Source organism: Struthio camelus, chromosome 3, assembly GCF_040807025.1.
Source record: "Struthio camelus isolate bStrCam1 chromosome 3, bStrCam1.hap1, whole genome shotgun sequence".
NCBI classification, from domain to species: Eukaryota; Metazoa; Chordata; class Aves; order Struthioniformes; family Struthionidae; genus Struthio; species Struthio camelus.
In genome coordinates this window covers 127,894,195-128,033,605 of record NC_090944.1, presented here as the reverse complement: position 1 = coordinate 128,033,605, position 139,411 = coordinate 127,894,195, and the positions used below count along the sequence as shown (strand labels likewise).

Genomic DNA, 139,411 nt, shown 5'->3' with positions numbered 1-139,411 from the left:
GACATTTATGTGACAGCTGACAGAGCATGTGTTTGTGTACCATCACCAGCTTCCTCCACCACCACCCCCTTTCCCTTTGTAACTTTCAATGGAAAAATGTGTGGGCAGTTTCCATTCTGCCTGCACTGCTTCCAACAAATTAAGGGGTTGGCTAAGAAATGACGGGTTTCATATTTCATACAAAACACACACACATGCATATATTTATACATATACATATATATATATATGTGTGTGTGTATGTATGTATGTATGTATGTGTATGTATGTATGTATGTATGTAAATTAATTCAGGATATCCTCTAGTCATGCACTTTCTAGCAGTATCTTGCAAGCACAGTATCCGCAGGAACAGAAGAGCGCTTCCTTTTTGGCCTGCATAAAGAGATGAGGCAATTTTTGCGCTCAGATGGGGGAGAGGAGGAACGGGAAGCTGACCTGGCAGAAGCCGTTCCTTGATTCTGCCCTTAACTTTCTGAGTAGCAGGTTTATACATATCGCCTTTGCAGCTGCGTTGCTAAAGCCACCTATGCCTTTCATGACTGTGCTTATTTTCTATCAGCTTAGGGAGTTATAAATTTTTCCTGTGTTTGTGCTCTACCACAAAATGAGAAGTGGGGGGAATTTTTTTAAGCACACAGAGAAGCTTTTCATTCCTTAAAACACACAATTAATAAGGGATTCAGAATGTTATTCTGGAAGTGATAGCAATATTACATGGGCCAAATCAGCCAAACCTAACAAGACTAAGTGTGGGTGGCTCCAGTTTTCAAAGGAGGGCTTAGATAATATTTCCTTCTTAAAACTGGGCAAACAACATTACATGTGTTAAATGTCAGTCTGCTATTTATAATGGGCCTGACCAATACTTTGCTTGGAGTCGAACAGCACTTTGCTCCATTGATTTGAGGATGGCTCTGGTGCGACTTTGAAACATGCCCTGAGCAAGAGGCAGCATCTTCACGCCGCGGCAGCAGGTGCAGAAGGCAGGCCACCACGAGGCTGACTGGGGAAGTGGAGAGCAGCCAGCTCCTGCTTCTGGCACCCTCCTCCGAGCCGGCCCCTGCCTCTGCCAGCCGCAGGTAACCCATCGACCTGCCCCCAAAGCCAAAGCTGCACCCACTCCCAGGGTGGGGGAGAAGGTTGGAGGAGCAAAGCCAGCCCTGAAACAGAGGCCAGCAGCAGAAACGCAGAGGCAGTGCCCACTTTGGGGGCTGCGGCAGCCCCAGTGTGGGGCCACACTCTGCTCTCCCCCCTCTGCATGCACAATACTGGGAAAGCTGGATTAAAAGGTACAGCCTTTACAGCTGTAGGTCGAAGGGAAGGAAAAGCGACTGAGTATTTTTTCCTGAACAACAGTCCCCGCGGTCTCCTGCTCACAGGGGCCACAGCACGGTAGTGGCTGCACCACAGCTTTTAGCTGCCTGCAAGAAGTTGATGGTGGTGGTTAACCTTGACAAACAACTATGTTTTGCCCTTGCCCATAGTGGCACGGCCATCAGTTTTCTTGTAATTTTGTGTGGCTTTTGTCCTGAAGATCACCCTCTCCACCGCACCTTTTCCTCACGCCCACGTGAACGGCCCAGACAGGCGGTGCGCTGACCTGCTGGTGCTGCCGGGGGCACGATGGAGCAGGGTCGCTGCCAGGGCAGCCGGCGTCCCCTGCAGCAAAGGAGACCTGCCCAGTCCTCCTGCACATATGGCTGGGCACATATGGGGAAGCGGCGGAGCCACCAAAGACACCCAGGCTGGAGGTGAAAGAGGATGATGACTGAACGCCATCTAACCTCAAACACAACCACGTCTCTCATTACTAGGTCAGGTGGCCTGGTTAGAAATACAGAGGTGTTTTTGCAGCAGCCACGGCTGCCCCATGGCTTCTTTCCCCGAGGTGAAAGGAAAGTCGCGCTGTGCCCCACGTCTGGCCACCGCCGGCGCCAAGGTGGGGAGGAGACCAGCAGGAAGCTCAGGGACTTAGGCACTTCAGCAGGAAAACAGACAATGAGCGCCAATGCCAGCAAGCAGCACCTCAGCCCTTGGGTGAAAACAGCACCATTCAGAAAGCTGGGCCTCCCCCTCCCTGAAGGGATGCGCTCAGAAGAGCCAGGGTTTGATGCGTGGGTCTTTGGCCTGACTGGATCACCTGGCTGTAGAAGTGGTCTGCAAGGAGGAGGAGTCTCAGACGACCATCAGTCCAAAAGACACCTCCAGGCCGGGAATTATACCCTGAGCCGCAACAAGATTTTAAATAAGGAACAGTATGTTTGACAGAGACTAAGAGAATTTTCTCCCAGGAATATTCACCGTTTTCTCCTGCAGAGCATGGAAGTGAAGGTTGCCATCACACCTACCACACGCACAGCTGCTCTCCCACCGCTGCGGAGCAGGAGCGCCCTGGAGAAGCTCCTTGTCTGGCAGCAAAATAAGGAAAGGGAACAACAGCAGTCACCACCCCACACAGCAAAATGAAGCCCAGCGGAAAGGGACTCAGGCAGAGGCGGGTTTTTCAGAGCAGGTGTGCCATGGGCAGAGGTGGCTAGCACCCGATCCACCACCTGGGTTAACCTTCAAAAATGTCAAGAGCTGCTGACCCCTTCTCCATACCAGTACTCCCACTTTCTCTACTCCCACTTGAATTTTTCAAGCAAAGCCTGCTGTGGACTTCAGCGAGTACCACTGCAAGCTGATGGGACCATATTTTAAAGCCTCCCCTCAAAGACACTGTGCTAATTCATTCCTTTGCTGCTCACGCTGGGACTGTGGGGGACCTCTGCCAGCACCACTCCTATCGCTAACGTGGTGCATGTGCAGCCTTCGCACCAGCGCGGTGGCACACAGCACAAACACCACCACTGTTTGTGAGCTCAGTTCTTGCAGCGTAGCTCAGCATGCTACTGTGTTGCCCTGACTTCTCCCGAGACACTTCTCAAACCAGGCTTTTTTTTTTTTTTTTTATGGGATGAGACTAAACTAGACCTCTTGGAAGAAGACCATTTGTCTCCTCTGGATCGGTACCAATATAAGGAGGATACTTGATACATATGGGCTCTCTTTCATGTTTGATTACTGGACTACGATCACATTGTTGTCCAACCCAAGGAAAAAAAAATAAGAAAAGAGTGAAAACCACACAAATCAGAAAAGCATTAGGTAAAACTTAGCTAAAAATACATCTTCTTACCAAACGGACAGTGATACGCTTTCATATAATTAGCCAGTCTACAGGAAGTAAAAAAGAACAAAATGTGATGCTTTTGGTTCTGTGGGGGACGTACAATGCCCAAGGGACTGTCGTGTCTCTCCTCCACCTCAGCTCAGTGTCCCTGCGTAGGTACATGAGGAGACCGCAGTTTAAAACCTCCTCAAAAACACTGCCATTGCATTGCAGCTCCAAATGCCCTCCCTCCTTCGATGAAGAGGAATGTATGCATGAAAATGATCTGCGAAAACAAATCCTGATGGATCAAAAAGTTCTTGAATACTTCCTGCAGAACTGCCCAAGGTGAACAAAAAGTGGCGGGGAAGGGGCCGCAGGAGTGACAGTTCGGGGGAAGGTCAGGAGAAAGGGACTGTATCACATTGGTAGAAAAGATAGTCCTTGCTAACACAGGGTATCAAATAACAGATGATCCTGCTCTTTATATAATGACTTTTTCCATAACATTCTTCTCCTTCAATGGCAGTGACACAAATGGACATTGCAATGCATAGGCACAGCAATAGGGATATGGGACCAGCACCCCTATTTCTGCTCTTTGTCAGCTATGGCGAGCACATCGAGCGACAAGGACTAACTCCTTCACTCATTAAAGTCAATGGCAAGGCTCTGGCTCGTCTTAAGCCCAAGCTGTTGTTTTGGGAAAGAGCTCTTACCAAAAAGAAACAAGTAAACATTTTCCATTCTCATCTCTTCCGAGAGGTTGAGCAAGAGTAACTTGTAAATTGCTTCCAGTGACTTCAAGACAACAAGAGAACAAACAACCATCAACAAGCGTTACGCTCGCTGCTTCACACGAAAACAGTTATGAGACTGAAAAGATCCTGACAGGCAATTGGAAAACATTCCTTTTTATGCTCATTTTATTGTATTTGAGACCAATTTTTCCATGATTTAAAATGTGCAATGTAATAAAGAACTGGGATGCCTTCTTTTGTCATACTATTTCACACCCAAGGCCTCAGAGCACTTTTGTGAATCAAACTCAGCAATATCTTTGCAAAGCAAATGATTCAGAAAGCAAAGAACTGGAAAGAGAGGGAAGTTCTCAGAGTCAGTGGTGGTCACGGAGGAGCCTGTAACAAAACAAAAACAGAACCCTTAAATCCACCCCCAGCCCTGCGCCAGGTCCACAGGCTTCTCCCCTCCTTCGGCAGGTGCCTGCCGGGCGCCCGCAGCAGCTGCCCTGGCCTGGCTCTGGTGCTCCCAGCCTCCCCACCACACCTGGACAGCACGCCGCTCTGTGCCTGCCATCATCCTTCGCTCCAGCAAAGATGGGAAGTGGAAAACAAAGGTGAGAGTTTCATTAAGGGAGAAAAGGGAGGTGAAGTAGGAAATGGCCAGGAAAGTGCTCTGCGTATTTTGCACAGTGAGGTTGGGACGGGCAACTTCAGCCCTTCCTCGTTATTGCGTCTTCATCCAAAATGCTGCCCTGGCCACCAGACTCGGAGCAGCACTAGCTGTTGCACACCAGGTGGTCGTCTCAGGGACAAGCAGCTCCCTTACCGAAAGCAGTCATAAACTGGTGCCGTTAGACAAAGAGGTCAAAGCCTGAACAAACATAAAGGCTGTCCTGCTTCTTCGTGATCCCACACAAACACATACGGGTGAGGCTTTTTAGTGTTGCCATGCAAAGAAACTTGCATATAACCATAGGCAATGGTAATGCAAACTTCATTAGATTATTGGCACATAACTGAAGGGCTTCAGGAGACTATGGGCTGTTAGCTTAACTATACCCATACAGTAAAGCTCCTACAACCCCTTCCTGGGAGCATTCTTCCACCACTGACATGATTTCCACAGAAAATGCGGAAGAAGCTGTGGACTTTCTATAAGCACAGCCTTGCTCATGCAAGCACTGTGTTAAAAACCAAATCAGTAATCAGCCAGTGCTTTTCATAAACAATACATTGAGTCTGCACATGCCTTCAGGTGTGATGGGTGGCTCAGGCAGCAGTGTTGTAACCATTTGCTGCATGGTCTGCAGTGATCTCTGTGCTCAGCACATTAATATGCCACAACGGAAATGTACTCTAAGTCCATCTCAGGAGTCTCACTTATTCCAAATACTCATGCGTTTCATTCCACCACAGCCTTAAAGCAGGGAAATGAATATTATCCTCTTTATCTTCATTCATTTATTATCCTCATGGTTTTTAGGGAAAACCACGGTGTGAAGAGAAACTAACCTGGCCTAAGCTGAACAGAAAGGACTGCGGCAAAACTGTGAACTTACCATTTTTCTCATAGATCTCGGTCTCTTCTGAAGCCGTAAGCAGTACTACGGCAGATCACTGGAATATGCATGTTTTTAATGCTGATATTTTCCCTAATTTCAGTGATGTATCTCATTTCCACCATCAGTTTAGGCAGAAACTGAGAAGCAATCAGGTTGTACGAGACAGAGGCCCATGTAGGCATTAAATACACTCTGCGCCTCAAAGCAGCACCCCTATAAATCATCTGAACCTTGAACAGTACAAAAATCGAGATGTAAACAGTCTGCAAATACATTTGTTGTCGGAGCCTCTCGGGAATGCGCCCAATAGCGGAGCGGCTTGATGATATGCAGTCCTGCGTCCAGGAGGGCTTTGTTCTCTGCGGGACCAAACCTCAGCTTTCATTTCATTAAATGTAATCGTAGAAGCCAAAAAGATGACTCACAAAGACAGTTGTGTAAGCAGGCATATGATGAAAGCACCGAGAACACGCATTTTCTTTGCAGACGTTTCCCTGGGTCTATTGAAGCCTTCCTGCGCAGCTGGCTCTGTCACGGTGCTGCACGGCCCACCGTGGCCTACCTGCTCCCCTGCAATGGCTTAAAATCATCTCCATGACACTGCCATCACTTCTGCCTCGTGGGTTTCCACCCCACAGACAAGAGCTCCTTGGACATTATAGACCGACCCTCTGAAAGGCACCCGAGGGTCAGGTGTGCTTTGCTCACCTGAGTCCAGGCAGTCCCTTCCCTTGCCCCCTGCTTCCAGGCAGCTGCACTTGTTGCCTCTCGCCTGCCACCACTTGCATTCACGCTGCTCTTAATTTAGGAATTCAATTCAGGAAGCTGATCCAGCTGAAATCCTCAGCAAGGAAAAAAAAAAGTTTCCAACCAGAATGCGAGCACTGCCTTTGAACACAAAAGCCTTCTAATCTGTTTAAAAGAAAATAACAACAAAAAGAAATCAACTGAAGAATTTTCAAAAAAAAATCTCCTTTTAAGTTGAAAAAAGTGCCACAGAAATACCGACCTTGTAACACCAAATCGAGTTGAAAAGGGAAAGGGTTTACCTTTTCCAAAGAGACATCAGATTATATGGAATTCATCATTGGTTTACTGCTTTCAAATAAATCAGTTGGCAGAGTTACTACGTGACCTACTTTAATTCGTTGTCTTGAAACTTGACTACCATTTCACGTTCAATTCCAAAGCCTGTAAAAGGAGGTGAAGAAAAATGCAGGCGCTATATCCAAACCCTTGTGTTGAGAAGTTGTCCACTTTTCGAAGCTACAAAAGGCATCACTACAGCAGTCGCTGACTGTAGCAGTACTCCTAATTAGAGGAAACCAGGCTGCAGTGGACCTTCAGAGGGAGTCTGGTCCATCCTCCTGCCTTAAAGCATGTCAAGCAAAGTGTTTCTGGCAGAGATTTGTTCCATATGTTTTCAGAAGCTTCCACTGGTGGAGGTTTTGCTCCACACCCGAGCAAACCATCTCCATCCACAGAAGGCTTTGCCCAAGTCTTCTGCCTCTGAGGCGGCGCACCCTTCTCTGCTGAAGGGGACACGGAGAGCAATGCGTTCCCTCGTCTTGCAACCCTCTTTTACGTAGATGCAGATTGCCTCTGCATCAAGCCCTTATTCACATCTCTCCTAGCCTTGCATCTTCTCACTTGTGCTCTGCTGACTTCCTCATTTCTTCTCATTTTCCTTAAACTGTGGTGTCCACCACCAGGCATGCGACACATGCAGGCACTGTAGAGCCAGATTCTTCATCCTGCTACCACAGCAGTTTGTACACGCTGGTGCAATGTTTCCTGCTAAGCTCATACATGGGCATGGTAGCACAGGGCTGACCATGCTCGTGTTTACGGTAACCCTGACATGCTGCTCCTCACCCTGCATTTGCATGGCTGATCATTTCTGTGCAAATGCATACTTTGCATTTTGTCCGTAGTCCCACGGCTGCCCCCAGTGCACACCAGCCCCAAACTCCTTACTTTGGTTCAGTTTCAACATTTACTACTGACTGCTGTTTACTACTGCCTGCTGCTGCTACTGCTACTGCTGCCAACTTGCCCTTTTGAAAACTTTCAGTAAATAAGGTATCCAATTCTCTGTATTTTTATTGCTTTCATAACCTCAAATTATATAGGCTGCCACATCCAAAATGAAAATTCAGTAATAATACTACACCATTCTATCACACGTCTACAGTTTTTCCTCTCTTTCCCAGGTGGGAAACTGAAAAAGCTCTGCTGGCATCACTAGACATTTAATGCTGCAAAAGAACAGAATGTGGCCCAATGGTTACAGAAACCAAACATTTGGCAATAGCACCTTAGTGTTTTAATTAAAAATCCTTGATTGGTTTAGAGGTGTTTTTTGTCTGGGAGAGAAACTGATTATATCTACCTATATGTATTTATAGCAGCTTAATCTTCTTAGAGATTTTATTTTTTTCTCCAGTTTGATAAGATGGTGGCCCTTTAATAAGTTGAAGTATTCAGATACTTATGACAATCTGGCACTCAAATTGTTTGCTCTAGCATTGCAGATTGCACAAGAGACATGAAAGGTTTCAGCGTAGCTGGAAAGTCACTTTTGATGAAATCACACATAGCTCCAGGGGCTGCATTCTTTAGAATTTGTGCATACTGATGATATGGGTCTTCAGATACATTTTTGGCAACTTTGTGCCATTTTCAGAAATCCATCTGGGATTCAGGAACAAAGCAAAACACAAGACCATGGGGAAGGCAGAACTGGCACAGCTACCGGCTGGAATTTCTTTAAGGAATCTAAGTAGCTCGTTCATTTTGCTGGCAAAAAAAGATAGGAAAATGACTGTTCCTGTTCTTGATGAACTTTGTGATATTGTTAAATCCTTCAGACAACATATAATTCACGACAAAATTGTGGTAGAATTCCTTTGCACTTATCCATCGTGTGGCTCTCCCCCAAAACACAGATCTCTGCGTTCATTTCATACACAAAAAAGTTACACAGATGAACAATGGCTCTAACTTTAAAGAAGAAAAATCAGAATGCCTGCATCTATTTTTTTGCTTCAACCCTGCCAAAATTTACTATGACTCTACTGGCTGCATCAAGTTTTCTGGAAGAAAAACAAAACACAACAAAAAACCCCACACGGATTCCAATCTGTGATATGGATTGGCAGGTGGCTTCTCAGGAGACTTTGCCTTCAAGTTTGCAACTCGACCCCCAAAGTGGACTACAGAAATGCTATGGCTGCCTGGCACCGCACCCAGGCACCGACCACGCGGCAGGTGCCGGAGCTCCACGCACAACGCCTCCTCTGAGGCTGCCGCTGCCAGTAGCACCACACAGAGATGGGACGTTTTTTAACTTGGACCACCAGCACCAGCCTAAATGAGCTTCGTCGGGTGCCAGTGGACACGTGAATTGCAGCAGCCAAGGATTTAGCCCAGGATTACCAAGTGTAATTAATATCAATCCCAGCTTTGCATTTCTATTGGAAAAGAGCAGTGAATCATTGAAGCGGAGGCTTGCAGAGGAAATCCTCGGCCACAACAAAAAGATTTTGTGCTTTATCTCCCTCCTCTAAAGTATTTTACCAGACAGACAGAGGATTTTCCTCACAGTGACAACAATAACTACGTTCATTGAAGAAAAATATGTGGAACAGGAAGACCTGCATTCCTTGTGTGAAAAATAAGAGCAGTCTGTGCCAACCACATTTTTCAAGAACAACTCATCCACACGAAGAAATGGCTGCTACAATACTGTCAGGATCAGTGAGGCCTATGGTAATGTGCTACATAACTGACAGATGGGGAAACTAAAGAAACGTGGCCTGGTCTTTGTTTCTTCCAAAGTTTCCATTATTATTAAGCCTCTTTGACTCACATTGGAATGAGTCATGTCTTCCCTGCTCCTAGCTCCCACTGCTTTGTATTGCACTTCATTGCTAATAGCACAAATCCTAAAGGTTTAGTTATTTGTGTTGAAGAGACCCCTGAAATATATCTCAAGATCTTGGGCTCTTAAGGGCAAGGATCTAAAAAGCTTGTCCTGCAATCATTCAAGCACATGCTTAACTTCATATGTTAATCCTAAATGGCCTAAGCTTACAAAATGATACAGGTTAAATATAGTCCTGTAGTCTGGACAGCAATGCAACATCTACTGTATTCTGTTATTAACTATTAGTATTTTAAAAAGAGAAGTCAGAGAAAAGAACTGGGAATATTTTCTAACCTCTAATAAAGATACCAGCCTCACATATTAAGAAAGTGCCCATAGTTTACCTGATTAGGAAGTTAAAAAGCAAGGATGACAAGTTTTCCACCTTCTACTTGACCACTACCATTTTCAGAAGAAAGACATATAGACACTTCCCAGGTGCAGCCAGTCCCAAACTTTCAGAAGTCTTCCCTTCCCTTGTGGTATAGGCACAAACTTTGCTCAAGTTGCTCATCAGCTTCCTATAACAACACTGCATCAGTTAAACGAGAGTGCCGTGACATCCTCCTCCTTCATTTATCTTGCACAGGACCCCAAGATATGTAGGGCAAAAATCAAAGGCAGAATAGAGCCATTAGTGTATGAACTGGAACTAAAAATTTTGGAAAATAATTCAGGAGCTGCAGAACAGCGAGGCATTTGTTCGTCAAGGCTGAGCACATCAGTTCCACTGTTCCTCATGCTCCCGAGCACCAGGCTCACTTCTCCACACTCGCCCAGGGAAGCAGAAGAGGGTATTCAGCACAGTTCAAAAAAAGTAGAGACCAAGTCATGCCAGTCTCTTAATAGAAAAACACTCAGCTCCCTCTCAGTCATTAAAATGAATGAAGAGCAGGACTGTTTGGATAAACATCAGCCAAAAGAAACCTTGGAGGCAGTTGGAAGGCTACTGCTTCATACAATATAGACCATGTTTCCAAATACAAATATTACCCTTGGCAAAGACAGTCCTTTGCTCCATGAGTTATGTTGCATTTTTTTGTTATGTTTAAGTTTGTGCAAGAGGTATAAATAGCTGGGCTGGTATTAAATGAGCTTTTCATTTTTTGCAAAATATCAAAATGGTCCCAACTCATGGAACAAACACACACTGTATTCTTGTGCATGAGTTTTTGTTGCTAATTACAGAAAGTACCATGTAACTGAAAAACAATGTTCAAGAGCCAGGCATGAAAAATACAACTTTCTTATATGAAGTCGTTTTCAGAAAGCTGTCTAGAGAATGGCATCTGGTTCACCATATAATTTACGTGTGTGCATACATGCCTATTTACCTCACAAATAGTTTCTGCTTGTAATTCTCTAGGACATGAAAAGCATCATGTACAAGCTGAGGAAGAGTTCACGAGACTATCTAGTGTTGGTCATTGGTCTTAATTGCCCTTGTGGTCTGCTGTGCCTCACTGATGTCCCACAAAAGATGCATAGGATTTCCACACATAACTCATTCATGTGCCATTAAGGCAGGAGAGAGGCAGACTGGTTGGAGAAACGACAGCGCACCTAGCTTGGGTCCCAAGCTCCCCAAAAGTAGTGTTAGTAGGCAGTCCTGATTAAGGACTTAGGGACAAGACTACACTTTCTACCACGTCCAGCTAGTCCCCCTATACAGACGTGCAGCAGAGCGAACGTCCATGCCTCGCAATCTGATTAGAAGATCGTACAAGCAACAATCCAAATACCCAGAAAGCCACAATAAACTTGTTAACTTTGACAGTTGTACATCTGGAGTCGGAGAGGAAGTTCTTCTTTAGTGAGATGACGCAAGTTGCTTTAGGTGGTTGTTCAACTCAAACTCAAACACAACAAAGTACAATCATCAGAATACCCCGTAGGCCAGATGGCACTTTGATTTGATTTTGGGTAAATATGGGTTTACGTAAGTTTGAGAGCCCAGTAGCGCCCTAACTAGCCTTATTCCAAGCTAGAGAGGGTCCAGCCACGGCCAGGACATAACAGTGCTTTTGCGTGAGCATGACCATAATTTCTATCTAGTTTAACCAATTCATATCTGAATGAATAAACAAGTTACTTTTAAAGATGGATACAACTTGAACTATTCAACAGTGGTGCAACACTGAATGACAATCTTTGACAAACTACAGTCAAGAGTTCAATTAGCTTATCATTCCAAAGGACTTCTAAGTTCAAACAACACAAAGGGTTGTCTATTCCCATGGAAAGCCAAAATTTACCTTACATTTTTTTTAAAAAAATCAAACATACCCAAGTATTTCAAAAGTGTTACAAGACCATCATATCAATAGAACAGATATCAAGTGAAAATATAGGAGGGAAATTAATCCTTCTGAAGCCCTGTAGTTCCCACAGCAAACACATACCTTATACTATTTATTTAGAGGAAGAAAGTGGGCCAGGAGGGTGGGGGGGAGGCAGGGACACAAACACACACACACACACAATCCTACACTAAAGCAAAGAGCTTTTGCTTTTGAGTTGAAGTGGCAAATGCCCGCAGTGGAAAGGCTATTCTTTAACAAGCTCCACACAGTCTTTCCATCCATCCTTCCATCTTCAGCAGTGATAAAAGAACCAGAAAAATCTGGCCAGTTTAAGTAAAAATGCCCCAGATGTCTGAGGCTCGAATGCTGGACAAACTGAATAAGGGACAGAAGAAATGACTTTAGGTCGAATACCACAAATTGCCACGAACTGGAATTACGGGATACCTTTCAACACTAGGTCTTCTATAGTAAAGTCCCGATCAAAATGTAGCTGCTCAGCTAAGTACAAAATAAAATAACAAAATCATTTTCTCCCCTTACTCCTCACGATTTTGTTGATAGCCAGAGTCTCTCATCTGAAGCAGATGAGTATGCATTGCAGTAGGTCTTATAAAGAGCTTATTCACTATTTCTTCAGTTTAATCCCCCTTGTACCAATGTAGGGGAAAATATTGACCACCATTGATACAGTGGCTGATGGAACAGAATAGAAGCGCTTTTTAAAAACCTCACAGAAATGCTAGTAATTTTAGCTCCTGACATCACTGCATGGGAGTCGTCGAGCATTTCAGGAAGTGTCTGACCAGTAATAACTATCCTATGGCAGTGTGGCCAATCTTAATTGACAGGCCTCCAGGCATCTTGTAATCAAAGTTTCTTGACCTCACTTTGAGTTCACATCTTTGGCTATGAGAAATTGCCTGTTTTTCAGTCAGCATGATAATGCCCAAAAAACATACTTAGAAAGAGTTGAGTTAGCCTTACCCAGCTTTGTATTCATTTCATATGAAAACAGCAACTTCCAAAACAAAGGTGTGGGACAAAGAAAATATGCTGTGAACTAGAGAAGAATCATACCCTGCATATGCTTACTGCTATTCCCCATTTGGAAAAACTTATATTTTTAACAGCACTCAATTGGTACAGGGTGGTGAGCCGTAAGCTGTCATTAGAGGTTGCCAAATGAGCCAATGTCTCTTGTGTAAGTAAGTAAATAGGGGCATAAGAGTGTTGAACAAACAAACAAACAGAGCGTGCAGGGGTGTCTTTTGGCCTCCAGAGTGGCGTTGGCCAGTGGAGCGGGCGTTGAAACAAACTTGTTATTTTGTGCTTGCTTTTGTACCAGATATCAACACGATTTCAGCAGGGATGCCTCAGTTCCCTATAGACTAGTGAGATTGGTTCAGTTACCTGTTTCATCATGGTTAAACACATGGAAAGATGATCTTGCTGTTAGAAGAGTCTCTTCCGAGAAGTACAACATGAAGGAAACCCAGCCTCCAGATGAATTACTCTAGTTAGAGAGACTCCAGACACTGGCCCATGCAAAGTTGAAAAGCATATAAGTAAAGCTCAACTGAGTAAGCAGACAACCAATCAGAGCAGGAGAGAAGAGGAAACATATAGCAGTTTTAGCTGTGGTCAGATAGTGGGGTAAGGGGTCCTCATTTTGTAAGAGGTGACATTTGGGTATGTGACCAACAGATATTAAGCTTATATTAGCAAGTTTGCTGATGACAGAAAACTGGGAGGAGTAGCTGATACACCAGAGGGCTGTGCTGCCATTCAGAGGGACCTCGAGAGCCTGGAGGAATGGGCAGGGAGGAACCTTGGGAAGTTCAACAAGGGCAAGTGCAGACTCCTGTCCCTGGGGAGGAATAAACCCATGCACCAGTACAGGCTGGGGACCAGCCGGCTGGAGAGCAGCTCTGTGGAAAAGGACCTGGAAGTCTTGTTGGACAACAAGCTGACCATGAGCCAGCAACACGCCCTTGTGGCAAAGGTGACCAACGGTATCCTGGGCTGCGTTAGGAAGAGCACTGCCAGCAGGTCAAGGCAGATGAACCTCCCCCTTTAACCCAGCCCTGCTGAGGCCACATCTGGAGTACTGTGTCCAGTGCTGGGCTCTGCAGTGCAAGAGAGAGACATGGAGTTACTGGAGCAAGTCCAGCAAAGGGCCACCCAGATGATTAAGGGACTGGAGCAATCTCTCATGCGTGAAAAGGCTGAGAGAGCAGAGACTGTTCAGCCTGGAGAAGAGAAAGCTCGGGGGGGATCTTGTCAATGTGTATAAACATCCAAAGGGGGAGTTTAAGAGGACAGGGCCAGACTCTTCTCAGTGGTGTCCGGTGACAGCGCTGAGAGGCAATGGGCACAAATTGAATCATAGGACGGTCCTATGGAAGCTCCATCTAACTCTAAGGAGAAACTTTTTTACTGCCAAGGTGACTGAGCACTGGAGCAAGCTGCCTAGAGAGTCTGTGGAGTCTCCATCCTTGAAGATATTCAAAAGTCATCTGGACAAGGTCCTGGGCAGCATATTCTAGGTCGCCCCGCTTCAGCAGGGGGGTTGGACTAGATGATCTCTGACGGTCCCTTCCAACTTCAACCATTTCATGCACGTGACATCAACAGGCAGGGTATCCCCTGTCGATGTCACCTGTCATCACTGTTCTTGACCATTACCCTGAGAGCTATGCAGTCATATTTGGTCCTGTCCAGGTCTGCCCTGGTAGTATCGTTAGCGCACGCTTGCAAGAGCAGCAGGGGTTCGTATTCAGAGGGTCCAGCCAGGCTTGGCAGCCTCTCCTCAACGCCCTGAGTATGAGACCCTAGCAAGGAGCAAACCTTTGACATCAAGGGAGGTTGGTAGATAGAGACCTCTGCCGCCTGCAGTAAGGGGTTTCCCAATACTAACACTCACCCTTTTCACTCACCCAGCTCCAGAAGCTGCAGAGTCTCAGCAAGGATCCAGTCAACACCTTTATCATGCTGCTCTGTCTGCTGACCTCCTCCCACAGCTCCTTGACTTGGCAGCATGCTTCCTGCAGGCAGAGAGACCATCGGCCACAGCAAGAGGCGCCAGGCACTCCCTACAGCCTGAGACCTGCACAGCTGCATCTCCTCCTTTTGAAGCTCCACCTGAGTCAAAGCCTCTGACGCTGCCGAGATAGTCATTCCAATGGCCATGACATGGGGTGGTGTGTCACCACCATAGCCGAGGGTGTGACACCTACCGATAGGTACAGAAATCAACGGTATCAAAGTCAAGAGGCATCAATGCCTACCATTATCGAAATTGGTCTCGAGACTGATAAGTATGCATCAGTAAGTATTAATAGCTATAGAGAGGCGCCAATACCTTTCAATTTCAACAGGCAGCTATACCTATCAGTCTCTAGACTGATTCTGATATCGGTCTCAAGAGGCATTGATGCTTATCGATTTCCATATAAATTGATAAGTAATGACATCAGTAGGTATCAATACTTATAGATATCGATACCTATTAATAGGCATTGATACTTTTCAATCTCAACATCAATATGTATTTATACATGTATGCATGCATGAGTGTATACCTATATAGGCATTTATATACATACATTCTCATGACGTCAGCAGTGTAGAAGCAAATACACATCTATGCTTAGTACAGTCAACGCGTGGGTTCAAGGCTATGAATGTGAGGATGACAGTTCTGCCAGCATGTGTAACAGGGTGGATCGCAGGTGTGCAAATTCTTCCCAGCAGATTTGGAAAGAGTGAGGGTACAAGGGTAGCAAAAGCTTGCAGGAGTATGGGCTGGAGAGTCTGGATTGTTACGACAGGTTTACAAAAAAAATTTTTTTTTTAAATAGCAAAATTGTGTTACCTGTGAAAACTGTACAAGCTCTCAGGCAGCCCATGCACGCTGACTTTAAATATCCACTCCTCAATGAAGCCCTGGAAGGCTAAATGAAAACCCGAACTGCAACACCTGTTGGATGATGGCCATCACCAGCTGAGCGCAGATAAACTTCCCAGCACTTGTATACAGAAACAAAAATACCCAGTCCTCCCTCATTCCCCTCCTCCAAACTGCCCACAAAAGCCTACCAGAATTTCTTCTAAAATTAAAATCTTACTCATGCGCAAAGGGGGAAAAAAAGATGCTTAGGAAAGTACACAACGCTTTGATGTACACAGTCTTGGCAAGTACTCGTTCTTGTTTCTGTGCGGGGAACAACACAGCTCAGCTAGGGGTATGTTCCTTGCTGGTCTCTGGACCCTGTTACAGCTGTACTTTCGGTAGTTTAGCCTGCTGAAAAATTCACCCCAAAAGCTTTCCCATTCATTCCGCCTTCCCCACCTTCTTACTTGATCTTCACCCCAAATCTGAAATGGTCAATTTACTTTTGAGCTTGATTGCAAGCTTTCATTGACTGAGACAGTTTTGTTAAGAAAGAGTAAAACCTTAAATACTGAATTTTGAATATTTGAATTTTATGTTCACTATGGAATGAAGAGAGAATATTAAAGCTTTCTCTTTTTTCCTCACTCTTTTTTAAGTATAAAAGCATTATTACAACAAACATCTGTCAAACGAAATACTGCTTTCATTAGCATATTGTTACCATAAAATCTCTCTAAATGACCTACAGAACTTCTTACTGTGATTCTTATATAGGCAGCAAGAACAAAGAATAGGAGAGATGTAGAGGGATTTTTTTTAAGTCATGATCTAAAAGTAGAAATAAAGTAATGAACTATCCATCCTCTAATGAAATCCTCACCGCCATGCCCTACTCTAAGAGACTTGTGCCTCAGAAGACCGACTACTATGAGGTTTTCTCCCCCTGAATGATGCAGCCACTTCTCCATGTAAAATAAATAGGCTCCTTCCAGCACAAAGTAGATCCTCAGGCAAGAATTGGATATAGGACTTTTTTCCCTCCTGTTTGCAGAGGTTGTTGCCTTTCAGAGGTGAGATGTTTACTTTCCATGGGAGGAAGTTTCCCACCCAGCGTGTAGACATCCATCTAGCCAACTAGCCAACAGGCTGTGTAAGCAATAGCCTCACAGGCCACCACGTGCTGCCTCTATTGCTGGCACCCTCATAACTGTTGCAAATCACACACCACCTGAGGACAATTTGAAGGTTTTGCCTCCAAAACTCTGAAATAGTTTACTGCGTAGCTCTGCTGACCGGCCCAGGTGGGCATTGGCTTTGCCACGCAGCAAGAAGCCCAGTTTGGAAGGAGCCTCCCTGCATGACTCAAAGGCATTATTCAAACAAAGTTAAACGCTCACCCTCTCTATCCTCCTGAAAGCTCTTCATGCTTCTGCATCAGGGCCATGCTCTCCTTTTGCTAGCCCAGGTTTCGCTTTTTGTCAATATGCTCCCAAAGGTCTTGTGTTTCATGGAGGAGGCTGGTGCAATTAAAACACAGGAGCTGTACAACCAAGTGAGAAGTCGATGTATGTTGCCCTCCAGGGAAGCCTGACAGCCCCTCACATATGCTGCTCTTTGCTCTGTCCCACGAGGGCACGCGGCTCCGTATTCCAACATGTTCACAAGTTAGAGACATTTCCACAGGAGCACACACAAAGCAATAGGCAGCCATGGCTTAGCTGGTGAGGAAGTAATGATTTATAATAACATTTGAAACAGGTCATTAAATATGACCTCCTCATTGCAAACCCCACGCTGAGCAAGATATTTTCTTGTAAATGATTTACCAGCCAGCTTTTCATACTCCTGCCTAGTAGCTTTTCCATAACCAAAGTCAGACTCGCTCACAGTTCCCAAGCCCCTAGTAGTGTTTTTTCTTCAAAATGTGAAGACATCTTAAGGCAGCTGAAAATTGGTTTGGGCAGCCAAGGAAAAAAGCAGGAATTGGGGCTTGTTTGTTTTGATTTACTCTAGAAGTAAACAAAGGACACAAATGACAAGAGTTTCTCTGATCCGAACTTCACTTGATTAGAAATAGATGCTCAAAGCTTCTGAGGTGAAAGCTACTCAGTTTTAGTTTTCTTCTTTCCTCCTCCACAAGACGTTCCATTAATTTCATCTCCTCGTTCTTCTCAAGTTGCCAACACAGCACCATCCAAGTACTTTCCAGAAATATACCCATTGATGTGGTTGGCATTTTTCTCCTCACATATCCCAGGTCTTTTAGAAGTGTCAGTCCTGACCCGTATAGCCACAGCCATCTCCAGCTGCAGAAGTGCAGAGGATCCTGCAGGAGGTTGGAAATTACATAGCAACATTAGCCAGCTGTGAAACCATCCAGTAAACCTATTACGGTCAAAATATCAGGGAACAGAACACCCTCAACATCAGAGAGGCTGTGGTGAGAATCAGTGCAAGCTACTTCCCCAGTCCCTTCCTTTCCTTTGACTCCCAGAAAGGAGCCGTGGCCCAGTGGAGAGACAAAATCATTAGGCTGCCACCTCAGTAAGTACTGATAAGCCTGCTGTTGTGTATTGCCAGAGTCAGGATTGTTCCAGTGCTGTGACAATGGATATCTGGAGAAAAGAGGTTGCTCTTGGGAAATTCAGTTCCTTTCTATGTCATTTTCTCTGTCTGACCATTGCTAAGCAATCTGAATCTCTAACTCCCATCTGCCACAGGGGTGATATTGTTCTGCTCCTAACTTTCATCTTTAAGGCCAGCAGATTGCTGATGCTGCAGGGTGGACCTCGTGCCTGCACAGACGGCTTCCAGCATCAATGGCAGCGCTGCGTCCGCGATGACCTAACGCCATTGAGGAGCAACCTGCACAAGGCAGATTTCTGCTGGGGCTGACCTTCCTCATGGGGTATTGGGAACTGAGGCTTAGGCTGTCTGAAACAAGGCAATGAAAACTATGCTAAGGAATAAGAATGGGGCTCCCCGAGTGCGTTTGCACTCACAAGGAAACCTAAGGTGTGGATAGCCTCTCCTCCTCTGGAGTAAGCCTTCTCTAAAATGAGTTAACGGATGCTCCTTTCCAGGATGGAGGTGACAGAAGTCTGGAAGTTTGAAGTGATCACAGTGTTCATATTTTGCATAACAGGGTAGAGACCCTCTTTCTGTATCAGTGAACAGAGCACTCTTTCAACCTTTCTGTCCGCAGTCATCCTGTCAAACTCCAGTCAAAAGAAGGAGAGGAAGTAAAAGAGAGGAAGTTTAACACAGCAAAGTTAAACAGAAGCATTTCTCCTTCGCATACCAGCTTGTGATGGCTGAGATCCATACTGTGCAGAATACCAGCATCACTGCTCTTATTTTGGACCCTAAGCATTCATCTCAGTACCTGCCGCTGGTGGGTCCCACACACAACCATGGAGAGCTATCGCTTCCCTGCTGCAGTTCCCTTAGTCACTCGGATATTCTGCTTCTGTGCGACTGGGCATCTGGCTATCTGGAGACCTGTTCCTGTATTAACAAAGCAAGACTCTCAGCAATGAGACATGACTATTATCAGCTGGAACTTGCAGAAGAGGAAAAGAAGCTTTAGGTTTTTTGGCTAGGTGACAAAGCAAGTTCACCTGTACATCATTTAGTAATGCTATGAGCATTTAAAAGACCAATAATCCTAATTCTATTTTGGTGATGCGCATGATACTCGTAGTACAATAGAAAGCTGTCTAAGTATTTAGATACTTTAAAAAATTATCCATACAATAGAACTCAGCAGTTTGGATTCTTGATCAGCAGGAGGAGGCACTTCTGAAGACAAAAAATAGTTTAGAAACTCCATGAGTTAGTACCAGTTTTTGTATTCCACTTTTTCCATTGTAAAGCCTACTTCATAAATAAGTTATACTTATGCCTTTTTTAGAGGCACTTACAGTTTTACAACATCATATAGACCAAGCCAAACTCCTGTTTAAGTCAATGGAAGCAATCTATTTTGAGTGATGTCAGCTCTGGGACAATCCTAAGTTTCCAAAGGACAAATAAAACTGGAGATAAACAAACTACACAGTTCTGTTTTGCTTTGTTTTTAAAGTATCATTTTTTTATCTGTGCAACTAGAACTGTTCCTTCACAAATGAGGCTAGATCACATTGCATGCTGCATCTGATAGCACGAAAATCAAAATATTTGCATTTATTTATTTAGTAGAGTTCCTTTGCCCTTTATGAAGGCAAAAAAAGCCTCTGTCAAAAATCAGAAAATTAACTCTCATCATAAAGAGAGGTTAGATGCCCGTACGGAAGAGGACTTTCAAAGAACCAAGAATAAGCATGCATAAAAAATACAGCCTCACTCTTGCTTTAGGACCAAGTCACAAATAAAAGGTATCAATACTGGAAGGATCCAGTGTTTGATATTAAGTACTGGATACTCTCTAAGCCTGTTCATATCTACACCAAAATAGCAGGTAGACTAAGATAACATCTTCAAGAAGGCAGGTAATTATTTCTTTGAAGGAAAACCTAGCATAAACTGTACAAGGGAAAAGTATTTGCTTCTAAGCATATTTGGAGTCTTAATTTTTTTTTAACCAAGTACAAAACAGAACAGTTATAAGTAACTGAAGCTGCCATTGTTGACGCCAACCTTATTCATTACTAATGAAAGTCGTGCTGCTACTCAAATACAGCTATAAATTTGAGCCCATGACATACTGAACCATCAGGGAGATGCTTGAATTTACTGGTGCTCAGTATTAGGCTCTCATTCAGACTTTGTCTGAATCCAAACTCAGTGATACAAAATTTGTCACAAATAGGAAAGCAATCTCCTTTTTTTTCTTAAAAAAAGAAGTTTGTGTTGAGTTCTAACCTCCCCAGGCAATACAGTATTTGCAAAGAACACTTTACCATCAGTATTTCCCATGCTCTATAGCTAGCTAACCTCCTTTATGCAGCCAGGTAAGGAAGCAGCCCCACTCTCCACAGTACACATGCAAGGAACTTGTACAGCTGTCCCAGATCTGTTTAACATGCCAAGCAGAACATAAAGGTCTAACTCTGAAGAAGCATAGCAACATCCCAGGATAACCAGTCTTTATACAATAAGGCACAACAGACTGATGCTCTGCCCAACTCATACATGAGCCTTGCTCGCACCTTCATGGACAAGTACACTTGTGAAGGAGGGGCAGGAAGGGAATACAGAGTAGAAAGATGTGGTGTTACCAGATGACTTAGTTCAAATATTAAAAGCTTGTCAAAAATGGCTGTGTCACTGTCTGTGGTACCCCCCTGTGGCCAGGTCGGACATAGCAATCTCTGTGCTGCCCAAGGCACTTCATCAATAGTGATATCCTTGCCACACGTGACATTGCTTCATCCACAGCAACCTCCATGCCACCCATGGCACTTCTTTATCTATAGCAATCTCTGTGGTGCCCAAGGCACTTCTTCATCCATAGCAATCTCCATGCCATGCATAGCACTTAACTTTATCTCTAGCAATCTCCATGTCACCAGCAGCACATTGCCATCCTGATTTCTCAGCGCTCCCCTCGTGGAGCACTGAGCTCTCCTTACGCCATGGGGCTCCCAGAGCAACCCGCCACGGCCAGCCCTCCCCCAGCACAGGCCATAGCAGCCCTTGGCTCCCCTGTTTCGCATTGGAGACAGCCCACGGGAAATGGAGTCGCCCTTCCTGCCAGCTCCTAGCCTGGTAGACTGGTAGGGACAGGTCCTGCCTGTCCCAGCATCTCCCTGGCTGCTCCTGCAGGTCCTCTCCAGCCCTCCCTGCACAGCAGGCAGGGCCTACAGGCCCTCCTTGGCTGCTCCACGTGGCTGTGGTGGCTGTTTCCAAGGAGCCACCTGATCACAGATAGGGTAAATGAGCAAAACCTCTATCAGTCCCTTGCATGTTGCTGCTGGCTGGGCACAGTATGGCAAGTTTGTGCTGGAAAACAAACAGGAACTGTATAAGGACACAAGATACCTCGGATTTCCCTCCTCATTTCTGCCTAAGTGCGAACAGCAAGCCATGCAGTGTGCTCAGTAGACAGCTGGCACTTCTGGTTTTGAAGAACCCTGAAGACACCAGGGCGCCCTGTGGTAGAAGAGAGTTACCTAGTGGTTTTCAGGAGAGGTTAGCTGGTCCAGCAAGATCCATGCCAAACGCATCACTTCTCTTCACAGTCCAAGCAGAAAGGCTCCTTGCTGTTCCTGCTTCTGGACCGTGCGGGAGGATTTTTAAAACTTTTTTTTTTTTTTGGTATGGCAACATGATGCCAACAGATGGAGCTGTTCAGAAAAATAGATTGCTCACTTTGGCACAGCAGTGAAGCAAGCAGAAAAGGATGGAATTTTAGTTATTAAATATAATGAAAGATGAGTCATCTCCAGGCAGGAGACATCATCTATTTACTATGCTAAAGTGAAAAATAAGTCTGTCAGCAAAGCTACATCCCATAACAGGGGGATCCCAGGGTTTCTCCTTCTCTGTGTGTAAGAATGTTCTGTCCCAGAAGAGAAGAGCAAACCATTCCTCTGACAGCCCTTTAAGCATAGCAGGTTGGAGTCTTACAGGCTGTATTAACACTGCTGCCAGTGCGACTCTGCCTAAGGACTACCATAGTTGGGTCACCTCACCCTACCCCATAGGTGCTTGTGACACTACCTGACTAACCAGCTACATTCATAATGTCCTTAACTCAGGGCACATTTCAGCATGAGACCATATCTCCTAAGCCCTTGCTGCATGCCCAGCAAGGCCCTGCGGGGAGCCCCAGGTCCTATGCACCAAGCACACCCTGTGGCACCACCATATAGAGCATTGCGAGCCATTGCTTGACTCGCATCATTACTCATCAGAGCTTCAAATTAAAAGGAAGGACTTATGCCAATGTCTGGACTAGGGCCTTCCCCACCACGCCCCTGAGGCCTGTCTGAACTCATACCTATCCACTCACAACTGCCACTACAGGTTAGGAAAGCTACAGGGAACATGCAGTCAACAAAACAGGGCTTAAGTAAGGGCATCTCAAGCCAATGCATGCAGGCAAGGAAGTGTCTACAAGACAACACTACAGAGAAAAGCTCTTGCACCCTTTTTGGGAAATCAGCATGCTTGGGTGCCTCTCTGAGAGGCCTGTACACAAATGCATGCAGCATGGGGAATAAACAGGACGAACTGGAGACCTGTATGCAGCTGCAAGCCTATGGTCTTATTGGGATTGCAGAGACATACCGGGATACCCTGCATAACTGGAATGCTGCAATGGATGGATACTCTTTAGCAAGGACAAGCCAGGAAGGCGAGCAGCAGAAGTCGTTCTTCATGTGATAGAGCAACAGGAATGTATAGAGCTCTGTCTAGGGGTGGACAGTGGGCTGACTGAGAGTTTATGGGTACGGATTAAGGGCCAGACTAACATGGCTGACAATGTTGTGTGTGTTTGCTATAGGCCACCTGATCAGGAAGAAGTATATGAATCCTTCGACAGGCAGCTGGAAGTAGCCTCATGTTTGCAGGCCGTGGTCCTCATGGGGGTGTTTAACCGCCCCAGTATCTGCTGGAGGGACAACAAAGCAGGGCACAAGTAACCTAGTATGTTTCTGGAGAACATCAACGACAACATCAATGATCACTTAAGCAACCTGGACATACACAAGTCTACGGGCCCTGATGGGATAAACCCATGAGTGCTGAGGGAGCTGGCCAATATCATCGTGAGGCCACTTTCAATCGTCTTTGAAATGTCATGGCTATCAGGAGAGGTGCCTGAGGACTGGAAGAAAGCAAGTGTAACTCCAAACATCCAAAAGAGCAAGAAGGAGGACCTAGGGAACTATGAGGCAGTTGTCTACCTTGACTTCAGTAAGGCTTTACTGGATTTACTTCAGTGGTTGAAAGTCCACCCCATTTCCTCAGATACTCAAATGCATTTGGGTGCCACATTCCTGCAGGTTTAGTCTCTACCTACCACCTTATCTGGGCTTGCAACTCCACAGAAATGAAAGCATCTTCATTTTACATGAGTTTACATGATTTTAGAGCTACTTACAGCGAAAATAAGTGTTATTCTAGCAAGACAAAAAAATTCTTCTTAATTGCAAAACTCAAAACAAATACAACAGGAAATGATTAAAAGAAGAAAACAGCATTAGATCTTACCTGAACTTAAAACTGTCTGTCAACACGGCAATTTAGTTGCCTTCTGCCCCTTGCATATTGCTTTTAATAGTGAACCCCATTCTTGGTTTCTGTTTGTCATTTATAGTTGAGGGATTCCTTATTTTTGAGTTCTCTTCTAATTTAGGGAAGTTTTTTATGCTGACCAAGATTCTTGACACTTATCTGAGAATAACTCCTCTTTGATACGCAAAGAGGACTCTCAAAATGGTGTGTTTTCTACCCATTCTTCTTCCTTTTCCCTGAGGAACCAACTGGATTGCAGTTCTGAACTTCTGTTGTAACATTTTGCAAATCATGTATCATAAGGCATTTTCGACTGTGCCATGGCATTGTTTGTCCTTTAGTTTGCTAATTTTCTTTCACAGAAACTACATGACACATTAATACAATAAACATGCGGTATGAATCAATTTCCCTCCCCTCCTCAAACATAGCACTAGTTTCAAAGGCCATCATGTCACAACACTGACCATTAATTACCTCAAACCTTGGCATGCTTTTATCTCCCTAGAGGAGTTCACAGCCTTTTGAAAGGACTAGCCTCCAAATTTTAGAAACTATTTCTTCATCAGATGGGAGAACTGCACTTAACTAGACTTCATCCCTGTAAAATTAGACACAGAATGCTATTTTATAAACCTGTCAGATTTTCCTCAACAAAATCTATCATGCATTGTAGAAGTTACTTCCAGAGATGGACTGGAACAGAATAAGAGCAACATAAAACAAGAATAATCACAGTAAGCACAGCGAGGGTGCATTTTCATTTTATACCTAATCTGATTTAACTGAAGACATTAGCCAAAAGCAGTTATCCCGTTCCCTCCTTTCCTCTTTCAGCCATGTGCTCCCATGTTTCCTTTACGTTAGATCTAACGATCATGCAGCTGCAGGGCACAAAAATTCAGTTCACCGATCCAGCAGAAAACTAACCTACCATGAAAAAAAGTTCTCCCTGCAAAATTTTACTTTCAGATTTACTCTTGAAGCAAGTTCTAGGTGCAACTGTAGTTCATAACAGAGACAAGAGAGCTTGCTTGCTTTTAGCCACAGAAGGTGAAGAAGCATAATTTTTCAAATATGGACAATTTGAATTCAACTTTAACTTTCACCTCCTCTGGTCTATGAGCAGTGTGGGCTAGAGAGTTCTTGTATGGTATCATAGTATCTAGCTACACAGGTAGAAAGATGCAGTAAGTATCTTAAAGAAAACATTCTAAAAATTGTAGCAATCCAAAAATCCATGCTAACATTTGTACTACACAACAGAGTGTGTGCCATACAATTTAAATACATGTAGTCAAAGTGAAACAATAGCTGTATAAATCATCACCCTCAGGAAAATTATTTAAATTATAAAAATATGCTGATAGTCCTTGGCTCGCGCAGAGCTCATTTTGGAAGAAAATCAAAGCCTGATTTCATGAAATTATTTGCATGGAAGATTCTTCAGTTTCTTCAAACTCTGCACACCCCTTAGATATTTCTGAAAGTAAGCTAGTCAGTACTAATGCACAACAGAGAACTCATCATTTTTTTCCTCCTTGAAATGTTTTATTCAAACAGAAAGCATACCATCGTAATACTATAGAATCAACCATGTCTCCAGTACCTTTTCCTGTAAATCCAAAAACAACTGTTAGTCATCAAAACATCTTGCACAATATATTTGGGCAGTCTCCAGTGTTGACTTTAAAGGACTAGTAATGTTTGACTCTTTTAAGAGAAATACCTCAAACAGTGATGCCCTGGCTCCACTGAAGCTGATGGCTGAGCTCCTAGTGACTTCAGTGGGAACAGTATCTCATTTCAAACGTTTGCCTTGATGCAATGCTTTCTGAAAACGGCATTTTAATTACCTTGAAAGGCTTTTTGTTTTGGAAAGACCAGCTTAGTATTTTTTTCTGTATGTGTATGTGCATATTTATATCAGCGTAAATTAGGGTAATACATTGGGCAACTTTAGGCTAAAAGCTCTATTACGGTATACTCTAGGCCTATAGGCTTCAAGAGGGATCTTGAGATAAGCTACAGGGGCTCCTACTCCGCCAGTCCCCCAGATGCCTGACGGAAGGAAGTACACCTGGGTAGCTTGCACAACACCAGCTGTGCATACGTACTGGTGCAGTCTAACACCTACACCACCTCTTGTCCTTAGCAGGCTCATACAAACCACAGGGTGAGGACTGACATCGTAACTTCACAGCTATTTTCTCCCAAGCTAATTACAGCAGAGCAGGTTGGAGCCCGCCACCTTGCTGCTGTTACTGCCCTCGGTGACAGTGCAGGCACGCCGGGAGTGATTCACGAACACAGCTCCCAGTGGGAGCTGTGAAAACAGCCGCGTGCTCGAGCTTCTCAGCTGCTGTTTAAGAAACAAGGACAAGCAGGTGGTTCAAGCTGTTTCTAGCCTGGCTCCTGAAGGAAAGCTTGCTTACACATTCATGCTGTCCACCTGTACAGTTTTAAGAATTTCTGAGTCCACTGGCCAATTTCTACAAACCTGAAGAGGACTAGAGATCTGAAAGGTATTCAGTTCCTACAGTAGGCTTGCATAACACACAGCCTGGGGGATAAGGTAGCCCTTGAAACCAGCAGAAAAGTTGGCATTTACCTAGCCAACACATATGTATGCTGTCTGCTATGCAACAGATGTGTGTGGACACCAGGGACATGAGAGTTGGCTAAGGGTGGAGACAGAGGAGATGAGGTGGCAACGCTTTGATGTTGGGATAGGGAACAAAAGAAGGAGAGATGGATATTACCTTGCATTAGTGGGAACGCATTACTGAAGAAGTATAGGACATCAACAACATAAAAGTATTGCATAGCAGTCACACAAGAGACTTTGGAGCCAACCGAGGGTATTGTGATTGAGACACTAAGTCACAGGAAAGCAGATTTCACTTGATCTATTGCTCATGCATTCACTATCATATTTTATTTGGTTTCTTAGGCACACAGATGTGGGTAACAAGGCAGACATTTATTATGTTCAAATCATCGTTAAGTGATTCCAAACATCTTTAAGGGACTTATTGCCTAGGATATGTGGAAGACAAATGTGGAGTCACTGTAGGACCTTAAACAATAAAAGTTAGTAAACAAGCCCTCCTAAGCTCTGTGTTACCTTGCATGGCTGTTGCAGCAGCACAACCTCCTACAAGGGTTCCTGTAAAAGATGAACAGAAGAAAAGAGGTAAGTTTTTACTAATCAGTAGTGCTATCTTCAGACCCGCTTCAGGAATCCTGTACCATGAGCTATCAGCGATGTGTTTCCGTGGAAAATCTCAACATAATTTTCTGCAACCCGCAGGCTCTCAGCATCTCTGGGGTTTTGATCCTTAGCTCAGGTTTGGACTTGACTGAATTCCATGGCAGATCTGGACTCTGAAATACGGCAATGACACTTTCATAATTCACCTGCAAATCTTCTACCAAAGCATCTGCTGTGTCTGATACAGAGGCATGTTCTCCTTCCTAAACGCTGGAGACATTCTATTTTTGGCCTGACTTTCAAGTGCACAGCTTAGGAAACCAGAACTGGTCTTTGACATAAAAATCCTGGCCAGGTAGAAGATAGCAGTTCATATTCCTTTTGTCTCTTCACACATCCCTTGGAAGATGTGCTTTATTCATGTTGTGAATTATATACTATTTCTTAGCCAGATTTCTTTGAAGTTCTTTCAACAATTTCCTTCTTTCTATTCTCTTCTTACAGACCATTTCATTTTCCCTCTCTCGCTCTACTTTGATTTCTGTTCTCCCTTGACAGAGATTTTCTTCATTCATTCCAAAGAGCCTTTATTTCCTTACCTAGACATGTTACAAACTTTCCCTTCAACCCTCCCATTCTCTTCTAAGCCTTCTTCTGCCAATCAAGACGACCTAAAAAACAGATTATTTCCTAAGTTATATTTTACTCTGAAAGGTGCCTCTCTGCTGAATTAGAGAACAGGATTGCAGCCATCTACATAGGTTCAAATATTGTTAGACAAACTTTTGGGAGCCAAGAGACATTTTCCAAACAGGGCTGCATACAGCCTGTAGATGGTGTTCATTTATTTTCAGACATAACATTGAGAAAGCTTTCCATACCTTTCACTGAATTTCAACAAGTTAATCCTGCTAGCACCAACTGACCAGATCTCTTAGTTTATTTTGTTGACTCAAGCAAGATAAATGACTAGCGTAACAACCAGAGGAAACAGAAATGATGGTAGAATTCCAAGTTTTCATTTTTTTTTTTTAATATGTGTGTATATACACACACTTTTACTCCATATTCCAACAGTGATTCACAAATAAAATGTTTTTACTACTTAGGCTTATAAAAATTTATGAACTGATGCCAGTTTTCCGCTTTATTTATTACTTAAACTGGAGATGATCTGATAAATTGAAAAGTGGTATATATGAGGTAAGTATATCTAAACAAAAGTGAATAGGTAATACGTACTCCTCAAAGCTCAACTGGATAAACCCTGATTGCCTGTTCTCTGTCTTTGACACTAATGGCTGAAAACATTTAGAATTACTCAAGCCTTTTTCTGGTGCAAAACAGAACATACACAGGTGCTTCCAAGAACCCCCAATCACATACATTCCCCTCAACTACATAAACTATAGTTTGCAAAAGCTTTGAGGTATGGTTAAGAATTTGGAAAAAAGTTACATAAAGAGTAACCACTTAGGGCATTAGAGCAGTTAATCTAGAAACTGAAACACAAGGAACAGTTTAGATGCAACACCCTAGTTAAGAAATGAATTCCATAGTGGTTCTGGATATCAACCTTATGCTAACTTTCTTTTCCTGTATTGTCTGTAAATGCTGCTGCCAATCGCTACTCCTGAGAAAGCACAGTGTCACTTAAAAGCAGAGCAAACCCTACGGCATCTTTTAACGGACTTTCTTCACTGCGGTTAAAGCTATGCAGCTGTTCTCTCCTTCTAAAGTAACAACTCCAGTCATTTTTCCTTTTAAGTAGCTCTACATTTCCTCACAATGAACCACCTTTGGCTTGCCTTTAGGTTTTCTAGGTACTGTAAATTTTGAATCCTTCCTTCTCTTGCAGACTTTACCAGTAAATGGTATTTTTTTTCTCAACTCCTGCACGGGTAGCTTTGTGGGTCTTCCTGGTAAACCTCTGCCATTTCATTGCATCGTTGAAAAATTAAGAAAGAAATTACGTAAGAAATGTGAGCATCAGAAACTTATTCTAATACTGCTAAGAAAAACAGGCTTATACAACTTACCCGGCTACTTTGACAAATCATGAGATAAAGAACGTAACCACTGCTTTTCAGTGAACGAGACTCAAACAAACAATTGTGCCATTACCTTATATGAACAAATATATTTACCTTGATGTATCAAGTAATTATAATTTACGAATAGGTAAAATAAATCAAAAAATATATGCCAGTTCTGAAGTTCATTAGTACACTTACATAGATATGTGATCAGAGGACTATGTTAAAAAAATAATTTTAAAGTGTATCAATACATTACAACAAAGGAGCCAAAAGAATTACATTCATTTATGTAAGTATTGCCTGAATTAATACTGAAAAATAAACCTAAATATATTCTGAATTATATTTTTCCATAAGCTTCTATGACAGGTATTTTTATATCACTACCTAGAGACTGTACTGTGACGTAGCTGTCCAAGATAATTGGTTTATAGATAAATCATCAACACTGAAAAAATACAGAATTTAAGGCTGAGTACTGAACTGTGCAAGATGAATGCAGTGTTAGCCTTTTTGACCTAACACTTATTTATTTGGCATCAAAGAAAGAAAGGAAATAAAGGGCAGACAACGCTAATCTACCAAAGTCAGCTGAAAAACCATCTAGATAATTTGTAACACCTACACTTCAGAAAATAACAAGCAAAAGCCAATCAAAAGGCGGCAAGGGCCAAGGGCTTTGTCAAAAACCTTATTTGAGAAACTAAACAAATAGCAGGTTACTGGGATGGGACTATGCACGCATTTAAGTGTTTTCGTCAAGCGGATCCATGTAAACGTTTCTATACACACAAGTACTCAGCTTAAAAAGGCAATGGATCCACTGTTGTCACAAACCTGAATACTGGTTCTAACCAAACTATTTTGTGTTATATTTAAACAGAGCCAAGCTCCTCTTTAAACATTGAAAACATTTTTAAACATTGAAAAGTGTTACAAAATATAAAGAAAATTAAACAGTAAGGTTTGACATGCTCTACTGCTGCCTCTGAACGGTTTTTAGAGCCATATGCTCAGGCTACATGCATTTTTGTGATTCTTTTTTAATTGGGGAATCTATACCTACAAAGTACATTCATCCTGTTAAAAGGCAGAGTCTGCAACATTTCACAAACTGAAGGTTTTCCTCTTTGCTGAAAGAAGATAGAAGCACCTTTTTTTTAGAATGAAAGTCTAGAAGAAAAAAAGATTAAAAAAAGGGGGGGGGGGGAGGGATCTCCGAATTATGCTCTTACAGCGTACCACATACTGGCTACCCGGAAGGCCTTTAGACGGTATTAATCCCTGCTGCCACTGATTCCTCAGCATGTTGAGAATGGACCGTTTCATTTTGACAGAGAACATTCATCTCTGCTCCACAACTTCCCACCATTAATTCTGCACCATTCTGCTCAAAACCGAGATATAAAGATTGTCTGATCGTACCATTATTATGTTCTGCTATGAAATATTGCACCTGTTTCACCTATAATACCATACTAAACAAAAGTTTTGGCTTCTCTTTCTACTATTATTCACTCTTAACCTACATTTTAGGTAACAGTAGCAGTTACCATAGCCTTGCTAATCCCCCTCCTGGATTCATTACCAGCTTTGCTTCCTCTTACGCTTCTTCCACAGCATCTCCTGTATTAGCCTCTAAGTATAAAATGACTTTGAGTAAGCTGGGCCACCACTTCCTCAAACTACTCGTACTTCACACTATTTCCAGAGGTTGGTTCACAAGCAGAGGAGCATCCTCTTCATCCCTACAGCATACAGAGAACACGATTCAAATCGCCTCTAAACTTCAAAGTGTAACAAGCCTCCTCTATGACTTGCTCAACTGCAGAGCACTGAAGTCCCTCCTTGCAGAGCATGCTGTTAAGGTAAAGGGGTAAAGGAAGAGAGGAAAGAGACTCCAACTTTTCTGCTACCGCTGCCTGGCTATATTCTTGCACAGCCTTCCCTTTCATAATATGCCTGGGCAAAATGCAGTTTCCACTGTTTAGAGAGAACAATTTTCTCTGAAAAATAAAAAATTATTTGCCTGTTTTTCAGAGGAGGTCACTAGTATGTTAAATGTGAAACTTATAATATGAGCCAAAAGGTGGTAATACAGATTATACTAAACTGCATGGACACGTGCAGTACTCCAAAATGATTTTACAATATTACAAACTTTTAGCAGTGAAATACACTGTGGCAGAAGACTGGCTAATCTGCCACCAACCTGTCTGCTACAAAATAACCTAGGTCATGTAATTATGTGTTTTGAGTATAAAATCAACAGCATTCAAATTATTTGTATGTGTAGGCATTTCATCCGGTTGCCCTTCCTTCACCATTTTAGTCAGTTCTTGCTGTCAACTGTATAATTTCTTCTTGGACAGTATCAGCTTATGCCAGGGGAAAAGATTACTCATCACGTACAGGAGTTTACAGCTCACTTCATTGCAAAGCATGCCCATCTTCACCACTTATTTTTGCTAAGCCCCTCAAGCCCAAAATAGAACCAGTAGCAAAAACAGACGCACGAGCGTAAGATTTTCCATTGGCTTAACTGGGAGTAGGATGATGGGAAGTTGTACTACTGCCAGTCTACATTGCTATCAGCACAGAAATTCATGTATGCCAACACCATGTTCTTCTCAGGAGTACCCGAGGCGGATCACCTCTGTACTTCGTTTGTGCTCTGTACCTTGCTTGTGATTCTCAGGACAATGAAGTAGTAAGGCTCCTTTTCTTGCTTTTCCCCCATCCAGACAGGAGAAGGAGAAGTTGGACAATGACAAGAGACACTGCTCAAGTTCAAATATTGCAAAAATGTTGGCTTCTTAAGGAAGCTAATCAGCAAGTAATTGAGCAGAGTATTAGATAGGCATGGAAACAAAGTAAAAGCAGAACATCGTATTTACCGTTTTATAATATAATGCAATATAAAAATAATTTTGAGACAGTGTGGAAAGAATCACATGCTGGAATCCAAATCTCCATAAGGGGAGATTAAGCAAGGAAGAGGGAAGATTAACAGCAAGTGAGGGGAAGAAGTAAATCACTGATTTCCAGTTCTTACAGGCCATTCTGCTGTGCTTATGCCACGAAAGAGTGAATTTATGCCAACGTTTCTATGAAGCTTACACTGAAAAGCACTTTTAGAATGAAAGTAAGCTAATGCTGTTATTTTAGGTTTTCCAAAAACAATGCAATTTTCAAACATTGGTATCTACAAAGCCATTTGCTTCAATTTTTCAAAGCACCCATACAATCATTTAACGCTGTATGGAAGAGCAACTTTAATGACTCCAACAACTCAGCTTCTTTGTTAGAAGATTTCTTAGGCGTTGTACTCTGTACTGCCAAGTCCTGAGCTACTGTAAATCAGCACAGTTTCTCCTTCACTTCATCAGACCAGATTCTGGGTATAGCTACTGAGGATCCTGTCTGATATCTGAACACAAACTATTTTAGACAGATGCTTTCTACTCTTTTTTTTCTGTATCCTAAAAAGCCTCTGTTATTGTTATCTACAGAAATTTAGAGAAATCTTTGATCATGGAACTGTCTTCAAACAAAAATTTTACCCTCAACGCATCTTAAAACAAAAAAGGAATCTTGAAATCTCCCATTGGCTACTATGGAGTGTCTAAGTTACCAAATTAATATTTAAAAAACAAAACTATTTAAAAGCTGAAGCTAGATTATGATTTTAAGTGACCTTTCCTACTTAATCTATTTTTTAAAAAAGCACTGTAGTGCCATACAGCCTCCAAACTTCTAAGAAAAGAAATTTAAGTCAACTGCTCTTTCAGATAACAGCAGCAGTAAACTCAGCCCGTACTTCAACAAAATTCAGATGACTTCTATACAGCTGCACCAGTCTAGGCTAGAAAATTTTTCTATGTACAGGCTTGTACTGATGTGACAACTGAAAAAAAAAACACACACACACAAAGACGACAATATCTTCAAGTATGCTGTAACATAACAGGGAAAACAAACCCAGGCTTTTAAAAAAAATTTATTAAGATTTTATCCATGAAAGATCGGTACTACAATCAATGTAACCATTTTATCAGTCAAGTATGTCTGTTATAGGCAGGCACAACATTACAAAAAAAGGCAAGTACAATGCCCAGTTAAGCAAATACAGGCTGAATATCTATTCATCCACTACTTCTGAAAACAGAGTTATCAAATATCCACCAGGGAAAAAGATGAACTATTTTAGTTTCTCTTTGGCATACTTATCAGAACAGTGGATCACTTACAAAAGTCTTCTATTGCTGCCAGTGCTGTGAAGAAAAAAAAAAAGTACTGAATGGAAGATCATACATCAGAACACACTTTTAGGACTCAGCTGATCTGGCTAACATATCAGAACTGGTGACAAGAGACAGTTCAACTGCCAGTGCTTTACAAGGCAGACAAGGATTACATTGCTTTATAATGCAGTTTTGTTGAAGGTATAAAAAGAATTACAGTAAATTTATGCACAGTACATACATATTACACACAGTTATATAAATACCCATGCTGTGGCTGGACTTTAGGAAGCTGCTTTATCAATAAGAAAGCTAATATCAGACCTCCCAACATCCATTTAATACACATTGCACTTCGCATCCAGTAATATGTTCATTTCTGTACCTCTCTCTTAAAAATAGATTTAAAACAGAAGTGAAGAATAATATTGAATCTTTCCATAAACTTTTTCTTATTTACATCGTAATATTCCATTATACATAAAGACTACGTTATGATACCTTATCTTCATATAGCTTTTTGTAATACATACAGCTTGAAGCTATTAACATCTTAGTTTGGGAACAGAGATATGACCTATAAGACTATTTAAAACAATTCTAGCTTTAACTTTGCTCTAATTTGTTTCACTGAAACCATTCTTTGACAAAAAAATTCCCCCTTATTGGAGAGGAAAAAAAAATTCCATGTTTAAACCTCCGCTGGATTTCCCTAAACCACTGAAACTTAGAAACCATAATCATTCTTGCATAATTATACAGCCACTTCAAAGGCCTGTTACTTTTAAATTTAGAACGTGAACAACAATTGCGACCACATCTTTAAACTAATTTTTTCAACCTTCAGATATTTTTCAAAAATAAAACAATGAAAACATAATCATTAACCATACATGATCTTTGCACAACTGAGAAGAGTTCCTATTTTATTGGGGAAAAAATGAACATGCACCCCCCCCCCCCCCCTTCACAGAGTGAGAACATAAAACTACAGCAGCACTTGTCTCAAGTTATGGTGCACATGGTTGCAATACGGGGTATAAACCAGGAGGAGAATTTCCAACATCTGCTAAAACACAAAAGAACTTATTGTACAAAAAGTCATTCACATTCTCTACAACAAAGCGAGGAATCAGCTGTTCAGCTCTCTGGGCTTTCCAGGCGGCAAACGCCTCCTTCTATTGCCACGGACTGTCCTGCCACGGCTCCGGGAGGAAGTCTTGAAATGTGAGTCTGTGGCAAAATTAAGAGTGTTATCGAGTGAGAAGAGAGGCAGAATTACACAGGACGCCAAGCAAGCTCGCAAGCGTTGAACAATTAAGCTGGCCCACTACAGAAGTCTGAGGGTAAACTACAAAGCAACTTGAAAAGCTGCAAACGACTGGAAAATTTTTATTTTGTGTGCGTTAATGTTTAGCACATGAAGAGAAGGGCCATGACAGATGTGAAGAAAAGATAAACTGGATGACCCAGTTCACTGAAACTAGAATAAAGGGATATTCGGTGTGAAAACAACAGTAAAATAACTGTGGAATACCATGGTATATAAGGCCTGTCCCTTAGAGAGATTCAAAAAAGCTTAATACTCCATACAGAAATATATCTTACAGAAACCCTAGAGAGAATAAAATATTTGACAGAGATGAACTGACACTTTAGAGCATAAGGCAACCACTATGATGAGAATGCAAAGAAGAAATTTCTCTACATACAACACCTAGCTGTCAACTTAAAAAATCCAAAGGTTTCCACTAAGGTATTTGTTGCCAACTGTCAAATAAACTGCAATTGTGTTTCTCTTAGCAGGCTTCTTTTCCATGGAGGACTGAATTGTAAAAAGTAATTTTTAAAAGCAAGCATTTGAGATGGCTGTGCAATATTTAAGCCAGAAAGTAAAAACGCGTGTGTGTGTTTTTGTGTGTGTGTGTGGTGTGTGCGTGCACGCACACATGGAGAAGCCCAGCTTGTTGCCCTATTATAACTCAGCAACACTAAAAATCTGCTAAGAAATCCTTTATATTCTGTGCTATATTTAGCTGCTGCTGGGCAAAGGCACTCACATATTAAAAGATGTTTTTGAACTGTGAAAACCGCTTACGTTTTCTTCTACGTTGTTGATATGGAAACACAGCAGTGCCATTTACAGATATATCAACTGTTTTCATATAGGACCAAACGGCTAAAGCAGTCTTTAACGAGAACAACAAGAGGAGTCGGAAGCAAGTTTCCACAAACTGTTTCCAACTTGCAGAGCTGCTGAGCGGGCTCTGGCAAAACTTTAAAAAGCTTTAAGGCTACTCTAAAACGCAATAGGTGGGATAACTGCATTTCCAAGGGCTCGAGGCAGAAAGTGTCCGGGGCAGGGAATCACCATCTCACTCCTCCCACCGAAACAGGATGCCGGCCTTCACTCCCCCCACTAGTTACATGTTTCATCAAGTGACTCATTAACGCTCAGACAATTTAATGCTTAAACAATTACTAAATTAGAAATCAGAACTGACTCCTACTATGATATAAAACTCACAACAGCTATATTGCTGGCATGAGAAATTTCAGCTTCCTCTAACTGCAGCCAACTACATATTTAAGTTTTTGCATGTACATTATCCTATTTATGAGATTTAAGTGCTGTAAAACACATAACTTGCAATAAGGCAACAGGCTGTGACAAAAACTGTGGATATAAAAGTAAGAATAGCTTGCATCAATTGAGAAGAAAGTTATCTGAGGTTGTACCCACAATTCAGTGCATCACATAGACATTTTATATTTCAGAGAGACAGCTTCTTTTAATTCCTTTCTTGATAAGGATGTCCTGGTGGATAACCCTCGTAGGTGGTCCTGCTTTCATTTAAATTACAGAATGAGATTTAATTAAAAACATTTAAAGGTTTTCATTTTACTGGTAAAACTTTGACCTTCAGTGTTCCTCCTTGATACACGAACATCTTCCTACTTTTAGAACAATGTTGGTTACAATCGTGATTTAACACTTCAGGAAGAAAAGATTCTTTGCAAATCTGTTACAGTTCCCCTCAAATGTAGCTGACAATTTTTGGAGCTGTTATTTCACAGGTTAAAAACGAGAAACAAGTGGAAGTTATTCTTGATTTTTAAGACCCAAAGTCCCAAGATATTTTTCTGGGCCTACGAAAAATTCAAAATGAAAAGTAGGATAGAACGACAGTGTAAAAGCATGGCTCAAAGGGCACAGTAACAACCTTTTCTCAATGGAAGAACACCACTGTTTAGTGAGATACCACAATAAAAACAAATCAGTCTAATCTGAATCTGGCATCATTTATAAGTGGCATCAGTCAGGTTGACTTGTTAGCAGACCACAGCAGCAATACAACAAAAAGCACTGAAGCCCAAATATTCTACTTAGTAGCACGAGAGAGGAAACTTGCTACCAAAACAGAATAAATCTTAGCACTATCACGATTATCACGAATTTTATAATAACGTTTTTTCGTTATAACTACAACAGGCCTGACTTGTGTTAATTAGTTTTCTGGATCAAGTTATGAATTAACTTTTTACATAAGTTTGACTTATCCCACAACCCAGTAAAGTTAAATGCTAGCACATTCTCAAGTAATTGCAGGAACAAAATATGAGGCATTACTGAATCCACATTAAATTTAAAAACTGTTGTTATAAACTTCAGTTAAATATAATATCCTAGTAAGATCTTAAACAAGAAATGGAAAAAAAAATACAAGGAGGAGATAAGGAGATGTGCCAATATTTGCAATTTAAGCATAGTTACTTGGCCATATATGTATATCAAACACATTTATACATATATAAATAGTATGCAGATAAAGAAGTACGCATACTGCGTACTTTGCATCAAGGGGCAAATATTGTTGCTGTTTTACACTGACTACTTGATACTACTTTCATCAATGAGTGCCTTGTGTAGAACAAACCCCAGACAGATATAAAAGACGATAATATCTAAAATACCTGTTATGTAGCAGGTAATACGAAAAGATAAAATTGCCATGTCAAGGCCACTTCAGATAAGCTCTCAAGTGAATTCTTATACCACCCTTATGCTTAGCCGTAAGAATGAATTCTAGTAAATAAGAAAGAACATTTAAGATTTTTAAATGCAACCACAGAACTTATTTGTACAGTTTGTTACATTTTTATATCCCAACATCATATTTTACATTAAGGACAGATTGTTCAGTGGATTAGGTTTAGACTGAAAAAAATAAAAACCCAAACAAATAAAAAAAAAAAAAGAACAACACTGGAAGGCTTTTAATTGAATTTGATTAGTCCGCCAGCTTTACAAGTTGAATGAACCCACATATGGGGGAAATTGTGCCTAGGAGCACAAAACTGGAAAACAAAAAATTTTCTTGCATTAATCCTTCATTCAGTCCCATGGAACTTCTTGGTAAACTTTATACTTTGGGTAAATTTTATTCTCTTGGGGCAAACTGTATATTAAGGAAAGGTAGATTAGGAATGACCAGGATATCCACATAGCCATAAACAGAAATTTTACCCGTTTAAAAAAAGCTCCATAAAAAGAAATTTCACCCATTCTGTCACAAATACTGTCCCTTAAAAAAAAAATCATTTGCTTTGCTTTCCCAGAGAAATAAAAAGTTGGTAAGGGCCCACTAGAAGTACCAATCTTGATAGGATGGACTAGGAGACAACCTAGTTGCCACAGATCTCTGCCTGTACACGACAGGAGACATCTCATGCCCGGTCTACAAGAGGAAAAAGATAAATGCTACATGAAATACTTGATTCTTTTCTTTTTTTTTCTTCCTCCTCCCTCTCTCCTTTAAAGCACAACTAAGCTAACCACCCCTCAGACACTGGTTCTTGCTCGATGTACCTGTCATGAGAAAAAAATCCCCAACCCCCCTTTCTCCCCCTAACCAAATACCACACAGAAATCCAACGCTACAGACACTACCCATGCAACATAAAATATCTCAGTCTCTTCTGTGCCCTAGAAATTTTCCCGCTACCCTGCAAGTCCAAAACTAAAAACCAATAGGTCATTCCGCCCTGAAATAAGTGTTAACTACTACAGGGACAACACATGATTTCATTTTTTCATCCACTACATTTGACCAATTTTTTAAGCTACATATTTTTAGCATTATCTTTTTTTTTTTTTTTTTTTTTTTTAAATATTGCAAGTTGTGCCAAGACTTGCTTTACTTCACATCTCATAGATAAAGATTCCAAAACAACCTCAGGGTAAACAAATATCAAGAACTTTTGTTGTTGTTGTTAAGTTTGTAAAGATTCAGCCTTCTCCTTTTATTCACATAAAAGCATTAGAATGAAAAAATGAAGCTATCGTGACATAAAGAGCACAAATATAGTGTACAATGAATATCGTGTTTAAGCCAAAAGACAGCGCTGCATGAGGAAACCGAAGTCAATTAACCACTGCCAAGAGGACAGAGTACAACTACCAGATGGCAGCACATTCAGTTCTTAAGCAAATCTAGGGAGTACTTCATGTGTTCAGTTTTTTTATTTTTTTTATTACATGCTCAAGATGTGCCTTGGACAGAATAATTTATAAAACAAACTTTTTCCATTCATTTCACTACTGAGATGAAATATAATGAAACAGAGACCAAGGACATCATGTACTTAATTAAATTTGCTTTCTACCACCTTACCCCTTAAATAAAAAAGTACCATTCCCATATATACTTTGGAAATTTGGAAACACTCAGAAGCCTACAAACTTTCTAGTTGGGTACAGGCTTCCATCATGAGAACCGTCTGTCCACCTAATCTCAACCTCTTTTCCAGGCAGCAATAGCCATTCTCCGCTGATCCCTCTCCTGGGAAGCTCTCCCTCTCCTCCATCACAGCTTGGATGCACACATGCCACATGACAGTAGAAGGTGCCCTGCAAAATAGTAGCAACTGGAAGCAGGCTGCTGCTATCAGAATAAATTAGCCCAAGTGCAACTCGCTTTTGGAGGAACCGCCAAGAAAAGAGGGGTGCCAGACTGATTGCCCCTGTGGGCAAAGGGCAGACTTGCACATGGAGCGGATCCGGTTCACAGGCGGGGAGAGTAAGGATTCTCAATACAAGCTGTTTAGGAAGCCAACAGTTTTTCAAGCTCAAGTCCATTCTGTGGGTTAAATAGATTATTAAACACTATTTCTATATCTAAAAACAATAATATAATGCATTAGAAAGAATAAAATTTTAAGAAAGTTGGAAACTACAGCATTTTAATCTAAATCATTCATACACACGTGTAGACAGTCTGAAACGATGCCACAACCAACCATTTATTCAGCTCAGTACTCCAAGCTTCTGCAGGGGTATTCTAAATACTAATACTACCACATATTTTAAAATGTGACTTTTACTTTTACAGCTGTTAAGTCAGGTAGTCGCATTTACATTCATATTCCTAGATAATACAATCTGATCTGCTCTGTTCAGTTCTAAGGTACAGCAGCGAAATACAAGGAAAGTTCCAGAACTTTTGGTTTTACACAGGAACTCAACCTGAAAGCTTGAACTTGTTTTCCCATCTCAGAATCTATAATTTCTGTGACGATCTATGAGCTAAATATTTTAACTGGTATCTCAGCACCGAAGGTTATTTCCAAGCAGTATAAATACTACATTTTTACGAGAGAACTTGATGCTCTACTGTATGCACAGAGTTTTTTTTCAAGTAAGAATTTCTGAATGATTCCCCAGTCCCCAGACAAGAGTGCAGATTAAAAAAAAAAAAGTATGTGACATATACTTTTCCTGTCTCATGAACTTAAAAGAGTGTCTCTGTAGTCTGAAATGAATAAGTTATTGACTTAGTATTGCTGTTAACTAAACAGACTCAGTAAGTTTTTCCACTAATTTTCAAATTAGAATTAGAATTAGGATCCTTCCAAGACGTATTTCTTCACTGAATGAGCACTGGATAGTTGCCCTTCTTCTGACAAGGGATTTTCACAAATCTTTTTATGCACAAGGTAAAATACAGAAGCTTATTACTAGGAAACCCAATAACAATCACTATAATCAGTGTTTGTCATATATATAACTTTAGACATAGAAGGAAGTAATCTTGCTATATTTTACAGTGAGTAAAGTCTATTAAGTCTCTCTGATTACAATACCTAACATCTCAACACCAACAGTGACTTGTAAATGGTCTCACTGCCCACTATGTTTCTTAAAACCCGAGAGTGAAATTAGTTTTGAAAGATAAGGTTTCTGTTTGCAACCACAACCGTTGGTGTAGACTGCAGTTGTCATTAATGGATGTTTTCAAACATAACACTCTCCACTATCGTTTCCCCCATATTCTGCCAAGCAACCTGGATTTGGTTCATCAGAAAACGGAAAGAGTTTGCCATATTCAAACCTGCTGTAACATAAAGCTTAGTAATTCATGTTATAAGAACAGAGTAAAGGACCTGCCAAATAGACTTCAACTGGCAACTAAATCTGGATTATATTCAATATTAACTAGACTTATAGAAGTTACAGTTGTTTAGGTCATCTAGCTATTACAAAAACTAAAACCTAGAAAGCTGAACTACAACAGTATTGTGTCCTTGGGTTAGAAACATTTTAAACATACATTCTGTTACTGTCCTGTTTAAAGCAATTCAGAAGTGCACTATCGATTCGGAAATTGCTTTTTTTTTTTTAAATCACATTTGATGAAAACAAAGTTACACTTTCCAGGAGAAAAAGTGCTGTGAAACTATAATCACGGTCAATTTTATTTACAACAGAAATCTTAAAACAACAACCTCAACTTTATCAACTTAAGTTATAAATATACAAAGTATAACATTTGACATGTCAGGGTTGATCGGTGGGTACAACAGCACTAATTTGCATCTAGTACATATGCTATGTTACTTTTCTTTTTTTTAAAAGGACTTCTTCAAAGTATAGTGTGCACATCTCTACAGAATTATAGCACATTTATATATGTACTAAGGCAACAAACATGCATTAATTGAAATTAAGCAGCTAAATACCTTTGCTGTAAAGCAAAAAGGACTTTGTCAGGGTTAAAAATAAATTATATCAAATGATTTTATTTCTTATTTTCTTGGGATCCCCTGTTTAATTTAGTATTTTCTACAAGTTGCCGTAATTGATGCTTCATACGCCTGCCCCCATCCTAACTCAAACCTGCAGTTACAACACAACACAAGTACTTCCTGCATGCTCCCAATGGCTTTCATTTCCGTACTGCAGGTTTGGTTGGTGGTGGTGGAAGGTTGTTTTGAGGGATCTGGCTTTTTACTATTTTATTTTGTTTCAGCTTCCTACTACAGATGATAAGAATACAGCATCCATGTAAGACAACATCAAACAAAAGACCAGAAATAGTGTGAATAACTGCAATGTCCAAGTAGTTAATTTAGAGCCCCAAAACAACAACTCAGACAAGCAGACTGTTTCCTCCCTACCAGTCTTTTCCCATCCTCCTCAAAAGTATATTTTTAAAACAAAATAAATACATCTGCTGAGGAATACATGGAAGAGTGAAGCTGGTTATAAAAGCATGAAGAACTAAGTTTTAATTGAAGGCCTAAGCATAAACTAAATGGAGGAAAGTGCCAGTAGAAGTAAGAACCATGAACTGTCTATCCGGAAATCATTAGTGACTAAATTGGGCTTAGCCAACATAACTTAGTAATAATTTAACTATTTCATTTCGGGAAAATATACATGCAAGTAAATCAAGAAAGCTGTACCAGGTACAACCAGAGCACGTGCATGCTCACAAGTTAGCCTATGCAATTGCATTATATTTCCCTAATAATACAGGAATTACACAGTAAATGTAAAACTACTGCCTTTGTAAGAATCATACTGTGCTGAAAAATTATTTCAAATACATACAGATAATACAGGGTCAAAAATGCACAGTGCTGGTATTGAGTTTTGCCTTTCACTTGAAAGGAAGCAATCAGACTTCAAGAACTACTGAAAACACATCTATTTTTAAGGAAAAATATTATTAACCACCACCAATTCTATGTTACTAAGGTAATAGCAGGAACTTGGAAATTCAGGGAAAAAGAAGTTGTATGGCACAACCTGCCCACTTGCGCTCAGTGCATAACGTCAGGGGCAAGGAGCAAGCAAATACTCTGCAGAAACTGCTAGCACTAAAAGGGCTCCAGCTTGAATGATCATGCACAGACATACCATGCTGATCAGGCACAAAAGCAACACCTCTCAAAGGAAGACTGCCTCTGCCCACAGCCAGACTGTTCAAGTAGTGCAGTTCGTACACACTCTCACATTGCGCTGTCATTTGAGATTGGAGAACTTCTCCTTTTAGCGCCTCAGAGGGGAAAAGCAGACAAGAAAGGAGGAGGTATGAGCACTATGTAATTCAGAGGAGGTGAGTCACTTGTAATATACCTGCTAACCTCCTTTCCTTCCAGCTCTCCATTTACACCTAAAATCACAGTTTGGGTGAATTCAAGGAGTCAGCTTCCCCCCCACCCCCGATTACGGAGCAGAAGGTCTCAAAGCCCCTCATACAAACTGACACCGTGAGACTGCTCTACCAAATGTCACACCAACCCACAAGACCTCAGACATTGTATACCACCTGTGAAAGTTTGGATGCAGCTCCAGGGAGCAACATCACAGTCATCAGGATGTACATGTTTTCCCAATGGTAACAACAAAATTACTTAGGCTCTCAAGGTGTGACCTAATCACAACAAGAGGTTGTGCTGCATCCAGAGAAAACGGAGACACTCTGTGAACCACACTGGACATCCAGAAGATCTTAACACAGCTAGGAAACCTGGCCTCCTTCAGCTCAGGCAGATAGTTCAGGAAAACTGGAACTCATTAATTGAAAGCTGCCAAAATATCTTTAAACAGGTCTGAGCTCCGATAACAGAGTGACCTTAGTTGATAATCTTAGAGCTAAGATCAGCTGCTGGATCTGTTACGGATCCATAAACAACATCTGGAAGGCTATTCCGTACCTCAGAAAAGGAAGAAAGTTTGGGCAGGAAATCTAAAAGGGCTAAGAACTTATCAAAGATCTTGAATTTATATCAAATAATTCATGAGTCAACATCACACTGAGATAAAGAAATGAACATACCTCCTCTGTTCATTAAGACATCTAACTTCCCAGTCCTTCAATCTATAAAACTTAACTTTTGATGACGTAGCAGTTACCACTACAAAAGGAGGAGGAGGAGAGCAGAGGAAGTCCAAAGAGCAATATTTTCTATCGATTTTCACAGCTGTAGGCAGAAACTTCCACAGTAGACTGGAATATTTAACAACTTCCCTAATGGCTAGAAATGCATGCATGTCCGACTTTGCGACAATTCCACCATCGTATAGAAGGTAATGCTAGAGCTTGCTTCAGGAGATCTTGGGAGACCCATTCACCTTCCCAATGAACAGTGTACTTTAAATCAAACAGTTATTAGTCACAGGGCAAAACTGTCTGATGGCTCTTGCTGGTTCAACCATTTTCTGCATTTAGGCTGGCAAGTGAGCTTTTGGGCAGGCTAATTTGGAGGTAGATGGCAGCCTGTAGAACCCAGTCTTTTTGCACTGTCTCCTAAATCTGTATGAAATAAACCCTCATTGCAAGCCTAACTCCAAGTCAGTACTTGGAGAGCTCACAGTGCAAAAAGCCAGAAGCACCAGTAGGTAAGGATGTACATACCAATTCAAGTCTCTGAACCCACTTTCCTGCTTCCCCCTTCTTTTCTTTTTTTCCAATGAGTTGCTGATAGTTAATTGGTTGAACGTGTTTCCACCTCCCAAGCAGGCAGTTTTTCCAGGCAAGCTGCTGTCCAACTTGTGAAAGGCCTCTGATATCGCCACAATTCGAGTGTGGGATTCAGGACCTCCATTCACTATGTCCTATTTTGAAATGCATTAACCTCCAGAACACAAAAGAATCACATTAAGATTATAAAGCAGGATCTTTTTGCACTTAGTGTGTATCCCTTTTTATAATTATGTTTCTAATATTAGAATAGTCTAATTCACAATACTGCACACTTCAAAAGCTTCTCACTTTCTAAAAATCTTGCTGCAAATATATCTGCTATTTTCCTGCTTATTAATATTAACCAGCCCAAAAATCAGCCATTGCGACAATTCCTTGGTTTAAGGATAAGATTTGAGTCCTGGACTAGTGAAAGAAATAAAAATTGAAGCTCTTTACCAACCCAGAAGAAACAGGAAAACAAGGATGCTTACACTTCCCTACCAGCTGCCTGATCACTTTGCTATATGTGTTACCCATATACAAGTGATATTTTATATTCTATGAATTCTTATGCAATTATTCTTTCACGGCAAGGACTCAAGACTAACTATACGAAAACTGCTACTCTATTAGAGGTCTTTTTTTTCGCTGCAATACTTTGCGTTCTGTTTCAAGCCGAGTTTTCCATCTATAACTTAGCCCTAGTTTTAACAGAATAAAATTCCAGCTTTTATGGCACAAGACTTTTCTTTTTTGATCAATAGAAGTCAGCAGCAAAAGCATTTGGTTTTTCTCTGGAAAGCATTTGCGGCCACAGACTCAAAGGAGGAAGAAAGGGAGGGGGATTAACTCTTCAATGAAGGTCAAAAACATAATTTAAAAGTGAACCAAGTGGAGCAGCTGTGTCTGTCAGCGCAATCAAGATTACCAGCTGGAGAATTTACCAGCAGTATGAGAACAATGCACACCAGATGTCAAATGTTGCAACTGTGAGTAGGAAAACATCTCTGGGCATGGCACTGTCATGCTAGTACTCATTACCACACAGATTTCATATTTACCGTTTATTTATTAATTAGAGAGACACTACCAGGAAGAAACAATAATATTTCCTTAGAAACAGCTTTTGAGTCTTACCATATAAGCCAGAGGCAGGTGTACACTTTATAATCATTTAATATTTCACATTCTAATAATTCTCCCTATTTCACGATAAACACAATATAATGAATTTTAAATGAACTAATGAAGACTACAATATCTGCAGCTGAGCTTGCTAGCGTTTCTTTCAGTTCAATCTTTAGTTTGAGTTTGGATCCTTTTCTAATAAAATCTAAAATAAACATTAAAAAAAAAAGTATTAAACACACCCTACTCCACAAATAATTAACTAGAAAAAACTCTCTACCTGCCATGAAGGAGTACATCATTAACACCTCTACCAGAACTTCTTTCTCCAGCTGCTTTTTATCCTCCTTCTCCTTCTGGGGCATTCTTGTCTTTTTTTCTATCCATATTCACTCCTCAGATGAACTCAACAATTCCCAGTGCTTTGGCCAGCATGTTATTCCGGTTTTGGTGTGTAAAATTAACTGATGTTGATTTCTGTCTTCTGCATGTTCTTTCACTTACCTCATACACATCATTCCCTGTATTTATCTCTCAAATGAAATACAGCAAGAAAAAGACAACCCAACAACAACAAAAAACCACATAAAACCCAAATCCTTCTCTTTCTTTTTCAGTCCTCTACTCCTCTACTGCTGATCACTGAAACTTCTTTCTCAGCTCAGACACAAGCAGCTACTTCTGAAGACAGTCAGCAAATCCAGGTCCTCATCAAATTCTTTCCTTTTTCAGGCTTTAAAATTCGCCCTTCATTAAATTCTACCGTTAAAATACATGAAGTCTTCATTACCCTTATTTGCTGGTATAAACTTCCTTGTTGTCAGCTCCTCCTCTAGTCCATGCAAGGTATTCCCGTAAATTACCCTTCCCCATTATTTTAACTATATTAGTGAACCTTCCTCTCAATTAGTTCTTTCCCTATTTTTGATACTTTCTGCAACAAGTTTTCATTGTTCACTCCCAGTTTTGAATATCCATGGCTGTATATTTATAACATCTACAGAAGTTATTCTCTGCTTGCGTTTCAGCTTCTCCCACGATTGTTCTTATCCTCCAAACACCCTCCCTAAATGCGATAGTTTCTACCTCACAATACCTGATTTTTTCTCCCTTCAGTTACATACTCCTGAGAACAAGTGGTTCCTCTCTTCCTTCTTGGTTCATCGCTACTATTTGATGTTAAGGATTTTTTCCAGTTTCCTTTGATAAACTCAATTTTAACATTATATTATTTCTCTCATTCCCAACAAAATTTTAATGAAACCTCAAGAAAATGAAAACATGGATATCAATATCTGACTTTTTGTCATAGATGATGTTGTAGGAACTAGCCCAAAGTTTTTGTTTTATATCCTCTCCCTTCTTCCTTGCTAGTGCAACTGCTTTATCCAAAGGAAGGCATGGCCACAGAGAAATACTCTATCACCCTAAATGGACTACAGAACTGAATCAAGCTGGATGAAGTTATTCAAATATAGTAAGTGCCAGGGAAGGCCATGGAAATATGTTAATGTGTGGCAGCTTTTCCTGATGTATTACATATACTAGTACAGGGTTATTAACTGCTGCAATTGAAAAAATGGACAAGGCACTCGACATGCTCTATCCATAGGTACATTGAATGGCTTATGCGCTTTTTCCCTTCTCTTAACAATAGACATTTCAATATATATTACACTATCAATTCTCCTTAGCTTCTGCATTAATTCTCCTGTATTACAACCTATTAAGGGCTTACCTTAGCTTTGCCATCCTGTGCAGACATATATCCTACACACATACTCTCTGTTGTATGGCTCCACAAAAATTCCACTACAAAGAAAAATAAAAAAAGTATTTATTTGTGACATGTTGCAAAGTATAAGATGCAGTTTAACAAGACTGGAATCTTGAGGAACAATTTAAACTTTGCATAAAATATAGTACAAGAAAGAAAAAAAAAAACCCAAGATCTTATAAGACTTAAGAAGAATTACTCACCAGAATAAATTAATCTCAAAAGAAACAGCCATGAAACAACTAACGAATTTTTCCTGTACTGTTTGCAGTCACATACTGCAAAATCATTATTCAGAAAGTGAAAGTTACTTTAGTGACATTAAGCCTCCAAGACAAGAAATATATAAACTGTAATCATAGCTGAAAGGTAGAACAGACATTTAAAGCAGAGGCCTCATCCACCCATAAAGTGGACACACAATGGAGAAGCAGATACTATTAGTACTTGCTTGCCTTGAACCCAGACGTAAGCACACTACAAGAGCCTAACCATGGACTGTGTATAAGCCTTCTGTAACATTTTAACACTCCCTACAGTATAACCAGTCACAGAAACACAGAATCACAGAATCGTTTAGGTTGGATGGGACCTCTGGAGATCATCTACTCCAACCTCCCTGCTCAAGCAGGGTCACCTAGAGCATATTGCCCAGGATCACATCCAGACGGCTTTTGAATATCTCCAGCGAAGGACACTCCACTACCTCTCTGGGCAACCTGTTCCAATGCTCTGTCACCCTCACAGTGAAGAAGTTTTTCCTCAGGTTCAGATGGAACTTCCTGTGGTTCAGTTTCTGCCCATTGCCTCTTGTCCTGTTGCTGGGCACCACGGAGAAGAGGCTGGCCTCATCCTGTTGACACTCCCCCTTCAGATACTTGTACACGTCGATGAGATCCCCTCTCAGTCTTCTCTTCTCCAGGCTCAACAGGCCCAGCTCTTGCAGTCTTTCTTCAGAGGAGAGATGCTCCAGCCCTCTAATCATCTTGGTAGCCCTCCGCTGGACTCTCTCCAGGAGCGCCATGTCTCTCTTGTCCTGGGGAGCCCAGAACTGGACACAGGACTCCAGGTGAGGCCTCACCAGGGCTGACTAGAGGGGCAGGATCACCTCCCTCCACCTGCTGGCAACACTCTGCCTAATGCACCCCAGGCTCCCATGGGCCTTCTTGGCCACAAGGGCACACTGCTGGCTCATGCTTCACTTGTTGTCCACCAGCACTCCCAGGTCCTTCTCGGCAGAGCTACTTTCCAGCAGGTCAACCCCCAGCCTGTACTGGGGCATGGGATTATTCCTGCCTAGGTGCAGGACCTTCCACTTGCCTTTGTTGAACTTCATGAGGTTCCTCTCCGCCCACCTCTCCAGCCTGTCCAGGTCCCTCTGAATGGCAGCACAGTCTTCTGGTGTGTTAGCCTCTCCCCCCAGTTTAGTATCATCAGCCAACTTGCTGAGGGTGCACTCTGTCCCTTCCTCCAGGTCATTGAGGAGTATATTGAACAAGACTGGACCCAGGACTGACCCCTTCAGGACACCACTAGCCACAGGCCTCCAACTTGACTCTGCGCCATTCACCACAACCCTCTGAGCTCGGCCATCCAGCCAGTTCTCAAGCCACCTCACTGTCCACGCATCTAGCCCACACTTCCTGAGCTTACCTAGGAGGATGTGATGGGAGACAGTGTCAAAAGCCTTGCTGAAGTCCAGGCAGACAACATCCACTGCTCTCCCCTCCTCTACCCAGCCAGTCATTCCGTCATAGAAGGCTATCAGATTGGTCAAGCATGATTTCCCTTTGGTGAATCCATGCTGACTACTCCTGATCACCTTCTTGTCCTCCACATGCTTAGTGAGGACCTCCAGGAGGAGCTGTTCCATCACCTTTCCAGGGATGGAGGTGAGGCTGACAGGCCTGGAGTTTCCTGGCTCCTCCTCCTTGCCCTTTTTGAAGACTGGCGTGACATTGGCTTTCTTCCCGTCCTCAGGCACCTCTCCTGATCTCCAGGACCTTTCAAAGATGATGGAGAGTGGCCTAGCGATAACATCCGCCAGCTCCCTCAGCACTCGTGGGTGCATCACACGCAATTGCAAGTCACAAGCAATTCGTCACACAGCTAAACAAATATATTTGCTATGTGTAACCACAAAGGGGCAAAGGGAGATGTGTGGTATAGCTGCACAAGTGGTGTACAGGAAAACAGGCAGAAGTAGTAAAATTTGTAAGGTAAGACCTAAAGCCACAGAGCAGGCAGGAAAGAGCTCTGGTGAAACCAAAATAATCTTGCAGAACAAGCAGGAGAGTTGTCTGATGGATCCAGAAAAATCCTGCACAATAAGCAAGAGAGATGCCTGGAAAAAACAGAGCAAGTCCTGATCCCAGAAATATGATAAATTGTGTCAAGAGCAGATGCAATCTCCCCTTTCTTTTGGGGAGTGGAGGAGAAGCATGGAATGTGGTTATTGCTAGCTATTAAAAGTAATGGAAATACAACAACCACCACCTAAATTATATAATTATTTCTCTGAAGACATTTCATCAAATTTAAAAATACAGATATATATACTCCTGCAATAAAGACAGCTGGTTATTCTATATACAGCCAGAGTCCTTCAGCACTACACAATTTATCTTCAATTTAAATGACACGAATACTACATATGTTATGTTATACATTAACTCACTATATGCTAGAACGCTGGACATTTCTGTGCTACAGAAAAAATGTCTTTAGAAATAGCTATGCTGTAAGAATCTTACTTCAGTGGAAAGAAAACCAAAAATCAACAAAAGACAATCTTTACTTAGAAATCCAATCAACCATATTCCATTAAATTAACATACTGGAATTTTCTTTGTTGGGTTTGAGGAAACATTACTGAACCTCCTTAACAGGAATATGTTTCCTTACATCAGTGCCAAATATTAGATGAATACTAGATATTACTCTCACTTCCAAAGATAAGACAGTGAAAGTTAAGTTGATCTTATTTGCTCTTGTTTAATCGGACTTGTATTTTCATCTTCTTAACTCCTCTCTAGATATAGGATTTATGTTGTAGGATATTCTCCACTACATCAGTAACGTAACAATTATTCCATTCCTGAATTTGAAATTTGCAAATCAAACTTGCAGCATTCTCCATACGCTTAGCGACCCCATGCCCTGATTCAGGAGTCAACAGCATTTATTACATGGTCTTGGCTTTCAAATAGCTGAAAGAAAACATTAAGATGACTGTCAACAACTTCAGTCAGTCAACTTTTTCAAAAATATTCAGTCATTAGTAAGCTAAATACCATAAAATGCTCTCAGTCCCATCTGTAGCAGCTTTTAAAGAACAGCTGTTCAGGTATTAACTCCAAAAAAATATAACATACAATAGGTATTTCTAAATCCTTTTCCCATCCAAGCCTTCCAAAATTCCCGAGGTGTCCATCACTACTCCTCTAAAACCACCAACAGAACTGAAAGGATTCATGTCTCACATCTCTGGTTCTTTGTAGTAGTAAAATAAAAGAAACCCAGCAAAGATGATGTATTGCTCTAGCATAAGAAGAAAGGCACCTTTGGGTAAGTGGAAAAAAAAAATCTTTCTTTTACAGCTTGGCTCAACCAGATATGTGGTAGCTAATAGAAGGCTGGAAGGGAACCATGGATCCACTCACAGCACATCACAGGGGATCCAAATTCTGTAGTAAGACTTCAGTGAGTTATTATGTTCAACTACAAATCAAGGTACTGTAGCATGAACACTGCTCCAAACTTTACCATTTCAAGGTAACTATCCTTATCCTATCCAGGCCTGACTATCACTTCAGGGAAGATTTTGGTAGCCTCATTTTAGAGCACATATCACTCCCCACAACTTGCACAGGAACTGTTTGCGAAGCAAGACATGAAACACCACGAATATTTAATTCTAGCCCTTACCTGTATAAAGGATTGCATAAAAAAAGTAACAGATAGTTTATACTACCCTATAGTTTATTTAGGTAGACTACTTAAAAAAAAAAAAAAAAACAAAACATCCCCTCTCGCTCCACTTCCCATAGAGGACAATAGAGTATTTCTACAGTTCTATTTTAAGAATTTTGTCTTTCAAAACAATTTGTAGTTCATGTTTCTGACAGGAAAAAAGTAGTTAAAACAGTTTAATAAACAATAATAATAAAATATTTTAGCTATAAAAACGTTCAAAAGGTAGCTAAAAATTGATCTTGTAATCTTTAAGAGTACTTATCTCTATAGTTACTTTAATCCAACCTGATATGCCTTCAAAAATGTAGTATACTACGTAACGGAGTTTACGGTATTAATATTTGTCCACATGGCCAGTGCTAACAGAGTTAAGTTTGCAATGTTAACCTAAAATATTTTTTTCTTTATAAATTAGAATAAGATGCATTTTTTCTTTCATGATGCTTTGCATAAAAATATTTTCCTCACTATTCTCTGCTCTATTTATGAATAAAATAGCAATAATTTGCCTTGCTTGCCCCCTAATACCACAGGATTTATACATCTAGTTCTCTTCTTCACCAAGAGGTAAAAATATTTTCCAAGTTAATGACAAGTCAATTTTCCAAAATTAAAGAATTTTAAATTTCTCAAGTGACCAGAAAACGAATACCATGAAGGTATAATGAGATATTAAAGCAAATTACCATAATAGGAACATAATTCCTTTTACAAAAGAGCATACAGAAACAGAGCCTTACCAGCTAGATTTCATTTAGATTAAATGCTTGCTATATATATGGAACACATCTAACAGCTGATTCACAGCACAGCAATTTACTGTTATTGTATTAGTAACATCAAACTACTTTAAGTATTTTTATATGTCAGTTCTGGTCTTTATATCGTAATATTAAAGATTCCTAATAATGCATAACAATAATGTTTATCTTGCATGAATTTATTGCAATAATTTCTTAGAAATTTATCCTATCAAACTTTTAGCAAGTACCTTAGAAAGAAACACATTACCCAACTTATTTGAAAGGTACTTAATGCTCTTAGAAACAGTTGTTGCATTCCTGAATTTATTCTCTTATTCACATCATTTCCTAAGGAGTTTGACTTTCAGCACTCACAAATATTTCAGCACCTTTGAGTGCCAGATTTTTCTCAGGACTTTTTACATTTCATTTTACTGTACTTCAAATGATGCTCACAAGACAGAAACAGGATACAGCCTAGCAGACATGAACACCTGAGGAGAATAAAGCTCAGTCAACATATAAAATTGATTCTAAAAATTAAACCCAAAGAATTTGATAGAAGAAACAAAGATGCTTTTGTCTGATAGCGAAGATGCTATCAAAAAAAAAAAAAAAAAAGGCAGCAAACTGCCATAGCGCAGAGAAGTAGCAATGGCATTTTCCTTTTTAAATGTTAGAGATGTAGGAAACAGGTGTCCATTTTCCCCTAATAACGGCAGAGTTCTCTCTTCAACTGTATTAGCCCCACAAGTTGTTAAGAGAATTTTAATAATAAAACGTGTTTTCCTTCAGGCAGTTAGTACAGTCACAGGCTTGGTGCTAAGTCCACTGTTGGTCACATGTGGGAAGCATTACTAATTTTGTCAGGTCCTTAGCATCATGTTTCATGCTACATGAAACCATTACGGAAGAGGTATCAATCAAAGCATAAAGCCCACATAAACTCGGACTGCTAGGTATAGAAACATTAATTTTACTAACTATATTGAGTAAAATTGTTGGCTAGAGTAAATCACATGGCAGCCGGGGAGGAATCAGACTCAAGTTAACAAACACAAAGTATTACACAAAATTTAAAGATTCTTGCAATGCAAGCCAGCAAGGTGTAATATGGGAACAAAAGCAAAAGATAACATATACCTCATCATGTGCAATGGTAATAATTTGATCCTAACCTACCGGAAGTGACTGAACAGCCAGTAATTAATACTAGAGTTTGTGTAGATTAACCAATCATAAAGAGTATATCTGCTGGCTCACCTTCAGCACTCGCTCAGCCTGCTACTCCAGGCTGGCTGTAAGCAGGCAAACTCTGATGACACAGTGCTAGGATTTACTGGGACAAAAGCAGTAATGAATTAAGACAAAGATGAGATGTCTTTCTAAATAATAGCACATAAATTCAAAATAATGTATACAATTCAAGAACTACCAGGTGAGATTCTACTACCTGCCTTAATGCACAGTCAAATTAGGTCATCAAATTTGCCATGCCAGACCTGAAAAAAACCAAGAAACCTACTACAAGTTAAACTAAAAGTTCATTTGTCAAATTCGTAATGTTGTTGGCAGCTGTTCTTGATTCACTAGAGGAAACAATAATACAGCAGAGGTTTGTTTATACAAAGGAACAACATTTCTTACTGGCAGTATACAGAATTATATATATAATTCACAGGTCCATGTGACCCAATAAATAAGCAGATAGCATTGACCAGACACGTATGCCCACATCTGAGGAGCCCCACAGGAAAGGGCATGGTACAAGCGGAATGCCAAAATAATTTGCATGTCCCCAGCCCTAATTCCCTGCCTTCCAGGAGGAGGGTGGTATTTGTACCCACCTCTCCTAGCAGCCTACAGAGCTCAGTTTCCTAGCTGTTTGTCTACTAAGAAAAAGAAACACATGCTAATTTACTATAATATGCTTGTTCTGCTGTAAATCAGTGAAGCTGATGAGTACCTTTTTTTCCTAGGGCACAGAGAGTGCTGAAGGGCTGTAAATCTCACACTCTTTTTAATCAGTTAGCTATGGAGGCGAATCTGTTTTTTGGTGGTCTCAATAAAGAAGTACTCTTGCACACATATGCAAATAGAAATTGCAGCTTACCTGAACAGGTTTTCCTGGGCACAACAAAAAGAATTTCTAGCCGTAAAAAAACTTCCCTTTCAAATTTCAAGTCTATTTCCTCAAAAACGAGGAACAAAAAACTTCAGAAAGCATTTTTGACACACAAGCCACTGAAAAGCAGTAAACAGTCATATGGAGTTTTCTTAGCTAAAATTGTGAATGTCTGTAGTAAGAATATAATGCCCCTATCCCCCTACACTAAACAACCACTATTTCTACACCATAATTTTAGAAAGATTCCACACGTCCCTCAAAGTCACACTTCTGCTCAGAAATAGCAACTTAGAAAGAATGGTGTTTCCATAGTTCTAAAGAACAAACAAGGCTTATACTAGTATTTCACTTTCTAAAGTTTTATCATTTCAAACCTTTTAAATGTCTTTTTATTCTCTCTATGGCTTTTAAACGTTGTTAAACACATATATACAATTTTTTCATCTTTTACTTTGAATTATTACTTAGCTCAAAATAAAAATACATAAAAAATTCTTACCTAGTAAAGTTGGCTTCTCTTGTGATGACTCAGGCTCTACTGCACATCTGCAAGACCGAAGAACTATCACACCTCCAAGTACACCATCTTCATTGGCTAGAAAAGGTGAACCTGGGCAAAATTATCGGGGAGAGTTATTTGAAAAAAAAAAAAATATATATATATATATATATATATATATATATATATATATTTCAGGGGGCATTATTTTTTTATTTGACTTTCCTACCCTTTCCCTCTTGTCTCTAAGGGCCAAAAAGACTGCCAGGTCACCTAGTGCTTTTACAAAAAATGTCAGCTTTATTTCCCTGTTGGTTCTAATAAGTAATTTTCTAAAGAAATTGCATGGTTCATGAAAATTTAGACTTTCATTGTATAATTGGCAAAGATAACATTGAAAATTGCCAAGATAGCTTTAAAATGGAAGCTTGAATATTCATTATTTTATTCAAAACAGAAAGGAAAACACCAAACTAAATCAGAAAAATATTTAAACATAACGAATGACTAGCTTTGTTCATCACTTTGAGATCACCTTCACATCTTTTCTAAAAAATAATGCAAAACTCTGAATTAGAAAAATTTGAGAACTACTTGACATGAACTTTCTGTGCTTCTATTTTTTTATTTCTGTAGACAACTGATATATAAACATCTCAAACTTGAAACTTCAAATTCAGTCCGGATTTTAGCAAGACTCACAAATTCTCAGCACATTAATATCAGATCAAATATCGCTCACGCAGTAGGAAAGGGCAAAAGCTGGCCAGCTTGAGCTCCAATTTGAGACTGCTCTAGGAGACCTCGTGAACCTCAAGAGGCCACACACTGGTGAAGTCTCCCTTCCGAAAGGGACAGTAGATAAACTGTATCAATATCGTTCTTCAGGCAAACCAGTCTAATGTAGATCAGAATTTTTCATGACATTCTGCTTTAGCACAGTCAGTTCAAGTGAAAATATAGTACTTTTTTTCATGCAGTATTCACAGCAGTCTGTGATATTTAATAAAATTATTTGAAAACTAAATTTGTGAGTGCATAACCAACCACTTGTTACTGGATCATGAAAGATATAACCACAAAAAGGGGACTGTCAAGTTAAAAAGAACAAGTGACTCAGTATTTAGTTTCTTCTGTATTATAATTAATACAAAGATGGTCACTATGGAAAAATTAAGCAAATTTGGGTCACTTTAACAGTTTGCTCATTTTTCCCAATGAGCACTTTGTAAAGAGAAGGAGCAAACTGCTATGAAAGTCTTCCTTGCTGTTTTATGAATATTAACGGAAAAGCAAAAACACATCCTACTTTTTAGAAGTGGCTTTCTATTGTTAGCTTAAGACATATGATATAAAAAGTCTTCTGTCAGAAGTCGGAAAAGTTTTAAAAGTTAGCTGAATCAAACCTATGCACACTTTTCCTGGTTTCTGATTTGAAAGGAGATGCCTACAGTTTGAAATATGGAAAGAATAGTATGATTTAAATATGACTTAAAATATCGTGAGCCACAAAATTAAATATGTTCTTGCACTTAAGTTCAAGTAGATCCTGGCTGCACATTTGTAACAAAATGTAATTTAAAACTGAATATACAATTGCAACAAGCATTTCATATGTTTCGTTTCAGTTATTTTCTTTTAAATAAATTCAAACACTACACCTGACATACAGACACTGGGAAAGACATTTCTAGCCACAAGAAGTTTAAGGTACATCTACTGCCCAGACCCCCGAGAAGGTACCTTTGATCAGCCCACAGCTATTCCATGATTCAAATTACTCCTTTAATATAAATTGTCACAATTAACAATACAATTAACATCAAGCCTTACTGTAAGAAAAGCCACACGTATTATCATGTTCTCTCTCAAGGTAAGAGCAGACATATTGATAAGTGAAGCAAGGTGGTCATTACAATAGAAGTCCATATTGCAGGAAGATAAATGTAGCATGCTTAATAAACAATATTATCTTATTTGACCTAATACAAACATAGATATCATCACCTTTTGCTTTGCCCAAGAACTCCCACTAGGTGCCGATCACACCTGTTGTGTTACACTCATCTACTGCAACCAAAGCCCTATAAACCTTGAATACGGCCAATCATAACATATTAGACTTAAAAAAAAAAAAAAAAAAAAAAGGAAAATATGTATTATAATAATAGAAATGCCAGGCTTGGGAAGTTGGAAAGTTTTACTGTCCACATCATAAATCCACCCCTTCCAAGACGTTAAGTGTGTCTTTTGTATTTTTACTGCCTTAACCAAATGCCAGCTAAGCACGTGTTATGATTTCCACAAGCAAATGAAAAAAAAATTACTTTCATTAATAGGACACAGGCATCCTTCAACCTTTATTTCAGAAACTTAGGTCCTTCAAAGACAATGCCTTAACCTGAATTGCGTCTGCAGACCTTATCTTACATCCAATTGCATAAATTATCCAGGCTATGACCTATGCTGTAGTGAAAAATCACTGTAGATAGACAAAAAATGTTTTGATTTTTTCTAAGCAGTATTTCTACTCCTCTTTCTATGGCTTGTCAACTATTATTTTAATATTCTAATGAAAATATGAATAATCTCATTAATTAGAATGGTTAAAACCATTCTAATTCACAAGAACACCGCAAACAAACCATATTTGAGGCCGATAGTACATTTTAGGCCATACTCAAGTGCTAAGACTGTATTAGGTTTCAAAGAGGAAAAACAAACAAGATGTGCGTTCTTTTCGGTCGAATTCAGCATGAGAATCACTCAGGTTCTTAAAAGGAGCTCTTAAAAGGCTCCTTTATGAGCCTTTTTTAAAAGTTTTTTTTTTTAAATTAAAAATTGAGCTTCAAGCACAAAAGAGAAATCCTTAAGCTTACAATTTCATCCAGAGAGATGTACTACCTATACATGCACAACTAAGACCATGAAAACCCAAATTCTGCAAACATTTATAGCATTTTGTACTTTAAATACACTCTCAGTCATATTATCTTAAATACATACACAAATGTTTGCCGAATTAAGCTACTTCTTTAATGATTACGTTCTGTGGAAGCTTCAGTACCAGTTCGCAAGATCTAAAGGCTCCGAATTTTGTGCTAAATTCTCAATACTTAGAAAACAAACTGTAGTAATTCAGCCTCTGCTGAAGCAAATTGTCACTTTAATGTCATTTCAATTAAGAAATTCAAAATCAGGATTCATTTAGCAGCAGTGTTCATAACAAAATCATGGAAAAGTATACTTTTATCTTTAATAATCAAAAAACATGCTAGATAAGCCAAGCAGACTAGCTTCCTTGAGAACAATACAAGTTTGGCCCAACAATTTTTTTCTTTTTTTAAACTTACTGCAATAACGTACAGAACCCCAAACTGGACCAGGCCCTACTGCACCAACTTTGTAAGGATCAAACATAACTGCAGTACTGGGCTGATACAGGAACATGGCTTAGAGTAACTAGTAGCGGAGAATTAATGTCTAGATGGTGGCAGTAAAAAATAGTTGCTTACAACAGTAATACTACAGTCGCTACAATAAATTCAGAGAGACTATTTCTCTTCCCCTAAAAATCATCCTCTAAACCACATTAAATACATGCTAAGTGGCACATTCTTTAAAACAAGAGCAAGTTTTTTTTAGTTCAGCCAATTAAAGCAATCTTTAAAAAATAAAAAGAGAGATTCAAACTTGTTAATGCTTTTCAAAACAAAGATTTTTCTGACTACGCAGACTTATTACTGGGTATTACAGTTATGCTAAAGAATGTATTTTAAAATACAATTCAATGTAAACAAATAGTTCTGTATTGAGCAGGATACTATGCATCCATTACTAAACCTGTCCAAATAAAGGCACAACAAATATTACTATGCTTCATTTCTAATCTAAATCCCTGCAGCGTACACTGGATCTAACTTGAGTATTCTCAAAACGTTGTGAATTCAAAGCTTAGGAACATATTTCATTAAATTTGTTCCAAAAATCATTTTGTTATAGTGAAGCCATCAAGAAGAAGAAAGAGTAGTACAAGACTTCCACACAAAAATAACAATCTAAGTAGTTGCATTTTTTCATATACATTATATTTAATGAGTATTCAAGTGGACAGAGAAAGGTATACCTGAAATTTTGCTATGTATATTAAAATCATAATGGTTTCTCATTAGAAGGAGAAAATAAATTGGCTCCCCTGCTCCTAGATCATTTTTGTTTGCTCTGTTTTCTTAAAAGTGATCTTGCTATACAATTAGGAATCCAGTAAAAATTAAAACATACCTCCTAGCTGAGAATATATTTGCACCGCAATAACATATAATTGCTAGACAAATCTTTGAGCTAACAGCTTGCTAATGGCAAAACTACAAAAACCTGGGCTTTTAATAATACCATGAAATAACATGAAAGTCATTGTTCCTTCCTATTTACATAATATGGAAGAATTTGGCATGAAAAAAGCCAAACGTGAAGAACTATGGCATTAGCTAATAACTGTCAGTTAGCACTGACAGTTGGTCCACACCAGGGAGAAGCGGGAGAAAAAAAAAAACCCAAAGCTTTCAGTTTTAGTCCTCACCTCTCCCTAGTAACAAACATTGTGTTTTACAAAAGAAATCTGTTGTACAAACACGTTTCCCTCTTTTGAAAAAATTTCCCTCAGTTATTGCTATCTGATATGTGCAAAGTATTACCAAGTTTTTATTTATGTATTAGGTACCTTATTCATCTATAATAATGATCTCAAAAAATAAGCAAACAGATCTTCATGGCAACGCCACATTCACTGACCCCGCTGAACTCTGCAAGAACAGTCGCAACTGAGAGCCACAACCCAGTTTCAGCCTCAGAACAGGGACAGAGCACATTAATTTCACAGATGTTAAGGCAAATACTTGCCTCAACATTCAGCCTTGTTCTGGAGGAAGTATACCTACAAGTAAAGAACAATTTTAGGTCTATGTCTCTTCCACCTTAAACTGATCCCACGATTCAGATTCCTTCCTCCAGAGCGTGGGAGCATTACGAGTTGCTCCTTCCCGATTCCCACACTTTCTTCATTCATTGCCATCGGACAGATCCAGCCTCCCACAGATTTGATATTCAGCTGTAAAAGTAGTGTTTTATTTACGCTTAATCAGCTGAAGGTCTAACCAGCTGTTCATGAGATGTTTCACATTCATACTCTTCCATAGCAGAGAAACCACTACCGGCTTCATTGTTTATTTTCACTTGCAAAGTCTACAGAACTTTGGTCTAAACCCTTCTGTGGAGTGGTGTAAGCAACTGAGTGCTTTACCAACTCCCAGTTTTAACAAAGTGCAGCTAAACAGTTTTGAATCTTTTTGTGCTGTGTTATGAGTGAAATTCAGATCTTTCCTGTTCAGTAATCTGCAGTTCACCTTTGCCACCGGACCTTCTCAGCTTTTGTACAGAACGTGTTCAAAGTGAAGCTGTTTGCCATTCCCTGCTTCTGCTACGAATCAGGCTAAACTTCAAGTTAACATTTTAAACAAACATTAGAGGAATACATAAGCAATAAAGGAAGCCTGCTTTTCATTTCATGCAACATTATTTGTTAAATGCTTAAGCACAAGTGTCTGAAACCAGAGATCTTTATATTTTAAGATAAATACATGATTTGAAACATCTGTTTAGGTTAAGGTTGACTTTTAAAGAAGCTGTAAGAAAAATATCTGTACTTGCAAACTTGACAGATAAGATTTTAAGAAATTAAACAACTGAGGACAGTGCTGCCCAATAAAATCCCAAAGTTCTTGTAAGGAGAAGCACAGGCAGGACCTAGACAAACCCTGATATAATATCAACATGCTGATATTTTTTCAGTGGGTTTTAGTCTACAAATAATGAAGAGGCCTGTTCAACTCTTGTCTCCCATCAAATACAAATTTTTGAAAACTTAAACGAAGATGAAATAATGGTCCTATCAAATTTTTACTTAAACTTAAAAGTCACTGGCAGGCTTATAGCTGTTTTAACTATGAGGCGATCAACCACCAATCAGCATAACCCAGAACTGGGAATTTCATATTCTGTGGATCCTAATTTTCCAAACCCTTTCTCCCAAGAGAGGTATTTGGCATGAAATTTCTACAAGAGAACGTCTCAGAGTTATCATTCAGTTACAAACTATCCTTTTGCAACAATCTGCAGAAAGTGAAATCTCAGCTGAGAAAGTAACACAGAATTTGCTTTTCGCTCAATCATTATAAAAAATAACTAAAGAGCAGGAAATTTTCATTTGGGTTAAATTACACTTGAAATGTTCAAAAAATATGGTTAACTTTTTGTATTTTGTAAATTACTAACGGCTACTATATTCCATGTAATTATTTCTGTGTCAATTGCAAAGAAAAAATACCCACACAAGTGTGTTTTCAGAACAACAAATACGTTTGCTAGTTATGTTTGCTAGTTTTGATAGAAGTCAGAATAGTACTTTGCTTATGGTGTTTTGTACAGTGATCAATGAATTAATAACAACGCACATTTCACACTTACTGTACAAAACAGACATCCTTATGACTATGGGCTTGGATAAAAATATTTCTGCTAAATTTAATTAGCAACTGTAAACAATATGACTGTTAATTAACACCGTGAATATACTCTTAACCAGCATTCTTAAGACAGAAAAGTGGGTTTCAAAAATGACTGCCTATCAACAATTATTTTTCTTTTTTCCCTGAAGATGCAAGACTCACGTGTACATCTATTCATGCCCATGCACTTGCATGTATGTGTGCAATACATGGTGATACAGGGACAGACAAATGGCTATCAAGTCATTTCTCTGTAGCTTCTCACATACACAGAAGGTAGGTTAGTAAAAGAAAGGACAAAGAAATGCAATTTGCATTTTCAGCAATGTAATACAACTGATGTTCTTACAACATTCTTTCCTCCTGGCAAAGTTTTTTCTAGCACAGGGTAACATCATCTTTCGGCTACATAAATTCTTAAAAATTAGAGTTAACTAGGTTCTTCATTTCAGAGTTTTCGGTCATTTTAGGCCAGTCTTCCTCAAATTAATACGATTTATTGAAAATTAAGAACCTTCATATAGCCAATATCATACTCAAGGGACATAGGGAACACATTTCGAGTGATTTCTTTCTACATCGGTTTCCTGGGAAAATTACACTCATGTAACTGCACTATCTGTCCACTAGGCAGCCTCCTCATCCCAAATAATTTTTTTTAACCTACTGGCTTGATAACCATGTGGAGGAGAGGTTTCAAAAATAACTGGACTCCTGCATGTTCAGTGAGAATTAGTAACTGGGTAGAGAAGAAAAATCCAACTTATTACCCTCACTGAAGGAAAGCAGGTAGCATACAGCTGTTACATGTAGTATCAGAAGCAGACAGACAATCAATCAGTATACACTTCCCGGCAAGTCAAGTACAGCATAAATAACAGCACAGCACCACTGTATTACAGCACTGGTCCAGAATGACAGGAGACACTGGGGAAAGCCTGAGGCTTCAAGACATCCATCATCATAACATCGGCATTGCGTGCTTCAGCATTTTTCTTTGCAATAATCATCTGCGAACAACACAGGACTAAGCAACTGACCTTACCAGACTCTGTTTTCACAATCAGGTGGGTGCCTCCCAGGAACTATAAATGTTTTCAGAACTCTCTCAACTACTGCCATGAAATTAGGTGCTGACCATCTTCCTTCACTGAGAGATTATCCATTGCTCTCTTTGTTCCACATTCTGGAAAGAATCTAAATTTTGCAGGAAGTTTAAAACGTTGGCTTCAGGTTGAGCCTGCCTTTAAATTTAGTTTTGTTTTCTACTGATTTCCCTAAAACTAACAGAAAATGGCTTTCTAGTAATAATAAGCAATAGCAGACCTTGCTCATACATTAATTGAAGTATAATTTAAAAAAAAAATATCAGAGATTTGAAAATATTTTGCCTCTAAAGGATATAATAAATATCAGATTCCACCTATGTCTTTCAGAACCTTATTTTTAATACTTTTCAAGAAACTTTAAACTACAATTCATAACACTGTCATTTTTAATAGCCTAGATTTCCTGCCAGTGAGATGACATAAATATTTACTCTAAGCCTACATTCCACAAACTTGGCCACGTTTGAAAGGAACACTGAGTAACAAAATCCTCTCTTCTTTTGTATGAAGGTGTTTAGGTTTACCAAACATCATTCTCACACTGTGTACCAAGCCTTCCACATTCTTTTGAAGATGCTAATCCCAATTTGCAGAGAGTCTAAATTTAATTTCTCTCACCTCCAATTCAAGCATCAATTGTGCATAATCCATAATAAATTGACTCTCAGAAAGGAAGAGAGGAGCACATCCGTCATTAGCTTGTTCATCACCTGCTGTTTAAACAGGTCTCACTGTTTAAGCCAGGCATTCCCTAGCAGGAAGGACTTGCAGGGCTCTGTGGAGATGTGAAGACTTCTGTAAACAGGAAGCACCAATCTGATAGCAAAAGCGAATCAGCTGTTCAGCCCTCCAATACAAGTCACATCATGCTTTGACTTAACTAACCAGTCAAGCTCTCCTTTGTTAAAACTTTTTTTTTTTTTTTGGTTGGCTTGGTCTATTGTAATTCTAGCAAAAGTTTGATATGACCACAAAATAGGGGTTTAAGAAATTGTATCAAGGAAGTATTCCATATCATCAGCAAGCAGGCTGCAAGCTTGTATTATCCAGTTGTTTCACAACGATAAGAAGTCCTGCATCATAGCATACATCCTAAGATATCAACTAACACTTTAACTTTTACGAAAATTCACAGAAAAAAGCTACTTAGTATAAGCCTCACAGTGTAATGCATTTTTCAACTCTGCTTATATTAGCATCAGAATTTCTCCAAGATCTCCCAAAATTACACTGCTGGCTATAAACATTTTTAGTAGCAAGTCACTTGTAAACAACACGATTTATCTGGATTTTGAGGTCTCCTCAATGAGTCTTCATTCAAGGGTAACTGAGGGCCAACTAGAATCCAATTAAGACACAGAATTTAAGCAGTCCACCTACACAAAAAGGTGGGTGTATCTTTCCTCTTCCTTCATCACCACCCCAAAGTACCACTGTGAGAAGGTGATAGATATCCCAACTGTTACACAGGAAAAACTTGCAGTAGTAAATTTTTGAAAATATGAGTAAGATCCATCACTAACTAAAACATGAAATTATAAAAGGGAATTATAAAACTTTTTTTTCATATTTTCTTAACATTAAAACAACCATTTTGATACTGTCTCTCTCATCGTCTTTTTGCTGTTTTTAGACTGTTTCCCAAAGCAATAAGACTCTTAGCCTGGCATCTCTGTCCATCTCTCTCCAGCTCCCCTTTCTCCTCCGCTTTGGAACTCATTTGTCACTTTTAACCAAATCCGATAGGAGGCTTCAGATCTAAAAACTAATTAGCTTCCTATTAGTTTTATGCAAAATACCTCTAGCAAAGAGACTCCAACTGACGGCCTCCCAAGGACAGAAAGATAGTAGAACTGAGTGATTATATGATCAGTAGCATGAGGATACTGGCCAGAGAGCCAACATGCACTAGCCTAGCCACCTCTTTCTTGATGGGAACATGTTTTGCAACAGGAAGAACATTGCTAAGGGAATGAAAGCTAGCTTGCAATATTCAGCTAACCTTTTATAAAGATGGCTTCCAAAGGTTAAGGATTTGCAAGTTTTGAAAGATACTTAATAATTTCCCGTTTTCTCACTTATCTTCTTTGAAATTCATACTTTCACGTATAACACAAAAATCTTAGCAATATTCAGCACGTTCTTAAGTCTACTACAAGCATTTTAAGTAAAGAAAACAAATTATATGCCACATACTAGCAGCTAACATTTAAAATTAAAACTTCTGCTATACCAACTTGTAGTAAAATACATTAAAAAAAAAAGTTAAAGTAGCTAGTTGATCACATTAAAAATATTCTTACCAGGAGGAACAGTAAGAGAACATTTGCACTTCTGCTAGCAGTTACTGAAAGAAAGAAAGAAAAAAACCAAAAACCCTAGCAACTTCGAGGTACAAGTCTCCCCTACTCAACAGTAGTTCTTGAACTTTTTGGTCTTTCATCAGCTAGTTTTTAAGGAGTATTATTAAAGAATGATTTTGGCAGTAGGCTTCTCTTTTTTTTTTTCCTCTGCATTAACATGAAATCTGATAAGAATATGTACAATTTGTATTTCCTTTACTATTCCTACAACAATAGAGTGTACCACAGATTTAGAGAGTATAGACTAAAAGATCTGATCTTCCTAAATTTAAGTTACATTCACGCCGCAACTTTAAAGTAGTGCTACAAAGCAGTGATGCTCTCGTATACATAAATCCTTCCTAAAGGCTTCTCTTGGGTATGTAAGTCCCTGATTTTGTGCCACTTTGCACTGGAATAAGTGATCAAATATACAGCGTTACAATGGTGCTATTTAGATTATAACCTCTTTGGGGAAGATACTGGAATTATTTTATTCTTCATTTTTTACAACACCTAAAAATGACAAAAATGCAGTTGTAGGTTATCAAGTGCAGCCTTCTAACATGAAGATGGCTTCTCCTCAAATGGTCAAATATATTGCTGGCAGAAGCAGAGCTTAAGATGGATACAACATTATAAATTGACATAAACACATTGCAAAGTATCAGTTGCCAAGACAGCGGTTCCTGAACCAAGACCCAAAAAGACAAGCATACGTCCCTCTCAGTTCTAATTAATACACCACAAAAAGGAACTTTGACAAAGCAGCAGAAAAGAAGCGTTTCTCTTGTCTACAAGAAATTCTGAAGGTCAAAAATGTCTGTCGATACTAAAGCTTTGGGAAAAACGACCAAAATACCAACACATTTCCAGCTTCTCTGACTTTTGGGCATGCTATGAGGTCCATCTTTTCTCTTATTCAAATACAAAGAAAAATATCTGAAGGGATAAGACTTGTCTTAGCAATGTTTATTAATGATTTTATTTTCATAGCTATCATATGCCCTCACAGTTAAGAGTACACTCGTAACATTTTTCAGAATGAAAGCACTATTCTAAGTAATTTGAGGTGAAACAAGCATGTACCTCTCAAAATAAGTTTTATAAACAAGTGAACAAATAACGTGAAAATGGTACTAATTTTTTGACTGAAGTCATTTTTAGCCCATTTTATTCCACTAGGATTGTTCTAAATATTTAGTTAACATTCTGTAACATTTTAATCATGATTTGAAGCAATTCAACTATTTTTCTCCTTTCAAAAAAGTGATTAGATAGCATTAAAAAAATTAGTTTCATTTCAACTATTAATTCCATAACAACTGCTGATAATCTGGTTAAATATGAAGTTTCAAGAGATGATACATAAATCCAAGAGTCTACGCAAACCATTATTTAGCTTTCAGTACTTCTTCATTTAACATTTTCCCAACATCTCATTTACAGTTTTTCTTAACTTTGTATAAGTTCACCTGAAATTGCAAAACCTGTTGCATTATAAAGAAGAAAAAGATCACAAAGTATTCTGTGATGAAACACAAGACTCATTAGTATATTTTCACCCATTTAAACAAGAAACCCAAATTATGGCCCTTTATTATCCTAATTTCAGTTTGTCTGTATCTAAGAAAGCTGATTACTACGTACTTTCCTGTAGGGCTGGTTTCTTGTAGTGGCAGTTAGCTACAGGCCTGGTCCCAGATACATTAGCTAGTTTTTCCAGCACCCTCTATAACTTTGAATTCCTAGACAGAACACATATCTCCATTGACTCTTATTGTCCAATGTTACTGAGTTGAGATGTAGACAGGTAATTTATTATAATTAGGAAGTTTTTTAAAACAGCACTTTCAGAGGCTATATCACAAAGAAGCAACGAACACAAAGACATAGTCACAGCAAAATGTATATTCACGCTACACTCCATTGAGTGAAAGCTTTAAAACGTGCTTCAAAAGTGTTAGACATTTTTGTCTAACAAGTCAACATATATGCCAGAAATCTCATTTGAATCTATGCTTTCAAACTGAACATTAATGTAAGTATTTTAAAACTTCAAATTCCCATTTTGATTATAATTTGAAGGAAGAAAAGATCTATATTTACAACAAACCAGATAGGCATAACAGCAACGTAAGTAGTTATGTGTAATCCTTTGCAATCCTGAAAAAAAAAATCACTATCTCACAATAGTCTTCAGTGAAGACTACATCAATTTCCAAGATATTAATTTCATCACGTAAATAGCAAATCAGTATCTGTCTGTCCAAAACACTTAGAACATGAAGTGCGTTTTGATGTCCGTTATATTTAAAAGGGTTACATGACGAATAATTTTTGTTAATGCTATAAAGCACCAATTCTAAAACACGCAACTGTATAGCACAGCTAGTGATTTAACCAGGAAATTCTTCCTTCAGACCTCTCTGATTATTCTACTGCTCAAGTGAGACATTTCCAAGGATTTTCCTTTAGATTTCTTGCAATATTCTTCTGCAGTTTGATTGCATGTTCCTTAGATGTAACACACTACTTAATCCGACTGCAGCTTACAATATAAGGCTTTAACAAAAATCACAAAAATAAGTATCCTAACTTTATTTAATATGGTTACTTGCATTTTAAATAATGTTATGTACTGTTTAGTTAACTGGGATACTTACCAATAAACTTGTTTTGCATAGTCTCTAGGAGAGCTTGGTGGGCATCTTCCGTTTGCAAAGCACATGAACATTCTCTGGCCAGTATGGTTCGTACAAGGTGCTCTCCACAACCTATAGAAATATTAAGATTAGCAATAGTCAAATATAGATATCACTATGAAGATAGTAATTATTTTGCAACATCACAGGCAAAAAAAAAAAGCTGTATATGACAGATATATGCAATATTTTTTAAGAGAGCAACACCGAGTCACCAGAAAGCTCAACTATGCCAGCAGTTTCTCTCACAATTGAAAGTTCTACTGCACAGTCAAACCAAAAAGGATTATATAAAGAGAGAAGAAACAAAGCAAAAGAGTAAGAAGAAATAATAAGACTGTCTCTGACTTGTAATCTTTATCCAGATCCTGCAATTTTCTCTCAATTAATCCACTTGCTATCTATTCTCACAGGAATGATCCTTGGATGCATTTCTTAATTATTACCTCATAAAGCAGATGACCAACTCATACATTCACAGTTCATTTATATATATAATACCATATTTTAACATCTTAGTTACATAAAAATCGTATCTTTAAACCAAGGATATCTAGAGATAATGCCCCAATAACTTTTTTGCATAATGTCATCTTATGTTTAATCCATCTGATTTAGCCTTTCATCAACGAAGGAGTAAGTGAATTTACCTACAACAATGCTTTTTTGACAAGGTTGACTGTTCTTGGGATTCCTCATAAAAACGCCTATAATTTTTAAAAGTTTGTCTTTAAGAAATTAAAAACTCCAGCAAACAACCACTTATTGTCTCGATGCCTTCTGTAACTATCCCCTGACACCTGGCAAGACAAACAAACAGGTCATTGTTTTTTTAGTGTTTTACTCTGTAGGAATTTTTGTTTTTCTCCTGCACTCTTTTCCATTTTCCCATAACATTTGTTTGGGACATACAGCTGTGGTAAAACAGCATGGTGCATGTTTATCTGCTCAAAGTTTTCTTGGACAGAAAAATACATTGGTGATACCTTCTGGATATATATGAAGTCATTATGCTACTATGTCTTCCATTTGTTGGCATTTTTCAATTGCAAATAAGCAGATGAACCAGATAGAAGAGGTCTAACCAGGCACTAGTTTAGCTGAAATGTTAGGAAAAACGAAAAATATATAATAATGATTTTAATTATCTATATTTAGGTGATCACAGTTTGGTCAGACTTGGAAGTTAAGAATATACCAGGGCCTAAAACTGCCTTAGACTCCAGAATATATAGAGAAAAGTCATATACCATCAACTCTCACTTATTTACCTATTTCTCATTAACCACTGAAAGGATGCAAGCGCTGTGCCGGCTCCATACAAAAATCAGCTATAAACCAGTTGAGCTTATTAGCTCAGGTGCAGAGCTGCATAAATACATCTACGCAGCTTCTGGAGACAAATTATGAGTGCAAACACCCTAGCTGCTTTAATATGGCAAAGAGCTGGAGTTAGTAAGGCATCAGACCTAAGCTGGCTTCAAACAAAAGCAGCTCAGTCTCCATGGATAACCCACTTTACTGGAAGTACTTGCAAGCCCAGTCTAGATCTGGCACAAAGAAAGAACTAATAAATAAACTGAATCCAAATTGGCTCCAGTGTAGCCTTCTGCACGTCTTTTCTCAGTGTTTCCCAATATTCTGAGTTTAGAGAACTTCCTGGTTTGGGCACAACGTTGCACAAATACATGCAGACAACTCAGGTCTAGTACTGTGTCTCTGAGCTAGTCACAGACTTGCTTCTTGTTCTTGCCACCACTTTTACGCCCTAATTAATACAGCAACCTATCCCAAGAATGTATTTTCTGATTACTCATCACACAATGATATCCTTCCCCTTAAAGGTAAAATTATTTTACAAACATTGTTCTTCCAAGACTGCTAAAACATCAGAAAAAAAGACTCCCTTCAACCTCCCCACCCCATTTCCGTGATTAAGAAACAATAAAAAAACTTATGGAGCATTACGCATGCAGTAAAAGTCAAAGAATAAGAGCAAGAATCAGACTACTGAAAACTGTGTACGCATCCCAAAAGCTTGCTATCTTCAGTCACCGAAATTACACCTTAGTCTTCAGTTAACCGGTCGTTCTAAGGGGCTTTAATACAATTCAGTTAAACTGAAGCATCTGAACTACTTTGGCATTGAACCTACATACAGAAAGACACAACAAAGACACAACCTACACACAGAAAGGCACAACAGAAAGACAGAAAATTCCTTGAGTAGCAAACAGATTGACTAAAAACCAGTTGTAAATTTAGAGGCAAATAAAAGAGCTAAAATATTACAATTACACAGCAAAAGGAAGCAGTTCTTGAGAACACAAGAAAAAGTGTTTTTGTAGAGATTGTCAACCTCTCAAATTATTGAGAAAAGCCCCCTGCTTAGAAGGATATTATCTTCTATAAGATCATACAACACAGTGTCCTCAACGGCTGCTTGCAGGAGGGTCTGGTTTTTTGCCTCATTGTTTCCAGGCTAGAAAGCTTTGGTCCACAATGTAATTTTTATACAAGACAAAATAATGCAAAAAAAAAAAAAAAACACCATACAAAAACCGCAAAGATTGCAAGATGCAGTTTGCCCATAGACCCCAACACAGCTATCACTTTTTTACCTAGAGAATTTCACCGTTATGAAATTTAGCCATAAAGAATAAATCTGAAAAAAGAATATCCTCCAGGAAAAATTTAGGAAGTTGATTTGTTTTTGAATAAAACCTGTAACACCTTAAAAGCTAAAATTTAGACTTTATGTCTGGTAAGGAACACTAAGCTTAGAATGTGAGTCCAACAAATGAGTAGCAAAAACCAGAGTGAGCCTATGCATCTCTAAGTGGTAATAAACACAGATGTTACTAGCTCAGAATTTTTAAGTAATTCCTAAATTGGCATAAAAAAGACAACAGCCATTTTTTAGCATGATGTATAATCTTATTTTCGCCCTAGAGAGTGACTTTATTGAAGAGTTCCCATAACAGCAACTCTGCAACAAAAACAAAAAAAATTGAGAGAAAACTTAAAATGGGTTTAGAACAGCTGCAGCCCATTGATATGATCCAGGATCAACCACAAGGAAAGCAGCCTTGCAGTTCTACTAACGCATCACACATCTCTACATCCCCACAGACAAAGTGATTTCTTTTTGTCATATTCACGTCAACCTATAAGGCACTAAACTTACTGACTGCTGCCGGCAGTGCATGTAAAAATCTTTCAGCACATCACATGCCAGCAATCTGCAGGGACAGGTAACTAATGAAAATAATCTCCCCCTGCCCCGTCCCCTCCCCATTTTGAGAAGAAAAAAATTGTTACTTCAGTTTTCAATGTAGGAACATCTATTTTTCATCAAGAAAAAAAACTATGCAGTGTTTCACATCCTTTGACCAGATAAAGGCTGGGGAAAAGAATTACAACAATTACTCCAATAGACTTACACTTACTATTATCTCAAGTTAGAACCAAATCCTAGAGTGTGAACTGTCTGCAGGCTTTGCATACCATAGTCTCTATAGTCTCAAGTTGGGAAAATATTGTAGATAATACTAAGGCTAGACGCAAAATAAATGCATACCGAATTACAGTAATGTAAACGTGATTTATAACTTAGAAAATAAAGTTGTGGGTTCAAATGTATAGTTCCATTCACTTGTAACCTAACCATTGGCATTAGCCAACATCTCAGAGAGTTGAATTAACATGAATGAAGATAGCAACAACAATCAAAACTACTTTAACGGACTTCTAAATCATGTACATAAGCTAGAGAAAATGTAAATCTTTGCTCAACTACTTCACATTATGCTACATTTAGCTATATGTATTATGATGCTTCGCAGTTTTTCACTGTATCATAGTTAAACCAAACGAAAGGCGACTCCTAATAAGAATTCTCAATTCTGCAAGTCTAACTAAGCTTGTTTTAGTAACCTTACTGTAAACAGAGTTTAAACCATTTTAGTTTCCTTTCCCAGTTAAGATGATGATTTCTTCAGTAACCTGAAGTTTGTTATATCTCAAACACTTCGCAGTGACAGATCAAAGCTTCCATAAACCTTCACACAAGGGTGAGCCAAATGGAGATGACTGCCTGGGACATAAAAATTTGCTGGATTAACCTAACGCTTCTTACTGAGTAACCTGTTTCATACAGTAACAAAATCATTTTCCTAGCACAACTAGGAACTAGCACACTGCGCAACATAGTCCTGCCTACTCATAACCCACCATCTGACAAAAATACTACGGTTGTAAATGCTGTTGCCCATGTCTGCAGGACTACGTGATCCTTCTTTAGGATCATTACTAACAAAGTGAGCAACGTTTCTACAGGAAAAGGATATTCTCTTTTGATAAATGAAAAAAAAAAAGACAGATTCAGACTAGTATTTTGATGCAAGTTTGGAATATTTTTGTAACTTCAAACAAGGAGGGCAAAGGAAAAAATTTCTGTCATCCGTTTATCTGCCTGCCCAGAATACTTGCTTCAAGTACTTCCAGGCTCCAAGCCTATATCTAAATCAGATAGCTTCTCTTCAGTTGCCTTCTAAACCTCTCTTACCTAGAAATTCATATGTCTTGTTCTAAAGGAAAAAGGCACTAGAGGGCATGATCCATCCCAAATAACACTAGTAAAGCTAGTTATCTGACCCTAACCTAGCTACCTGCTACCTATAATCAGTCAGCAGAGAGGAGCAGACAGCTGACTCACAGGCGATTTAGCTTAAGATAACTACAAACTGGGAAGATCACTCTAGATTCTTCCAGGATTCATCGTAGATGTCCAGCTTGAAGGAGAAATTGTAGAGCTATTAACTGGCCAATGCATTCCTATTTAACTACTGCAATACTCTAAAAATAGCTAATGTACCACAAGCAATCCGAGCATCTGCCTAGGGAGAGGAGTGATTCCCTCAAAATTCTGGTTCCTGACTCCATGGGATTAGGCAAGAATCTCCATTTTCATTTTGAAAAGCAAACTTCTAGCATCCTAGGTTAAGGAAATAAGCTTAAAAAAACTAATTCCTAAGGGCTCCAGAGGCACATGGCAGGAACAGGTTCCTATGAAAAGAGGAGTCAACAAGGATGAGGCTCAGTAGTCATTCATAAAGTTATACTTTCTTCAACTAGTAGTTTCTAACCCTGCCTGAAAACCACTTTATTCCTGTAGATCATACAGAAAGTATCAAAACTGATTTTCAGAGACACGAATCATCTTAGATCATGCCATAGTACCACTTCTAATATAGAGTTTCTTTCAAAACGTAAAGCTGACTAACAGTGAAATACAACTTCCCCCATCTATGGGTATTTAAATATGTAATTCCTGAGAATAATATCACTTTTTCTATTAAAAGCTCTCACACTCCTCCTTGACTGAAACATGGCCCCCACAATAACTATCTGTGAAGCTACAACCTCATTTTTTCTAGTTTTTTTCTTCTATTATCCTATTATAATTTAACATTTACGTACATACGAGTGAGTAGTCCTCTCAAGTTACCTCTTCATCAAAAAACAGCACAGAAAAGCGCAAAGTCCCACAACTGGCATTTTTAAGTTTTGAGCACAGCACAGTGGTCCTTTCTCCACCCCACGCCCCATGCACCACATACTGTTGATCAGTGAATCACAGAATAGGCAAAGTAGAAGTACATGTTAGGTAGCACAGCGCTGTAAACAAGTGAGATTCATGCCTCATTGCACAGTAACGAAAGAGAGGAACCAATCACAGAAACTGCCTTTGTGCTGATAAATGAAAATAATTTTCCCACTACCATAATTCCAAGACATGTATCAAGGTTGCACATGATTACCTTAGCAGACACAAATTTGAACTATGCATCTTACCTAACCACTTAAATTTTTAAGGATTTTTTTATAGTCCATAAAGCTACTTAAGTACATACTCTGATTCATATTTTTAGCATTTTCTGCATATGCCAAATCATATTAGTAACAAACAAAGCTTAGAAAAGCCAGCTTTTATGAGCATATGAACTACAAGTCATTATGCAATAGAGCCAGGCTAACTCTTTGCACTTCAAGGACTATTTAACTGCATGAATATAATGGCTTTTAACCTCACAGTCTTTTTGAAAGTTTTGTTCTCCTTCACTTGTCAGTAAATAAAACCAATGTAATTCCATAGCATACCATGGGATAGGTACATACTGCACTACAGTAGCTATGGAGGAACAATCCCGATGTAACATGTGCAAATGTCAGCTGCTGAGCTGAGAAAATAGACAAGTCAGTAACATGAAAACTAGAGCTTCAAAATTTGTATTTTTGTTTCTTCATTGTTCTTTTACAGTTAATAGCTATGCTATTCTGTCTTAAGTCATCCACTAGTTGGTAGCCTATACCCAACTTTCACATCAACTCAATTATTAGTTTTCAAGATTGTTTAACGCCTTTGATTTTCAGCTATTAAATTGGATACTATTTTACACTGCATCACTGCATGCCTAAAAAGTTAGAAATCTGAGCTATAATACTTAAATTTCAATAACCAACCTACTGTACCAAAGAGTAACTGATACTCAGTAAATAGGTTATACAAGCCTTAACTTGCTATAGACCTTGGTCGTTAATTTGAGCGTCATGTAAGAAACCAAGGACTACATTACTGTCCTTTCCGCAACACAGTGACTTCTCTAGAAGATTTTTAAGGCTTAAAATAACCACAAGAGGGGAAAGGACCCAGCACAATATAAACCGAACATCCCATACAATGTGTGCTCTGCATCTTATAACGTTCTACCAATGGAACCAAGATGGCAAACGAAAGGAAGGCCTTCTACAAAGCAAGGGCCTCTGAGCAGCGTGTCAGAGCGAAATTGTTTTTCTGCTTCTTTTGATGGAAGATGCTTTCAAGTCAGGAAATTAGAAACAGGTGTGCCAGAGGGCACACACACATCCATGCACCACACTGAAAAACACACTTTTTCAATTTTCAGACATGAAAGAGACTCCTGTTGAATGGAAGGAGAAATGAAAATTTAGCTTTCTTTCTGCAAGCCATAAGCGGAGAGCTTATGGGGTTTTGACAAGCTGCCTGAGCCTGTCTAGCTATTGAAATGTACAGTACCTCAACACAAAGTGCTGGAACTTTGTTTTAAAGGCGTACGAAATGGAAGCTTGTATTACTCGCATTCATTCGAGAATGGAAAAATTAATCTAGTTTACTCCACTGCCGAAGTATGACTCTTCTCTTTTCCAGAAACTAAAGATAGAAATTAGAGCTTATCCGTATTACATTATCTATTTCATACAGCAGAGTCCGAACCTGGCCACGTTAAGTTGTTTTGATTCTGATATTACTTTTAGTTGCACACAAGTACCTAGAAAACAAGTATCAACTAACAAATTACAAGACTGTACCATTTCTCCTTTATTTCCTCAAGTAGCTTCTGTTAATGCCCAATGGAAACAGAGTGAAAGCCTGTATTTTAGTAAGTTCTGGTTGTCATTACCAGCCTATCTAGAAAGAGCTGGCTGAAAACCAGCCAGTCAATGATATCAAAAAATAAAGTAAAATACCAATATTTGGCTGGTGAGATACTGCTACAGTTAGTTACACATTAGAATAAAAATTTAAAGAACATTTTTGGTTGTAAATTCTACTACTGAAAAGACACAAAATGCTACAGTTCAGCATAATACACTACAGTACCAAATGAAAGCTGCACATTTTTTAGCTTTTTGTACTCCTGTCAGCTGCTGTTTTTCCCTTCATCTTCCCTACACAGTAAGAGGAGAAATTTTTAATCTACTGACCTGCTGCCAGGAACAACACCTGCAAATAAAGTCCTGCATAATTCATAAAGAGGGATCAACAGAGCATTCTTGTTGCAGACATAAAATTCTTAGATGATTTAACCTCCAAAGACAGAAATACCTCCTAAGAATATGCAAACTAAAATTTTTCAGAAGGTAATAACTTCAGTAAACTTCGGTAGGTTTCACAAAGACAACAAAAGATATATTCAACAGGAGGACAAACTCTGTACAAACTGTCTTCTCTGAAGAAAAGCAGGAAAACAGCTTCTCTACAAAATCGCTTTAAATATTTAATATGGGCAATATAGACTAACATCACTCTGAAGAACAACAGGTCCAGCATTTGTACAATTTTACAGACAGAAAAAAGATTAAATAGCTAAAATTTGACATATCACTGAATCATTCACTTTTAAATAGCGGGAAATGACAGATAAACTCAACTATTGAAAAAGCTATTTGTATCTATTATCAGGTACATGAATTTAAGATATGCCTCTAAGAAAAAATAGTCAGAACAAAGAAAAACTGTAGTACCATTAAAAATGGATGTTGGTGTTCTACATTCTTCTTCATATTTAGTATATTTTGAAAGACTAATTTCAGCTAAATGGAAAAAACAAACAAACAAATAAAACTACCTTTTCCACCTAGGCCTTCGGCATAAGTTTTCTTGCTATTGATCTCTTTGTAGAAATACTACACCTTTCCAAACTATATCACTTGCCATATAAAATTTTAAAAATTAAGGAAATTAGATGGCAGCTTAAGCACTAGCTAACTAAATGTACACAATCATTTTCTCCCACCCACAGACAAATGTTTAAGACATAAAAAGAGAATTCAGTTTGCCACAATCTTGATTTCATTTTACATCCTTGCACCCAGTTAAAGCAATTTGGGCAAGGTATCACAGACAGAGTGGGACCAACTATTTTGAGGAGACAGCAGTGCATTTTCTCTTAGCATGGTTGCCTATTCCCCCAGGTTATGAACACACAGCTGTGTGAGCAGTGCGCCTTATGCATGAAAGTATCAATTTTAAAAAGGCAATGCAACTCCACGCTCACAATACGTTATTAAATCCAATTAAAATTTCAAGAGGCAATAAGCATTCTTTTATTGTTGGCATCCAGTTCTGCTCCAGAACAACCCTTCTGAAGGCAACTCCAATAAGCATTCTGATTATTTTGTACTTAAAGTCCTCATCTCTGAGCACTGTTGCACTGTATTTAATCAACTGCTTTCCACAGTTTCTTAACGCTACCAGTCCCACAAATCATCCCTGCCTATTGCTTCCTCTCTCTTCGTTCAGCCTCGTGGTGATATTAAGTTCAGACACCACATGCTACAGCACGGAAGCCTCCAAAAGACATCTGGACTCAGAACCTGAATTCTTGGCCAGATTTGCTTCAGAGGTGAACGCTCCTCTGTCTGAAGACAGTTATCTTTCTTCCTCTATTCTCTGGTTCAGTGTAACAGTGACATAACTCTTTTCCATAGGCAGCTGCCTAATCTGTGATACATTAAATTACCTATTAATTCCTAAATCCAACGACCAGACTGCTTTTGATTGATAACACGTTATTTCTACAAAGAGATTAAATTAATAAAAACTCAAGTATGAAATGACTGAACTATTAATTACTACTGAATTACAGCACTTCAGGAATTCTGTAAGCCACACTTAAACTAACTTTTTTTAAATCAAAGAAAGCTTCAACAGAGGTGATACAAAGCTAAGTCGTCACATAGTAAGAAAGACATTTCTCTCAAGCATTAAGTAACTGGGCTTCTAAATACAAATAGAGATGAGATAAATCCTGAGAAAGTTGTCCTGAGCTATTAAAAACAAAGATATCTCCAGCTCAAAGTCCCCAAGTCACAAACTGCTAGAAGTTCGTATAATGCAGTGGAGATGCTTGTCCTATTCCTCTACTCTTCTCTGGACACCTGCAACTGCCTGCTTCCCAAGACAGGTCAGTAACTTTGCTGGAGCTCTGGTTTGACCCAATGTGTCCATTGTTCCATTCCTACCAATTCTGCACAGATTTCAACATGCAGAATGTGTATTCTATATACTTTGAGTTACTATTTCTAACCCACATCCAAGGTTTTCCACGACCTGTTCAATCTTTTTATTATCATAGCCTCCAAAACTGAAAAATGAAAGCAATTTCACAAGTATGAGCTTAACAATGTACAAAATCTAGCCCTTAAAAATTGCTTATAGGAAACTGATGTCAAAGAACATCTTTTTTTCAGGATTGTATATAGGGCTTGATGTAATAAATTCTCAAGGCTTGAATTTGTGTCCTCAGCTATCACTAAAATAAGTTGCAAGTCTAAATCACCACAAATGTGAAACCTTTAATTTCCCAAACAATAAAGTTACAATTATTGAGTTTAGCATATATTGATATTTAATAATTTACAGTATTTTTTTTTTGATAAAGCTTTAAGAGAAATATAGTTCAATTCTTCTTTTCATTCAACAATTCTTTAAAATATTTCAAGGGAGATTTGATGAATCAGTTACTCTGTGAAGAAATAATAAAAGTTTATACCACTAACCACACATAGCAATCAAAGCACAGTTTTCCCTTTTTGCATACAAGGGAGCTTGAGAAAACCTTTAGAAAAAACTTGTGCCAAATTTACAACTTAAAGACAAATGAAAGTACATGATATGAAAAGAATGAAAGGCTAAACTGTGATATGCTGAGTAAAGCCACAGAAATCTCTAAAAATTTTTGTTGTATCCAAATTTCAATTGTTTTATGTACACATTTTAAATGCTTTTATATAGAAGTCTATATGTCTGTAGAGAAAATTATGTATGCCTACCCATATACATAGCTATCTCTGAAGGTGCACGCATACAGTTTTTATTCATACATTATTTGCGAGTATGTATTTTTTATATAAAAAAAGAAAATACTTCGTACAATTCATGCTTGTCTTGACAATTAAATAAATAATCAGACCAGAATGAGATGTAGGGAAGAGAATGGATGAAGCAGGTTTATATGTGCAGTTTATCTGTGGCAAGGGCATGGCTTGACATGGCAGCAGAGCCCTGGTAAGAACATCGGTTTTGAGGAAGAGGCTTAGCAGGAGTCATCCCAGCTGCTTCAGGGCTGATTCATGAAACATTTTGTCTCTTACCAATTTAGACACCCCACTGATCTAGCTGACTGTTCAACAGCCATATTCAAGTACTCTCTCAAAAACAGAAAATGACATACCACATACTAAAAACAAAACAAAACAAAAAAACACTATTCGGCCCAACAGCCACAATAAGAAACCTACAATAGCTTCACTTCAGATGCTCAAAGCTAGAGCAGACACACAGAAACAAGTCAGCTGTCAGAGCTGGCATGGGAATCTCTATTGACTACAACTTTCAGAACCAAATATGAAACTTTCTTCTCTAGGTCAGGCATCTGAGTCAAATTTAAGTGTCCAACAAAAACAAATCAATAAGCTCTATCCAGAATGTTTCTTCAGTGACTGAAGTACAGTTACTCAGTCTCAAAGTGAAAAATCTTTTCCCCTGTAATTATGTATTTATCAATCCAGCACTTAGATGAAGGTCCTCTGGTTTCACCAACAGAATGGGAAAAGATCACAGATGCAAAGTTCCCACTACTGTGATCTGCTTCTAGACAAAAAGGCGTATGGTAGAAAACATTCTCCAAAAATTCAGTTTTTAGCTTCCAGTGCTCTTACTTGAAGTAGAGATTACTCTGGGTATTTACTTTCATTTCTAAGTGATTTACTCTAATCTCGTCTTTGGTTCTCCAACAACCCAGTATGTTCTTCCCTTCTCTCTTCCTCTCTCTCCCCATCCCCCTCAAAAGAAAACTAGCTTTCCTGTATAACAATGTTTTGCTCTGACATACAATGTAAAAGTTTGGTGAGGAAAAATTCTTTCTAAATAAGATTTTGGTTTTTTTCGTTATTTAACAAAATTATGAATCTGAATGGTGGAAAGATGCATGCTCCTATGTGATCAAAAAACATATAATTAACTTGGTCAGTAAATGAATGTTCTCCATACACAGCTTAATATACACAGTCAAATGCATGATGCCAACAGTCTTCCAAATACAGCATCGTCATGATACAAAGCAAACAATTTGGATTAACTCATATTGTCTTAACATTTCATTTCTAGTACTGCCTTCTACACCATTTAAAAACGGATTTCAAGAACTGAGTTGAATGAACTAGCAAGGGAGAGTTGGACGTTCCTCCGATCAGTCAGGATCACCATTACAAACAAAGTCTAATCTGATTTTAGGTACATCAAATGACAACACATCTTCTCTTAAAAAGCACTGACAATTTTAGAGTTTTCTAGATCAAAGCATCTTCTGGAGTTTAGACAGTATCATCTTTTTTTTTTTTTTTTTTAAATTTCATCCAACAATGATATATGTTGGTATGTCACTTTCTTCCTCAGCCTTGGCAACTTCACCTTTTGAATATTTGCAGATGTTTATGTCCCCATTCCCATCTCCTGCTGTGGTCCAGCCAAACTATAAATTTCATTCTTTCAACCTTTCTTATAATTTAATTTCTCCATCCCTCTACCCCTTAATTGACTGCATGGTTCACATTGTTGGATGTTCATATTTTAAACAAGAGTCAGGCATCAATATATTTCAAAACTGCACTAAACATAAATTACATTATAAAATAAAACATTATGAGCTTCTGAAAATGGAAAAAAGAATGGTATTGATTATAGAAGAGTTCTCACTTCCTGTAAACGTTTCTATCTCTCTCTCTCTCCCTCACACAAACACACACACACACTTTAAAAGAAAGCCAGAAACACGAGTTTAATTAAACACCGCTAGTCTGAATTTCAAATAACCAAATTAACAGATGGCTCTGCTTCATAGACTGCCAGCAGTCTATTTCAATTAACTGGGATTGGTATTAATGTAATGTCATGCAAGCTAGAAGATTTGAAAGAAATATAAATATATAAATGATAGTTATAAATAGTATAACTTTAAAGTATTTACCACTATACAAAATTAGTACCAGCAAAAAGAGAGGCGACTTCTATTTGAGGCCATCATTAAATGCAGACATCTCCTTTAAGTGTATCTGGATGCTTGTCTGTACTTGCATAGACTTTAAATCTTGCTGACTTTGTAAAGAACAGTTTGAGAAAATTCAGTAAAGGTATCCTCAACTTTTCATCAAGTAACCTCCAATATCAGGCTTATGCTTCAAATTATTAGGGCCCCAATACTGCAATATCTAAATATATTTACTCACATGGATAAGCATTTATTAAACTAAAATCAATACGGTGCTCCTTCAGCAGAAAGGACTTCAGTGCTTTTGCATTCAGTAAGACTCTCCTTTGCACAAATACTAAAAGAGACACTTGCTGCTATCATCCAGGAACTTCTGGTGAATATCCACACAAATTTTCAATAGCACAAGACAGACTTAAAAATAGAGAAAATTTAAAAGGTACATGACTTCACAAGCAGCACAGAAGATTTCTGATGCTCTTCAGTTTATGTTAAGTTTTAGTTGCACACTCTGCTACATTCCTTCTCCCATTATTTCTGTAACAGTTTCGCAATACTTCTGGGATATACCTTGCAATACCTTTATCTCAAGCCTGCAATATGAAGAGATGTTTTCTCCTCTCTTGCTACAGTCAATATTGATAACTTTGAACATTCAATAATATTCCAAATCATAAACTGACATAAGCATTGATGAAAAAAATGCTGAAAGCAGTTTTTCTGTTTGATACTGTTCCTAAGATTAGGAACAACAGCAGAATCAAATATAGTCCTTTCGACAGGTTTTACTTCTTTGTAACTTCATCTCAAAACTTTTGTGTTCTACAATATTCACCTAATATTTAACCCAATACATATCTCTTCAATGTCTGTTCTTGACAAGTCAAAAACATCCTGGCTTACATTCTTAAATATCATACAGCAGTATGAGCTTTTACCCTAGCTCTCATCTTTTTCCTTTTAAAACTATTTCTTCAGTCCTGCTACATTAAGTAGATCCCTTGACAAACTTATTTTTACAGTTGGTATCTCCAGCGCTCAGCATTCCAACCAATAGAACAGTTCTGTGCGACAGCGGACCGATAAATATCCTATGATCAAAACTTCTTCTTTGGGTGTCCAGAATCCTCAAATTTCCAAATGGAGCAGAAGCTACCCTAATTCTTTTTATTTCAGTTTCACAATTCCTAAATACAAAGCTTCCAAGACCCTTATTCTAGTCATTTGCTTTTGCCTTTTCCTCTTCCTTTTGACAAAACACATGAAGAACAGTCAGAACTAGTTGAAAATAGCTGTGAGGGTAGGAAGCTGGAAAGAAGAAATGAAAATAGAAAACACATAAGGGAGATGAGAAAATCAAATAAACTTTAACGTTCATGGCAAACATTATAACTTTTTCACAAACCACCATCAGACAAATCTGTTCCTCATACTCCTAAAAAATGCATTTCCAAAGATGATACTACAGAAAACTAAGAAACACACACACACACACACACAAAACCTCACTGAAACAAAAAAGGCCACAAGAAACCAGACAGACTGTGAGTTATCTTTTTTGAGCGCTACTTAAAAAAAACCCATTACACAAAAAAGGATACCTAGCACATCCAGAAGTTAAGATTACACGTATTTTCTACAGGACAACAATAATGGCAGAGACACAAATAACCTGACAAGTCAGTTTGTAGCATCAGATGCCACAGGCATTTTCATGCTATTTTTTCACTGTCAGTACAAATTTTAACTGATCAACATTTTTCAAGACTGACCCTTGTTGACACACTTTGGCAGTTTGATAGAGGGTTTGATACTTCTTTATAAGTCAGAACTCTGCCCATATCCTGTTCCTCAGCTTGCTGTGCTTTTCTTAAGTATGTTTTCCTCTTTCTGTGCATATTTTGAGATTATAAATACATTTGCTAATAGCACACACATATTTACACCTAAAGAAACAGTTTCTTTCAACTGTTCAGACATAAGCTCATAGTTGATAGGTAGAAGCTCCATGCAGTGGTAGTTCTGCAGCATCTATGCTGTATTCCTATGCTTGAGAGATCTGGATGCAGAAACACAAACGTCTCTGAAAAAATGTCAGCAATATCCAACTGGAACTTTCTTGCTTGGTTTATATAAACACTGCCAAAAGGAGAGTGAAGGAGCTTAATCAGCAAGATACGCAACTGGAAATATTCTCAAATGTGGACCATTTCTAAAAGGATCATAAATCATTCACCTGAAGACTTGATCTGGGATATATCTATACAGAAATTATGGTATTTAATAAGTAGGACATTCCTGAATGTCAGTACTTCTGAGTGGTTTTAATTTTTATTGCTCCAGTTACACATGCAAGTGTAGGAAATTATGGTAGCCCTTTGTCTGACAGTTATCAGGAACATGAAACATTGAGCTATGACAGCAACCAAGAGTCTCAAGTACAGGCTGTGCAACTTTCATATTATACAGGCGACATTTTTAAAAGACATTACCGGTAGACAACTTCATATTACCCATTAAGTGAAAACAGATAAGCAGATTCCACATACATGGCAAATCCCATCTGTAAGACCAGACTAGAAGCCCATCAGACTCTCCCATTTTGCATCGTTTCTATGTAAATATATTGTTTACTCTCCCCTTCTGCACCTCAAACCCAGTAGTCAAAATGGCAGGGGTGTCCAGCCAAATTCCGAGGGAATTCTCCCCAGCTGTCTCTATTTCTGCTCCCTTCCATCTCCATACATTTCTTACCAGCTTCCACAGTTTCCTACCCCAGTGGGCTTAAATAAACCAGAATGAGACTTAGGGTAGATGGCACTCCCTTCCACTCCCCTTTTCCTACCCTGTTCTTACGATGCCTAACTTCCCTCAGACAACCCAGGAAAGCCCAGGAACAAAATGGAGCAGGACTAAAAAAAAAAATAGACTAGGCACACACTCTGTGCTTCAGGAAACTGGTGCTCCTATTATTTATCTCCTCTTCTATCTCTCTCTCCCATACATATTCTTCATTCCAAGAAAGAGAGAGAGGGAAAGAGATGCTTAATGTTCCTCCTCAGTGTATGCACGATGAGGATTAAGAGGAGGAAACAAGGGAGAAAGTGAACCATGGGTGCACCCTTCCACTACTACAAACACACAGGACAAGATGATAGAAAGGTGAACTATGGAGGGAAACAGAAAACAGAATATCAAAGCAAGATCTGTACTACTGATTAATCTCAACTAGTGTCTGTCATCTTCCCAAATCTCACAAGAGGTATACAGTTAACTCTTCAACAAGAAGCAAAATTAAAATAACCAAATAATGTCATTATTTGAATGAATTTCAGCTGTAATTTCAACTATTTATCCATGACCTGGAGGAAGGGATAGAGCGCCCCCTTAGCAAGTTTGCTCATGATACAGAACTGGGGGGAGTGGCTCCTACGCCAAAGGGCTGTGCTGCCATTCAGAAGGACCTCAACAGGCTGGAGAGATGGGCAAAGGGGAACCTCACAGAGTTCAGTATAGGCAAGGGCAGGGTCCTGCACCCGGGGAGCCATAAACCCACGCACCAGTACGGGCTGGGGGCCAGCCGGCTTGGCACAGAAGGACCTGGGAGCCCTGGTGGACAACAAGTTGACCACGAGCCAGCAACACGCCCTTCTGGCAAAGGCGGCCAGTGGCACCCTGGCCTGCCTTACAAAGAGCACTGCCAGCAGGTCGAGGGAGGTGAACTTTCCCTTCTACTCAGCCCTGCTGAGGCTACTTCCAGAGTACTGTGTCCAGTCCCGGGCTCCCCACTGCAAGAAAGGCATGGAGCTACTGGAACAAGTCCAGTGGAGGGCTATGAAGATGATTAAGGGACTGCAGCCTCTCTCATACGAGGAAAGGCTGAGGGAGCTCGGCCTGTTCAGCCTGCAAAAGAGAAGGCTCAGGGGGGAATCTGATCAACGTGTACAAGTATCTGAAGGGAGGGTGTCAAGAGGATGGGGCCAGACTCTTCTCCGTGGTGCCCAGCGACAGGGCCAGTGGCAACGGGCACAAACTGAAACACAGGCAGTTCCGCCTGAACATGAGGAAAAACTTCTTTCCCGCGAGGGTACCAGAGCACTGGAACAGGTTGCCGAGAGAGGTTGTGGAGTCTCCTTCCCTGGAGATATTCAAAAGCTGTCTGGACACGTGGACCCTGGGCAACGTGCCCTACGTGACCCTGTTTGAGCAAGGGGTTTGGACTAGATGATCTCCAGAGGTCCCTTCCAACCTCAACCATTCTGTGATTTGGTATGATTTTGTGGGGAAAATAGACCCAATTATTCCTAACCTTTTAAAAACCATTTAAAATTACAGTAAAATGGTATCATACTATTTCACTCAGTTACTTTAAGAGGAAAAACCTAAATGTGTATGCCGGTACATATACATACACAAACACAAGACAGCACCAGAAGTAACATGCAGTAATAAGCTCTTAAAATATTTTGGAGGGGAAAAATGCAATTGGTAGCAATTTTGTATCCAAGGAAACCTCTTAAGTTAAGGACCCTCTAATCATCTTAGCCTTCTCTAGAAGGCTTGCAATTGGAGAAGTATTCTGGGTTTATCACAGTATTAGACCTGTAACAGCTATTCTTTACAAGACGACAAACCCCTTAATACGTAACAGATACAGTACATTCCTTCAGTGCAAAATAAGGTGTTACAAATGAGATAAAAGGTCACATGGTTGCTAATTTGGCTTTTTAAGTACAATTACCAATGTAAGCAACCAATGGAGATGAATTCATGGATTTCAAGACAATACTGACATACACACACACACACACACACATGTGCATGTGTGCGTGTGTGTGTACCCCCCTTGGGATTTATAAACTAATTACAGTAAAGGATAACATTTTGAAATATTTATAAAAGTAGCAAATACCTGAAGTACTCACAGCTGTGGAGTAAGGGTTATGAGCTCCTGTATTTTCAGCCCAGCAGCCACAACCATAAAGAGCTGCCTAAGGAAAGAAGTGTATCTTTCATAAATTTAAGTATCCAAAGTTCTTGGTTTGTTCCCTTTCTTCCCCACCCACCCCCCCCAAAAAGAAATCAAATAAATCAAATAAAAGATAAGTAAAAAAATCAAAACAGTCCAAATAGCAATTCCTATTAATTTTGTTATTATCTTCCAAGAGGAGTCTTCACAATTGAGTGATTATCATAGAGGGAAGGTTTTCTAACCTAACTTTACAGAAGATGAGGGCCCAGTACTTCAGCAGAAGTTAAAATAAATCCAGATACCAAAAGAGAAAATAATGCCGCTATTCCCTATTTAAACAAAGTCCCGTTTATTCTGCTGTTGCAAAAAGAAGTCTTAAATACATTCTGAGAGAGAGCTGCTTATAGAACAGTGGCAAAAACAGAACAAAAATACAGCTCTATGGCAAAAGTGTAACATAAGACATCTCTGATGCACCTCAAGATTCCCATGCCTAATAACAATGAAAAATGACTATATTTGATTTGCTCTTTTAATACCTCTGTCACTTCAAAGCCTTCAACCTGTACAGAAGAATACTCACAAATTAAATTATTAGTACAACTTGCCTAAGTATTTACGAAAATCTTATTTAAAAACACTCTAAAAAAGAGATTTTTTTAAGAGATTATTATAGAGTTATTTAATCTTGAGAGATTAAATATTAACAGGCCTGGCAAAAGGTAACTAACTGTAGAGAACAACTTCTCACCTATCAACGTTTTATAACACTGATGGAGAACACTAAAAACAAAACTTGCATTCCAATGTGATGATAAAGCCTTCAGATTTTAATGGGAAGGAAGGGAAAACATCAGTTTGCTATCACAGCTCTAGCTTAATGCCCATTCAGACTGTTTTATACAGAAAATTCCTTGCGACACTAAACAGTCATTCCCAGCTGAAAACGAATAATCACCTGACCAACTCTCCCAGGATGCTTTAACGCTAAACCTCCACTGGAGACAGCAGCAGCAACGTTTCCTTCTTGGTCAACAACAACTGCACCAACTGTATCCAATGTTCCTGAGTCATTCTCCTGCAAGACAGACAAACAGAAACAATGACTAAAAGAGCAGTTAGATTACGCTTCTCAGAGAGAGTGCAAACTAATATTTACGAAACCAAGGAACAAGCCAATCAACAAAACACAGTACTTGGTTATCATGCATATTGTACTGATTCAGTGCTGCCATAAATCTTCCCAAAATTCTCTCTTGCCTAAGACAGGACCTGAAGAGAACTTCTCTGGAAACAAGAAGGTGATAAACATCTCAGAATTTCATCCAATGCTTAGATTACCTGCTTTTACTCACAAAGGTACCAAATAATGCTCTTATCTTAACGGTAGATACTTGTCCACTAAGAAATGATTCATCAACTAACTCCAAAGATACCATATCATAAGACCTCTCGCAAAAGCTTTGAGGTGGATTTTTTTTTTTTTTAAGAGGTGAGGCAACACAGCAGAGACTTTGGAACTTTAAAGCTATATGTTATTAAAAAACAACAATAAAACAAACAAAAAACAACAACAACAAGAAGAGAAGAGCTTACCCTGTAAAGAGAAAATTCAGATATGCTGAGCGAGACATAAGAACAAGTCTTGAAAAGAAATCTCCCCCATGCTGACTTTGTCCTTAATAGGACAGATCCTTTCTCCCAGGCTTGTTTTCAATTCAGCCATCTTTAGTGGCTTCCTGGGTTGAAACAAATTACACTCAGCTCCCTTTGGGTTGCTTGAAAAGTTTCCTTCCTTCCATCACTTCTGAGGCATATTTGCTCCACTGAGAGCAGGAGTCTTTCAGTACCTATTCCTGATGAAAACTCTGCTTACTGCCTCACATACACTCCAGTTGTCTCACCTCTCATCCCTGATCTTTCCTTCCTTCCCCACTTCCCTAATGCACCATGTTCAGCCAGTCTAAGGGAAGGTGCAACTTCCCTCTCTCTCCCTAGGCTTGCCCCAGATCCCTCTCACTGCAGAACCCATAGCAAGGAACTATGACTGGATGTCCAATCACACTCTCTTAACAGGACACAGCATGCAGCATACATAAAATAAATTGAACAGGCAAAAGTGATATCATCCATCACATACCCACAAAGAGGAAAGCTGATTTTGCGCAAGTCCCCCGGACTCAAACTGATCAACATTTCCTGTATTAAAACCTGCCTGCATAAAAAAATCCTACAAAAACTTACCAAGGCAAATAATCCCAAAGGATGTAAAGCTATTTGTATAAATGCTTAAACACTAGAATTTGGGGGGGGGGGGGGGAAATCTATATCTAACTATTAAACTTTAAATTATCAAGTCCCCTTATTCCCCCCTTTGTTAAAGTTTACCTGGCAATGCAAAAAGTCAGTAGCTTTCAAGAGCTACATAAATCATCTTTTAAAAGATATTTTAATCAAAAAACTACAAACATTTACAAGTATATGTTGCATGAAAGCATTTTTCATCATTTCCTTGAAAAGAAAGTCTACTTGTTATCAGTGCTTGTTGTCAATCCAGTGATATAGTTTGCTTGCTTTTGTTTATTTTTTAGATGAGGCAATTTAGGAAGCTGAAAAGTTGACACTTCTTTTTAAACCTGGCCAAGACAACCTTCTGAAGGAAATCCATCTCACTAAAGTATAGCAATTCTATATTTTCTTTCTCATTAATATCACTTTCTGACCACGAAAAAACAATCACCATTGATGCTGTGTGATCAACAGAAGTACGTTAAACATAACAATTCAAGAAGTTCCTCAATTTTAATATTTTCTTTAAAAGTAGGCAAACTTAAGAGACTGACAAAAACCCTAAGCAAGTCCAAACCTAAATGAGTCCAAAAGGGACTAAAAGAGATCCAGCTTACCTGCCCTTAGCTTTTCATACATTCAACTTAGGAATTTAACATCTTAGATTTCAGAATTCTGTAAGTTCCAAAGGAAACAGATATGCATGGTCATATCTGTTAACAAATTCCATATCTGACTTTAGCTCATAAATTATATTAACAAGTCAATTGCAAAAGGAGGCTTTGGGGTTTAAAAATGTAGTACTACAATGTAAAACTGATCTATCATATAGTTAATTTTATATAGAAACATATTAAAGTCACTGACAAAAGTAAGACCTCATATTACTTAATTAACTTGCATCTAGTGACAGCAAAGGAAGTTAGGATCGTGTAACCACAGACCAAACCTAACTAAGAACAGGCACACACAGCAGGAAGATATTCATCTCCTCAAAATGCAGAGTTCTATCAAGTATTTTAGAAATCCCATCCTTTCCTTCTTTTCCACTTAAAATAAAAATGTAAATAGTCATCATTTTATCTAACTCCTGAGAGCTGTTCACAAAACGCGTAAAAGCTCCTATTGAAGGGATTAAGAGTTTAGAAGAGTTCTACCCAGTACCTGCTGGAAAATATCTACATAGAGGAGCGTCTGCCCTCTTCGCTTGGTAAGAGATTTTTCTTTTTGGTTTGGTCATATAAAATGAGCATGAAAAACTTGTTCTGAAATTTCACGGAAGGAATTAGCATTAAATTCTCAAGAAGTCACTAAATACCTCTTTTTCTCAACACAATTTCTATATGGAGCCCGTGTCAAGAAAATAGGGGAAAGGGCTAGAGAAGTTGCTTTCAATGCTCTACTTTTGCTCTATCTCAGAGTATCACAACTGACAAAATGCAAAATGAATCAGGTTCAAGTAATTACCGTCTATATGCCATTACCCAAGTAATCACAAAAGCAAATAGAATATGGCATATAATGCTAACGAGATCAGGTAGATGCCCCTTAAAAAGGCTTTTTACAGTGTCCTCCCACTCAGAACAGAAGACCACAGCAATGGATAAATCTTCAAGTATGTCCAGGGATGGCCCTTCACAGACCAAGCGAGAACACAAAGGAGTAGAATAGTGCAGAGAATAACACACATCTGGAAGACAATATACTAGCAATTCATATATTTTCGTCTTTTAAAATCTCACAGTAAAGGTGTTCTAGATGGAGTATTTCTGCTGATTACAGCATTAGTAGTATTTAACTGGGAGAGAAGCAACCCTTTAAGCAAGATTTTATTGATTAACTTATTTTAAGAAATATTTATAAATCCATCTAAGTCAAAGAAAAATGTAACTACTCTATGAGCATTGGGGTCCATTAATATATACCACTTTCTACAGAAATTTTCCTCTAGAGTAATTTAGAGCATAGCACCATGCACACTCACAACAATCTAATCTGGACAGAGCATGCAAGATTGCTGCAATATTCATGCGTTTGACAAGGAGTAGGGATGTCCTAATCGTATAACGTTCAATAAGATAACCTTAACTAGCCTTTACAGTTTAATAGCTGATTGATATTTAAACAGAATACCTTTTCTGACCTTCCACGGTCAAGATGATGGAATTATTTCACACTGTATTCCACAGATGAGAACTTTTTAAAACTGGAATGGATGAAAAGCATTTCAGTTTCTTTTCCCATGTTAAACGGGCTTTGGAATTTACTTTAAAACTCTAAAAAGTATTATTAACGAGGAGCATTTCAGCATGGATATAGGGCAGAAAATGAATTTCTTCTTTAAGGAAAAACTCCCTTTTATCCTGCAAGAATAACTACGACAGTAGGTTTGCTGGCAGTTGACTGCTACACTTAAAATTGTCTTCACAGAGCCAGAAAAAAAGTGATTCAAAGGAAAAAAAATTAAGTGACTAAATTCACTATTTGTAATAAGAACAATGCATTTTGCTATGCATTATTAGTGTTCCTCACCTGGGGAGTACTGATAACAAGCACGAACCAGCTAAAAGTTCACATGGTATTTTCAAGATGATTAATGATAAAAATTATAACCTACAAAATACTTCCAAGAAAAGAACGTATTTCTGTGCAACAAAAAACGCATGCTTTTCTTCCCCACTTACATTCAGTGTTATTTTCTCAACGCAGTACCAAAGAATACAAAACTGAAACATGCCTTACATGTAATTCAAACTGGTGTGCACATACTTGAGTACATACCTAAAACTAGATAAATGTCAAATCAGTTACAATAAACTCAAACTAAATAATGTTATTCAGGGCTTAAGGTAACTATCTAACAGAAAATTCTTGTGCACTGGAAATTCTTAATGCCACTGCTATTCAAATTAAGGAGAGGGCATCCCCTCTTACAAGTAACTTCATCACAGTTGTAAAAAAAAGTCTGTAAGAGCAAGAGACAAATTAAAAATAAGACTGTTAGTCAAACGCTAGTAAACTATTTTCAATGACACTTTTTCAGACTTTTGGAGGAAGGGTATCAGTAAAAGATAAGTAAATAGGGAGGAAAAGAACATTTACTTCTGATGTTTATGTACGCTTGAAGCAAGAGCTTCATAATGGTATCTGGCTGAATTAATACACCATATCAAGACCCCCTATAAGCGTGTTCAGTTAATTCACACCCAAGCAAGAGCAATTTCTTAAACTATGTAAATCAATATATAAATGACTACAGCTTAAAAAAATATTTCTGAACTTTCACATCTTCAAAATTCAATGAAGTTATTAAAGAAGTCTTTCTACATGCCATTGCATAACCTTCTACAAATCCTACACTAGATAAACAGTGAAAAATACAGCAAAAAGAACATTCCACTTACTAGAATAAAACTTCCTTGTTAAGTTACATTGCCTAGTTTTCCCAGACAGTTTTTGTTAAATTTAAATAGTATTTAATTCTTTTAAGCTTGGTATAATGAAATTTTTAATGAAAACTAATTTTTAAAACTGTTTCTTTATTTTTAGCTGATGACATTTATCAGTAGCTGTAACTTCCAGTTAATTTCAGCCTATCTTTTCTGGTCTACAATACTACCTCTTCGCAGAGGCCTTTCAATTATAATTCCCATTCAACTTTAACATTGTTAAACATCCTTTCTACCTTGCTCTTTTCCCAGCTTCTCAAATTTCAGAGACTAAAACTGACCAGAAATTATAACACCTGTGGAGTATTAGGCACAGAGGCATATAGGTTATATTGCAGCATAGGGTTGAAGCAGGTGAAAGGCTGAAACTAGACAAAAAACAGCTAGCAAGTCCTGCTGAAAGGAACAAATCTGCAGCTCCACAGCAAATAAAAATAAGTAAATTCAGTACTTATCAATTAAAACTCAACCTTGACAAGAAGATTAATTTTTAATTATTAAAAGTTTTAAAATGACTATAAAGTAATCCTTTTTAAACCTCTTATGAGATCTCAACTGTTGACAGCACAACTTTAGAGATCACAGTTAAATGTGATCTCCTTTTTGTTAAATGGCTCTTTTCTAATAGTTCAGAGAGAATTGGTTTTGTATTTTTCTTGTAGAATTTGCACTTGTAGAATTGGATTTTTCATTTCTATCACATTTTGAAGAATTAAAACTTCCCATAAGACTACAGTTACCTCGTAAAACACAAGCAGTCCACTTAGTCATCATTCTAGCGGTGGTGTGGTTTGCTTGTTTGTTGTTCCCCCCTCCAAAGACAGGATGCACTAAGAATGTCAACAAAACTGATGTGTTACTGTATTACTTACCGGAGAGTAGAGTCCTATTTGATCACCTCCTTTACCTACCATCATTGGTCTTTGGGGGTCTCCCACAAGCGCTGCACAGGACTCTGGAGCCCTTGAAATTTCAAATTGCAGGTCGGTAAGCTCATGCATTGGCATATGTTTCAAGCATTGACTTGCCCCTTATTACATGAATATCAATACCATACAAAGACCCCTCCACCCTCAGTTACATTTTAATACGATAGAAGATGGAAGTTTCACAAGAAGGTGCATGAGATCCTGTAAACAGGACAAGTTCCAAGACCAATAAATAACTCGCTTTTTCCCCCCCTCTATTCTTACTTTCTCATCTACAAACACAGAAGAAATAAGCCTAATTTATCATTGGTTTGCACTTGCATGGACTACAGAGAATACAATCTTTTTTTTGCCAATTCTTTGGAGTTTATACATTAGTTTTATAAACCTATGCAACTACATAGGCAGTGAACACTTTGGTTACCAAAGCTAAGAGAACTGGCCGATCCTCATGGCATAAACCCCAAATAAAGCAAAAGCATTTAATTTAGTAATCTAAAAATTGATATTCAGCAACAAACAAATATGGCAATGGACATTCTCAAATGATAACAAAGGCTTTAAGTCAAAGTAATAGAGTGAGGGGAACAGAGAGAATCCCAGTAGTTTTGTAGCAAAGGAAAACAAGTAATATGGGCCAGGTCAATGCTAGATGCATGCACAGATGCACATGTTTACCTACCTGATATTTCAAATTTCACCAATTCCAGCTCCATAATGCAGTGCACTCAGGAAACATTGAAAAGTGGGAAACATTGACAAAGATCCCAAACTAAACGAAATGTTTTAGTAAATGTTTGTTTGTGTTTACATTTGTCAAATTTCCCCTTCAACATGAGCAGTACATTTTTAACTGCAGAGACGAGAAATAAAGTCAGAGTTCGGTTTTCAAACAGCAAGGCAGAAAGTTTTAACTGCACTAAGGAAGTTATCATTACGTCATCCAGACATTACGGTAGTCAAGGAGAAGTGGCTTTTGATGCCACATTAGTCTCATCATAGATACAACATGAAATATATTAGTAACTAGCTGTATAGGATTACAACAATATTTTAAACATGAACCAACCTTTTCATTTGATTGTCTTCTTTTCTTTAGTTGAATGAGATCTGTTTCCACCTTTTCGGCCAACTCCAGCTTCCTCTTGTTCCTCTTAAAAGCTGCTAAACTAAATCCTATAAAAATATTTTAAAGGCATTGAACGAACTAAAATTTACTTCATTTAAACAAATATTGATTAATTGTTCATTTTGGAGGTCTCTTCCCGCACATGCTCAGCAAAAAGCCTCAATAAAAATGTGCGCAACAGAATATTTGAAGTATCAATAAAAGACGTTTACAACTTTTCCTAAATGAAAAGGAAGTTCTACTATTCTTCAGCTACAAGGATGGGTAAAATATCAAGTTGAAACAAGCTGCTGAACACATACGGAAGCTATGTTGGTCTAAGTGTCTCCGTTTGGCCAAAAAGCAGCACTATACAGAAGAGAACAGAATAAGTGGCTTGTGTTAAAATTATTGTTTTCAACTGCTGACAAGTAAATAGATACCATGTGAGCTCATTCTGATATCCATAAAATTAGGCTACTACTTTATTACCTTAACTGCATATCTGTGTGTTTACCCATATATTTAAAGCCACACAATAGTCGAGCAATATTTTTATGTTCTATAATCCAACACAGTCTAAAGACCACCTAGGTCTTGAAAAGACAAACATGTACTTTCCACATCTAAATCCCACATTCAGAAACAAAGTGTTCTCTAAAGTGGAATAAAAAATTGTTATGCTTAAGAGACCAAAATGATATGTTCCCATTTTAGAAGTTTCAGTTCATGAAAAAATTGCAGATATTGACATATTTTTAGTTTAAATTAGTTTTGACCTAACATTATCCACAGATTGTCCTAACACCCTCTTTGAGGTATACACAGATAAGTTACAAACCCAATGGAAGCTAAAAAGCACAAGTTTCCTAAGTTATGAGAAGCTTTTTAAAATGTCATTTTAACTGAAATTCAGAAAATAGCTATATCACTATTATTCAGAAGACTGGAACAGCTGCAAGAACAGTCTGTGAATAAAATCAATATTGCAGAGCCGACAGAACACAAAACTTTCATTTACAATTCTCACAAAGTAAACAGACAGTGAGCATTTTACTTCTATCAAACTTCCCCACTGAGGTGCCAAAATCACCTAGTGAACTCTCCTCTAAACCTGTTTTAAAGTACGTAAAACTGGAGCTAAACTACCACAGTTATTCAAGCGTATAACCTAAAAGTAATTGAGAAAATTGGCATTTCTCTCCAAAAACCTAATAAATACCATACAGTTTCTTAAAACTGTAAACACATATTAATCTGCCATCACCAAGAAAAGAACTCGTTCTATGACAGAGAGCCGATCAACACAGCTACTTTGGACAACACATTTCCATGATTAAAATGAGGTCCCAGAGGTAAAAACAAAACACTTGATAGACGGGGAGAGGGAAGAGAAAAACATGTAATTTAGGACTAATTGGGGGACAGGGGTCAGACACACAGATCAAGAGCAGAATTAACAAAGAATGCCCTGAAATAAATCAAGCCATCACGTTGTTTTTAACAGAATTTTTAAATAGGAAAACTTACAAGTTAACATGACTTCAATGCAGCAAATACCTATGGGCAGAGCCACAAGCTGGGTGAGTAAGAACGATGGCTGGCCTTGTCACTCATCAGAAGTATTACATAGGGATAAATAGGCCTCTGCTGCTGTCGTTGGCTCCCGACAATTCAGAAAAAGCAGCTGCGTATAGAAGCAAGACATACATGGAGGCAGAAGACCATACACAAAAACCTGAGCAGAAGTGGTTTTCATTGCGCTCCAAAACATAATGCTGGAAACCCTCTGCAATATTTGTGTGTCCACCAGGTCAAATGGGTGCACAAGGATCATGGAAAAAGTAGAGAACATACGGGCTAGTTCCCATCCTGCCCTGCAAGCTATACAAAGAGCTGTTATATGGCAGAGTAAGGGCTTCTCACCTTCATAGCCCAACTAACCCTGCCATACAGCATGAAGTAGCTCTTTAAGAAGGAATAATCTTAAAAGGACCCGACAATATCCTCCCAGTCCTCCACATTCTCCTTTCAATCCCACAAGGCAGCAATAGGAATTATCCACGCATGCTCCACACTTACATACACTGTGCTTTGCGTGCAACTCTGCTATACAGTTGAAGCACTGGATGGAATACTTAGTCATAGCCCAATTGCAGAAGTTGAGAAAAGCAGAGGGGTTTTCCTGCAGGGTAGGCTTAGTGACTGAGCACAAAATAGGTGGAAGCAGATCGTCCTCAACACCCCTCACCTACATGAGAAGTTGGTATTAGCAGAGATGGTGTCAGAACAGCAGCTAAATAACACGATGCATTATCTACAAAGGCAGAAGAAAAATTCACAGGCACGTCTTACTCAGACTTGAGAACACTGTGCATCTCCCCATTTTCAAAAGGTTCCAGTCTTACTCAGCATACTGATGAGACAAGACCACATGATCTTCATTATGTAATTCATTAGCACAAGATCCTCCTCTTGTAGATACATTATCAGGGCTAGGTAATAAATGCAACTTTTACACAGGCTTTTTTCAATTATTATTGCCATTTGACAGAAAGAGATAAGCAAGGTCAGTGGAAGAGAAAGAAACAGAACACTGGTCTCTGAGTCAGTTCAGAGCTCTTATGCGCATGGCACTTGTTTGCCATAAAAGTTCCAAGTCATTTACTCATCTCTTGTACATTGTATAACATGGTGAAAGGAATTATGGATGTTATCAGATTGCCAGAGCGCCAAAAGAATTGGTACAAGTAAAAATCTATAACCCCACATCTTAACTGTTTCATTACATAATGGTAGGGCACCTAAGTAAATAACAGAAGACTACACTCCCCATAGTGCATAACTCTTCAGTGATAACTCTTCCTCACCACTGAACGAGCACTAAAAAGTTACCCCTTCCTGTACAACACTGCAAACTCTTCAGTAAAGTTCCATTTATAACATCCAATTATTCTCCTTAATACCACCTTAGACTTGACTGAACGTACGCATCCCAGCATACGTTCCAGAGCAGAGAAGTGACAGCGATCCTTCCTTCTAGTCAGCTTCCACAGACCTCTACCTCCCTCTCTGCTCTACCTAGTTCACCTTTCTTATTCATAAAACCAACCTTCTTCAAAAACAATTTGCTGTACTTCAAACGTACGTGAATACACTGACAAATTCTCAGTGGGACAGAAGTTACAAACACCAGCTGGAATGAACATCAAGAAACTGAGACCATATGGATATGAAGAAAGCTTATGATCATATTGCTAGACCTGCACAAAAATTAAAATCTATCAGTCTTAAAATGGTGTTTCTTGACTGTTAAATTCAAGAAAAGCCAAACTTGGATTACTAGCTTTGAACTATCGTGCTCACAGTGAAAGAACAGGGCAAGGTAGCCACAACCATATACACTTGTGGACTTCAAACCATCTAGAGTGAACCTGCAAACAGAATGGGAGTTATCAAACTTAAAACAAAAGCAAATTTCACAATTATAAAATGGGATACAGTACAACTGAGCAGACACTAGATTGAGACTTGGTAATCACTAGGTTGACGGGCAACCTCTGGACTAGTGGTTTCCACCTACTTTCAATATTTAGACCTCTACAAATTTTATAGTAGAATTAGAGATGTCTTTAGAAGTGTCATATACACAGACATTACACGGAACTTTCTTTTTCTTAGTCACCCTTCATAGACCCATTGGAAACAGTCCATGGAACAGAGGTAAGAGAAAAATTATTGAGGAGAAAATTAGAATTGTCTTATTCACGGACTCCTTGAAAACACTGAATCGTACCTATTGAATAAAATGCAAGACTACAGGCGCTGCCACTTCTTTTTTTGAAAACAGCAAAATTCATACATATCTATTGTTACTTCTAATTTTGTGGACTTTAAAAAGGCTGTCAACTGCAGGCCCATTTATTACCGTATACTAACATTTCTTGCCCAACAAAGCTAATGAAAAAAGTTTTTACTAGAAAGTCCACATTTCCACTTTTTTTTCCTAAAACCTCCCCTCCCTTTATAAGCTAAACTTATTCCTTTAAATATTTTCAGGTGACATTAAAAATTCAGAAAATATTTAAGTGAACAATTAAGTTCTCATATAAGATTAACAAATATAAATTTCTAGCACCATTAAATCACAAATCAAGTTCAGGGAATACTGAAATCTTCATATTTATGGTGGTGGAAGCCAGAAATACAAACACCACTGTTTCTATTAGAATCATTACAAATTATTATGAAACAAAAAATTGTGCAAGATACGTGTGCTCAGCAATCCTTGTGAATTGCAAACTGTGAACTGAAAATACTAAGAAAAGTCAAAGAATATCTTTCAATCTTTGGAGTACAGATCAAGCTCTGACCAATCATATAGCACCCCCTGGCAGACATTTCATATAGTCAACTGAAATAACCAGTTGAAAAAAACATAAAGCTTTCTACATTTTATCTTTTTATTCCATATTAAAAGACAATGCTGCTATTGGAAGGAAGAGGATTAAAAAGTAATATACTAGCAAATTAGTTAACCCACAGGAATTAAAATGATCTAGCGAAGAATTTTGTTGAGCAGTTGCTAAAATAAATGGCACAAATGAAAACAGCTAGATGAACATAAATTTCGTTTTAACAAAGCCATTTTTAAACGACAAATTAACACCACTTAAGTTTGTGTTGAGGCTACTAGTGCTACTTTCCACATTAACCTACTCTGACAGTAACAGCAATATGAATGAAAAAAAACAGTCAACATAAAAGCATATTAAAAATAACCTTTTTAGAGCACTACTACATAGAGTTGTTCTTCACGGTAAGAACTCAGGATAAATTGCTGCTGGATGTACTACCTACTGAGATATATCACTTCCTACCACTTCCTGGGAGAAGTTCCTGTCTAGTTCATCAAGCACCCTATCCTGCTTCCTGGAAGAAGATTTTCATGCAAAGCATCTTCCAGATACTCTTGGCACAACTTTTTTCCTGGCTAATTTATAGCCACCACCTAGGCTGCACTTTGCTGTTCAGATCCCAGAACTGCCAGAGAACCTGCAGTATTATGTCCACTTCCAAGGAGAATTTATATCATGACTGGGCTTTTTCTCTGCCAGTGGAACTCATGCACTTAGCAAAGCAGAGCACATTTACTTGGCATATTACTGAACAGAGGAAGCAACTTTTACTGTTACGATTAAGCATCTTCTATTTGAGAGAAACCCAAATACACTCAGATTCTCCAATGCACAAGGCAGATAAACCCAACCAGACTTCCTAATCAAGGCCCCAAAACTCCTGAGATTCTCTTCAGATCTCTTGCATTCTCACCCTAAAAACAAAGAAACAAAACACAGTCTAAGTGATTGCCCAGGGCTGCTGTCTGAACCTTACAGCACAGTTCCAGCAGTATGGCAAACTTTATTCTCACTGCATGAACGTTGAAGCAGAGGAAGGAGAGGAGGGGATGGGAGAGGCAGCCAGGCAGGGGAGGCAATACTGGTGGAGATGGAAACATATGAGGTTACCAAAAGTATGACAATCTGCATGACACTGATTTAGAAAAGGCTCTCTTTCATTAAAGAAACTAAGCAAGCCTGTAGGAAAAAGGAAGTATCTTGCTTAAAAGTATCTTACAAAAGATTGGTTTAAAAAAAAACCAAAAACCACCAGAAGACAAGGCGGGAGTAAACGGTGGACAGTTCTCACAATAAATGTCACAAGTGGAATTCCAAACGCACTTGTAGTAGCACTTCAACAAGCTGTTTACTGACGACACTAAGTTGTTCAAGGTAATAAAGATGAGGACTGGCTAAAGAACCAAAGAATGATCCTAAGTCAGTGACTGGACACTAAGAAAGCAGATTTTATTCAGCAGGTCTCTTCTAACATGAGAAGCATCTTATAGCATCTGACCAGGTCAACATGAATAAAAAGATGTAGTTCTTTATATAATCCATACTTAAGATGTATAGTTTTTGCAGAATGTTAGAGATTAACACGACAATCTCCTGGCAGAAAAAGCCTTGGGTTACCTTTACATATGCAGGAACCACTCTTGACTCGGGAGTTTTATAGTCAGCGATAGCAAGTGGGGTAGGGAAAGGGAAGTATGCGTTTGCTCTGTTCTTACATTCTTCCTTAAGTGTTCCTTTTGTCTGTTCTTGGATGCTGGTTACTAAGCTGGACGGATCCAGTGCAGCTGTTCTTGTTCTTATGTAATACAACTTACTGAAGTGCTTACGGTCATGTCCACATTATTACAGTTCAGGGTGCAATCATACTGCACGATATTTTCCTTTTAAGACTTTACACTTAAAGCAACTCTATGTTCTGCAAAGCTGGAAGACAGTAGTAAGCAGTATTAGCTGTGCAGTAATTACGTTTTTTTGGCAACAAATGCTAGAATGTCTGCTAACAGCTCCAGGTATAATGCTGGCAATTGCACTAAAGCACTTTGTGATACCTCATTCAGAATTTATATAAGGCGACACAATCACTGTTTCTACAAACAAAACGTCTTAAGTCTGTTAGCCCTAATCTCCCATTTGATGCTGGGGTCTGTTCTACAGAATTTAGAGGTCCTCAGCTTTTTAGAGCTGCAAGATTTTTTAACTCTCTCTTCCAAACCCAACTGCTTTCAAAGTACATCTGCCTTCACTTTATATGCTGAGTACACACCTTCCCATCCAGCCAGGGCTGACAACATCAGCCATCAAGGTGGCATAATTTTAAGATGCTCTCTTACACCCTGTTATCTTTGTCAAATCAACCACTTCACACCTACTGTTGGCTGAAATGAAAAATTCAGACAAGAATTGTCCAGTTCCTTCTAAAAGAGACACAGATATAGGCAGCTGAAGCAGTCCCTCAAATTCATATTGCCAACTCAGGGTGAAGCATAATTCTTACATTTGTAAGAGGTTACCTTTTATATATACACAGAGAGAGTGTATATATGTATCCTAATATATATAGTATATTAGCATTTCTAAAAATGTAATTACACTCTTAAAACTTCAATCATACTTTCAAAGCAACTTCTCTTGCAAAGGCTAATAAAGCTCTTTAGCAAACTAACTGTATAGACGCACACCTCAGTGTTTAGGATATATGGCACCATCCATGTTAGGAAGCTCTGGCACAAAAAACCTCAAAACCTAATTCAATTCTGATCCTACTTTCAGAGAAATAATTTCACAAAGCTCACAAAAAGCAAACCCAATTTTCATATGCCAATAATGATGGCAGTCAAGTTGCACTATCGATCGCTGTGAAACTTAGCAAGCAACCCAGGAAATATTCACAGTATTCATTAGTTCTCTTTATATCTGAAGCCAGAGAGCTACTGGAGTGCTAGAAATAGCACAATTTGATATTCCAGTGCACAGGCTTGTGTAAATATGTGGTTGTAAAAGGTGACAAATCAAAACTGTGAACATTCAGCAGGCTTGGGAAGGCATCCATCACAGTAAATGAAGTAGTAAGGTGGCCGAGCACGTTTTCAAAACTCAATCACCAAACAGTCTGCACAGTTTGATTTTAGAAGCAGGCAAGCCAGTCAAATCACTGTTAATGGAAGAGTTTTTATATCTAAGTATGCTTCTACATCTCAGAGTCTAGAAAGACAACAGCTAGTCATAAATTGAATAGTGGATAAAAGCTGCTATTTTCAAATCACAAAGCTAAAAAACTGAAGGTATACTTCATACCTCATTTGTAACATCACATTATTTTCTAGAAGACGATTATTTTCATGAACCCGATTACACGACCACAGCAAAATTTAAGTATCCTTATCTTGCAAATCTGCAGTTAACTCATCCACCTAAAAAAAGCAGTGTCGTAAAAAAAGCATCTTTCCTTCATCACATTGAGGGGGGAAAAATAATGAATTCAGGTTTCTTGCCATCTGTACACAATAGGGGCAGACTACATTTCAGTTAAAAATATATATATATTTACACACACACAGATCTATACAGCACTGGAAAGCCACCAGATTTCTAAAAACAGTAGAAATCCCATTTTCTCACACACTTGGCAAACAGAAGAAAACAAAGCAGGTGAGTCTTGGCGTATCCTTGACGTAGTTCAACAAGTAACATGGTTCAAAACATCATTTCTGTTGGTGCTCAGATACTTCCATAGTTCTCAGAGAATTATGGAGTGTGACCACAAAGCTGATCATGTAGCTTTGTTTGTAACTGACCGTACAGAAAGTTCCACCAGTACAAAACCAACCACACAATCTCACAGCCTTTTAGCATATATAATATTTCTCTTGACACCTCCGGTCCGGGAAAAGGGAGACAGAATAGCGTGTCTTCAAGAATATTTTTTCCATGTGCAGTACAGAGAAGCCAAGACACGTGCACCCAGTTCTCCTTGCTAATATTTGTTGCGAGTACACGTCTAAGGTTTGGGTTAGGTTTTTTGTTTTGTAAATGACTAAATGCATTTTCCTGATGTTTGGCAGTTATTTCAGTTCTTTATTTTACAGAGCTATTCAACAGCCATGAAACTTCAAGTTAATTTATCTCCAATTCTTCATGCAAACTCTACCATAAGAATTGTAGCAAGCATAATCAAAAAGTCTCCCATTTTCCTTTATGAAAAAAAATGCACTCTCTCTCTCTCATGTAAGGTTCCTTACATTACATAGCACAGTCACCCACTTCCGAAGAGATCATTTATTATTGCTTGGAAATAATTTTCTCTTTAATTGTAATTGAGGAAGAAAGTCTACCTTTCCCTCCCTTGTTAATACTAGAAGAAACAATTCTGGCTTTCTTATATTTCACCTGTGAGATAGTTTCCAATTGCTTTTCAGCTATAACAATTGCATGTTGTCACACAGTGTTAATGGTTACCTTCCAGCCTCACTGACCAAAACCTGACCAAACTACCGCTTAGAAGAGTAACTTTGCTAAGGATTGGCATGGAAATCAACGTAATAGCATTATCTGGAACCGATTTTTCAGTTTTTTTATGTTTTTGTTGTTGTTTTATCAAGAAATAACAAATGTACAAACTACCACTGATGAATACACTCCAAAATGAAGTGTATTCAAACACTAGAAAAATGGTAACATTTAAGTTGATCAGGCAAATTTTCCCAAATGCCTCTTCAAATGGCTAATAATATAGTCTTTAAACAAGCTATTTTTTGCCCCCTATGTATCCATATTAGCCACGTAAATAGCAGACACTGCCATCTCATCTTTTTTGATAAGGAAACTGAAGCACAAGACAACAATATGCAAATATCTGTTTCATAAATCCAGCTGGGCATAGACTATAGTTCTGTTGCTTGTCTTCAGAGTAAATTAGAAAGTATCTGTGAAGAATTTTAAGTGATTTGCTGAACATTACAAAGGATCTCTCATTCTCAATCTCTGCCACAGATTTTTTTGAAGTATCCTTCAATTACCCTAATCTCAAACCATTCTTCCAGCAAAACCTTTACGCAGTCTACACTTCAGCCGTTAACAGCTACGGCCTGCTTCACAGCATTAGCTCGTTCCCAGAGCGGGCCTATCCTGTACAATGATTCAAGAATATAATCTTATATACACACGCTATAAACAAGGGGCGGGGGGGGGAGAGGGAGGGCTGGCAACCTTAATACCATCATTTTTTCATTGACATCACAAGCAGATATGGCATTTCTTCACTGACTTTGCAAAAGGATTGATTTCACAAACCTGTTGCTTTAATACAATTTTTGCTAAATAGAAATATATTTTGCAAACTGAGGAGGCAAATTACCATTGTTTTGGAGTAGGTTTGTGAAAGTATATTGGCTGGAATTATTTTTCTGATGTTTCTCCAGTACACCTTCATTGTCTGGGCAAGGTAAAATAAAGTAGCAGTGGTTACCCATAAGCCTTACCATGTAGATTCGCTCTGACCAGGGTACATTTTAATGACCAAGATACCATCTGGCAGTTAATGTACGATTTAATCATCTCCATCACAACAGAAACTCACTGGTAGTAGAAAGATCAGAAATTTTTGCAGATGAGAACAAAACGAGTTGAGAAATCTTCTGGGTTATCTGTTATGCATAGGTAATGACTGCTTTCTAAAATAGTCTTCCAAGTGTTTTTACTCTTTCTAAAGCCACAGAAATGAACGCGTTCTGCTTAACTGAGCATAAAAGTTGTTTTGCAAGAGCTGTCTTGGACAGTAGATGGACGGGGAAAAAGTTTCAGTCATGTAGGCCTAGAAATCAAAACAGTCTGTTCAAAATGAAATGTATCATGAATATGTATGAAAGTTGGCATGATCAAGCATAATGGTGCCACTGTTTCAGAGGTTGTATTTGACCACTTGGTCTTAGAAAGTTTGAATTACAAACTTCTGCATGTTTACCTACATTTAGAGACAGATCTAATAAGAGCCTTAACACAGCCCCGCGTTTCAATCCCTGGTTTAGGCACTACTCATGTATTTCACGCAGAAATATCGCTTACTCTAAAACAAAGAAACATTGTATAATCCTGTGTTCTCTTTCTTCCTTGGGCAAAGAATTCTGATTTTTTTCCTGCACAACTTCAACAGGAAGAGCGGGGTGTACCCTCTCCCATAACAAGCTACAGACTACTACTAAGGGCACTTTCCAAACAGAGGGGACTGAGAAAGAGAAAAGGAAAATACACCCTCCTTTGCATGGATGAGTGCACTAGTTTTTAGCCTAACTTATAGACGGTGCATCAATATACCGTAATCACTTTTTTTATTCTAAGAAAAAGAAGTTTTTTTGTAACACACCTGACAACTGTTAATACAGAGTGTATTTGGAGTCCATTTGCCGGATCAAGCTAGAGAAAGCAGAGCCTAGCTAGGTTAAAAAATAAAGGCACAGGAAGGTGACAGTCTGTTTAGACCACAGCAGTTCTGGACAGACGAATCAGAACTGGGCCTCACTACAGAATCTGAGAGTCAAACTGGCACCTACTGAATTTAGGTGCATGGCTAGCTGGTGCTTTTAGGATCCAAGATGAGTCACAATTTGAGACATATAGAACTGAGTTATTAAAGAGACTACATTTGGATAACAAAGTCCTTCACTGGATTTAATAAATTGACTTAAATTAAATGTTGCTAAAATGCAGCTGAAGTAATAGCTTTTAAATTTTGCTATTTAGATACTTAACAGAAAACGATTAAACTTAAACCATTCTTATATACCACAATACCATAAACTAGTTGAACGTTAAGAACAGTGAAGTGATGCACACCTCAAAATATGAGACACCATTTTAAATTACTCTGTCCTGATCTTCCTACTCACACCACCAGTTTACTCACTTGTAGCCATGATACCTGGAGGACATGCTGGTATCCCGTGATCAACTGCCCATCTGTAAGCTCCTTCACCAACTAAAAAGCTAGGAGACACAGAAGAGGGAATTTAAACAAAACCAAATAACAAATCCCCCTTTTCTTGCAATTATTTTTCTATTTGGTTTGGTCACTTTAAAATTGTAAGCTGTCTACAAGTCACAGAAATGTCAGTAATTATTATGGTTGGCAAGCTTATGTAGTTCCATTAAAAGACTATGCAGCTCTGACATTAAGTTTACTATTGAATAAAATACATGTGCTATTCAATTTGAAATGAATTCCCAGATAGCACCAGCTTTTAATTGCAACCAGAACAGGACAAAGCCACCTACAGTCTTCCCTACAGTCTACAATGACTGAGATACTGAAGGTTAGATTCTGAAGTATGCTTCTGAAGACCAACAACGTGGGATGAATGAGGCGAGAATGGTAAGACATTTCCAATAAAGTTAGCCAATGCCATAGGAACACTGACAAGCGCTTTGAGAAACATGACACAAGCTAAAAATAAACATTATTTAGAAGGTTAAACATCTGTCTCACGGAGTTTCAAGAACCATTTGCAAATCAGACAACAAATCTACCAAATTTTTAGAATACTTGCAAAAAAACAACCTGAGAAGTTGTCTTGTAGTCAGCACTGAACATTTGACAGAAGTGAGACAGTAAGCACTGCCACGACAATGAATGATAGCAAAAGCTATGTACAGACATGTAACTTTTAGGAAAAATAAAACAAAACTTTGATTATTTATGGTGTTAATCCTCTTTTGCCTTAAATAAATTAATATGATTCCCTGAAAAAGGGAATGGGGAAGTTCAAAAGCATACATTCCTAAAAGCTGCTGCACAACAGTATCAACAACAGCAACACAGTCAAGTACATCTCTTTCCAACATCTACCTCATATCTCCCTTCTTAAACAAGAATAATACAACTGCCTCATAGACTTAAGAAGTGAATACGAAGAATTTACAGTGACTGCAAAATGCTTTACAGAAATATCAGTATTATGAATATGAGGCTAACGTAGTTACTTCAGCTACACTGAACTCCCCAGTGGCCACACAATAATTTCAGTTTGTGACAGCATTATTGATATAGCAAATTTGTTAGCATTACTGCTATTGCAAGTTTTTTTAATACCACATCTGATTTTAGCATGTAGTATTTTGAGGCGCTGCTTTCTCACTTCTCTCTGACTTTACCAACGCAACATGTACGTTCAGGTTTTCCTCAGAAAATTCCCCCCAAAAAAGTTTACCTACATGAGAATCTGAATTATTAATTGCTTATATGTCTTATCATTATTAATGCAGTTCCACATAAATATGGTTCATGTTGATCCTGTAGACTAAGTTACCGGGTACCTTGGCAGAAATCAAGTGTTTCCTACACTGCAAACTAGTGTTCAAGAAAGAACCTGTCACTCATAGTAACATAAGAGACAAATGTAAACTTCCGCAGTTGCCATAACCAAATCTAATTAAGTAGTACTCTCCATTGACTGCAGTAAGAGTTGTTGTTGGGTTTTTTTTTGGTCTAAAAAAAAGTTTTCCACCAACTATACATCCTCAGGAAGTGAACAAGCACATCCTGTTCTACAAAACAATTTACACAGAGAAGAGGCGTAGAAGGAGAAAGTATTATGCCCAAATATCAGGAGCTGTATATGTGATAATTGGAATAGTACAAGTCAGTCAGAAACACTACATTTTATCGACCTTTCCCAATTGCTTGTTTATACTTAAAAACACAGCAATCACTACTCTTTACAAAGGGTACAAAAGAAGTACTCAGGAATGTTCAAGATGCATCAAAACTGAAGCAACGTGACTTTTATTTTGCTCCGGCTTGTATCGTCTACTCCTGGATTCCTCTCCCTTATACAAGCTGGTCACAGACAAAACATTTTCCAGTTCTGGTCCCTAAGAACAGATTAGTTGAAGCAGACATCTCCTAGTGATATCTAACTGAGGCCCCATAACACCACAGAGTTCATCCACTATTTTTAAAATTCTCACTTCCTGATGCCCTGAAAGGAGAGCATAATCAAAGACAGACAAGATATTAGTTTGGGCAAAAATGAGGATCTCGCTGCTGTTTGTACTACCTATAGGGCCTCTCCTTTAAACTGATAGAGGTAGATGGCAAGAGAATCCTACAGGACATACAGCATTAAACCAGTTCTGCAGGTAGCCAAGTATGTATTATCTAAATATAATTTAAACAGAATTACGTAGCCTTCACTCCATCCCTGAAAACAAGTTCTGTGATCCGGATCAGCACACAGCCACACAGACAACTGTACCAGCAGCAGCTGACAGGGTGGTGAGAGAGCAGGAACCAGCAGTCAGGCACTAGGGAACCACTTTAGTTGCCATGCGAAATATCCATGTATCCGCATACAGAAAAGCTGCAGCAGGCAAGAATGAACAGGACAACACTTCAAGCTGAAATAAAAACAAAACTACCCGAAACAAATACCACAAAGCGTGATGAACTCGGGGAGAGTGAAAACAGAGAATAAATTCCATGGGCTATAGAAAGCAGCCAAAGCTCCACCAAGTCTTAAAAGCCTTTAGGCCAATTCAAAATACAATATCCTAGTAGTGGAGGTGGGAGGGGGGGAAATGAACGAGAGTTTGTGCTCTGCTACTCTGAAAGTTGTTTCTGCAGAAACAAGATTTATCGTTCCTGCAACTATACCAAATAAAGAGTACTCTGTAGCTGTTACGGGATCAGAACACACAGAAGATAAAAACTTCCTCATGGCAAGGAGGTGGTGCTTAGAAGGTTTTTCAAGTTCCAGGCAAACTAGAGTATATTAACAGAAAATACAAGCAAAGGACTCTAAAATGGCCTTTTAAAGCAGTTTTTCCACAAAAACATGGTTATCCTGGTGCTATTTGCTCTGAACAGGACCGCTTAATATAAGCTATATAGAGATGGGCCACAATATGGTAAATAGAAGGGACAGAAGATGGCCAGGTCGACTAAAGATGGAATGCCAAGGTGATCCTGAATGCAACAAACTGACTTTGCAACATTTACCATAAAATGCAGCAGTCACTCTGAGATCACTCTTACAAAGAAGAAATTGTTCTGAGGAAATACAGAACAGAGATAAAGGTTGGTGCACATCTTAAATCTAGGCACCTTCTTGACTATCCGCTGCCCTACAAGTTACGCAGCATAGGTATCCTGCCTTCAGTATTGCACATCCCAGAAATAAAACATTTAGAAAACTGTGCGTACAAAGGAAAAACAAACAAACAAACAAACTCGGATGGAATTCTTTCCCATATGGTTACTATTAATCCTGAAAAGGGGATATGAACTTGAAGTTGAAACCCATAGTACCAAGCAGTTCTACAAAAGGAGACATTCAGGACTATTTGCACCATCCTGCAATTCTTACATATCTAAAGTTAACAGAAAGCAGATGTAAGCAAGCTCAGGCATCCCTTGTTTCAGCACAAAAAATGGAAAATTTTAAAGCTATTACTATAAAGATCTAATCCATTATCCTGAGACCAAAGACCGCTCTCAAAGATCCATCCAATATGTAACTGTGCAGTTACAGTTGTTCTTTCTTTTGTAAAGTTATATAATGATTAGGAATGTCTTATAGGATAATATGTAAATTTTAAAGAGTTCAGTATTTTCTCTTCTTGCATATATAGGCAGAGAATATTATAACTCCATCAAACTGAGTATCATATGAGAAAAAGGTGTAAAGAACTTAGAGCAACTTTTTAAAAATGCCATCATACACTATTTCATACTTTAAACTTTTTAAACCTTAGTTTGGATAGCAAAATTCTGTGTTTTGAACAAGGAGACAAGATAGTGATCCAGAATCATCTCCTCTCCAGAGCAATTTAGAGCAAACTTCATCCATCAGTTAGCACACTTGATCACTCCTTCCCCAAAAAATTATCATCTCAGAATAAGTTAATTCACACTAGCTAGAATTTCTCCTATTGCAAGTTAGAAATATTCCCTTTTGAATTGGTTTTAAACTGTCACTATACAAATGGGTGTTTAACAACAGGGCTTAAAAGGCCAAACTTCAAACGCTCCAAATGTTCTTTTATATACAAGACTCTCCATAATGCTACTTTCACTAATCTTAGTTTCTGAATTTCTCACATGTGGTCCGGTATCAAATATTCTGGCTAGAAAACATTAAACTGTCTTAGACTGTGATATAGAAAGAGTTTCTACTGCTAAGCTTCTTTACTAAGACAGGTTCGCAGACTGAGTAGTACCTGTAAGATTCCCCAATATGCTATTCGTCCATGTGAAATAACATGAGAATTTCCACATCATTACAAATAAAAATCAGTTACTAGAAACTTAACACTTGTGAGGATGCCAAAAATACAGTTGCTCTCTTTTTATTTGACTATATACATTCCCACCTTGTGCAGGAATATATTCCATTCCCAGAACAAAAACGTGCCACACCAAACCATGTCAGAAAGGCAAGGCACAAAGCCGTCAGCACTCATCAGCTGTAATGAACATGAGCTATCACTCAGAGAACTTGAGATATCCTGTGTGTAGGGGAGCATCTACCCAATCTAAAGCACAACCAACCATACTCCACCACTTCAGATTGTTCCCAGGGTAACTAATTTGTTCTGATAAAAATATACGTTTGAAATCCAGAATGGGGAAGAGAAAATGAAAATATGTATTAGGTAATGAAGGTCCACAACTTTTGCACAATGAACTGCATGTGTTGGCTCTGAAAACAGTTCACCTCTAGCCTGCAGAGTTTGAACTCCCTTGCAATTAAAAATGTCAGTTAGCCAATCCTGCATGGTGTTTGAAAGATTTAGTTTTGTCTTTTGAGGGAAAACAGATATAGTTTCTTTTCTACTCAGCTATTTCTAAAATAATAGTAACATATCCTATGTGTCATGAAGTTACAGCAAACACACTAAAACAGGGCATGGACTATTCCAAGTGTTCTGCCTTACGAAAATTAGAGAAAACACTGTGACTATATAGACAAGATAAAACCACAAATGCTTGCTCCTGTAACTGACTTCTGAACTCTTAGTTCTGGAACACCAGAAAAACCTCACCTCATTTGACACTTTCTTTAATGTAACTCAACTAAGCGCTGGCTTTCTCCTGACTTCAGAAGAAATGAATGACCAAAGTAACTGAAATTCAAATTCCCATTCCTTAGTAAAATTCTCCTTTATTAAAGAAAAGAGTTTAAATGCAAAATGTGTGTGTGTTGGTGTGGTGGTGTGTTGGTTGTTTTGGGAGTTGCTTTTTTGTTGCTGTTTTTATTTTTAGAGAGAGAGAGAGAGAGAGACAGATACAGAAACATATAACCTACCTTTTTAGCATTACAGAAAACTGAAATAGTGCTTTCCCTCACTCCTTAAACTCAAATACCATTTCATCTAAATACAGACTGACCATTTGGATAGTTTTACAGGAAAAGTAACATAGTAAAGGACGTAAAGTTTGTGTATCTAAATACACATATTTTAAACTATGTAACTGCTTTAATACACCCGCAAATACCGTAGCCCCTTAGTTAGCAAATAGTGCCAAAGTTCTGCAAAGGTTGTAACAGTCAGTTAATACGAACAAATTATTCTTAGGGAATATAGCCCAAGTGCAATACAAAATGAAAGTTAACCATTTAAGTTCAAGATCTCTGCTTGTCAAACTAAATCATTAATCAGAATAAGATGGTTTTAAGATCAAACAATTCTGATACATTTCTAGGATTCTTTCCAAAATGAAACAATAATGTTCAAAGTTGTTAGGCACTTAACAGTTTCCTCCTTTATCTTTACATCATACCAATCTCAATAAGAAGGTGCATATTTTCACTGTTGTGATAAATACGATCGAGTTTATCTTTAAAATAACCTCCCATTTGGGTCAACATTAGAGGAAGCTACTAAGTACGGCAAATTTTCACATGACAGCTAGGAAATAAAGCCATCCACAGACATAAAGAGTAAAGTAGGATTCTTTATGTACTTTTCCAAAAGTATGCAGTTTTTTTTTTTTTTAAAGGCAAAGGGAGGTGAAGACAGTAGGATTTCATTTCAATCCTGATATATTTACAGATTTTTCAAAATGTAAGAGTGAAAAAAAAAAAAAAGAAGGAAAATTCAGTAACGGAAATAGTCACACAGAAAGAAATTATCACAACATAATATCATCTTCCATCTACAATACTTCACTCTACTCACAGCTGCATCTCAAGTGCATAAGATGTTCCAAGATCAGAGAACAAAGCTAATATCCTTTTTAATGGCACGCTACTGCCGATACGTAAAAAAGCACCAGCCTTCTTTGGATGAGAACAACCTTCAAATATAGCATGCAGAAGAGAAAAAGTAAAGTCAAGTCAAGCAGAACAAAGCAATTACCAGGGAGGAATTCTGCCAGCAGAGAGTTTTCCCTTCTGCCCTTCACACAACAATCTATTTGCAACTGAAACTGGATTCTTGATTCCTGAAAAGAAAAATTAGCAAAAAATGGAAACAAAACATTAAAATATTTTTCCATGTAGCACTGTAGTGTTCATTTTGGCAATGGAACTCGGCTTCCTTTAGCTTCCATGACTTTGGCAAACTTGTGGTATTATGTTTCAATTTAATAACAACTTTATCAGTTTTTCCTTCACAAGTCCTATCAATGGTGCCAACACCTTCTAATTAACTCATTCCCTTTTTAAAGAAAGGAACATATTGAAATATTAGGAATAACTCCTTAACACAGAAATCTGTGAATTAAAGTTGTGGTATTCTACAGGCCAAAGAAGTTTTATGAGTATTTATTTTTCAAGGTGGAAAGAGCTTTCATTTAGATTTATTTGACCAGAACACAGATTATAGGGTTCAGGCTTAGCTTCCTCTCGTTCTCTTGTTCCCCTCCTCCCCACCTTCAGAAGGATATATTTTGTAACTAGTAAGCCTTGAAGATTTAATTTTAGTATTTATTTTAGATTTCAATCTACATGAGGAAGTTATTTCCACATTGTAGAACTGTTCTAGGAGACAAGACAAAGCTTGAAATGTTGTCAAAAAATCTATTTGATAGTACCATTAAGGCTGTTAAGAGTATTTACAATAGAAGCTTAACAATCCTTCTTAGAGACTGTACCTATATTTGTTTGGTACTGAAAGCTAAAACAACCAAAAAAAGTACATTAGTTCTCAGATGAAATAAGTCCTATATGCAAATTCACCAAACCTTACAACAGTACCACAAAAAATAAATCCAAATATAATTTATCATCATGTGAGAAATTATAATGGAAAATTATATGCAGACAAGCAAAAACAGCAAAAAATTTGACTGAAGAACAGCTGAGCCCATTCTCAAGAAGAATTCTCAAGTTTGAAGGCTGGTCACCCATATAGCCTTCTTAAACTGTAAAGAGAACCTCAGTACTGTAGGATACTAATTGAGCAACTTAACTTAGCAATCAGGTATCAGGTAAACTTATGATGGCATTATACAAGAGTAAGTTCTTTAAGCAAATTCTTCAAGTAAGTTCTTTCACACAGAAACAGGTAATGAAAACTAATTTAAATCCTAATTCAAATGCTTTTACGTTTTTTTAATAAACGCATCTTATTATCAACTTAACCTTCTACAAAGCCATCTGAGTAAACTCACTCCCACTGTGAATACAACATCACACGATTGCTTCGAGTCAAAGAATTACCAGTGAACTGGTAAGACAGTATGCTATACAAAGCAAATTAACACAAAGCAGTATTTCAAGGGGTAGGAATTCACCCCCGCCTTAAAAAAAAAAAAGGGGGGGGGTGAAAACTTTGAAAACATAACAAACAAGAACAAAATTGATCTTTGCCCCTAAATTAGTAGTGAGCTTTATAACATACAGTTAACATACCACTCAGTGCTCCAACTGCTCCAAAATTTAGTGACTTTCCATCCATTATACTGGCATCACATTCTATCTCACCCAGAAGGTTTAGGTTAGATCCCATTCCTGCATTTGTAAAAGGAGAATCCTAAAAATAAGAAAACATAGTAAGACCATATCCATGACAGACTATCAAAACCTTTGTATAACTGACCTTGATAAAATATACTTTCTGATTCTAGTTGTTTAATCTCCAATAACAAAAATTACAACAATTTCCACACGTCATCTTAAATTATTATAATAGATACATTACAAACTATACAGCGGGTGATACAGAGTCTACCTTTGAAACTCACATAACACAACAGAATTACTTCTTTCCTTAGGGTTTTAAGCCTTCATTTTCAACTTTACACACAGAAACAACAATTTAGCACCACCACCACCACCAATTCACTCTGCAATATTTCTATGTGGTCGTTAGCATAAGGACAGTCATTAATATGATCTGGTAGTTTCTCAGATAACAATCAAGATATACTTCATACAAAATATGGAAGAACTTTTAATAAGCAATAACTAATTAAAAAGTAACTCATCTTTTACTAGCATTTCCTGGAGGCTTTTGCAAAAATCAAGGCTTCCAAACAAGCTGTGTTACATCTCAGATTTAAAATCATGTATTTTTGCCTAACTATTTTCTCATAACATTCCCATGACTTTAAAGACATAAAGTAGCACAGTTCAGAAGTCTCCCTGCCAGCTCAATATAACCCTCTCTTCATAGATCCAAGTACAAAACTGAGTACAGAACAATGAAAGAGAACAGATTAGGACAGCCAAATAGTAAAATTTCAGAGATGTAGTGCATGTCTTCAAAGCTTCATGTCTGATACGAGATGATGGTTGAGAAGATGGCCTCCGAATTGCAAAGAGAAAGATGGCCTGCTCTAACTTCACAGATACGAGAGTTGATCCAATAACAACTTTAGACACTTCAGGAACTGGGCGTGAATAGCATGGAACTTCTGATACCTACCAGAGTGTCTTGGAGATGAGCTATAAAGCCTTTGAAATGCGACAGGAAAAGACTTTTACAACAAACGGAAACAGAAATTCACACCTGCTTCTAGAAATAGGCAAGGACATGAAACACACCACTTAAATACATCTCTTTCTGAAAACACGAATCTCTGCAAAGCCCGACCAAAAGATTTGAAGACTCTGATAATAAATGGTGCAATATAATTTAGGAAAATTAAGAAAGATTTTAAAATGAAAATGCAAAACCTTTTAGGCATGCAGAAACATTATTAAAAAAGAAATTCTGTATGCTTTCAAAACGGAAAAAATAAACTGGGCTAACTGAAGCAGCCTCTTCATACCCTGAACTACAAAAATGTAGTACTACATAAACCACTATATGACTACCATGGGGAAGGTGGGAACATAATCAAAGCATGTATCCAAGTAGGAGGGGAAGAAAAAAAGAGGGAAGAGGTTATAATACAGAAGGCATCTTTAAGAATTTATTTTATTAAAAAGATGCAAGCAGAGATTGGCCTTTATATTTCTAAGCAGATTGAAAAAGTGTTTAGATAAGCAAGTAAAACAGGCACGAGCTTTGCAGGTTAACAGCAAACCCTGCTACCATGTAAAAGTAAGAAAGAGGAGAGGAAACCAAGAGGCTATTCAAAGCATTCTAACAAAACAGAAGCTTTCAAATACGTGAAAAATACTGCACTACCTGACAATTACACCATCACTGATGGATCTCTAACTTACAACACAAATCTGTAGCAAAGGAGATAATGGAAAGCTTTAAGATGTGAAATAATAGTTTCATCTTCCAAACTTTTATCCCATCTTGTAAAAATTCTTAAGCTACTGAGGGTATCATTTTCATTTTTAGAATCCTTTTTACTTCAAGATGTATTTATAAATGTCCTGGCAGCAATCACACGCATGCTGAAGTTTCTAGCTGTGGTCAAAGTTGGAATGCTTGAACAAGTTACTCAACACTAACAGTCCCAAATTAGGTCTAGCCAAATAGTTAAAATGCTCCACTTTCAACGTTCCATCCATGTTTGATGCACTTTTGGCCAAGGTTTGTTTGAATCCCTTTTAAAAGAGATTCAAAGTCTACAGGCATTTCTTTTCAAACACTGCAACTTTAAAATTACTTTTGCTGTGGGAAATTAGTGACAAGATGTAGTAGGCTACAAGGATGAAGCTCATTCAGTTAAATCAGCTAAAATTTTTTTAAAGAACGTTTTTGTCACAAATTACGGCTAGTCACTTTATTACAATAATGCTGCTAGTACTGTGCTTTTATCTTTAAAGAAAAGTTCTTGGGGCTAAGACTGTACATTTCAAAACGGTCTTAACTGCTCTAAAATTAATTAAAAAAAAATCAATAACTCTATTCAACAAGAAATAAATTATTTCACTGCAAACCTTTCCTGAAAGCCACAAAAAGACACGGCTTGAGTACACTAACAAGTTAAAAATACCCTTTGTTTTCAATCACAAAAAAAAACAAAAAACAAAGTAAACGGATCAATTTTAGTAGGAAGGCTATCAAAAACCAAAATATGACATCCACTCTCCAGTCAGTTTAAATTCTAATTTAAATCATGTTCACAAGGAACATTCTACTGAAAACGGTTTTGAAAAACGAGCAACACACACATAGTAATAATAAACTTAGACTAATGAAAAAATTTGAAATGATCATTCTCTGCAGTCGATGTTCTTGTTTCCAATACCTGCACAGTAGACCCTGAAGTGCTCTACACATACAAAAGCACATCGTCCTCCCAGCCAGCCATAACCCAATAAGCATGTGGTTTTGTTGAAAACCACAGGTTAAAAAAAAAAAAAAAACCCTGCCCAAAACCCCTTCTGTTTCAAGAGAAATCCAGTCTTCACATGGCAGTTGATAGCGAGAATGTAAAAATGAATGGTTCAGTCATCATGTCTTTGTAGAGGAAAACATTGTAAATGAGGAATCTTATGAAGCCCCTTGTCCAGACTCATTCTATTAGCAAAAACTGCAAAAGGTAACATGTTCATTTGTTTCTCTACAATAACAGTTCACAAACTGGAAAACATAACTGCCTCTAATCAGCTTATCAAATACAGTTGATGCCTACAAAGACCAGCACAGTTATTTCAACAGCATTCTGGATCAGCTGCTCCTGTTAGTTTGCAAAAGTAATCTACCTTTTCTCTAGTAACTACTACCTCTGTATCTCAATCGCAGAATACTATTTCACTCGAGATTCATAAAGTCCAACAAAGAATGGCTGTTCCTTCTCCATTTAGAGCCTACAAAAATAAAACAAAAAGCAGACAGCATACCACAAGCAAACTGTCAGCTTGCTCATAAAAGATCAAGAGCAAGCTTTGAGCCTCAACAAGTCTTTGAAGTGATGCCTCTTGGATTAGCTGAAATTCTGTGTAATAGGAGTTGTGTAATCGAGCAGAACTGAGGGGAAAAAAATTCATCTTTTGTGACACTTCCATGAAAAGACATTTGTGTCTTGCAAAGACTACAGATTTTTGGAATACAGAATTAAAGAGTCCAGAGAACTGTAAAAATAATTAAATATTTCAGATAAACTCACTGCAATGTGTTCTACAGCAACCAAAATAGAAGTTAAAAAGAGTATCCACATCAGAATCACTTATTGCTGTTATCTGTCAAGCTATACAAAATTTTGCTGTTTGTCTTAATCTGCATTACTGTGGCAGATGTAAACAAGCAAGCTTAGTTTCCATATGGATTTTCAGTATGTATTTGCCAATTCATAATGCTATAATACTTTAAGAAAAAGTCTATTTTTTCTGCATAATAAACAAACCTACTTTTTTACCTACAAAGTTCTATAATTGATGAGAAAAATTATTCTGTTTACTTTGTTGATCTACCTCATGCAATTTCTGCTTTTCATAGAGCAACAGAAAAAGCATATTGGAAATAAAATAGAAGATACAGCTCCAGAAATGACAGAGATCTCAGGAGATTGTGTTTAGAATGAAATACAAGCAGACACAAACCTTTCAGCATTTTGAAAACTGACAGTTTAACATTTTGGAATTATTTACACAGGATCCAAAAAACTGTCAATGCAAACCACACCATTTTCTGTTTCAAGCATACCTTTGATTTTTTGTCAATGTAACTGCATCCACAAGTATTTAAAAAGAAGTCCAAACACCAAACCCAATATTCTTTACCCAAGAACAAAGAGAATGACCCACAATTAAGACGCTATATAGGTCACTTAATGAATAAATGAAAACCAATAATTACACTGATGACAGCAGTACAACAATCTGAACAAATAAGTATTTAATCTCAAAAATAGGAAAGGCGGGGGGGGAAGTTTTAGATGATATACATAAAAATACCACCTGGGACAACTACAAAACAGTAAAACGGAATAAAGAGAGGCATCATTGAAACAACAGCAAGACAGAAGGAGAAAAAGGTTCCCAACTGAAGTAGTTTCATAAATAGGTTTTAGTTTAATCTTGAAGCCATAACTTCTTATACAGATGTCATTTAAGAGTATTTAAATCTATTATAGCAAAAGAAGAAGAGTCTCTTGGGGATAACAAACACAGATAAAATATTTACCCTAGGCACAGCTGCAAGGAGATGTATAGCTGCTAAGTTGAACTTCTTAAAATATATTTTCCTAACTGTAGCTCTGGAACAAAATAAAAACCATAAAACAAAGTAGATTTTATTCTATTGAGGAAGGAACTGGTTCAGAGAACAGTCTTGTGATATAACAGTAGCACTGGTTAATTTATAAAGTACATTATAAATAATTCCATTTTTGAGATGCCTTTTGTGTGCACCTAGATATTTTTTAAGGTGTATGATAACACATGAAAGCATATCTGAACAGTTCAGTGAAGACCAAAAGTACTGTTTAACAGCAGCGAAGCTTGCCAACTTAAAGTACGACTGAAGTCTTGGCAGTAAGTCAGCATGTCTAGCACATATGAAAGTACGCACAGCCTGCTTTACACTAACCTCAACAAGTTTATTAATTAACATTTTCTGAACATATGTGTAAGTAAATCCACTGCTAACTCTCTGGGAATACTACCATAAATTGCAAAATCAGGAAATTATTTTTACAGCACAACACTTCTTCCTCTACTAACCAAGGTGGAGAAGGAGAATCAACTACTACTTAGAGAAGAGGAATTCCTGCTTCAGTCATTACTGCCATAAGGAATTAGTGGACCTGGGACCAAATCTCCAAATTCAGATCTCAGAAATTCTGTTACCTTTCCTCCCTGTCACCTTATTTTATAGGCACTCTTCACTGAACTCAGATGCTGTAAGATCTCACTACTCCAAAAAAGACACCCTTCCGAATGCCTCACAAGCAACTGCTGGTCTCCTCATGATCATCAAGACGTTCTTAATAAACACCACGCTGAAATACAAACAGCACTTATCCTATTCTTCTACACAGCTGGTCATACAATTCAGAAAAAAGGATTATCTTCTACTGAAATCAAATTTCTCTGAACAGTCTGCTTCTAGTCTCCTATCCTATCAGAGATCTTACAGAAAACTAAGTAAAAACAATAAGAAAAATAGCCTTTAAGAACTACACTACATTAAGCACATAGCAAAAGCATGTTGTAAGACGAATACAAACTTCACATTTTTACTTTATTTTCATACAGTCCCTTAACTGGTACAAGAGACAAGCAGCCTTAGGCTTATGCAATCACTTCTCTATAATTATCCTGAAGAACTGAAACAGATACGAATAATAAAATCCAAGACAGCTTACTCAGAGACAGTTGCATCAATAAAACTACTACGCAGAAGCGTTAATAGGATTATTAGAGACTAACTACAACTAATTTGTTTGGATCTCAACTCAAGAAATGAAACATAACTCAGTGTGAGATATTAATACAAACAAAGGATTGAATATATAGAATTTCTAGTTAACATATGTGACCAGTAGCATCATTTTTTCCCCATCTAAGAAGTGAAGACAGTGCAGTCTACCCATAGGTTGGCAAGTCAGAGAAAAATGAATAAAGAATGTTTCCTACAAAGTGCTAGATAAGCTTTCAATAACTCTTATTCTTGAAGGTTAAAGACTAAGACATACCTAAGATGACAACAGAAGTGCACTAAGAAGATAATTTTTATTTGGTCTATATTTTTAGAAAGTCTTTAAGTGCATTTACTCCAAACTACTGTGAAAAAGCAAAAGATAAATTACAGAATAGCTTCTGGGTCTGCAGAGATTGTAAATTTAAGACACAAAAAGGGAAAACTGAGTACATTTGCCATACAAAATAGTACCTTCCTACAGAAAAATCTGGCAATGTACCTGAGAGATATATTTACTGCTAGTCAGAAATTCATACCTCTAATTCTATAAGTGCTGCAGTCACTGCATCCGTTGCAAGAGCACCAGCCTGTAGCTTTTCAATTGCCTGTAAAATACAATTTTTACTTGATGATGAGGGAATTCTAATATTATATGGCTAAGCCCTACATTTTCCTGAGGATAGAATCTTCACTAAATTACTCTGAAATGACATAAAAACAAGAGGCACTGGAAATAGTAGGTAAGGACTATGTAAGGGAGGGGAACTGAAAGCATGACTTTATTTTCCAGTCATTCTGACACTGCATTTAGTAGCAGGTTCCTGCACAATCAAATTTATAGCAGTATAAATTCTCACACCTGGTGTCCTCAAACACTCACAGTTTCAGTCAAAAAAGTCCTATTTTTCCTTGCAAGATTCAACAAGAATGGCTAATATTGTACAGAGCAATTGTCATCAAATTGAATTGAATCAATAAAAGCCAATACATGAAAAAGCCAATACAAAAAGTATTGGCTCAGCAAAAGCCAATACATGAAAACATATCATCTTTAAACTGTACTTACACAAAAAGAAATTTCTCAGATCCATACTGGACAAGACCCTATAGCTAAGTTCTCTCAGGGAACCCTGAGAAAACAGCTATGGCTGCATCTTAGTTGCAAGACAAACCTGGGATTGTTTGTTTTTAATACAAGATATTTATGTTGGCTACCTAGCTTAAGGAACCAAATGGAATCTCAAATTGGACTTAAATTCAACAGCAACAACCACTTTTAACACATAATTAGTTGGAAAACGATTATCAACACGGCCACTGCTCAACTTCAATTAAGCTGATGTTGAGTTTGGATGATTTGAGACTGCTGATTACAAAATTAGATTGGCATTAGGATTGAGCAACAGAACTGTAAAATGAAGTGTTAATTATCAAAGGCCAAGTGTGAGACTCTTCTAAAAACCCAGCCAGGCTCCCCAGCTCCTCCCTGGAGAAAGCAAAGGCATTACAAATTTTGGAGATCGGTCCTCCAGCTTCTCAACTGACACTTAGTAGATGAAACTTGCCAGCTACAAAGTTTTTGGAGGAGATAAAAAAATAATAATAATTTCATGGGAAATTAAAGTCTTGCTATTTTTCCCTTTCAGTTTTGGAAAGAGGTTTTTTTGTTGTTGTTTCTACCTTCTCGGCCATTAATAAATTAGAGCTATCAAGAAGAAAGGAATTCTAGAAACCCCTATATTCACAGGGCACTCTGGATGCTAGAGCTGAAATAAGTTCCAACAAAAAGTGGACGCTGATGAAAGAAAAATCCAAAGACACCACATAAAGCTCCAGAAAGCCCACAGCCACAGGAAGAGAGGAGGAAACTTTTTGTGAAGGTCCCATGGTGAACCTGCCCTGTTCTCCCATTGTTCCTTTGGTGTCTGATATTTGCCCCTACTGAAAACAGAACACTGCTGCACCTTATGGGCCTGAACTCTATTGACTCAGTATGGCCATTATGTTAATTGCTGCTGCTGTTGCATTTTCCCTACAGAAATTCATACAGTTTTAGTAGCTAAAACCAGATAAGCCTACTGATTCATACTGAAGGGGCAGCGCTACGGAAACTCTGGAACAACCGTATTTCTTATATACCCACAGTAAGACAGTGGAACTGGAAGACTTACCTTCTGACAGGCTCTTTTGCACACATGCTTGTATTCTTTAGCTTTGGATTCAGAATGATAACCTGCACCTATAATTAAGGCAAAAGAAAAAGAGATTATACTACCTATCAAACTGGTGCCTTTAGTTCACAACAACAACCCAGGCAGACAAACCCGACACTTATTGTGGATAACACTGGCATTTCCTTTTTTTTAAAACCAAGGATTGACACCTTTGTGCATTCCAACATTATTTCAAAAACACATAGTAATATACGGAATACACAGCACACATGTAGAAGCGCATAGGTACAAATCTCAGCCTCATATAATCTCTTCATATACATGCTCTCCAGGACACTCCAGTTTTGCTGCAGAAATTCTAGCATAGTTATTTCATTTATCTTCTGAAATGGGAGGGAAAAAGGGTCCCTGGTTTTAAGTCAAACGCTAATTTCCCTTTTTACCTCTGATCTGCAAGTGGACTCATGACCATTCTGTTTGTTTTTTAATGTTCATACTACACTTCTAGAGCTCAATACTTCTGCTTTAAAACCAGAAGTTCCTTGAAGTAGAGATCACACTGTTTGTTTCATCCTTTTCTCCTGTTTTCAGTCACAATAACTGTCCTGTTGCATTTAACCAATTTCTGCCCTGTATTTTTACCTGCTGCACCCTATTTCCGTATCTGAACAATTTATCAATGACCACTACACGACTAAATAAAAACAACAAACATGTTAAGAATATCAATATTTAAGCTCAGTTCAAAAAGAATTTTTTTTAACTTGGGAAATATACTTGTATCATACCACAGGTTCCCTTTCCCCATCTATCATAATATCAGTCTTGAGAAACTCTAACAAAATCAGTTCTAACACTAGTGAATAAAAAAATAAATTCAAAAAGAGTAAAGTCACCCAGTAAAGAGCAACATATTGATGAACTGAATTTGCTCTTAAAATAGAATACCAGGATCTTTGCATATCAACCTTGTTCCTTGAAGACTTCTTTGCCACAGGGTTTTCTTTTGGCTGGGGAGGGTTGTTTGTTTTTGTTTTTTAAACCAAGCAGCACCTTGGCTTTTCAAAAGTTTTAGGTATCACCAGGCTACCTTGCTCAATTTTACGCCATGTCATCAGACAGATGCCAAAACGAAATACACAGCCAGATACAAGCGCTGCTGATATTTTCAGGATTAAAAGCATTCAAGAAGAAGCCTATCGCTAATGAATTCTAAGAATATGACACATATAACAAATCATTTTTACTTTACATTTGACTAGATGACCTCTCCATTACATATGGAAAGGATAAATAATAATCACCTTAAATAAGAACAAGATCAAAAAAAACTAGACTTTGAGGAAAATTTTCAAGGGATAAAAATAGTGAAGTTCTGCAACAAATCACCTAAGCAGGTTTCAAGAGGTCTCAGCTAGACTGTACTCGTGGACAAACAGATAAGAAATCGTCAGTAATGAAAGAGCTATATTTGGTCCTGCAAAGAATCAAAGGCTAAGGAAATAGACTGGCAGTCCTCTCACATCTTGTAGGGTTCCTAACCTTAGCAGAAATAACTGCAGAATTTAACATTTTAAACTGTTTAATTTAGAGATCTTTGTTTTTTGTCAAGGAGCAAAAAAAAAACCCATACCTTTCAGAACACCCACAAAACCCAGTAAAGTTACCTGTATTTTTTGTATTTTTTATTACCAGTTTCCAAGATCCTCCAGCCAGTGCTGGAGTCAAACCCTCCACTCCCACATTTACATCCAAAGTTCATGCCACTTCATTAATGTACTACTAGCCACAAGCCCAATATGAAATTTTAGTTGATATTTAAGTCTGCTTGTGCTGTGTGTTTCTGTTCCAGCAATTATGCTTCTGCATCTTACCTGCATGGACAAGCACAAATCCCACTCGTTTCCCTCTTTGGGTTTGCTTTGTTTCGGACTCTTTGACCACCACTTTTACAGCTGTAACCTGAGATGATTTGGAAGGTAACACTTCTACTGAACTTATCCCCTTCTCCATGATCATACATTACGATCACCATCTTCTACTGGAAAAAATCATGCTTCCATTCAAAAGTAAACTCTGCAGGGGAATCATCCTAAAACCAAATCACATGTGTATGTTAGATACTGATTTCCAAGAGATGTATTTCATATAAATCAACTTCAGAAAGAATACTATGATAAGAGGTTTGAAGCAAGGAGAGTATTTCTGTAGAAAGACAGGCTTCTAAGTTCTGCCTCTGTCCTAGCTAACAATGCTAACATGACCTAAGATAATCAATTCAGTTGGAAAAGTCTATGTTGCAAGCTGGAATTCAGCCTTCAGGCTCTTTTGAAGAGACTTAACTTGAACCTGATAACCTTTCCAGATGTTTTAAGGAACTGCTGACCTAAGACTTCTCCATGTCTGAGAGAAAGCTCCATGATCTTTTTTTTATTTGACAGTATTACATACTTCTGCACTCCTGCCTAGCTAGTTTGCAACGCAACGATGCTCGACAGTCAAAATAATAACTTCTTACAAGAGGCATTCCCTGTTGGCATGGAAAGTTCTAAGCGGCATTATGACAATGCTGGCAAAAGCAGAGAGACAGTATACATGCTTGCATGGCAGAACCTCCTATGCTCAAATCACGTGCTGGCATCTGTCTGCATGACTCTGTGGATGTTTCAGGTAGGGGATGTAGAAGCTATGCCTTAAAACAAATAGCCATAAAAGAAGTTAGGAAAACGTGCTGCAGAGAACTACAGCATATAAAACACACTTAATAATGCCATACATTTTTCTTTCTTTTGCTAAGCTACTACTTCCTAGAAATATCTGTTTAAGATCCTACAGTCAAAACTCTTCCATACCCTTTCACCCACTACCCTGGAGACTAACGGAGGATTATTATTCAGGAAAAAAAGATTTAAAAAAATGAAAAAAAAAAGTAACTTATCTTACTGCAAAGCATTTCTACACCGAATAAAATGCCAAACAAGCCTAAGAAAGTCAGAGGAAGACTATCTACAGAAATGAATAGCTACCATGACTACTAATGAGCAACAGTATGTCTAAGTTGAATTCAAATAATTTAGTAACCTCTTCCATTTTACCTAGCTTTTTGATCTTAACCCTTTGGAATAGAAACCGGTTGTTTATATGAAGATTATGAAAAAACTGACAGTATTTTCCAGTACACAAAAAATAAAATAAGAGCTCCCAAACGAAAGTACAGAAAGATGCATTTTCAGGAGTCAGAAAACAAACTCTCAGTTTTTACTACTTCTCTTGCCTACAGCCTAATGCACAGTAATCCTGACACGATATTGTTTCTGTAGTTCAACATGTAAAATTCAAAGAAGAGAAATTAATATGCTGAAATATTTCAAGAAGTAAATAGACATGTAGCTTTGCCACATGAATGGAGAAAACCTCTGTAACACATCAGGATATTCCAATGTGGCATATATCAGTCCTACCCATCTTGAAAGGGACTATTTGTGATCTAAAAATATTGGAAAGTGAAAAGAAATGAAAAAAGAAGTTGTTTATGTATTTGTAGGATTTAAATCACTACATTTGCAAATGTTATATTGCTCATTCCAAAAAGTAGATACTACTACATGTGAACCACCAAAACAATGCAAAGGATGTTTGACAAAGATTCCTCACTGGTATAAAGCAGATAAATTTACTGGTTTACCAGAATTGTCTTTTCAGTAACGGGAACTAGGTTAGCTTTTTAAACAGTCATTTATTTCCAATTTTTTTTCCAAAAAATATGCATTTATATTACAATGTTATATAATATTATAATGTTATATCATATTCACTCTTATCCTTGTTAAGTATAAAATTATAAATCTAATAAATATATATGAACATAAAATGAAAGACAATAAAATATTAGAAAAAAAAAATATCCAACTACATCCAACTAATTTTCTCTTCCATCAACCTGGAAGCTAAAACTGAAGTCATAATCACTACAGTTTACTTCCTTTTTGCAAATAACAATAATTAAGAAAGCTCCAACAGCCATGGGTAGAGGCAGTAACATATAGCATAAACTGAAATACAAAGTCTGTTTGCTAGAAACCCCACTTCCTTTAATCTTCCTACACCACACATAATACATCACATCTATAAGAATATGAAAAAGACTTATGTAAAATGATAGAGGAGCAAGTGTGGAACACATATTTTTGCAGAAATTGAAAAAATAATAAGGGGTAGGAAGAGTAACGAAGATGGTAGTGAAATCATTTTAAAAAACAATAAGATACAGATGCTGCTTAAAAACTGACTAACGTAACGTTCAGCCTGAAAGCTCTAAGTTACAGAAGTCGTTAGGCCTATACATTCACTTAGGTTTGAGGATGTGTAGATCTGTACTAGCAAGGGAATCATAGAACTTGCACATTAAAGTAAAAAGATAATGTATATTACAACATCCTTCAGTTCATAACACTCCCCCCAGAACTACAGCCCAGTCACCCTCACCTCCATCCCTAGAAAGGTGATGGAACAACTCATTCTGGAGGTCATCTCTAACCATGTGGAGGACAAGAATCCAGGAGGACCTGGATTGTGGAGGACAAGAAGGTGATCAGGAGCAGTCAGCACAGATTCACCAAAGGGAAATAACGCTTAACCAACCTAATAGCTTTCTATGATGGGACACCTGGCTGGGTAGATGAGGGCAGAGCAGTGGATATTGTCTACCTTGACTTCAGCAAGGCTTTTGACACCATCTGCCATAACATCCTCATAGGCAAGCTCAGGAAGTGCAGGCTGGATGAACGGATGGTGAGGTGGATTGAGAACTGGCTGAATGGCAGAGCTCAGAGGGCTGTGATCTGTGGCACAGTCTAGTTGCAGGCCTGTAGCTAGTGGTGCCTCCCAGGGGTCAGTCCTGAGCCAAATATTGTTCAACTCATTCATCAATGATTTGGAGGAAGGGATAGAGCGCCCCCTTAGCAAGTTTGCTCATGATACAGAACTGGGGGGAGTGGCTCCTACGCCAAAGGGCTGTGCTGCCATTCAGAAGGACCTCAACAGGCTGGAGAGATGGGCAAAGGGGAACCTCACAGAGTTCAGTATAGGCAAGGGCAGGGTCCTGCACCCGGGGAGCCATAAACCCACGCACCAGTACGGGCTGGGGGCCAGCCGGCTTGGCACAGAAGGACCTGGGAGCCCTGGTGGACAACAAGTTGACCACGAGCCAGCAACACGCCCTTCTGGCAAAGGCGGCCAGTGGCACCCTGGCCTGCCTTACAAAGAGCACTGCCGGCAGGTCGAGGGAGGTGAACTTTCCCTTCTACTCAGCCCTGCTGAGGCTACTTCCAGAGTACTGTGTCCAGTCCCGGGCTCCCCACTGCAAGAAAGGCATGGAGCTACTGGAACAAGTCCAGTGGAGGGCTATGAAGATGATTAAGGGGCTGCAGCCTCTCTCATACGAGGAAAGGCTGAGGGAGCTCGGCCTGTTCAGCCTGCAAAAGAGAAGGCTCAGGGGGGAATCTGATCAACGTGTACAAGTATCTGAAGGGAGGGTGTCAAGAGGATGGGGCCAGACTCTTCTCCGTGGTGCCCAGCGACAGGGCCAGTGGCAACGGGCACAAACTGAAACACAGGCAGTTCCGCCTGAACATGAGGAAAAACTTCTTTCCCGCGAGGGTACCAGAGCACTGGAACAGGTTGCCGAGAGAGGTTGTGGAGTCTCCTTCCCTGGAGATATTCAAAAGCTGTCTGGACACGTGGACCCTGGGCAACGTGCCCTACGTGACCCTGTTTGAGCAAGGGGTTTGGACTAGATGATCTCCAGAGGTCCCTTCCAACCTCAACCATTCTGTGATTCTTCCGCATCAAATCAATCTTGTTGAATCCTTCCCATTCTAACCCTTTCTTCAACTCCTCTCAAGTGCCATTCACAAACTAGCTGCTTCCATTTCACAAGTTCCCATTGGACTTAACCCTTCCCTTTAGAGTGTCTTTTAGAATTTATCTAGTCTCTTTCCTGGCTGTCCAGTATTCATCAGTTCAGATCTGATCCCTCCTTATTATACCGTTCAGTGTTGTATATCTGCACCGCTACAGAAAAAGCAGGGGAATATACATGAGTTAAGATTCCTGAAGAGCCCTAACCATAAGCAGTTTACAGAAGTAGCCCAAAATACTAAACATATGGGAAAAGTAACAGCTGAACTCCTACACAGGCACTCAGAAAAAGTAAATAAACGGTAAGTGTCACATCCAACCTGGAAAGATTCCCTGAGCCTGTTACTCAGTGCACTCCTTTGGCATGGGTACAACAGATACACTGTTAGCCAAGTAAGGGGTGGCACTCACCATTTCCCCGCAAAATTTATAGCTGAGCACAGCAAGAAGCTCTACGGAGAAACATGAACAAATGCTACAGATGGATGAAGAAACAAAAAAAAAAGATAACTTAGGCACACATATTGATAAATCCACCACAGTACTTCTACTTCCTACTGGCAAAAAGGGACAGTTCATTTTTAAGGGCTCTTCATTTTTACAATGATCAGTTACCAACACGAAATAAGAGATCACCTGGAGCACAGTAAAGGCTCAAGCACTTGTTTGTTTCTATATTATCAGAGATACTTCAGTGTTAACAGAGAAGCACCAAGCCTAAGATCAACATTATGTTGAAGGAGCACCTCAGCACCAAGGTGAGCGAGCACTTGCGGAGTGCACAGGCTGTACAGCCACAGGCGCCTGCTCTCAGTGTGCTGTGCAAACAAGGAGCCTGGGGAGGAATTACAAAGAGCGACATGAACTGAATGACAAGAACTGACTTCATAAGCAAACATATGAACAGCTGCAAGAGAATTACTAGAAAACTAAGGAGGAAACAGAAACAAGTAAGAAACCAATAAGGAAATAAGTAACCAGGAGACACAAACAAAGTAGAAAAGAAAGCTTTATTTGGAAAAGTTATCAGCAACATTAAATAATTATACTGACATAAGCAGCACATTTATTGCTATCAAAAACATTAGCTCCTCTGAGGAAAACTTCTTCCAAGCTTTAGGGCTACCCCTTGCTGGCAAGGCTTTAGAAGACCAAGAGCAACAACACACACCTGCTATTTAAGGAAAGAAGCCAAAACAGCTGAATCTTAGCAAAGAAATTGAGCTTCGCGCATATTTACCCACAGAAACTACACTTATCCCTTCAGCGAGTTAAAGGGCACGCGAACCTCAGCCCGCCGGGACCCCGCTGCGGGCCGGACTGGGCCGGGCTCACTCGTGTGCTTTCCCCCCCGCCCCAGGCCGCGCCATCGCCATGACAACAGCCAGGTGACACCCTCCCCCCTCGGGGAGGCGGGGCCGCAACGGCGGGGTGACGTCACCCTGACGCCACGGGGGAGGCTTTCCCCCCACCCCCGCCGCTGGCGGCGCGCGGGCAACTGGAGCGCTCGCGCCAAGCATGGCCCGTTACGCCCCGCCGCCCGGCCCGGCCCGACCCGGCCCGAGGGGGGACGAACGAGTCGGAGTCCGGGCCCGGGAAGGCGGGACGGGACGGAGACAGCCCGGGATTGGCTGGCTAAGACGGGGCAGGGCGGAACCAGGCGCGCAGCACTCACCCGCCACAACCGTCAGCCTCGCGCACACCCGGAACCGTTCGCCCGCCGGTTGCCTCGGTGAGGATGAGGCGTCCCGCCTACCAGCCCTCCGCTATTGGGCAAAGCCAGCCACACGACCGGAAATTACGTGCAGCACCAGCGCGCCGATTGGCGGTCCGAACGCCAATGCAGCGAGAGCGGCCGCCTGCGCGCCAATCACAGCGTGAGCGGGGAGGGGGGCGGGCGGCCGTGGCCCGGAGGCGGGGCGAGCGGGTGGGATTAAACGACTAGGCGGGGCTTCACACACCCCTTCTCCCCCCGGAGTGGGGGCGCGTACAGGGCGCCGGCGGCCATTTTTGTTGCCCGTTTTTCAGTTCGCTGTTAGCGTAGCGAGAGAGCGCGTAGTATTTCCGCTAATGGCAGCCAGGAGAAAAAAAAACCGCTCTTTTTCTCCTCTGTAATACTAGAGACTGGTCAGCGTGTAAAAAGAATAAAAACAAGGGCACCTTGTTGTTTGTAGAACCCCCGGGATTCCCTAGCTCGCTGGCCAGGGATGACGCAGCAGGGGTTAGCGCTCCTTGGGCGCCGGCCTGGCGGCCAGGCCAGCTGCTGGTCGCGGGGCCAACCCGTGTCCAGCCCGTCCCGCCACCCGCCTGGCTCACTGGCTGCTTGCGCTTGATCACAAATGTGACGTAACCTTTCTCACACAGTGATGAAAAAACTAGACTGGCGCCCGAGCTGCTTTGCCTAAGGATTTTAGTAGCGGCCTCTGTCGTTGCTGTTACCTTGAGCCAAGCGGAAGCACGATTGCCCTGACGTTTACCTTGAATTAAATGTAATTTACTGGTTAGAAGTAAATATTTTCATATTAGTTCTGTCAGGAAATTTCCACGCCCATCCGATCTCTTTTGAATCTCCTTTCAGCGAGCATCTGTGTCTCACGTACCATTCCTGTTACAGGAATATGAATTTCTTACTAATTTCTGCCAAGATAGACTGTCCGTTTTGCTCTAAAGGAAACTTACTCGTGTTGACTTTCCCAGTGACATTTTCTAAAGCTGCCTTTCCAGGAACGTGGGCAGCCACATCAAAATCATTCGTACCTTCTCAGATGATCGTTAACAGTCAGTTTTGGGGAACCACCAGCATATGTGTGCACCACCTCGTTTACCCCAGTCTGCACAGTTCCCAAAGTATCTTTGTGCTTGCAGCTGCTACTCTTCTTCCTTCTACAACTGTGAAGCTAGACCAGATGTCCCTTATGGCCTTACTTACATTGTAGAGTACTTTTATCGCTAACTGAAGCCCCAACTTTTCATTTGCAAAGTTTAAACTAAATTTTTTATAAGATCAAAGCACATTTGTTCTTTTTCCAGAGTTCAGTAAAAAAAGGTTTCCTGAATCTTTCATTTAAGCTCAAACATGTAAAGTGATAGGATATATTGTATATATGAGTCTCCTGATCCCTGTAGATGAAACAGGTTTCAGCTCCTCCCCATCTTTTGCTAAAAATAACTGCAGGATCTGCCTGTTAAAATGGTTTCTGCCCAAGTAGACAGGATCATTGGTTCTCTGCAAACCAGTTGTCAGAAAATCATTTGCTTCAGCCAAACTACATCTTGAAAAGGAATTTAAAAAAATTAAGTTTCTATAGTACCTCCTCTGACAATGACTTCGTTCACAAGCTGTAACACGATTCAAATCCATTAAAAGCCTATCTAGCAATTTAATCGCTTATGCTTCTTATCATCATTCCCATTTAAAAAAAACATAATTTGGTCTCCGTAGCGTATGTGGTGAATACATTTTAGCCTGCGTCCATCATGTTGTACATAAGTCATATTGTAATTAAACAATAATAGGAATTTGAGCACGGTATTGTCAAGAGCCAAACAAAAAAAAAAAAGGAAACTATGCTTTTTATTGCCAGACTTTGTTCCATCTCCACTGTGTCCTAATCTTCCTAAGTAGGATCTTCCCCTGGGCATTCAGGAGGCTCCTTCCTACCTGCCTTATAATCATAGCAACCTCTTACGGCTTATTTTTCCCCCAATAAATAAATACGTGCACCATTAATTTTTGCATTAACTTTTTTCACAAACCAGCCTTAAATTTTTTAACAATGCAAAAATGGCAGGAACAAATAAAAATCTCCCTTTTCAACACACGTTCTTGGCAACATAAATAAGGCTTATGCAGATCGGCTTTTGTCTTCCACGTTACTAGGTGCTTCCTCTTCTGTTGGGTAAAACTATAAGAAATCATATGAAGTCCACAACCCCTTAGAAGATCTTTGGCCTCTTTTCAGGGATTTTTAACATGTAATCCAAATCCCAGTTGCAAGTTGCTACACTGCCAATTTTTTCTTAAAGTCCTTGTTATCCTTGACAGTGATGCCAAAGTGAACCAAGTAATTTTCACAAAATACTTTGTCTCCTGGGTGGCAAGAGTTAACGCTTGAGCAAGGACAATCTGACTTTTCCTTCCAAAACATCAGTGAATTAGAAATGGTCTAAAAACAAATGTTCCTTGAAGAGTGGAATTAAAGAGGCCCTATTTCAAGTGGCTCCCTGTGCACATCCCCACACACTCCAGCCCCAGCTCCCTGCATCACAGACAGCTGGGGCTGGGCAGGTTGTTGTGTGCAAGGGCCGTAATGTGCTTGCCTGTGCTTATAGCCTTTCTCAGGCATACACCTGTCAGCCACTATTAAAAATGGACTTCTGGGCTAAACAGACCTTCAGTTTGACCCGATGCAGTCATCCATTTATCCTATATAATGTGGTATACAGCTTCTGCCTCCCCTGTGCATCAGCTAAGAAAGAGGCAGCACAACATATGGCTGGTTTTGAGGTATGCATATTTTGCCTGACCCTCCAGTTTGCTACCCTTCTGTCAAATCTTTGGACCAGCAGGTCCAAATTACTACAGTTGGCTGACAGACTGACAGATGGACAGCATAATCACACAGCTCTTATTTTTTTAGAGGGGAAGCTGAAAATATTGTCAATGTTCAGTCCTACCCAGTTCTCCAGGAGACTCAATTTCACATCCCAATGTGTGTTTTCACTTGGTTTATGATGCTTGCATTTAACTTGTCCCTTGTGCATGGTGATGGTTTCCAAATAGACCAAATATTTCTTTTTTTCCCCGCCTATTTTCTGACCTTCACTTACCTCCAGGCTTCTAGATGCTACTCCAACAAACAGGTGATCTCATTCTGTAAATCATTTCTCACCCTACATCTTTGAAGTTAGAGGCCTCTTTTATTCCTTTTATAAGGTTTCCAGCTCTGTTTTAATGCCTGTTTCTGGTTTTGTTTTATTTTGTGTTGATTACCTTAAATTTCTGCTTGCGTTCTTTATTTTCAACAGTGGACCCTACTGGTTCTACTCCCTAATTCGTAAAAGAGTTTGTCTGCTGCTTTAGTTTATTCTGAATAAAAGTGACTATCAAACCCATAGGCTTTGCTGAGGCTTTATCTACCTTGCCATATTGTAATGAAACCAATAATTAAGTAAAATCTGAGGTAATAACATAGTACTTAGGTGCATGCGTTTCAGCTTAATTACTTCTCAGAAATTAACATGATTGTTCTAAGACTGATGCCCTCTATTTTCTGAAATAGACATTCAGAGAGCTTTTTTTTTTCTTTTTTGAGATAGTAAATGGTGAGTCGTGACCCCATCTGCTCAATGAGAAGAATTTAAATGTGCTTACAGACAAGCAGAATCACAGACATTCACACAAGGATATCCCTACAAGAAGCACTTTAACACAGCACAGCTGGAAACTTTTCCTGTGAGAAAAAGAGAAGTGTCCTTCAGATTTCTGAGCAACTCTCACTTGAGAGTGATGTATAAGGCTGTATGCATTTGCTTTTATATAACATCCTGCCAAGCAAAGTCATTTGCCTCAGCTCAAGGAAATAATCTGAAGACCTACCTCTCTGTGCTGCCTCAACTCCATTTCAGATCCAGCACTATAAACTCTTGTCTGATGGGGTTAGAGTGGATGCCCTCTGCATGTCATGTATTTCCTCCACTGAGGAAATTCCTTGCAGATATTTGTCAGTAAATTTTGGAGCTTCTTTGAGCAAGTCAAGGCAACATAGACTTACTAGGCAACTATCTAGGAGGTTATCTCAATTCAGGCCCACGTATCTAACAGCATACATCCAGGTATCTTACTGGTTTGTTATGATGACGTGGACACAAGCCAGAGAAAAGGGAAAAAACATTTGATAGCTCTGATAGTTACAGCCCATCTAGGACTGATTGTTTTATTAGTAAGATCACAAAACTTCATTAAGAAACTTTAAGAAATCAATTTAGCTATTTCACTTGATGGCAGACTAGAATTTAGAGTTGGAGGTGCTAAGCTTCAGCCCACAGGTGCAATAAAGCAGAAAAGGAAGATGGATCTTCATCACAGTTCAGATCTCCTTTCTAACAGTTCTTCAGCTTTTCTCATTAGGCAACTGGAGAGCTTCTTTGCATAAAGAGATCCTGACATAACAAAATCACTTTACCCTTGCGCTACAAAAGGAAGCATTCCAGGCAAAGAAAAGCTGACCCTTAGGTTCAGCAGGTTTCAATGCTTTTGGACACCTGTCAAAGGACAGAGAAGCTAAGACAAAGCAGTGGAATAAAAGGAGGCGACTCATATCCCTCTCCTATGCCCTTTGACCCTCAGCAAAAGACAACCTCAAACAATCAATTTAAGGCAACTAACACTTCAGTTAAGAATTTTTCTGGAACGTGGCCATGTGAAAATATAGGCAAGAATGTAAAAACATAAGTCATTTGTCAACCATCCCAATTTAGGTTAAGATCTTTACAACTCAATTCTACAGTCAACTGAAAAAGAAGCTGAATACACCAATAAATATGAACAGAAATTGTTATTTGAATGATTGCATGCAAGAGGAGAATGGCATCTGAATGCCGTTGTAAAGACTGGAACCAATCCATTCAGATGCTGAATTATTAATTCCCTTGAAAGACTGGCTGATCTTTGCAGGTAGCATAAATTAGCCTGCAGTCTTTCCTAGGCATGCTTGTTGTTTCCTCTGCATATGAAGAGGCCCCTTTGTTGACATTCAGCCAGTTAAATAATGTTTTTTCCAGATAACAAGCAACTTTACATGAGGAGAATACTCTAGCATCTTGGACCCGTCTAAATAGCATTCCCTCTGCTCCCAGCTGCTCAACACCCACGCATAGTTATTTCCAAGGCTTGTTCTGTAGCATCCCAAAAAATTTTAACTCAGTATGATTGCACTTTTCTTTCAGCCAGCTTTCACAGTTGTAACTAGATGGGGGCCAACTCACAAGGCACAAGACTTTTGAGAAATGAAACTTCAAACATGCATTCATCAGATGTTGCCAAAACAACCAGAGTTCTGTCTTCATGCCTTAGAGATGGAAAATGATTTATACGCATACTGGGTATGCACTGGCCATTGTAGCAGGATAGTCATCTCCTCATCAACTGTTGTGGGGAAGTCAATAAGCCAGGACTCACAGAACAGTGGTTTTCAGAGTCAGACATCGTCTCTCTTCATACCCACACAAAACCATGGTGCAGATTTAATTATGACAATTTAAAAGTACATATTTTGGCAAAACAGATCAAATTGGTGACTAAGTAAAACCTGGACTAGATTTCCTCCACAGGTTTTATCATCTCATTATTTTTATGGCTTTTGATCTGCATGGTTGCTTCCTGTAGCTTGCCATGAGTAATGATTTTGTCCAAAGCAAAGCAGTTTTATTGCATTCAAGGTGTGATACAGTTCCAGTTGGGCACTCTTCACAACATCCTCCTCTTTAAATTCTGTGATAGTGATCCAACTGCAACAAAGAGAAAGAGTTCAAGATATTTATGTTTGCTATGAAGCTGTAAGAATAATTGCCAAAATAATTTTCATATTGGGGAGTTCTGATCTTCAGGATGTAAAATGAGAAAAAAAAAATCCCACTCTCATCCCTAAGTCTAGCTCATAGCTGTATCAGCAAACTCACTTGGTTGAGGTTGATACAAAAATCTGTGTGAGTTTATTTCAGAAAAGAATTTGCACTTTTAAATGTACACATAAAAAAGCTGTAGATTAAGTCCATTACTGTTACTTCTCCTCTGTATATTGTTCCTCCGCCTTTCCAAGAATGTGGCTTACAGCAGTCATTTGTGTTTAATGCATCTTTGCCTACCAGGGTGACTTGCTTTGCTGTCAAATGTAAATTTTTGGCCTCTTCGGAAAACTAACTTTAGTAGTCCATTTATATTCCTTTTAAGTATTAATAGTGTGCTTACACCTATTTTATGTTAATACCAGAATCTCACAACCAGTTCTGTGAACACCATCTTGCGCAGCGAGCCCTTAACTCAACACACTCTGTGGAAGGCCATATGCAGCAATCTGCAGTTCACCACTCCTAACAGTTCATTAAAGTAGCCAGTCTGGTCTTCTGAATTGAGAAGGTGATGATTCACATGTGAGGCAGATGGGGTTCCATGGAGCATGAGGTTTCATTCATTAAAGAAAAATATTAAAATAAAAAAACCTGCTAACAAAACATTTATTTTGCAAAGTCGAGCGCTTGGACACCAAAATATAGCATAATGAAGACTGCTTCTCTGCATGGAATTTTCCTTTCCGACCACAGCTCGAAGAAAAAAAATCCATTTTTATAACTGAAAACAAATTCTATACTTGATGTCACAAGTTCCATACTTGGTGTTTCATTTTGACATGGTTTCGGTTCCTAGGTATTTGCGTTTAGTTTGCTCATACAGAGCTCTAAAATTCACTAGATGAGAAACATTTTACCTTTTATTAAAGACATAGAAGCTTCTCCTTGACAACAAGTATATGTCAGGAAAAAAAAGAAAGCATAACTTTTAGTTGTTTGGGGGAATTACAGACCTTTTTTCCCCACCTCCGGCCATTAGGACGTCCTTCAGAGCAACTCTTGGGGAGGAGCAGACATAGGGTTCGTCGCTTCGCCGCTTCCCTGGTTTGTTCTCTGCTGGGGCTGCTCTGTCGTCACGGTCTGCAGAAGTCTTCAAAGAAAAGGCTCAGCCACTCAGGCTGTGCTTCCCTTCCTGCCCCAAAATCCTGCACAAGCCCAAGTCTTCGATTCTCAGGGCAGCTCAGGCACCCAGCCTCTCTTTGATTGCCCTGGCATTAACCAAAGGGGAAAAGCAGGTAGGGGGAAAGGAGGAAGGGAAGAAGCTTATGTTTAGGGGTTTTGCACTCTACAGCAGGTTATCCCACTTGCATAGTAGTAACTGCAGTCACCTGTAGAAATCACTACCCTTCTAAAACAGTCAGTTTGCTATTCTTAGTCCTTTTGGTAACCACTTCAGTTAAGACTTTCATTTTCCATGGACATACTGCCAACCCATTTGAGCAGTGGTTCAGCCACACACATTGCAGATTACAATGGACAGTCTTTCTGTGTAGTTAAGAGTTACAGTCTTTGTTGATCTTCGACACATGCTTTCCGAAGTCAATATAAATCATTATCAGCCTCAACTGTCTTCCCCTTCCTCCTTTCTTTCCATTGCCCCAGAAATACAAAAAGAGAAAGGTGTAAGGGTATTGGGCAGAATTCCAGTGTAAAGCCATGAAATTTGTGCATTGCCAAGGAGTGCATGGGACACAGCCCAAAAGCATTTGCCTTTACAGGAATGGCAACCAGCCTTTGGATCATGCGTCTCTTCAAGACTAGGACAAGAGTAAGAGTCGCCAGTGCACTCATTAGAAGCAAAGTTGTTTAAAACTGGCGGTCTCACATGGCTGAAAATGAGCTGGAAGAGCGCTGAGCTGGGATTACTCATGTGCTAGTGGTGAGGAGGATATAAAGTAATAATGACCTTAAGTGACATTTAATCTAAGTTGGATTTAGGGCCCACACAAAAATATTCCTGTTTCTAACACTATGTCAAGCACATAAAAAGTACACTAGACAACAGACCTTTCTGTCACCCTTTCTTTTTAACAGCAATGCAGCATCATAGCCCTGCTTTTGTTGCTCTTCTTACCATCACAGTTACAAAACTGAGTTTGAGGTATTTAACTCATGATTTAAGACAAGTGCAAAAGAGCCTACTTACTCTTACAGTTTTAAATATATATATATAACACACGTTGCCAAGACTTTAAGAAACTGTAGTATTTTGGTTGGGTGCTTTGTTCTTCAGAAACACTTGCTAAAAAAATGTGACGGCGCGACTTAGTGTTATTTTTGGACACTACCAAAATTGCCAACTGTTGCTATTAATTGGAAATAATACATTTAATTTTTAGAAGGAAGCAATAATAGAAAACATACGTGGCTCTTCAGCTCTGGTTGTCTGATCTTTTTCTGCTCTTAAATAAATCAAACCCTCTTGTGATTTCCACTTGTAATATTAGATCTTTAAATGCCTGGCTTACACTCTAGCAAAACTATTAATGGCTGCCAACTTGGAGACAAACAACTTTATACCAGACCTCTATAAGTTGCTAGAAAAATTAGCTTGTCTCATTTTTAACAGTCCTACTTTTTAATGTGGTATTTTACCAAATTACTACCACTTTTGCTGGTTACATGACAATAATAGGAAAAAATAAAGTAACATTTTAAAATTCAGAGTTTAGGACTGCCATTTTCATATTTACAAGGAAGAGATGGTTAAAATGACACTTTGTTTTGTTTGGATAACCAATTGCAAGGAATTCTAGATAAGACACAACTACTGCTTACCAGACTTTTAAACTGTGCTTCTCCTGGAAGCAAAAAAAAAAAAAAAAAAAAAAATTCAGATCTTTTTAGTGTTATTCTGGAATTATGGGGATTAAATGATGGACTTTGCTTTCATTACTGATTAGTAAGTGCTAATGGCTCATTGAGCTTTAGCCTGATATAAAAAATTACAAACCTAATGAATTATGTTTCTCAGCTTTTATTAGCCTGGTTCCTGATTTTAAAATATTTAGATTTTAAAATATATTTTTAAATGGGTAAAATTCCAGAGCCAATAAACAGAAATTATGCCACTGGTTGAATGTATTGTTTCACGGAGGATCCCCACATAGCTTCGGGGGAGACTCTGCACAAGTGAGACTGCAATGTCAGAGCACCAGGTAAGAACAAGAACGCCCTTGGCTGGCATTTATAAATTTAGACAATTGTATATACAAACTCTCTTTTTGTATTAAATTTCTCAGCATTCAACGCACCATTAAGGTCCTGTTGACATCACCATAATAACTCTCACTGACATGCTTTTCTGAATAGAGCTAATTTATTGAACCGTGGCCTTTGTAAAACTATCACTTAATAGCAAAAATTTTGGCTTTAATGATTCTCTTCAATTCAAAGCTAATAAAGCTTACTTCAGCCTTATAAAGTTGCTTATAAATTTGCTTTCACCTTTGAATACTTTTAAAAAGATTAGGAAAAATGCCAGCAGTTTTATATGTTAGGAGTCACATTTATATTGACATTCAGCACTGTTTTACCACATTTTCTTTTATGACACTTGGGATGAACATGTAAGGACAAAAACACTGTTTTTTTTGTTTTTTTTTTTTAAATTAATGCAAGTTTTGGATAGCTTTTTAAAGCACCTTATATGAAGCACAATTAGTGAACACTAACTATTTTCATGAGCACTGCACACTGTTAGGGCTGCAGGCCAAACGACCAGGCCCTGACCTGAGGTTAAACTAACCGAACAGGACATGACATGAGAAATTGCTGGACACAACAGATTCCAGTGAGAGAAAGCTGACAACAGTTACAGGAGGGACAGCGGGATTTCCCTTGATAAGGGATACAAATCATGCAGTTGGTGCCACCTGAGGGAACCTGCTGGGCAGCTCTGTGCTTTACCACCACAGCCTAAAATCAGCGCTGTACACCAAACCGGTGGCCGTGGCCACACCATGAGTCCAACCTGCTTCTGCAGTCAGGAGGGTTAACGGGAGCAGAGTGCTTTCCCGAACCGGAGAAGAGCCAGACGATGGATCGAGCACCGTGGTTTCGTCTTGTCAGTAGCCGTTCCAGGCCTGACAGCATCCACATCGACCCACCGCTTCCTCCACGTTCTCAACAATGTGGTTTTTTTTTTTTTCCCCTAAATAACAATTTAGCAGAATCTAAACAAAGTACTCTGCTCTAGGAAATAGTCTTTAGACAATATAACCAAAAGAGGAAATCTAAGTAAATACAAGATTTACGCCTAATGTCTTCATAAACAAAGCAAGAACTTCCCATCTAAGATGCATGCTGGAACAGATCCTGAGTTTCTCCCTAAATAATATGCCCCTTCAGGACTTAGCAACTTGGGGGGGGGGGGGTGAAGCAGTTACTGAAATGTAATTACCATACATTAAGCATTTACATGACACTTATATACACATTACCACAAAAGCAAAATAATTTTTTTAACCAACAGCTACAATCACTGTCAAGTCTGTCTACATATTTTTATCTATTCTATTCTACTATAACTTCAAAATACAGGCTAGGTTTCCTAACTGAACACAGTTCAAAATATCTTCAGAGACTTTATTCTGCCAAAGAAGATGGCCAACACCTGCACACATGAACAGAAGACACTATGTAACTTACAGCATCTAATTGGAATAAAACCTCATCAGTACCTGTGACTTTTTAATTTTGTAACCGATTTTTTAAAAATTAGTCCTCTGGCAAAGTTACTGTACAGGACAGATAAACACAACTTCTGCACTTTTGAAATATAAGGGTTGTACAGCGGTCGGTCATTCAGCCTATCTAGGTGTTCCTGATGAGCGGAGACTCACCGACACCGCACATTGTTTTCCAACAGTAAAGCTATCAAGCACAGAGCTAAAAAAGGTAAGCATGGGTAGTGTAAACGGTTACTCAGCTACTGGCAGGGAGTCAAACAGCAGGCTGTGCCTACTGTTAATGCACAGACAAGGAACACTCCTTTGCAAGAGCACACACATCAAATGCATCAAAACTCAGTTTTTCCTACAAGTATAAAAGCATACTTTCACAAAGAAAGCACCTACCCAAACTGTATTTTTGGAAGAAACAGTTATAAGAATTAGGAACTTATCCACTTCCTATTGACAAGGATGGTCAAATATACAGAACTACTTCTACACAGCCTTGAAAAAAAACAACCGAGGAGAAAAGACAGACGTTAATAACATCGTGAGCAACACGAGTAGCAAGCAACTGTTCACAAATACAATTAGCGTAAGGCAGGCTCGAAACCAAAAAGGTTCTCCACACAATGCATAGTTAATCTGTGGAATTCCTTGTCAAAGGATACCGTGGATGCTAAAAGTTTACAGGGGTTCAAACAGCAACAGATTTTTTCCTCAAGTTTGTCCATTGAGGGCTATTAAATACGAAGATATCAACACTGGCACAGGAAACTCTGAGCAACAAGTCGCTAGAGAACAGAACGATATCCTGAGGAATAATATTACAAATGCACCATTGTTGTCTTCCATTATTGGCCACTGGGCTAAATGGATCTTTTGTCTGATTTATGTTCCAGGTCAGACCTTTTGCTTTTGCTCTAGGCTATCCAATTTTCCACAAACTTAATACATATACATAAATAGATGCCCTTCAGGCACCAGTACTTCTAGTGTATCCAGTCTCTCAACCTTATTAAATTCAAGCTACTGTCCTTAGTGCATTTAATATCCCTACAATATATTAGCAATTATGTTGTACTGCACACCCATGTTCAGAAGTCACCATCAGTTTCTAGAGAGGTACTTAACCCTCTTCTCCATCACAGTTGGTCAATTCCAAACCTCAAAATGGGTTTGACAGGTCCTGCCATATTGCTTGAACAGCTAAAAGTCACAGGAGCTGGATCACAGCTATCCACAAAATGCACTGTATTATCTTCTCAGCTTTTTCTATTAGCTACTTGAAAACAAATG

The 139,411-nt window shown here is 38.8% G+C and overlaps 1 protein-coding gene across 1 annotated transcript; it reads right to left on the bottom strand.

Annotated features, from left to right (window-relative positions):
* Positions 1 to 33,009: 33,009 nt before the first annotated feature.
* Positions 33,010 to 127,682, bottom strand: TASP1 (taspase 1). Its single transcript, XM_068940232.1, is given in 16 exon segments — positions 33,010 to 34,502; positions 46,890 to 46,963; positions 54,274 to 54,384; positions 66,954 to 67,064; positions 84,759 to 84,837; positions 85,777 to 85,896; positions 91,429 to 91,464; positions 91,466 to 91,519; positions 92,555 to 92,661; positions 103,910 to 103,989; positions 110,362 to 110,446; positions 111,858 to 111,978; positions 118,254 to 118,322; positions 119,889 to 119,956; positions 121,766 to 121,983; positions 127,486 to 127,682. Coding segments are annotated over 15 exon segments (1,353 nt in total). The 5' UTR covers positions 121,911 to 121,983; positions 127,486 to 127,682; the 3' UTR covers positions 33,010 to 34,409.
* Positions 127,683 to 139,411: the final 11,729 nt, after the last annotated feature.